The following is a 144179-nucleotide window of genomic DNA, read 5'->3' as shown; positions in this document are numbered from 1 at the left end:
AGGAGCTCCACCATCCAGGGGGCGGGGCTCAGCCTTAGAGATAGGGGGAGGAGCTCCACCATCCTTGGGGAGCTGGGAGTAGAGCCGCTGCTCCTCCACATAGAAAGGAGTCAGCTGAGGGGGTTCCCCTGGTTAGGATGCCTCCTGGTTAGGGTTAGGATTATATCATCTACTATATTAATCTTGATTCGTTCTTTTTCAATTTAAATGATTTTTTATTAGTTAATTTATTTATTATATTATTGCTGAATTTATTCTTCAGAACTTGGCCACCATCTTAGGTTGTAACATATTTATTGATACTAAAGCTATCATTGATCGGGTTAAACGCTGCTGTTCTTTTCTAATCAAAGTTGTGTGTTTCAGGGTTACCTGCAGATGTTCAGCAGCTGGTGGTAATTAAAGAAGAGGTTCCCTGGAGCTCCAGTGTAGACCAGCCGGATCCAGAAACGCTCCACATAAAGGAGGAAGAGGAGGAAGAATGGACCAGTGATGAGGGAGAGCAGAAGGAGACGGACGTCAGCAGGTTCCCGTTCACAGCTGTCACTGTGAAGAGTGAAGAAGATGAAGAGAAGCCTCAGTCCTCACAGCTTCTTCAGGTTAAAGCTGAAGACAACAGAGAGACAGAACCTCCAACCAGCAGCTCAGCTGAACACATGAAAACAGAAGCTGATGCAGAGGAACCAGCCAGGAACCCCGACCCAAACGCTGATGAAAAGGCTTCAGACTCCTCTGAGACTGAAGTCAGTGATGATGATTATTGGCAGAAATCCTCAGACTTTGTGCCGGAAAGTGAAGATCAGGACACTTCCCAAAAATCCTTCAGTTGCTCCGAGTGTGATAAAAAGTTTGTCTACAAGCGATCACTTCAGAGACACATGAGAGTCCACTCAAGAGAGAAACCCTTTGGCTGTGACATTTGTGGGAAAAGATTTTATTATGGGTCGCATCTAAAGGCTCACGTTACGGTCCACACAGGGGAGAGGCCCTTTGCCTGTGATGTCTGTGGGAAATGTTTTAACTGTAAATCCTATCTCAAGACACATGTGAGACTCCACCTCGGAGACAAACCTTTCAGCTGCAGTATTTGTGATAAAAGATTTTATTTTAATTCGCATCTTAGAACGCACATGAGAGTCCACACCGGGGAGAAACCTTTCAGCTGTGATGTTTGTGATAAAACCTTTTTCTTTAACTCGCAGCACAAGGCGCACATGAGAATCCACACGGGAGAGAAACCGTTTGGCTGCGACGTCTGTGGCAAAAGATTCAATCACAAGTCGCACCTTACGACACATGAGAGAGTCCACACGGGAGACAAACCGTTTGCTTGTGACATTTGTGGTAAAAGATTCAACAGAAACACAAATCTTAAGACGCACATGATGGTCCACACTCGAGAGAAACCATTTGGCTGTGGTGTTTGTGGTAAGAGTTTCAATTGTAAGTCGTATCATCAGACACATTTGAAACAACACACAGAGGACAAACCATTTGGTTGTGATGTTTGTGGTAAGAGATTTGAGCAAAATACGTCTCTTAAGATCCACATGAGAATCCACACCGGAGAGAAACCGTTTGGCTGTGATATTTGTGGAACCAAATTCAATTACAAGTCGTGTCTGAAGACACATTTGAGGCTCCACACTGGAGAGAAACCCTTTGGTTGTGATGTTTGTGGTAAAAGATTTAACCGAAGCACGTGTCTTAAGATGCACATGAAGGTTCACACAGGAGAGAAACCATTTTCCTGTGTCGATTGTGGTAAAAGATTTTCCAAAAACACAAATCTTCGGAGACACATGAGAGTCCACAAGGGAGAGAAACCCTTTGCCTGTGATGATTGTGATAAAGGCTTTACCTGAAACGAGCATCTTCTGACCTGGTGAAGTCCATGACGGAGGCTTTGTTCGAAACCGCATACTACATACTTGCAAACTGCATACTTCCATACTGTATACTACATACTCATCGATCAGACAGTATGCAGAGCGTTTACCCACAATGCATTTCGCTCCTGACCGAGCCAAAATCAGCTGGCCTGAAACTGATTTCTCTTAAGCTCTAAACTCTGTAAACTTTAGCAACATTTGCAACATTTCCAGGTGAGAAAGTAGTCGTTTAGATCCCCAACGCGTTGAAAACCTGACAAAATACCGGCTGTTTACAATTTTGTTCCCACGAATTCGGTGCTACTAAAGCTAGCCGCAGTGAGCAACGCACTTCCGGTTATTTTCACAAAATAAAATACCCGTTGCCTTTTATCATAGGGAAAGCCATTACCATACAATTGGTGCTTTTGTTTTGAAAACAGGAAGTGAACCTACCCTCGTTGTAGCTAGCTTGAAACTACCATTTTGACAGAAAATGACAATCGGCGATGTCACGTTACGTTGCATCGTATGCATCCGGGAACTTTTCGCACACTCAAACTCGCATACCAACTCAAAATGTTAGTAGAAGTAGAAAAAGTATGCGGTTTCGAACACAGCCAGAGAGTTTGGTGAAGGTGACCTCACTGTTTCCATCAGTCCTGCATGTGATCCCTTTGCTGTCAGTATCTTAACATGTTGTCCCATTAGAATCTGCTGCTTGTTCCCAGTTTAAGTGAAGCAGTAATAAATCTCCATCCTGAGTTAGTCCCATCCAGGAAATACGTGCTTTTAACGACCCAGCCAAACATCTATGATTAAAATGAGGTTTTAATGTCTTAAAGTGAACAGGGTTGTGTCGGTATGTCGGACTGTGACCCGCCGGTTGGACTCTGCCCTCATTCAGTTTGTTTGGTCAGGCTGAGAGGTTAATGGCCTCTTGGATAATGATATTAAAAAACACGGCTGTGGGTGGAGTAAAACTTTCAAGCTCACACATGAGTTGGTTTTAAATAAAAGGAGGAGCCTTTATTTGTTATTACACACTGTACAATGGAACTGCTTTGCTCCTCTGGGGGGAATAAGATGTATAGATGTAATGAATATAAACTGTAGCATCTGTGTGGAAAGTGAGTTTAGGGCAGATTTATTAAGACTTTCTGTGTGTGTGTGTGTGTGTGTGTGCGTTTGTTTTTAAATGCTGTTTTTACACTGTTCTGTTAGATTTAATGGTTCTGGATGGCAGCGGTTCATAGATGGTGTGTGTCTTGGTTTTATGATGCTTTTGTCCATTCGTGGGAGCTCCATCGGTGCATCGGTCCGCCTTAATGAAGCCGTGCGGGTGCAGCCGGTGTACGAGCTGTCTTTGTCGTGCCTTTTTAAACAGCAGCGACGTGTTTGTGGCCCGGCTCAGCTTTGTTTGACACCCAGGATCTCTCTCCTGTCCCATGTATTTGGAGGGGTTGGGTTTAGTTTAACACTGGAGTGATTCACATTGAAAGCACTTCATAATTATGGGAGTTTATATGAGAGGGCGGAAGGGGTTATGGTGGAAGAGTTGAGGCAGACGGTGATGGTGACGTAGTAAAATGTTGAACCCCAGCAGGCAGATTGGTGCATTCTCTCAGAACCCCAGCCAGGGTTGGCTCAGAGGTGGCTCTTTAGCCTCGTTTTCACTGTCAGTACGGTACGGGTCGGGTCCCTTTGGGGTCAGCTTGCGTTCCCACTGTACAAAGGGGAACCCTCAGGGGTCGGCGGAGTGCGAGCAAATAACATCCATAATTTGGAACCACCTCCAGTGTTTTCGGTCCACGCCGCTCCTGCTGTTGTGGTCCTCGATCCGCCGGTAATCGCTCCCAAGCTTCTTCAGCTTAATGCCACACCGGCTGGCAGTCCGGTTGAAACCACTTTTGCGGCAATCAGCTGGAAAACTTTTTGGTTTGGCCCAGCGCCATCGAGCTCCCGCTGCACAGCCTCCTCACCAACACCGGAGAGCAGAGCCTGGAACCGGTCCTGTGGGCTCGGTACCCCAAGCAGAAGGGTTACAGGCATGGTAACGGGTTCCATGGTAACGGGTTCCATGGCTTTGGTGGTGGTGGAAACACTGAAATAAGCGAACCGTTCCGACCCGTACCGGACTGCAAAGTGGAAACGGGGCTTTTTCTAATTTAGCTGAACTCCTAATGAAAGCACTGATTCTTCTCCTGTAGATATTCCACACAGCAAAGTAAGAATAAAGCAACATTTCAGTGTCATCAGACAGAAGAACTGATGTCCAACGGCGACGACACAGGCGGCGCCTAATTTACATTTAATCACGGTCACGTTGTCAAAACACTGATTTATACAACATGCATCATCTTTAAAGTCTGACAGTGGAGCTCGTTTAGATCTTTGCATTTTAATCAGCCGATTGAACCACAGTAGAATACTGATTCAGTGGTCCACCGTGGAGTTTAAACTTTACTTTAGGAAGACGTTAAACGTGTTGCAGTAAAACACAAACTTTAATTTTCAGATTTAGTTTTTACCCCTTTCCCTGAGTCTGTTTTATGCTGCTGATCTCACAAGGAGTGGAAAATGAAATTAACTCTATTTATCAGAAACTATTCAACTAATAAAAAAGAACTTTAAATTGATTCATGACTTTTGTGATTTTTATGTCGGGGCTGAATGTACTCATCAGTTTAAAAGTAATTTTATGTGCAGCTTTCAGAATATAAACTGGATGGATTTTGATATTTTTCACACCTTCATACTGTCCATACTCATTACCAGTTGGTGGCGGTAATGCAACATAACCCTGTTTGCCAACCGCCAATAAACACAAGAAGAAGAAGAAGAAGAAGATGGTAAACTGTACTAGCTAACAGTTTGCTCTTGTGCTCCAGTGTCGACCCTCCAGCCGAGTTTTCACCGTCTCTACGGAACAGTTTCTGCTTCTGGTTAAACATTTAATGCTGTGAGAAGTTTTAAAGCCAAACTGTGACAGATGGAGGATCAAAGGAGCCGAAGAAGAAGCGAGGGAGCGTGAAGAAGCGGAACCGAACCCGGAAAATACGGCGGCAGAAAACACGGAGACACATCGGTGTGGCCTTTCCCGGCTGGAAGTCACTGATGAGGGACAAATGTTTTCAGGGAGACGCCGAAGTTGTCTGTTTTCTGCTGGACAGGTAATTTAACCCACCGATGGAAATGTAGCTAGCTGTTTGATAGCGTTAACTAGAACATGGAAACCTTTTTCTGACTGTTAGCAGGGTTGGAAGTTAATATTTCTGCTCCAAAATTAGAATTTCTGTCCTGGTGCAGATGTTACTGAGAGCAGCCCACAGCTGCTGAAAGTTTAATTTTAAATGTTGGGTTTGGATAAGTGACCCAGAGGAGGTAAGGCTTCATTTACACTGCAAGTCTTGATGCCCAGATCTGATTTTTTGCCTTGAGCCGATTTTTTTTAACGTGTGATTCACGCGATTACACTTGCCTATCACCTGAAACATCGTGCATGCCTACGTAAGTGTTTACCAAACTCTACTGCTGAGGGAAATGGACGGCGTTGATATAGGTGTGATGCAAGTGTTGCAGTACATGAGAAGTTCGCCCAACATTGGCAGGATTTTAAGGCAGAGAAGGAGGAAAAGGGCCATTATTGCATCCTGTGCACATGCTGCAGTTATTGCCTCCTCAGCTGTTCAGAGGAGTGTCTAGGTGCGAGACCGATCCCAGGACTGGTGGGAGAATGTTGTGGCTGGCTTTGATGAAGCTCCTCCGACATGTTTCTTGTATGTTTATGCGTCTCGCATTCACTAGCTTACCACGTGCGACAAAAAATCTAAACAGTCGCATATTTAATGACGTGTGGAACACAATGTGTAAGAATATCCGATCTGCCTGTTTACACGGCGGTCGCATCGTCACATATCCGATTCGTATCTGATAAATTTCCACATATGAAGGAAGCCTGTATCCGATCTCAAAACATCCGAATGTATGCGTCCTTGTCCTATTTACATGGCCAAAAAACATCCGATCTGTGTCACATGAGAGCAAAAAATCGGAATTAGGTAACATTTAACTGACAGTGTAAATGTAGCTTAAGAATGAACAATGATGGAGATCAAGGTGGAGGTGGGTGGTGTTTAAAGAGCTTCAATAGTTCTGGTAATGTGGTGTTTGGTTTTTTTAATGATGGAAGGTAATATTTCTGCTCCAAAAGTAGAATTTCTCTTTGTTTAGAGACCATGGAACTCAATAATTCACACAATTCATCAGTAAACAGCGTGTGAGACGGTTTTAAAGCCAACAGAACATGCTGTGGTTATTCTTCGCAGAAATGAACACCTGAACATCTGTTTGATCTGCATGTTTTTTTTTTATTAATAATAATAATTCATGTTTTTCTAAAGCTTTTATTGGGGAAGATTACATGACACAAACAAAGTTTAATGAACTTGAATCCCTGAAGATGAAATAAATGAACATTTTAAACTTGGAATATTTAAATTTACAGACAAACATTTTATTATAACTAATGGTTTGTTTGGAAGTAATTATTGAAATGTTCACTCGAGGTTTTCATTTCTTTCAATGAATAACTGACTGAGTGCTGTGAAACGGGTCACACTTTTTATGGTGTAATATCAAACTGAGATACTAGAAATTTGTTTTCTGAGATAAAATCTTAAAGGGACAGTTCGCCTCTTCTGACATGAAGCTGTGTAACATCCCATATCAGCAGCATCATTTCTGAACATCTTCTTACCCCCTGCTGCGTCCTGTGAGCAGAGTTCCAGCCTCGTTTTGGTGTTGATGAAGGTAGTTCCGGCTAGTTGGCTGGGGTTTAAAAAATAAAGCGTTTTGCTTCTCAGAACAATATGCGTTCAACAGAGTAAAACATTTGCATCACAGAATGGTTCTCCAGGAAAAAGTCAGACCTCACAATCTCTTGGCCCTATTTTCTCTCCCTTCGTATCGCTGCCTGCTGTGCAGACCGAGCAGCAAACACCGTAACAGGCGCGGCTGTCGGCAGGTAACTACATCTGATCGCTTCCACCTGTCATAAATCATAATTCTGTTATCCATAAGGTAAATTAAATCTAAATGTTTAAAGTTAGAGTTTTCAGGCTGATTTAATCAATCTGTTTTACAGTCAGAGGATCCAACAACAGCTGATTGATTCCAGATTTATCATCAGCACAAACACAACCTGACGGTCAGCCAGCGGTCATTTAAAGAATGTGAAGGCGCCCCCTGCTGGAGGGGGTTGGTGATGCTTCAGCATCCGGCAGCAGCAGCTGGACACCGCGGGCTCAGCTGAACCTGAACCTGAACTCAGGAGATCCGGATCCAGCTGACCTGAACCTGAACCTGAACTCAGGAGATCCGGATCCAGCTGACCTGAACCTGAACCTGAACTCAGGAGATCCGGGTCCAGCTGACCTGAACCTGCTTCTGTGTTCTGCTGCTTTCAACATCTGCCTCAGAGTTAAATCAAGTTTTTAAAAACTTACATACATACAGAGACGAGCACTTCTTCATCAGGAATGTTATTAAACTCAGTCTGTGGAAAAAGGATTTTTTCTCATTTCTGCATCAGTGTTCAACGTGTTCCTGAAGAAGAACTTACAGCCGAGGGCAGGAATTCTGCAGGTGGAGCAGAGGGGAGCTGCTTCATTTAGGACAGATGAAACCCCACCCCTGCGATGGACTGGCGGCCTGTCCAGGGTGTACCCTGCCTCTCGCCCATTGACTGCTGGGATAGGCTCCAGCCCCCCCCCCCCCGCGCAACCCGACCGATGGATTCAGCGGTATAGATAATGGATGGATGGATGGAAACCCCACCCGTCCTTAGATGCAACCCCACCTGTCCTGTGAATGTTTCACTCAGACAGAATATTGCACACGGGGAACATCTGCCACAAAGCTTTATCCGAACAGAAGTCAAAGAATCAAGAATAAAATCTTATGACAGAAATATTCTTCTTTTACATTTTCCAAAACTTTATCAAATAAAACATGAACAGCTGTGACAGATGGGTCAGAAGAAGAAACTTCAGGTCAAAACAAACGAATTCAGCTAAAAAGAACTAAGGCTACATTTAATTATATTCTCAGTAATTACAGTTCAACACAAACACCCCCCTGATGCGGGGGGGGGGGGGGGGGGGGGGGGGGGGGGGGCACACGGAGCTGCCCCAGCTCTGAACACGGGACATGTTTTCTATAAACTGTGAGTAAATCTGGCTTCAAACATCTGAACAGACGGCTTTCTGTTTCCACATTTAGCTCCGTGCTTCAGCTTCTGGGGTCGGGGGGACTTCACAGAAACATATATTCAGATATATCGTGACAAACAAGGCTCTTCTGTCTGTGACTGTACCGCCTGGACACATTTACTTCTTCTACATGATCGGGTACACGACAGCCGGCAGCTGCTGCTGAAGGTGGGAAAACTTTTCCAGCTCTTCACGTCTAACTCCGACACACTTTCATGGAATAAGCGCTCAGTTAAAAAGAACCCTCCAGGGGTGATCCGTGGCGTAGTGGGTTGAGCAGACGCCCCATGTACAGAGGCTATAGTCCTCGCTGCATCGGACGGCCCTGTGCTGCATGTCTTTCCCCCTCTCTCTGCCCCCTGCTTCCTGTTTCTCTTGAACTGTCCTGTCCATTAAAGGCACAAAAGCCCCCAAAAAAATGATTAAAAAAAAAAAAACCCTCCATAAATAAATACAACTGGACATGATTATTCTTTACAGTTAAACTCATGTGGTGCTAGTTCAGTCCTTCAGAGATAACCAGACTGATTACAGATTTATTAGCTTGAGAGTTAGGGAACTTCTCTGTGGTGTGGAGTCTCATGTGATACTTCAGATTTCCTTCCCAGATGAATTTTCTCCCACAGACGTCACAGCCGAAGCGTCTCTCCTGCTTGTGGACTCTCATGTGGTTCTTCAGATGCGTCCTCTGCTTAAAGCTTTTATCACACAGAGTGCAGGTGAAGGGTTTCTCCCCCGTGTGAACCCTCATGTGCCTCTTCAGATCCCACGGCTGAGCGAAGCTTTTGCAGCACACCTCGCAGTCGAACGGCTTCTCGCCCGTGTGGACGCTGGTGTGCCTCTTGAAGTTGTACTCGCACCTGAATCTTTTTTCACAAACGCTGCAGCTGAAGGGTTTCTCCCCCGTGTGCAGCCTCCTGTGGGTCTTCAGATGCGCCTCTCGCCTGAACGTCTGGCCACAGACGTCGCAGGAATGCGGCTTCTTCGCGGCGTGCTGCTGCATGTGACGCCTGGCGTGCTCCTCCCGGCCGAATCTTTTCTGACAGACGTCGCAGCCGAACGGGCGCTCGGCTGCGTGGGCGCTCGCGTGGCTCTGCAGGTCCTCCGCCCGGGAGAAGCTCTCACAGCACACATCGCAGAGGAAGGACTTCTCTGCGTGGACTCTCGTGTGGTTCTCCAGGTTCGTCTTTTGGTGGAACTTTTCTCCACAAACCTCACAGCTGAACTTTTCCTCGTTGACGTGGAGCGTCATGTGTTTGCTGAGGTTCTTCAGATGCCTGAAACTGTTTTCACAGATGTCACAGTGAAACGGTTTCTCTCCTTTGTGGACCCTCACGTGCGTCCGAAGGTACTCGTTCGCTTCGAACTTCTGTCCACAAACGGCACAGGCAAACAGCTTCTCTCTGTGCACTCTGGCGTGTCTCTGCAGCGCCGCCCGCTGCTTGAAGCTTTTGCCGCACTCGTTGCAGCCGAAGGGTTTCTCTCCTGCGTGGACCCTCAGGTGCTCCGTCAGGTTGGCCTTTCGGTTGAACCTCTGACCGCAGAAATCGCAGCAGAACGCTTCCTCCCCTCCGTGGAGCTCCACGTGCCTCTGAAAATGTTGCTTTTCTTTGAATCTCTGTCCACATTCCTGACAGCCGAAGCCTCCCTCCTCCGGCTCGGCTCTCGCCGGCGAATCTTCTTTTGGTTTCACCTGGAAGCGGCTGGAGGTCATTTTGAGATGCTGAGTCATGTGTTTGTGAAGAGACGTCCTGTAGAGGTACTGTTTCCCACACTCTGAGCAGCTCAGGATGTTTCTGGCAGAGTTGAATCCGACATTAGTATTTACATCCTTTGCACTACTTTCACCTTTTTTAGTTTCGGGTCCAGAATCCGACAGAGGTTCCTGCCAATCACCCTCCTCACTGACTTCAGTCTCAGAGGAGTCTGAAGCCTTCTCATCAGTGTTTGGTTGTAAATGATGGTTTGGGTCGGGGTTCCTGGCTGGTTCTGCTCCATCAGCTTCTGTTTTCATGTGTTTAGCTGAGCTGCTGGTTGGAGGTTCTGTCTCTCTGCTGTCTTCAGCTTTAACCTGAAGAAGCTGTGAGGACTGAGGCTTCTCTTCATCTTCTTCACTCTTCACAGTAACAACAGTGAACGGGAACCTGCTGACGTCCGTCTCCTCCCGTCCATCCAGCTGCTCTTCCTCCGGACTGCTCCACAGTTCCTCCTCTTCCTCCTTTATGTGGAGCGGTTCTGGGTCCTGCTGGTCCGGACTGGAGCTCCAGGGAACCTCTTCTTTAATCACCACCAGCTGCTGAACATCTGCAGGTAACCCTGAAACATGACGACAAACATGTGGGTTTAGAACTGAGCAGGACTGATCCGTGTACCAGGATCCCTTTAAGGCAGTGATACTCACTATTTTTTTCACAAGAGCAACATCAAAATCAAGGGAAGAGCCACTTTTACGACAACATACTAAAGTCCCCTTTTGCAAATATGCATTTCTACAAATAAAACATCCCACAAAAAAAGAAACAACACAGCCAATACATTTTCAACTAGAAAGCTGCAAGCAGCTGTATGCGGGACCGAGATGTGTCTTAAGAGTAACCTGACCAAGTTTGAAGCGTTTAGCATTAAATCTGTAGGAGGAGTTCGGTCAATTGCGAGGTGTGGGAAAAAAAAGATGTTTCCAACCACCAGCAGGTGGTCCTATAGGTGGATGTCACTCGGATAATATGTACATGTTCAGGCTGGGTCCAGCATTCATCGTATGAAGTTTGGGACAGATTGGATAATGTATGTGGGAGTTATAAGCGACCTAATTTTTTGTGGCGAGTAATGGCGAGCCATCGAACTTTGAGGCGTCGCCACGGCCTTTAAGTTTTGAAAAAGTTTCCCCATGAATTTTTCCCCCCATGTCTTAAGAGTAACCTGGCCAAGTTTGAAGTCTGTAGCATTAAATCTGTAGGACAAGTTCGATCATATGCAATCGATCGGGCAAAAATGGACCAAAATGCACTTTCCATCCAAAATGGCCGCCTTCCTGTGGACGTGGGACCATGGCGGCATGAGACTTTTTTGTGCGTCTGAGTGTACCGAATTTTGTCGTCCCACGCAAAACTAAGCCCAATGCGGGGACCATTTTTAAGCATCGTAGGGGGCGCTACAGAGTCAATGAGCGACTCCCAAAAATATAAAGTTTAGATTCTTTCATGTTGTCGACTGGCAGGTGGCGCTCGCAAAATTTCAAGAGAATTCAAGAGTTTTCGAGCACCTTTTGCAAAAAATAAGTAGAATACGTAAAGAAGAATCCTTACAGATACAATAGAGTGCTTGCAGTTTCACTGCTCAGTCCCTAATTCAGACCACATTTACCGTAATACTGGGATGAGCGGAAGCTGGCGTGCATGTCCTTGACTTTCTTCATGTTGTATTTGTAGTTTGTTGTTGTAATCATAGTGAGACATTCAGCATGAGCATGGTTTTTGTGCTGGTTTTTGCCCTTTTTTAATCAAAAAACGATCCATTGTGCCTGCATCTCGCGCTGGCTAAAGGAGCTAGCATGCTCTGCGGTTTAAGCGGGCTGCGTTGCCAGGTTTAACAGTTCCCCCTTTAGGAAACACCATTAAACCTTAATTAATACTTAATAAAAATACTTAATACTACAAAAACGCAAACTTAATAAAAATACTTAATACTGTGCAGTATTCGCTGTGTGTTTTTTGAAAAAATGTATTGTTATAGTTACCATATTGTTATAAGCTACTATGCGAGTTCGAGCCACTAATTAAAGCCAGATGGAGCCGCGCTATGAGTATTTCTGCTTTAAGGTGAAACACTCACTGTTCACGATATGTTTCTCTGTTCTTACTAGGGGTGCAACGGATCAAAAATCTCACGGTTCGGATCGTTCCTCGGATCAGAGTCACGGATCGGATAATTTTTCGGATCAGCAGAAAATAAATAAAAATAAAAATAAAAATAGACAAGAAAAATAAACATGTTTTGTCTTTTTGTTTATTAACACTTTTAAATTATTAAATTGAAATATATAAAATCAACTTAAAGTGCACAATTAACATCTTCTTTTCAACATAATCAAAGAAAAACAACTTAAAGTGCAACATAAACACAGCGATAGCGTTTGTGATCGCTTTAGCCCGGTCGGATTGTGAAGGAAGGGGCTGCCTAAACACCGCGGTGATGAGCGGTTGTTCACCCGCTTTTGGTTTCACTCCTGTCAGTGAAACACCGGGGTGATGTCGCTGCAAATGCGTGGCCATGCTCGATGTGTTTCCACTGTTGTGCAAAAATGCTCCCAAACAAGGGATTTAAATGACGTGGGGCGTTCAAGCTCTTCTGTTCCTCCGCTCGCCATGACCACGCTGTGTTGCAGGTTAGGGGTTTTCTTTATGTTAGCTATCGCTATGTCAGCTACGTGCTATGTCTGTGTGGTAACCTAGGCGACAGGTTTGTGTGGCAGCGCGAGTATATGGAAACAGACGTAGCACTAGAGGCAGCAGTTATCGTTACAGTAGTCACCGAAGTCTAGCCTACTTTTAGTTCTCATGCCCACTGTTCTACATGTTGTACGCTGAGAACAATAAATCACAAACGAGCCATAGGACTGTTTGCTTATTGAAGAGGGAACTGTTGCAGACTTTTACCCAGAACGTGGAAAGTAGCTCTGTCCCTGGAACTAGCATAAATGGTAACGGCTGTGTGAGGACTGAACATGCGCACAATTTTTTTTTTCCATTAATCAATCCGCGGATCATGTGTGTGCCGAACCGAAATAATTGATCCGAACGGATCACGGATCAATGATGATCCGTTGCACCACTAGTTCTTACTCTACTTAGTTCCACATACTCACAGAAACTCTGTGTTGTTGTTCCTCTCAGTAAAGGCTTTCATCTGAATCAGTGTCTGATTTACATGCTGGTGATGAAGTGTCCAGCTGTGAGTCACTTACTGGGATCTGTGCCGTCTGGTGTCTGCTCCGGTTCTGATGTGGATGCTGCAGGTCTGGGGGGCTCCAGGCTGAGACCTCTGGGCTCGTCTGGTTGGAGGCTCCACCTTCGAGACATCTGCGAGTCTCCTCTTTACGATCCTTACGGGAAACTTTGGCCGTTTTTCTGGCTCGTTTGTCTGAAACTGTGATGGTCGAGATTTAGATATTAAATATTACATGACTTTAAATATCAGTAATTCACAATTCAATGTGGACACTTATCACAGAAAGGTCTGTTCTGTCATTGTGTCTTTGGGTTTCAGCAACTTCACGGAAGCTAAATATAATAAGAATGTAAGAATATTACAGAAGCCCAGAGCGAACGTGGTACGTATAAACTTTTTTCTGGTGATGCACGATATGACAAATTTCCACTGATACCAATAACCGATCAATTTCCGCTTCTTAGGGTCGATACCGATACAGATAACCGATATATCCATATTTTTATATTGAATATAATCTGCAGTTTGTTTAAGATGTAAAACTGATGTTTTACTTGCTCTGGCCTATCTATAACAGCAAACAAGTTTTTGGCTCTTCAAATGTTCATTTTTTTTCATGTCATAACAAAACATGTTGCCATTTTGCTATAAATAACAATAACAGAGCAAAAGTCACAACTCCACTTTTAGACAAAGTGCATGTTAGGTAAAGTGCAGCCCTTGGAATATTTAACTGAACAATAGGGTTTATCTGTAAAGTATTTTTCAAAAATAAAATATATGCATTGGCATTTGTCAACCTCAAAAATCAAAAATGTTATCTAATAAATAAAAGTGCAACCTCAAAAATAAGGTTGATTACCCACTAAAGCTCGACATAATCATTGTCAGGTTTTTACCCATTTTTACCTCCTTTCATTGGAAACCGAATAAAGTAGCCGGAGACGGCCGGCTGGACTGCAGCTCAGCAGGCGTTTACACCTCAGTGATCCTGCTGATGTAGTCGACTTCATCAGAGACCAGCTGAGGGGACCAGGCTGTCTCCATGGTTACCGAATGATGCACCAGAGGTGCCGTTATCGTTTTCTCTTATACCTGATTCCATTCTTCAAATGCTCGTCACACCAAAGACGCTCCACATTCCATGTTTGATTCATAGGCGACTTTATTCAGTTTTAAATGAAAGGGGGTAAAAATGGGTAAAAACCTTTGCCAGAAATACATATAAATGTAGTGATTATAATGTACATAATTCACCAACATCTACATAAGCAGCATATTTCACATTCTGTTCTTGTGATACTTGGTGGTCTTGGCCCCTTTAAGTGGCCGCAATGTTCAATGACGTTTTGTGTTTGGTTTTCGTCAGCCATTTTGGAATGTTTATTTATAGTAAAGAAGTGTGATAAATAGGGAAGCTCAGGACACTGATACTGAGAATCTGCTCCTCTATTATCACAGCATGTAAATCCTCTGGATGTGCCACTGCAGCAGGCCACGTTGTTAGGAATTAAAAAAAGTTATTATTCCAGTTTAATCTTTCCAACATGCATCTGTAAACTGGCTTCAAAGGGACCTCAGACGTAGTTTGGGACCTGCTGTTCAGGTTTACTGACACTCTTCAACCATCAGCTCCCTCATGGAGTCCAGCTGCTGCATCAGAGTGGACTTATGGAGTCTTTGAACGCACCACGAAGTCACTGCCACTGTTCTGTCGTTTTGTGCTACTTCTTCGATAAAAATGCTACCGCCCTGCATTAAACGATTGACGTGTCTATCGGTTCAAGCTACCCCATCAAAAAATGCTACTTTATGGTTTTCTACCTCTGCATATCAAATAAAGTAATAAAGTAAGTGTTTTTGTCTCTCATGTGTGTAATTATAAAAAAGTGTAATGAAATTGATTTATTTAAGAGGGTAGCATATTTTGATAGTCCAATAACACGCTGTCATATAATGCTCCCCCTTCTCAATGCATTCATGACAATGATGGAGCAGAGTCACCTAAATAAAGACGGAAGTGTCCCAAATACAAAAATCAAATGGTGAACGACACCCCATTTGTGCATGTTAAGCTAACTGCTTGTTGATACGATAAGTGTTTTATTACTTTGCATGTCTTCCAAAAGAGAAAATAATCAGGTAGCAAAACATTATGGGCGTGAAAACGAAACTTAGAAAATCGGCTCGGCGCATGCGCAAAACCACAAAGTAGCAATTCTCGACAACTAGGAGAAATCGACTGAACACCACCACTTAAAGTAGGATTAAATAATCAAGTAGTATTAAATCATCAAGTAGCATTAAATCAACAAATAGCGCCAGCCTGGAGACAGCAGTATCTTTTGGGTAAAAAAACAAACTCAAATCCTGTTTTTGGAGCAGAAATATTAACTTCCAACCCTGCTAACAGTCAGAAAAAGGTTTCCATGTTCTAGCTAACGCTATCAAACAGCTAGCTACAGTTCCACCGGTGGGTTAAATTACCTGTCCAGCAGAAAACAGACAACTTCGGCGTCTCCCTCAAAACATTTGTCCCTCATCGGTGACTTCCAGCCAGGAAAGGCCACACCGACGTGTCTCCGTGTTTTCTGCCGCCGTCTTTTCCGGGTTTGGTTCCGCTTCTTCAACGACGAGGATTCGCCCCCATCACCCTTTCTTCAGCTGCTCTGATCCTCTTTTTGTCCGAATATTTAATTACTGTCATTTTAGAGACATTTTCTAATCTGAAAATACAACAACGGTGAGCCGTAAGCGAGTCGGTCCGACCTTTATTTTGTTCCCCCAACTCAGAAAAAGGTTCCTAGCCCCATGAACGTTTCCTCTGAGATGCATAAAATCTTCTCTTCTTGAACTAAAATGATGCATAATTTCCCCAGTTCAGTGTGTGACATGATAAGCTGTACAGCTACAATACATCATAACAAACTGAACCCCCTTAAATACAGTTTGTGCATCTGAAATGCAACCAATGTGTCACATTTAAGTGTAGTTTTATTTAAAGACACAAATTTGCTTTGACTTAGGCTGTCTCATAATTTTGATTTAATATCTCATAATTTTGATTTAATATCTCATAATTTCAACTTAATATCTCATAATTTTGATTTAATATCTCATCATTTTGACGTAGAATCTCATTATTTTGACTTAATATCTCATAATTATGACTTAATATCTCATAATTATTAGATATTATTTCATAATTTTTACTTAATATCTCATAATTTCGATTTAATATCTCATAATTTCGACATTTCGACATAATGCATAATGCTATAAATCCTCTTAATTGTTTTATATTTTTCTTTTTTCCCCTCTTCTTTGATTGCTTTTAACTGTGTGTTTTAACTTTTATTCTATGTTTTTTTTATTCTCTTTAAATTGCTTGTTTTATGTTTTTTTAGGCCAGATCAGAGGTTATCGGCTCCGCCTTCGATCCCGGACGAGCCCCCAAATTGTAGAAGCCCCGATTTCAGCTGGCTTCCCCCGAGTTCGTTGATCGAAGTGTGAGCATAAAGGTCAAGACTCAGTCGAAGGTTTAGTTGGTTTATTGCAGAAGCTTCTGGAGATCACACAGTTACATGATATGCATTCTGTCCTGTTGCTAAGTGGGATCTGGGGACTTTTCCGTCCTTCTGAGTATATATTTCAGCATTTGCGTTATCAATTTTTAAGGTCTTCTGGCATAAAAGTCAGCCTAACAGGAAACAGGCCTTATATGTTTATTTACAGGAAACAGGCCTTATATGGTAGCAACGTCCGTCTAAGCTTGTAATCACACTGCCACACACACACATCGTAAAATGAATAGTTTTGATCTAATCTCACAATCCCCCTTTTGATCTCTATTTAAGAGATCAACACCCCGAAGGCACAAGAGTATGAAATGCACAAGCGAAAACTTTCACATCAGGAGTGTTTATCATGGTGGTAGAGACAGAACCTCTTCCCTAGAACAGTGCAACCCACCGTAACTCAACTGATCACAACTCTGCAATGAGCACAGGTCTTAAAAGACTTAACAGTTATCATAGGTCAATAAAAGTCACACAAAAGTCAATGCCAACTCACAGTGATTATATATGAATAGTATTGATATAATCTCACACTTCAAAATCTTGGCTGGTTCTCACATTAATGCTGATGAAGGATCTCCTGATTCCTTCTGCTCCTGGAAATGACAGTTTCTGAACACCTCAGAACAGACTTCCTCATTTGTTGGTCGGTTCAGAAAACAGCAGCAACATTTGATCTCTGAAACAAATCAAAGTCTGCGTAACTCCAGGATTATTTTCCCATTTCCAAAGTGATGAGATCTGAAAAGAGACTGTGATAAAGGAAGGTCTGCTGATTCCTCTGTTGGGCTCCATGAAGTGGAAGAGAAACAACAACATACAGACACACCAACACCAGGATCCGACTGATGATTAGAGCTCAGAGAAGTTTAGATTTTCATGTGGAGAAATATTTCTGTGAATCAAACTCCTCATCAGCAGTGATATCCTCCATGGCTGCACAGACACAGGAAACAGCAGCAAATAAACAGCAGAGCAGGAGAGACATCACAGCAACCAGCTGTCAGCAACAAGCTGACTAAACACATTTATTTCACTTTACACAAACTCTGCTGTGGATCCAGAATAATAAAACATCCTGATCCCAGCATAGAGCGGCTGAGTGAATGTGGTCTGGACTCTGTGGAGGAGAGTCATGGTTCCAGAGACGCTGTAGAAGGACAGAATACCTGCTCTGTGATCCAGGTACACTCCCACTCTGGAGGCCCGAGGACCTGAGATGGAGGTTTTCATCTTGTTGTACCTAAATGTATAACTGTCTGGGGAACAATGTAATGCCCAAGATTTGTCATTATATCCAAATCCACATTCAGTCCCTCTTCCTGCTCTGCTGATGTTCTCGTATGCGACTGCTACAATAACTCCTCCTCCTCTAATCTCCACCTCCCAGTAACAACGTCCAGTCAGACTCTCTCTGCTCAGGACCTGCTGAAATCCAGTGAATCTGTCTGGATGATCAGAATAAGACTGATGTTGTTTCATTAATGTCACTTTTCTGTTCCCCTCTGACAGTAACAGACGTGTGTTTACTGTGTTTGGATCCAGTGTGATTTCACCTGAATACCTTAAGAATCCAGCTCTGCTCTCTGGTTCTGGTTCTGGTTCTGGCTGTGGTTCTGGTTCTGGTTCTGGCTGTGACAGTAAAACATCCCCTTCAGCGACTCTCAGTGAGATGTTGGTCCATTCCTCTCTCAAGATGTCCTGTAGTATATCTCTGAGCTCTGACACAGCTGCTGTCACATCCTCAAAGTGCCTCAGAGGACGGATCTTGATGCTGGATGAGTGTGTAGCCCCCCTGAGTGCTGCCACTGAGGGGCAGCTGTGCAGAAACTGGCTGTGATCCTCTGTGTGTGAGAGCTGCTTCAGCTCAGCATCTTTCCTCTTCAGCTCAGTGATCTCCTGCTCCAGCTTCTCCTGAAGCTCTTTGACTCGACTCCCTTCGGCTTCATGCTGGGATCTGATCTGCTGCTTCACATCAGAGCTTCTTTTCTGGAGGAGACGGATCAGCTGGCTGAAGATCTTCTGGCTGTGCTCCTCTGTTTTATCAGCAGAGCGATGGATGGCCTCCAGCTGCTGCTGAAGCAGCTTCACATCTTTCTCTGCGTCCTGGATTCTCTGCTGGATCTGCTGCCGACTCCCCTCCAGCTCTCTCTGCCTCTCAGTCCTTTCTGCTGCAGCTGACACTGTGTCGTGGCCTTTATGTTCCTCCACAGAGCAGAGATAACAGATGCACTTCTGATCCGTACGGCAGAACATCTTCATCACCTCATCGTGATCAGAGCAGATGTTCTCCTGGAGCTTCTTGGAGGGCTCCACCAGCTTGTGTTTCCTTAATGGAGCTGAATCATAATGAGGCTGAAGGTGTTCCTCACAGTAAGAGGCCAGACAGGATAAACAGGACTTGGTGGCTTTCAGCTTCCTCCCAGAGCAGACATCACAGGCCACATCTTCAGCTCCAGCATAGCAGTGATCAGCAGGAGCAGCTTGGAGTCCAGTCTTCTTCAGCTGCTCCACTAAATCAGCTAACATGGTGTTTTTCCCCAGGACAGGCCTCGGTATGAAGGTTTTCCTGCACTGAGGGCAGCTGTGGATTCCCTTCTGATCCTCTCCATCCCAGTGGCCTTTAATACAGCTCATGCAGTAGCTGTGTCCACAGGAAATAGTCACCGGATCCTTCAGCAGATCCAGGCAGATCGAACAGGAGAAGCTTTCTCGGTCCAGCTGAACTCCTTTCTGAGCCATTTCTCCTTTCAGATCAGCGACTCAGTGAGTTTCACTTCCTGAAAGCTGAAACTTATCTGAGCTCTGAGAACAGAACCGGTTGGTTCACATTCTGTCGGTTACACCCATCGTGAGCTGCAGATCTGAAGGGGAGGGAACAAGGGCCGTTTCTCCATACCCAAGTACGCAGGAGGAGGAGAAACTTCAGACAATATCCAGTAAGTAATAAAAACTGGGTGGTTTTATTTATCATAAAGACATAAAAACAGGTCAAAGTCCAGCTTACTGTGTGGTTTGCTCAGAGACATTTCAGAGAATGAACTGATAAACTTTTCTGAGATGATTAACAGGGCAGAGAACAGAGCCGATGGGTTCCCCTCCTGTTGGTTACAAGGAGATATGTGGGCAGAGGGTTATAAGTTTTATAAGGTTATAACCCTAACCCTGCTGTGTGTGAGAGCAGGAAGTGAGTCGAAGCTGTTTCACAGCAGTCTTTATGGTTAGAATACGGGTCAATAGCTGGGTTTCAGTTACGTCATCACGGGATCGCGCAAATTTAAGTTGGTGGGCTGGACGCTTGACTACAGCATAGCAACAACATGGAGAATATGGAGATGAGTGAATGTTGTAGTGGTTTGGAGCCGGCATATAGGGAAAGGTATTTGGCCTTAGTAGGGAAATACATCGGGCGTGACCCATACTTAATGAAAATGTCTGAATTTTCGATTTGCCGAATATAGAGGCTGTGGACATAACGAGCTACCTGGTTCTCCAGACTTCTTACTACACCAAGCAACAGATGAAGGCCCACAAAAGTTTGGAGGCATACAACTATTACCACAGCGGATGGATCAGCAAACTCGGAGTAAAAACGTCTACAGAATGATTGTGTTTTGGTGTTCGCCAGGGTAAGTTTGTTTTCTGTGTTGTTTATGGTGCATTATCCCAATGGAAAATGCAGTGTGTAGTGCAGGGCTGGGCAGTAAAGCAGAACGTAAAATGTTGAATGCCGAGCTGTGAATGTTGGCACTCAAATAACGATCAAAAACGTTTATGTTTTGATAAAATGCCGAGATCCAAATATCCAAATACTGACGTCGGAGCCCAGTCCACTGACTCAGTAGCCAACAACGCGCTGGGGCAGCCTTCAAAACAAAGCCCAAACGTAGCCCGTATTACATTACTGTTGATTGGCATTTAACAACATAATACTTTACTGCACTACTACAAAACAGTTAGATTTCGCACATACCTTTCACGAAGTGGTCACCGCAGACACGAGCATTTGCAGATTCAGCTCCTCCAGTCTGTAAACGTGTCAGCAAGGGTGGGTGTGAGGAGAAGGATGCGGATGCAGACTTCTTGGAAACTTAAAACTTAATTTATTTTCTCAAAAAAAAGGTTTTAACAGAAAACGCGGCCGAGCTGGATATCAAAAAACTTAACATGACTGTGAACAAGACTGTGACTGACAAACAAACAAAAGACTTGACTTGACTTGACATGAATAAATTCGTGGCTTACTTTGACATGGACCATCGATGATGGGAAAGAATCTGACAAGGAGCATGAAAAGACCTGGGGACTAAATACTGTGGTGATTGATTGGGGATAGAGTGCAGCTGATGGGGAAAACACAGGTGAGGGACGTGAGGCTGATGGCAGGGCAGGAGAGGGTGGCATGACATGAAACTAAACACAAGACCTGAACCTAAAACATGAGAAAAGAACTAAACTAAGACATGAACTAAAAACCAAACATGACGTAAAACATAGTCCCATGACAGAGCCCCCCCTCAAGGGGTGGATCCCAGACGACCCTAAAAAAAAAAATCTGAGGGTGGGAGGGAGGGGCTCGAACAGACATCCGGCGGCGTGTCTGCAGTGGCCAACCAGGCATGCAGCTGGTACCGGCTTTGGGCGGCAGGAGACGGTGGTCTGGCGGACGCCCAGACCTCTGACGGCGTGGCAGGAACAGGCTGTGGTCTGGCGGACGCCCAGACCTCTGACGGCGTGGCAGGAACAGGCTGTGGTCTGGCGGACGCCCAGACCTCTGACAGCGTGGCAGGAACAGGCGGTGGTCTGGCGGACGCCCAGACCTCAGACGGCGTGGCAGGAGGAGGCGGTGATCTGGCGGGCGGCCAGACTTCTGGAGATGTGGCAGAGGCGGAGCCGGAGACCTTCCGGCGGGCGGCCAGAACTCCGACGACGGGGGTAGCCCCCCCCTTAAGGGATGGATCCCAGACATCCCAATAATCTGGGGGTGGGAGGGAGGTGCTTGAAACTTTGAGTACATGGGCCAGGGCCCCATGGGCTCTGAGGCTAAGTCTGTGGCAAGGTTGGGCACCGCAGCCTCTGTGGCTGTGGCAAGCTCGGGCCCCGCGGCCTCTGTGGCTGTGGCAAGCTCGGGCCCCGCGGCCTCTGTGGCTGTGGCAAGCTCGGGCCCCGCGGCCTCTGTGGCTGTGGCAAGCTCGGGCCCCGCGGCCTCTGTGGAAAGCTCGGGCCCCGCGGCCTCTGTGGAAAGCTCGGGCCCCGCGGCCTCTGTGGCTGAGGCCAGCTCTGGGATGGCTGGGTCGCTGGACACTGTGGCTGGGTCCAGCTCAGGCTGTGGGTCCTGGGACGCTGGAGATGAGGTGACCGGGGAGACGAGGGAGGAGGTGTACAGTGCTGCCACCTTTTCAGGTGCCATGCCAAAAATGGCCATCATGGCAGCATGCTGTACACCTCGTGCCTCCTCCCTGATGTGGGACACATCCAGCGCCCAGGTTTGGAGTGGCCTCTGTGATAAACAGTCCAGCACTTTATTTGCCACCTCCAACTTCCTCCACTCGTCGTTCTCCAGCCCCACGGAGAAGAGGGCACCGACCAGCTCCCAAAAGGAGTCTGCCGCATCCATTTGTGGTCAGATTCTTCTGCCAGCAAGGGTGGGTGTGAGGAGAAGGATGCGGATGCAGACTTCTTGGAAACTTAAAACTTAATTTATTTTCTCAAAAAAAGGTTTTAACAGAAAACGAGGCCGAGCCGGATATCAAAAAACTAGTGATGTTACCTCCAACACCGAAGCTCCGAAGCACGCTTCAAACTGGACAGGGTAGTTATAGTGAAGCAGTGGGCCGGAGCTTGCTTCATGTGACGTCACTGATGACGTTTGAACCACTTCACTGCTTCATTCAGACCGAGTCAGCTGACTGCTTCGAGTTGATGTGCGGAGCTTTGAACATTTGCCGCGATTCAGTGTATTCAAGATGGCTGAAGCCCCGGTTCATGTCCCCGTTCTACACGTATTATACGTTACGAACAGCTCTCGTTTTTTGATATTCGGAGTTTTGGATTATTCTCTCATGGAGCAACCATCGAGGAAGCGTTCTAAAGTGTGGGAATATTTCGACCCAAACAGTTCCTTCAGTACACCAGCCTCCTCTGTTCCCTGTGACAGAGTATTTTCCAAAGCTGGAGAAATTGACTAAAAAAAAAAAAAAAAACGTTTGAGCCCTTCTACTGAGCAAAAACTGTTTTTCTTGAATAAAAACACCTGAGGTAACACAAGCACCCTGTTTATTACACCAAGCACACTCCCAAAGAAAATATGACAAACCAAAAATTTCACATTGTTTTTAAATTATTATTCCATCCATCCATCCATCCATCCATCATCTTCCACTTCTCCGGGGGTCGGGTCGCGGGGGCAGCAGCCTGAGCAGAGAAACCCAGACGTCCCTGTCCCCGGCCACTTCCTCCAGCTCTTCTGGGGGGGACCCCGAGGCGTTCCCCTGCCAGAGATCCAACGTGTCCGGGGTCTTCCCCGGGGTCTCCTCCCAGTGGGACGTGTCTCACCAGGCGTCCAGGAGGCATCCTAACCAGATGCCCGAGCCACCTGATCTGACTCCTCTTGATGCGGAGGAGCAGCGGTTCTACTCCGAGCCCCTCCCGGATGACCGAGCTTCTCACCCTATCCACCTACTGTCCTGGCGGTGAATCGCCATGCAGCACACGCAACCGCCGACAAAGCAAAATGAAGTATAAACGTCTCGAGCCATTAACATATGCGCAAGACGCAAGCGCAAGGGCAGTTAAAAGAGGTATAACTCAGCCTTAAGGGAGAGCCAGACATCCTGCGGAGGAAACTCATTTCGGCCGCTTGTATTCGCGATCTCGTTCTTTCGGTCACTACCCACAGCTCGTGACCATATAGGTGAGGGTAGGAACGTAGATTGACCGGTAAATGGAGAGCTTCTCCTTCTGGCTCAGCTGATGGCGCACCAATCCGCCTGTCAACCTCCTGCTCCATTCGTCCCTCACTCTGAACAAGACCCCGAGATACTTAAACTCCTCCACTTGGGGAAGGGTCTCATTCCCGACCCGGAGACGGCAAATTATTATTTCATGGGTAAATTAATCAATCTTTAATGAGGTACTACAAACCCATATGTACAATACACATACATACGTGTTATTATAGTGTTATTATAAGCATCACATTCGCAGGGCTTCTTATGGTGCAACAATCGCTACGCCAGTAGATGTCACCCAAGGGAATTGAATGAAGCTTCGAGTAGTGAACCACTTTATGACACAATGGTTTAAAATGATTCAATGCTTCAAAAAGCCTCGTTTTGCCATCACTACAAAAAACTTAACATGACTGCGAACAAGACTGTGACTGACAAACAAACAAAAGACTTGACTTGACATGACATGAATAAATACGTGGCTTACTTTGACATGGACCATCGATGATGGGAAAGAATCTGACAAGGAGCATGAAAAGACCTGGGGACTAAATACTGTGGTGATTGATTAGGGATTGAGTGCAGCTGATGGGGAAAACACAGGTGAGGGACGTGAGGCTGATGGCAGGGCAGGATAGGGTGGCATGACATGAAACTAAACACAAGACCTGAACCTAAAACATGAGAAAAGAACTAAACTAAGACATGAACTAAAAACCAAACATGACGTAAATCATAGTCCCATGACAAAACGTAGGTTAGCTATCCACTTTTGGCGGCGTTGTTCTGTGAGTTTTTTCCATTTCTCACCTCTACCTTAGGTACTCGATAGTAACCCTTTCCCTTCTCTCGGTTAGACCGATTGCAACATCCAAAAACGGCACAAAACTGAGGCATTTTGGGCATAAAAGTGGCAGACAAAACGCAGTGTTTTCAATGGGCTCCAGTTGCCCACCACTTGGGTTATAGCGCTTAGAAAATACGGAAGTGACGTCAAGTGAAACCCAGCTATTCTTCTTTTAATCCCTTTGCAAAGAAACTGAGCTTCACTTTCACAGTGAATCATGATGTTAAAGCTCCAGTTCCTCGTCAGCTTCTTTCCTCACAGAACTTTAAATAAAGCAGACGAGCTTCTCCTGAAATGATGGAATCAGCTGCTGCACATGAATCCAACATGTTGCTGCTTTGGATCCTAAACTGCACTCGACATAAATGCAGCAGAGTTTTGAGGCTGAAACATCAGGAAGAACATTTAGAAACTCTTTGTCCCTCTGATTGATGTCATCCTTTTACTTTGGTGTTGATGCACCAAGTGGCAGCACATTCTTAACATGAACTTGTAAGTTTTCCTCCTGAGACTGAAGATTAAAATCATATCCTGAGCAAACACACGTCAAAGCTAAATGTATATTTATATGAAGGCTGGTTTCATATCACATCAGCTTCAAACTGAGCTGATGAGACGCTTTCAGGATGTTTTCTTCTGAAACTCCTCTAAAGGAGCTCAGAAACTGCATTTAAAGGAGACATATTTTACCTATTTAAACAAGTTATAATTGGTCTATGGTCTATACAAAACATGTTCATGAATTTCTTTGCACAAAATCACTCTCACATAAAGAGATTTCACCAGCTCTATTTTTGCCATTTTCAGTCTCTCCCAAATTGAGCCGTTTAAAGAGCCCTGTCACTTTTATGCAAATAAGCTGTTGCTGGCCACGCCCCGTCCCTCTCATGAGAAGCCTCCGGCTGCGTGTACTGTTTACCCTTTTGTTTTGAGGGTCCAAAAGGTACATATATGTACTCAAGTGGTAAAAGGTACATATATGTGCCTTTTTTTCTACATGCTGGGGTACAATAGACAGTCTGTGTTAGGCTACTTCAGTATAAGGGTACAAAACTATACTTTGTTTTCAGTGCAGAGCTTCTGCAGTCTCCAGCCTGACTCACCTGTGGTGCGTTTCTGGAGACTGCAGACCTGTGTCCAGCAGCAGCAGTCTAAACAGTCTCTGCCGGTGATACCTCCGCGCAGCAGCGCAAGGTCCCGCTGAGCTGAAGGCGAACCTCGATCCCCCGGCAGGCTTCCACATGTTTTCTCAACAGCGAGACCTCGCGCTGCTGTCGCGCGGTCACCTGTCTGCTGGTCCTCTGCCACTCGAGCGGCCCGCCGCGGAGGAGCGCTCCCCCCTCGGCCCTGGTGGAGCAGCTCACACAGGCTGACCTGTTCGTGGCTGTGAAAACCACCGGGAGGTATCACCGGCAGAGACTGGAGCTGCTGCTGAACACTCTCCAGAAACGCACCACAGGTGCAGCCAACAACACAACACTTCATGTGTGATTTTCCTTTCGTAGCCATTGCGCTCCTATGCTCGATGCTCGATACACGATGGCGGATCTTCAACTAATGTAGAGGGTGGGGAGTGGATGGGGACTCGACAGGTATATGCAAATTCCCCTATTGTGACGTCACAATAGGGGAGCCATCCAAATGGCTCACAGCAGCATTTTTTTCTTGACACCAAAGTCTTTCTACTGACCTACAGAAAATGGATGGATGGGTTTTTTTCACGCTTGGAGTGTTTAAAGGAACAGTAGAGACCCAAATATGAACACAAAGACCTGCAAAAAGTGAATTTTGCATAATATGTCCCCTTTAACTGAAATATCAAAGAAAGGAGGGAAACAGGAAGAAACGAGGACTCATCCACGAGTCTCAACCAGCCCAGTTTCATTTCAAGCTTCCTCCGGCAGAGACTATCTGTGGGGATAGAAAAACAACCATCCTGTCAAAATAAGATAAAAATGTTGATAAACTCTGACAAAATGAAGCCCGAAGCACCTGAATGCAACAGCAGACCACAGGTGGTGCGTTCAGGTTACAGAATCCTGCGCAGACTCAGAAGAGAGGTTGCTGCAGACAGGTTTGCTTGTCTGAGAAATAATTACATGTTGTTGTTTTTTTTTTTTTTTATTATTATTATTATTTATTTATTTTATTTTTTTGGCTTTTTATGCCTTTAATGGACAGGACAGTTGGAGAGAGACAGGAAGCAGCACAGTGGTTATTACATTAAAATCATTTTATTTGATATCCTTAACATGAACATAAAATTCTCAGGCTTTCTCTCTTTTTTTTTAACCTCAGTTGAATTCAACCAAAGAATAAAAAAACATTTTCTTGAAATGTAAATAATTAACCAAAATAGTATAAATACTAAATCAATAATAATCTTCCTTTGTTATCCAACTTAAACAAATAACATTTCTCTTTTTTTTTAAGAATACATGAACATAACTCATTTCTCTCTCTTTTTAAGAATACATTAACAGGCCTAACTCATGTAACATTCATCACAAAACTGGAGTCTCCTTCATAAACAGTCCTCCATAAAAGTGCTTTTTAATTGTTGATATCTGAAACAAAACCTTTATCAAAATACTCACTACTGTAGTATAATCTGGTCTTTAGTGAGACACTTGAGCTTTGCTAGATCTGGGGACATCTTCTTTAAAATTGTATTAAATAAATAGCATATTAGTAAATTCCACAGCAGACATTATTTTGTCCACATATTACGAGCTTGGGACTAAACACTTTTGTGTGACGCCTAAAAAAAGAGCTTATGAGGACATTTTGTCCTGACTGACAGGCGCTCAGGGGAATGTCTGAGGGTTCAGAGCTGGTTTTAGATTTCAGGTTTTTGATTACGGTTAGATGTTTAGTGGCTCGGCCTGGAAATGCTTCCCATCAAAGAATGTCCTCAGAGAAAAAGAAAAAGAAAATATCTTTGTGTGTGTGTGCAGTTCAGCCTGGACGTGCTGGTGGAGATGGGTCACCGTGAGCTGAAGGAGGTCGGCATCAACGCCTACGGACAAGATCATCAAAGGAGTGGAGAGGCTCATCAGCGGACCGCAAAGTGAGGACACACTTCATCACATGCAATCACACACACTAAACTCTGTCCTGCTGCAGCTGATTTTACAGGCCTCCATTAAATAAATTGTCATGTAAACATTCGATGTCTTAAAACTGAAAAGAACTCTTCAGCAAAAAAATCACCTCAATTATGAATCAACGTGAAGATGTGGGGCGCTGAGTGTTGTCCACAAGTGCACGACAAGAGTCTCAAATCAGCAGAATCTCAAATTGTACTCGAGTAAAAGTACTGTTACTTCAGAATAATATGACTCAAGTAAAAGTAAAAAGTATTCATCCAAATAATTACTTGAGTAAGAGTAAAAAAGGTGAAAAAACTACTCAAGTACTGAGTAACTGTTGAGTAACGTCTGATTTATTTGTTAACACAAGCATTCAATCAGACAGACAAAAATACTAAATAATCATCTTTAGGCCAATTAGAGTTCATCCAATTGATCAAATAAATTAAAATGAATTAATTAATTACAAAATAGCTTAAATTAAAAATAATCCAGGTAAATTCAAGAACTTCATTAAAAAATAAAGAGACTTAGGAAATGTTTAAAACATATGTAACCCATATGTAACCTAAAAAACAAACATTCACCTATCCATGGGGGGAAAAACGAGTTTAGGAAACTTAGCGCTACATGTTTCCTCAAGTTAGATGTTGAGTTTCTGCTGAAATGTGCGTTTGTTTTGGTTGACACAGAAGACACATAATGCAGCTGCTGTTTCTCACTCTTTGTAAGGTAAACATGCTTTCAGTATGAGGCCTCGTCTGCGTCTTCATTTCCCACCGTTGGTTCTGACATTTTTCATCTGTTTCTTTCTTTGTTTCTACCTAGTGACGACAGAGGTGCAACGTTTCAGTGTGTAGTTCCAGAGAGAGGTAAACAATGGCTGCGCCCAGCGAACAGTCTTTAGATTTGGCTTTGGCAGCGACTCTAGAAGATTTAAATATACATTTTTCATTGCGAGACGAACAGATAGCTAGCCAGCAAAGTCTACCAAGACAACCTTTTGGGACTTGTGGTGGATGAAGTTCACCTCACATACAATTGTTTGTTTTTCTTTCTGTCTTCATAACCCTCATATTCTTTTTGCAAAAACGGCAACTGTCGTTTAGTTCCATTCTTCCACATTATTCGCGTACAGTTTCTACATTAACAGATTGGAGTGCTGGTCTTGAAAACACAGGCAAAGTCGAAAAGAAAAATAATATTCTTTCCTCTCTGACATTAGACTACACTCCACCATGTACTTTCCGTCGCGCTGACTACGTAATCCTTCTTCATCGCTCTGATTGGTTGTTGCGCCATCCTATCACGTGGCGTTGAGTGCAGAGGAAACTTAACAGACAACCGTTTATCCCGCCCACACTGCTATCCAGCTTCACCAGACCCCTCTACAGCTTTTCGCTGTAGAGGGGTCTGGCTTGCTAGGCTACGGACTACCTTCATCAACACCAAAACGAGGCTGGAACTCTGCTCACAGGACGCAGCAGGGGGTAAGAAGATGTTCAGAAATGATGTTGCTGATATGGGATGTCATACAGCTTCATGTCAAAAGAGGCGAACTGTCCCTTTAAGGTACTGCTGCAGTTAAAGAAACAAAAGGGAAACAAACCGTAACCATACCAGCCCATCACACCCACTGCAGACATCACGTCTGGAGCTCATAAAGCAGCAGATGACACGCGGTCATCGTTGGCGTGCACAGCTGGTGCTCAGACGGACCCACGGCGCTCAGAAGTGCTACTTGACAGTGTGGCATAAACAGAAGTCCACTCAAGTAATCAGTGATGTTACAAGGGTGTGAAATTACATGCGGAGGTTGTCTTTAAAGCTAATATCTGGAGAGCAGCAGGACTGGAGTGATGAAGAGGAGCTGGAGGCTGTTGGACGGAGAAGATTCTCATTGGCTGAGGAGGACGCCACGCCTGCTGCCTGCAGCTCTGCAGAAGGGGAAGGTCGAATATCCAAAAGGGTCCTCATTAATCAGGGAGCGTTTTGTTAGATTATCACCAATCTGTCCAACAGGATGAAGTCAGAGCGTCCCCACCCTCAGCTTTCAGGTTTCACCAACAGACTGAGGAGCCGACGGGTTTAAAAGATGTTTTATTTCCTCTAACAGACATAAAGGGCGACGGACCAACCCAAGAGATGGATTTACAAGGTTTCCACCCAGCAGCAACACCATGTTTCAGAATAAATAACAAATAGATAATAAACAAATGACAAATAAATAAATAAATAAATAAATGATAAATAATCAATAAATAATCAATAATCAATAATAAATAATAAATAAATAAATAAATAAATAAATAAATAAATGTGTCTCTGGACCCGGCTGGTTCCGTCTGCTGCTTCACTCCTCTCTGATGAAGATTCGATCAAACTGATGTTTCCTGATGTTTCTGCAGACCTTTGACTTACTTGGTGCTCTGATGACTTTTTTCCTTTAAATCTGACCCGGATGACTCTAACAGGACATTACTGTGTGAGAAAAGGAACCAACCTGAACTGAATTAAAGCCGATGAATCATTCAATTCAATTCAAAATTCAAAATTTATTTCTATAGCACATTAAAACAACCTCAGCCGACCAAAGTGCTTGATTAGCATTAGTTTTTTAGACTTAGAATTGGGTCGAGTGTTTCAATCATCATATTTATTCTGTTCAAGATCATTTGATACGTGTCTATTTACACCGAAAAAGAAATGTAGCTACTTTTAAATAGATATATTTAACAATAAATAAAACAGAATTAAAAGTGTGGCGTCCTTACAACAGATCTAATGTACGTTATCATGCTACCAAAGGCATTTCAATCAATAAACTGGGCAATAATTTGTTCGAATGTATCCTTTGACCGCCGTCACGTCTTCATCTTGTTGTTCAGTGTGATGCTGTTAAGAATTATAAGGTTTTTAATATAATCAAATAAAAATCAAATCAAAGTTATTTGTAGCACATTTCCTGAACAAAACAATTCAAAGTGCTTTACATAAAATAAAAGCATTGCAGCAGGGAGTGTAAGAAGCATTAAAAATACATAAAAGAATATAAAGAGAAACAAATAAAATCATTTAAATGAATTTAAAAACCAGCAACAGTGCAGATAAGTTCAAAGATATCGTGCAGATTTCATGACCTGAGTCCTTGGATCTAAGAGCTCTGCTGGCTTTATATTCTCTGAACATATCACAGATTGTAAACCATCAGCAGGCTTTTAAAATCTATTCTGTGCCTGACTGGAAGCCAGAGTAAAGATTTTAAAGCTGCTGTGATGTGTTCAGATCTCTTAGTTAAAACTCTTTTCTTTCTTCCGTTCTCCCCACAGGAGCACGAGAGCTCAAGGACTTCACACTCCTAACACCTGTGTTTGGGCTTTTTCTGTTGAAGTTTTGCTGACTGTCAGTGAACGCGTACCCAGAGTACCTGATCAGCTACCAGATAATGAAGCCCGGGGCAGCAGCTGATGGAGGAGGGATCAGTTCAACTGTTGCTTCACTAACTGCATGCACAAAGAAGAAGTCTGATCATACAGTGTTCACATCAAGGTTTTTATCAGGTGCCTGGTTTTTTGGTATTTTTTACTAGGGCTGGGCGAGTTAACTCGTTATTATCGCGTTAACTCATTGATTATTTAATCAATGAGTTAAGTATAAGTATTTTATCGTGCATTAACGCAGGTTTTATTATTTATTTTATAATTGTAAAAGTCTGTTGCTCACATGCTTTTATTTTGTAAAAGTCTGTCGCTCACAGGCTTTTATTTTGTAAAAGTCTGTTGCTCACATGCTTTTATTTTGTAAAAGTCTGTCGCTCACAGGCTTTTATTTTGTAAAAGTCTGTTGCTCACTGGCTTTTATTTTGTAAAAGTGTGTTGCTCACAGGCTTTTATTATTGTAAAAGTATGTCGCTCACAGGCTTTTATTTTATAAAAGTCTGTTGCTCACAGGCTTTTATTTTGTAAAAGTCTGTTGCTCACAGGCTTTTATTTTGTAAAAATCTGTTGCTCACAGGCTTTTATTTTATAAAAGTCTGTTGCTCACAGGCTTTTATTTTGTAAAAGTCTGTTGCTCACAGGCTTTTATTTTGTAAAAGTCTGTTGCTCACAGGCTTTTATTTTGTAAAAGTCTGTTGCTCAGAGGCTTTTATTCTGTAAAAGTCTGTTGCTCACATGCTTTTATTTTGTAAAAGTCTGTTGCTCACAGGCTTTTATTTTGTAAAAGTCTGCTGCTGTCTGCTGTGGAACAGGAAAAGAAAGTAATCGGCGGATCCACCAAACATGGAGAAGGGTACGGAACTTTTACTCGGCCATTTTCATTTTAAAGTTCTTCCAGACGGCGGAGTCGACAGAACCAAAGTCATCTGTAAACACTGCCAAGTTGAATTGTCTTCTCAGCGTAGTAGTTCCAGTCTAAAATATCACTTAAAGGCAAAACACACAACTGATAGCAGCAAGTCATTCAAGGAAACAGACAGTGGAGCGAGGCTTCTACATAAAAACTACAGAAAGATGCTGATGTTAAAAGTGTGTTTGCACAACAAATGTTATGGCACTTTCATTCATATGGCAGCACATTTAAAATAAAGCTAAATGCTAAAAGCTACACACTACTTTTGGATTCATTTTTGGATTCTGCGTACAAACGCGATTAATCGTGATTAATCAGGGAAATCATGTGATTAATTAGATTTAATCGTTGCCCAGCCCTAGTTTTTTTTTACTGTTATTTTTTGTTTTGTGCACTTTGTTAACTATGAGCTGTGCCATGATGTGACTGTTGATTTTACAAACTGATGTGTTCGAACAGTCACAGAGTGTCTGTAGAGTGAAGAGAGACGGATACGATCGGTGCCTGCAGGTTGTTTTCTGCTTCTAAAGTTACCGAAAGGATCTAAGTGAAATAACTGATCAGTGAACACGCCGATGCTAAAGAGCGAGCGGCTGCTTTTACCTGGAAAACGCTGCCAAAAACAGCTGTGTCGCCCCAACAAGGTCAATCATCCATCTGAAATGATACAAATGTTTCGTGTTTATTCACTTTTTGTACATGCATGTTGGTTTGTTAAAGTTTATAAAGTGAGAAGTGTCTCTCTGTCGGCTTCTGACTCAGTTTATTTTCTCTTTAGAGGCTTTTACTTTTGATCGATTGGTGCTATGAAGATCAGACAGTTACAAGATAGAGAACTGAGCAAAAACCTTCAGTCAGTTCTTTGTGTTTTCTTCCAAGCTGCCAGACTTTCTTGTCATCGTTTAAAGTTGTCAAGAGAAATAGTTCTCCAGGCTTTCTTTGGACATCTTCTGCTGCTAATTTGAGGAGATCTGGATCAGTGGAGGACAAAAGGAAGAAGCGACGGGCCTGAAAAACCATTTGTGGACGCAGCGATGAAATGTGTTGATGGAAAATTAGTTTCCGTGGAGTTCCAGAGCCAAAACAGAGTTTTCCACCACAGAGTCATGCCCCTCAGAGCTCTCTGAGGGCCCGAACATCTCCAACATTCAGTTTTTCACCTCAGCAAGGATCTCAGAGAAGCAACTGTTGCTGCCCATCAATCTGGGAAGGGTTATAAGGCCATTTCAAAGAGTAAGAAGACATCATGGAGGAATATCCCAACTGTTATTTGGCGAAAAACGGAGTTCATAATCCAACTATAAATTAAATCCTATTAGAAGTCATATTAGAATCAACATGAATGCTTTTTGACTGTGGAAGGAATGATACAGGCAACAGTACGTAACTCCTAGTGACTGAAGTAAGCTCCAGCTTTTAATGTATGTTTAAATAAATTCAGTTCAGCTTTACTTCTGTAGCGCCAAATCCCAACAAATGTCATCTCAAGGCTCAACTGAATTTTACAGATACAGTCCAAGAGAAGTAGCACTCACTTTGGCTGTATTCGAAACCGCCTACTACATACGACATACTACATACTACATACTCATCGATCAGACAGTATGCAGAGTGTTTACCCACAATGCATTTCGCTCCTGCCCGAGCCGAAATCAGACGGCCTGAAGCTGATTTCTCTTAAGCTCTAAACTCTGTAAACTTTAGCAACATTTGAAACATTTTCAGGTGAGAAAGTAGTCGTTTAGATCCCCAACGTGTTGAAAACCTGACAAAATACTGGCTGTTTACAATTTTGTTCCCACGAATTCGGCGCTACTAAAGCTAGCCGCAGTGAGCAACGCACTTCCGGTTATTTTCACAAAATAAAACACCCATTGCCTTTTATCATAGGGAAAGCCATTACCATACAATTGGTGCTTTTGTTTTGAAAACAGGAAGTGAACCTACCCTCGTTGTAGCTAGCTTGAAACTGCCGTTTTGACAGGAAATGACGATCGGCGACGTCACGTTACGTTGCATCTTGGGTAGTTTGAGTATGAGTAGTAACCTCATGATGCATACCCAACATTTCAGAGAATCTAGTATGCATCCGGGAACTTAAAAAAAGTTAAAGTTAGTGGGAGTAGTAGGAGTAGTAGGAGAAGTAGGCGGTTTCGAACACAGCCTTTGTCTCAGGTGGCCCGTATAAACTGGCGTAAGTGGGAGCTCAGGAATGTTCTCTCTCTCTCGTTTCGTTTTTTTTTATTGGCGGTTGGCAAACAACTTAAGGAAGCATTACCGCCACCAACTGGTAAGGAGTGTGGATCACATGACATATATATACCCATACATACACATACACATACACATATACACCCTTATATCTACATATGCCTGCACATTTACATAGCCCCTACTCATATACACTCATTTATATACTCTTACATATTTACATATACTAAATTCTATTATACAACCTACACTGTTTTAAATAATAAAAAAATAACTTGATATCCTCTGTTTCCTGATTCTTTTTGCAATAAATCTACTATATCCAATTTCATTTTCATCCTACTAAGATTTCTAGTTAAATTATTTCTCTGAGCCTGATAATTCCTTCAATATAAAATAACATGTTCAATTGCCTCATCTTCCCCACACTCACATTCCCCTGACTGATGTTTTCCTATCATGTATAGATTTTTACTCAATCCATTATGTCCAATTCTAAGTCTTGTTATAATCTTGTTATAGTCTCTTCTCTCCTACTTCTTTCTGATCTTCTCATTTTCCCTATTTTCCTTTGTATTTTATACAACCAACGTCCTTTTCTTTCTTCCTCCCATAACTTTTGCCATCTCAGGAATGTTCTTCTTCTTCTTCTTTGGTTTTTAATGGCAGCTGGCATCCTTGTAGTTGCATTTGCCACCATCTACTGGACTCTACCTCTTACTCCTATCTAAATTCTTTTCTCAGGAATGTTTGAGCCAAGAGATTTAATTGAATGCAGCGTGAATTGACTGGGTCCCAGGTGAGATTAATCAGGCTAATTAGAGCAGGTGGAGCATCAATATAAGGTCAACTGCAGCCTCATGGCAGTTACAGCACAAATCTTCGCAGTGATTACCAGACGACAGGCTTTCACTGAATCTACTTGAGGCTAGTTTGTGCTGTTCGGCCTTCTCAACAATTCACAATGGAGATTCTGGGTGTCATGAGGTGAGTTTCCATGTTAGCTGCTTTCGCTGTTAGATTGTATGTTTACTACTTTTATCTATTTTTATTCATTTTCTAAACAGAATTTCCTGGATTTGTGTCCTGCTCTTCAGCATTGGAACTTGTGTTCCCATTAAAAAAAGCAAGTATATTAACCCTTCTATGGCACCAAATGGTGAAATTGTACTTAACTACATGTTAAGCTTGTAGTGGGATCCATCAACTTTAGGCCTGTTTAGAGAGTGAACATGTTGCCAGTTCAGAGGCTTTAACTTGACTGAACAAGCTCTCAAATTTGACTTCAATCTATTCCTGGGTTCAGGTCAAACTGCTGGGGGCTCTGGATCTGACTCTGACAGTGGTGCTCCTGGCCTTGGGTCGGGCTATGGATCAGCCTACGGCAGTGGGGTCACCTCCGGCCTTGGGTTGGGCTATGGATCAGCCTACGGCAGTGGGGTCACCTCCGGCCTTGGGTCGGGCTATGGATCAGACTATGGCAGTGGGGTCACCTCCGGCCTTGGGTCGGGCTATGGATCAGCCTACGGCGGTGGGGTCACCTCTGGGCTTGGTTCGGGCTATGGATCAGCCTATGGCAGTGGGGTCACCTCCGGCCTTGGTTCGGGCTATGGATCAGCCTACGGCAGTGGGGTCACCTCCGGCCTTGGGTCGGGCAGTGGGAGCACCTCCGGGCTTGGCTCTGGGTCATTTTCTGACTCTCTAAATGATCAGGATGCGGACTTGGCTCGTTTCTTTTCCAGCCTAATGAACTTTAAGATCGACCGTCCTATCCCACAGTTTGCATGGACCTCTGCGCAGGTCCCCCTGGGTATGGTTGAGAAACCCCCTATATACCCTGCATCCCACATCATCCAGTCCAGCAATGGCTACCAGCGAGCCAGAGACTCCCGATCCCACGCCAAGTATTCCCAGGATACTTTCGACCACATCCCTGTAGATGGCTACCCAGGGTCTACAGGCCAGAAGTCTTACTGAGCTGAATAACCAGTAATATATTGCGTATTGGCATTTGTCAGTTGCATCTTTGTTTCCTGCAGGTGAAACGCACCAGCATCCATTCTTGTAGACCAACATGGCAAAATTAAGATGTAATAAACTTGACCAATGAGATTTTTGTGTCCATGTATGAGACTATTGAATGTTAACTGGTTTTCAGTAAGTTTTATACTATACTACAAGGTTTCAATGCACTGAACTAATCTCTAAACAAACTTGCACATAAGTGAATTTGCTTAAACCTAATTGCCTTTAAGCTTTTCCTTAAATCATGCCGAGCCTCTACACAGTCTGCATGAGCTTTGCTTGTATCTGCTTTGCAAAACGTTGGTGCCGTGTGGCACAGAACCATTACCACGTCCCTACCGGGGATGCTAAGATGGAGGGCTTGTGCCACTGCTCAACTCATTAACTTGGTGGGGGGGTGCTCACATTTTTTTATGGCCCATCACTCAGTGGGTTCTACATGGTGAGATTAATTAAATTAGAGCTATAGTTGGGTTATGCTCCTTATTTGAGCAAGGGGAACTATCCTTGGATTATATGGCGGTGAATGGAATCATGGGCACAAAGTGTGTCATACCCTGGTATGATAGGTGGCGCTGTACCCATTTCAACTATTGCTAATAGAGCCACCTCTTCAATATTTATACTTTTAAAAATTTGTTGCCCAGCTAAGGAAACCAGCAGGCTGGGCCTATAGCAGCAGAACTATGGGATGCTTCAGGGTCACCTGAGCCATCCCTAATTATAAGCTTTATCAGGAAAGTTTTAAGCCTGATTCTTAAAGGTGGAGAGGGTGCCTGCTTCCTGAAGCCAAACTGGCAGCTGGTCCCACAGAGGGGTCTGATAACTGAAGGCTCTGCCTCCCATTCTACTTTTAGAAACTCTGGTAACCACAAGTCTTAAAATTGTACAGATCTATTGAGATTAAAACATTATTATAGATTTTCCTGTTGGTATTAACCCTGGTGATGTGTTGCATATCTGAGAGTATGAATGTGGTTCATTCCATTGTATCTGCAGAGCATGAGAACAGTCAGTCTGAGCTTCGGTGACCTCGGATAGTGAATGGACAGAGGCTCTAGAACAATGTAGGCCTTCTTCTCCTGGAGATGAAAGCATCGTGAGTGTCAGAAGCAGTTCTCCTTCCTGATCTTTAACCTTTACCCCCCCGATGCTGCTGTGGAACAAAAGCTTCAAACAGTGCTTACACTCACTGCTGCACAGCATTCAAACTGATGCATCTCCAGCCAGTGGAGGAGGCGTGCTCTGACATCTCTGCAGACGAGTTCCAGGGATGGATCCGCCATGCCAGCCGTCTTCTCCCGGCTGCTCGGCCAGGGAGAATATTGCAGCTGATGTGGATGCGGTCCTCTGGGCTGCCCAGAACCAGAGGTGAGATCCACGGTGATGTTTCATTGCAGCCACAAAGAGTTTTTTTTTTTTTTTATCATTTTCTATCTGAGCAAAGATTTAAGTTTTTCTCATATGTGAAATTATGCATTTAAGTTTGTAACATGAACTCATCAAGCATAAACATGCAGAAACGCTTCTGATGGTCGTGTTTTGAATTGAATACATTTATTTGATGCGATATATAAGATTATATCAATCTCTTATATCACAATTTGTTATAAAATTTATCAGTTTATTCCCCTTTGACAATAATAAAGCACCACTTTGACTTAATTTGTGGACGCACCGATGAAATGGGTTGACAGAAAATGTGTTTCAGTGGAGTTCCAGATCCAAAACAGAGTTTTTTTTCACCACAGTCATGCCCGTCAGAGCTCTCTGAGGACCCGAACATCTCCAACATTCAGTTTTTCACCTCCTTGTCACCTGAAGGCTGAAAATACTTCTTAAATTCTTTTAATCTCTTTGTCATAATATAAACCATAGACGATGATCTTGCAGAAATGTTTTTCAAAACACAATATCTTCAACATTTAGTCTTTCCCCAAATGAAGCTGAGAGATTTATCTGGACCTTCAGCTGATCCATCTGCTGTTGGCCCAAGCCTCATCAGAAATGGGCTCCATGGAAGGGTGGCTGTCAGGAAGCCGTTCTTAAGGAAGGGAAACAGGGAGAAAAGGCTGAGCTGTGCCAAAGGACACAAGAAGTGGGCTGAAAATCAGTGGCAGCAGGTCTGATGGAGGGATGAATCCTCCCCAGAGCCTGTAGAAGTGATCGTTCTTCAGGTAAATGGGCCCAGCTCAGTGGCCCTCAGCCTCTTGGTTGGGCCCCTCCAGCAGGCCATGAAATAAAGCTGAAAGCTTGAGAGATGACTGAAGGAAGAAAGTCCTTCTGTTGTGACTTTAACTAATTTTTTCTGACTTCACTCTTTGATTTTGTGGTGAAAACTTAGATTCCAGCCAACAGGAGATCTTTAGGTGAGAAATCCCTCATCCTGGAAACTCCGACCCAACAGTTCACTTTGTCTGGAACTGGTCACATGTCTGAATGAAGGGAAACCACTAATCTTCAGCAGTGCTTTGTGTTTTATGAGCTCTTCGTCCAAACTTTCATCAGAAATCTCAGACTCTGCTTTGGTCCCTTCATCGTGTTCAGGTGTTGCAGTGTGAAAGTGTGTCACCAAACCTGCTCACACAGACTAAATGGAGGACTAGAAAATTTCTGAAGAAACTTTGATGGGTGCCAATCTAGTGCCCGCCCTATCAACAAAACCTTTAGTTCAGTTAAAACTGAGAGTCTCCTGTCACATATAAATGGTGTATGGCTGAGTTATGAGGCCTCCAAAACAGGTCCGTTTTTGGCGTTTTTGGCTCGTTAAGTGCTTTTAAATCGATTTTCACATTGATTAAGACAAGTCTGCTGAAGACAGTTATGTCATTTTTATCAAGGTCCTGTTTAAAATACAGATTTTATGGCCTTTTCAAAATGGCCTCGTTAAGTGCTTTTCAATGCAATTTCTCGTTGCACTGTGGGTATTTTCAAACTTCCCCTCACTATCAGTTTAAAGGAGAAAAGCAGATCAGATTTATATCATGAAGCTGTTATAACAGGGCAGCCATCTTGGCTCTGCCCTCATCAGCAGTCTCAGAACAGAGCAGGCTAAAAAGGCGTTGCCTCGGTAACAGGAGCAGCTGCGGCCCATCTGTGTCACTGACATGTACGCTCACTATGGCTTCTTAAAATTGCACTATAATTTTGACTGCACTCGACTGTCTCGAACAAACGGTCGCTGTTCGAAAAGTAAAAGTCGTATCCGAATAATTCTTGAACCGCCAGCGCCCCAAGAGATGGCAGAAGCCAGCGGTGTAATTTTCATTCGGCTACTATGTGTGGCTTGTTTTTTTATGGCAGTTTTAAAATAATTTTTCACCTGAATGTCATGATTGTAGGCGTTTATAATGGGCGGAATGTGAGCTGGACGGCCGGCTCTCTGCGCTCAGAGGCGATTTGTGAGGAATCTGTGGGGCAGAGCTCAATGAGTGTGACTTTGTGTGGAAGAGGACAAAAATACCTACATTTTGAAGTAAAATTTGTCCAGATCGGGCAGATATTTTGGACATGAGAGACATTTGTTTGAGGAATTGGTAAAGAATCAATTTTTGAGTGAGAAACAGAGTGAGAGAGACACCTCAGCTGAGATGTAGTCTTCCTAAAACGTAAACTGCCGTTGTGTCAAAGCTGTATAATGTATCAACAAACCCTTTAGTTCAGTTAAAGCTGGGAGTCTCTTGTCACATATAAACTTTGAATGAGGTCTGTGCGATGCTGTATGGCTGAGTTATAAGGCCTCTAAAATAGGGCAGTTTTTGAATTTTCAATGCATTTTCCCATCCACAATTTTTGCACTTTTTCCCATTTTGCCGGAATTCCTTTCGACTAATGAGAGCCAAACGTAACAGCACACCGATCGAGCTCGTTGCGCACGCAGCGGTGTGCTTTTTATGCCGGTCGGACCATCGGTGCTAGACTAGTTAGCCGTCAAAATATATGGCGGAAACGGAAAAATTATATTAAGTATATAATTTACTTAATTTAAATATGTGTAATATGTGCGTTTAATGCCTTCGGCATTGGCACCCATAATAATAAATTCAGTGCGAGCTTCTATCATCTGTCTGATATTTCAGTTAAATGCAGTGTCTGAGCTCCTTTAGAGAAAACATCCTGAAAGCGTCTCATCAGCTCAGTTTGAAGCTGATGTGATATGAAACCAGCCTTCATATAAATATACATTTAGCTTTGACGTGTGTTTGCTCAGGATATGATTTTAATCTTCGTTCTCAGGAGGAAAACCTACAAGTTCATGTTAAGAATGTGCTGCCACTTGGTGCATCAACACCAAAGTAAAAGGATGATATCAATCAGAGGGACAAAGTGTTTCTAAATGTTCTTCCTGATGTTTCAGCCTCAAAGCTCTGCTGCATTTATGTCGAGTGCAGTTTAGGATCCAAACCAGCAACGTGTTGGATTCATGTGCAGCAGCTAATTCCATCATTTCAGGAGAAGCTCGTCTGCTTTATTTAAAGTTCTGTGAGGAAAGAAGCTGACGAGGAACTGGAGCTTTAACATCATGATTCAATGTGAAAGTGAAGCTCAGTTTCTTTCCAAAGGGATTAAAAGAAGAATCGACCCGTATTCTAACCATGAAGACTGTTGTGAAACAGCTTCGACTCACTTCCTGCTCTCACACACAGCAGGGTTAGGGTTATAACCTTATAAACCTTATAACCTCTGCCCACATATCTCCTTGTAACCAACAGGAGGGGAACCCACCGGCTCTGTTCTCTGCCCTGTTAATCATCTCAGAAAAGTTTATCAGTTCATTCTCTGAAATGTCTCTGAGCAAACCACACAGTAAGCTGGACTTTGACCTGTTTTTATGTCTTCATGATGAATAAAACCACCCAGTTTTTATTACTTACTGGATATTATCTCAAGTTTCTGCTCCTCCTGGAAAGATTAGAGCCTGATGACACCAGTTAAAGTCCAAAGTGTTCAGAGCACCAGCTGTGAGGAGTCCTTTATAGCAGGAACACAGACGGCTCAGTCGCTGATCTGAGAGGAGAAATGGCGCAGAAAGGAGTTCAGCTGGACCGAGAAAGCTTCTGCTGTTCGATCTGCCTGGATCTGCTGAAGGACTCGGTGGCTATTCCCTGTGGACACAGCTACTGCATGAGCTGTATTAAAGGCCACTGGGATGGAGAGGATCAGAAGGGAATCCACAGCTGCCCTCAGTGCAGGAAAACCTTCGTACCGAGGCCTGTCCTGGGGAAAAACACCATGTTAGCTGATTTAGTGGAGCAGCTGAAGAAGACTGGACTCCAAGCTGCTCCTGCTGATCACTGCTATGCTGGAGCTGAAGATGTGGCCTGTGATGTCTGCTCTGGGAGGAAGCTGAAAGCCACCAAGTCCTGTTTAGCCTGTCTGGCCTCTTACTGTGAGGAACACCTTCAGCCTCATTATGATTCAGCTCCACTCAGGAAACACAAGCTGGTGGAGCCCTCCAAGAAGCTCCAGGAGAACATCTGCTCTGATCACGATGAGGTGATGAAGATGTTCTGCCGTACAGATCAGAAGTGCATCTGTTATCTCTGCTCTGTGGAGGAACATAAAGGCCACGACACAGTGTCAGCTGCAGCAGAAAGGACTGAGAGGCAGAGAGAGCTGGAGGGGAGTCGGCAGCAGATCCAGCAGAGAATCCAGGACGCAGAGAAAGATGTGAAGCTGCTTCAGCAGCAGCTGGAGGCCATCCATCGCTCTGCTGATAAAACAGAGGAGCACAGCCAGAAGATCTTCAGCCAGCTGATCCGTCTCCTCCAGAAAAGAAGCTCTGATGTGAAGCAGCAGATCAGATCCCAGCAGGAAGCCGAAGGGAGGCGAGTCAAAGAGCTTCAGGAGAAGCTGGAGCAGGAGATCACTGAGCTGAAGAGGAAAGATGCTGAGCTGCAGCAGCTCTCACACACAGAGGATCACAGCCAGTTTCTGCACAGCTGCCCCTCAGTGGCAGCACTCAGGGGGGCTACACACTCATCCAGCATCCAGATCCGTCCTCTGAGGCACTTTGAGGATGTGACAGCAGCTGTGTCAGAGCTCAGAGATAAACTACAGGACATCCTGAGAGAGGAATGGGCCAACATCTCACTGAGAGTCGCTGAAGTGGATGTTTTACTGTCACAGCCAGAACCAGAACCAGAACCAGAACCAAAGAGCAGAGCTGGATTCTTAAGATATTCAGGTGAAATCACACTGGATCCAAACACAGCACACAGAAAGCTGTTACTGTCAGAGGGGAACAGAAAAGTGACATTAATGAGAAAACATCAGTCTTATTCTCGTCATCCAGACAGATTCACTGGATGTCGGCAGGTCCTGAGCAGAGAGAGTCTGACTGGACGTTGTTACTGGGAGGTGGAGATGAGAGGGAGAGAAGTTCGTGTAGCAGTCGCATACAAGAACATCAGCAGAGCAGGAAGTGGGAATGAATGTGGATTTGGATTTAATGACAAATCTTGGTCATTATATTGTTCCCCAGACAGTTATTCATTTTGGCACAACAACATAGAAACCTACATCTCAGGTCCTCGGTCCTCCAGAGTGGGTGTGTACCTGGATCACAGAGCAGGTATTCTGTCCTTCTACAGCGTCTCTGGAACCATGACTCTCCTCCACAGAGTCCGGACCACATTCACTCAGCCGCTCTGTGCTGGGATCAGGCTTTATTTTTATGGATCCTCAGCAGAGTTTGTGTAAAGTGGAATAAATGTATTTAGTCAGCTTGTTGCTGACAGCTGGTTGCTGACAGCTGGTTGCTGTGATGTCTCTGCTGTTCTGCTGTTTATTTGCTGCTGTTTCCTGTGTCTGTGCAGCCATGGAGGATATCACTGCTGATCAGGAGTTTGATTCACAGAAATATTTCTCCACATGAAAATCTAAACTTCTCTGAGCTCTAAATATCAGTCGGATCCTGGTGTTGATGTGTCTGTATGTTGTTGTTTCTCTTCCACTTCACTGTGAAGATTTCCACAGCAAACACGACTCTGAAGGAAGCAGCAAAGTGTTTTCTTTTGTCTTCATTTCTGTGGAATCTGATGGAGAAAATGTCAAACTGATATGAGGGTCTAACTGAGGCAGTTTTCCTGTAACAGCACAAAGTCCAGAGTTCATGTTCAGAGCAGGAAATATTTGTCCTTTTGACTTTCTTCAATAAAACGGCTTCATCACAGAGAAATTAGTCCAGTTTTCTTTGATTTGATCCGCATGCTTCCATCCAGCAAAGACCTGAAGCCGGACCTGAGAGATTAAGATTACTTTGTCATGTTCACACGAATGTTACACAAAATTACTCCTCCGCATTTGACCCATCCGGGATGCCATACACTGGATTGGTGGACAGCCAATAACAGCGCTGTGGGTAAGGATCCAGATCTTCATCTTAAAGCTGCTTAGCACTGAAGAACACCCACACTGTAACAAACTGCTGATATTTACGGTGGATTTACAACAGCATCCCACTGTATTTGACAATAATTGTAAAATACAATTCATCCCTCACATGTAAATTAACAGTTAAATCAGTCATTTAACAATACCAGTAGATTACTGTAATTTAACAGCATAAAACAGTATTTATAATGAATTGATGTCCAAATCCAAAATACGTTATTATACTGTTAAATAAATTACGGTAGATGCACTGTAAAATAACAGTAAAATACTGCTGCCAGTATTTTACTGTTATTTTACAGGGAAATTCTTTACAGTGTGTTTCTGCCTCAGATTCTGGGTTTATATCCATGTTTGAACATGTTTTCATGAACAGTCGGAATATGTTATTTATTTATTTTAATTTATTTAATTTTATTAATTTTACACAATTCAACTACAAGGCGATTCAAAAAAAAGAGTGCTGTCCATCAGCTTCTTTAAAAGTTAGTTAAAAGCTTTTTCTTGTGTTTTCTTTTGGGTTCAAAGAGTCACAGTCTTGGCTTTGAAATTGATTTTGACTCTGAAAAATGTACAATTTGTTTTTTCACAAGAAAGTCATTTTGAAGAAGATCAATAAATAAGAAATAAGAAAATGAATGATAAAGAAAAACCATCCTCTGCAGTTTGTTAAATGCCAGAACCACAACTGGTGCCCCAGCCTGGTATTTATTGACTGCTGCTGACAGATGACAACAACAACAACAATGAAACACCGACATCACAGCTCAGGGGGAGCAGACGCAAACACTCATCTGATCTGTTGTTCAGCTTGAAATCTGATTTGGCTCCGGGTGAGATGGCTGAACTGAAGCAGCCTGCAATTACACCAAGAGGTAACTCGACACAGAAACTAATGATGTAATTGTTATCAATTATCCTTCCATCTATCCGCCATCTTTAACATATCAAAAGCAGCAAACACTCACATCAAACAGCTAGCTTCAAAATGTTACTGCATCAATTATGCAAATAGTTATTAAGGCCTATTGTGCGTTTAATCTGTAGGCATCAAGAGCATCTGATGGGGATGTCCTTCAAGCTATATTTTACATTTGTCGAAGCCATTGTAGCAGCTCCAAAGATCAGAAAGCACGATTTAAAGATTAGAGTGAGGCCGTTTAATGTTCATCTAACAGCTGCTGCAGCTACTTAAAATAAGATTTTAATCTCAATCAACTGAGTGAACAACAAAACTGTCGAGTATAATCCACACGTAAGGTTGCAATGAGATGTTGGATTTGTAACGGATTTAAATTCTTCAGCGTTTCGACATTAAATAGTTTAAATCCAGATGTTCTGGGCTTGAAACTGACCAAAAGCAGGAGGGGGAAATCACCACAGGGAATTATTATAAAGTGAGAATCATTTCGTTAAAATGACACCGAGAAGAATACATCCACTTTGAGCCACAGATTCCCAGTCAGGAGTTTACAGGCAGAAGAAAAAGTTAAAGGGATAGTTCGCCTCTTTTAACATGAAGCTGTATGACATCCCATATCAGCAGCATCATTTCTGAACATCTTCTTACCCCCTGCTGCATCCTGTGAGCAGAGTTCCAGCCTCGTTTTGGTGTTGATGAAGGTAGTCCGGCTAGTTGGCTGGGGTTTAAAAAATAAAGTGTCTTACTTCTCAAAACAATATGTACGGAAGCCCAGAGCGGACGTGGTACGTATAAACTTTTTTCTGATGGTTTTTTCGAGATAACGAGTTATTTTACTGATGGTTTTCGAGGCCACTTTTTCTCCCCAGTCCGCCCCTGTTTATATGTATTTATATGTATTTCTGGCAAATGTTTTTACCCATTTTTACCCCCTTTCATTGGAAACTGAATAAAGTCGCCTATCAATCAAACATGGAATGTTTGTGAAAATGCACAAAGCAAATCCCTCTGGTGTGACGAGCATATCGTTTTCTCGAGAAAACGAGTTATTTATCTCGTTATCTCGAGAAAACGATAACGGCACCTCTCATGCATCATTCGGTAACCATGGAGACGGCCTGGTCCCCTCAGCCGGTCACTGATGAAGTCGACTACATAAGCAGGATCACTGAGTTGTAAACGCCTGCTGAGCTGCAGTCCAGCCGGCCGTCTGCTTAAAGGACGCGGGCTGATATGAAAGTTATCTCTACAAGACAAACAAACTGCAAACACATAAAACACATGTAAACACATATAAACAGGGTTGGACTGGGGGAGAAAAAGTGGCCTCGAAAACCATCGATAAATTAACTCGTTATCTCGAGAAAACCATAAAAAACAAAGTTTATATGTACCACGTCCGCTCTGGGCTTCCGTACATATGCGTTCAACAGAGTAATACATTTGCATCACAAAAAGGTTCTCCAGGAAAATGTCAGACCTCACAATCTCTTGGCCCTATTTTCTCTCCCTTCGTATCACTGCCTGCTGTGCAGACCGAAGCGCAGACCGAGCAGCAAACACCGTAACAGGCACGGCTGTCGGCAGGCGGCAGCACGCAGTGATACGAAGGGAGAGAAAATAGGGCCAAGAGATTGTGAGGTCTGACTTTTTCCTGGAGAACCATTTTGTGATGCAAATGTATTACTCTGTTGAACGCATATTGTTTTGAGAAGCAAAACGCTTTATTTTTTAAACCCCAGCCAACTAGCCGGACTACCTTCATCAACACCAAAACGAGGCTGGAACTCTGCTCACAGGACGCAGCAGGGGGTAAGAAGATGTTCAGAAATGTCATGGTGTGTTATGGGAGGACTCAGGTGCAGACACGGACGGGAGGCAAAAGTGACGTTAAAGCATGGGCGTCGCACCCGTGGGGGATGGGGGTGTGATTTCACCCCCCCACACATTTTCCATAGGTAAACCCGTTTGCCCCATGGATGTATTATATTAATGGTTTGCCCACCCTCTTAGTGCACCAACATACAATGTGTTTTAAAGACTCTGTACCCTCTTTAGAATAATTACATCCAGATTTGAGCAGTCTAACTATTGTAGTTTCCATACAGGACCCAGTTTAGGGTGATGAGAATAAAAAAAAGCAGTAAAATGACCCTGTTCTGCATTTTCACAAATCAGAAAAAGGTTTCACAAATTCCAAACAAAGTTTTAATGAATCTATAGCCTCTTTAGAATAAATCCATCCAGATTTGAGCAGTCTAACTATTGTAGTTTCCATACAGGACCCAGTTTAGGGCGATCAAAATGCAAAAATGCAGTGAAATGGCCCTTTATGCCCATCCCTTTAATTCGCGAATCGGATGCCAACTTCAGCGTCGTGTCTATGGGCTTGACGTGGTGCTCATGTGCCCCCCCGGAACACCCCCACATTTAAAATCACTGCTCCACCCCTGCATTAAAGGATTTATTTACAAGGATAAACAAAAGGTGCAGCAAAGCTGGAGTAAGGAAAAACTAAACTGAACATGAAACCAAGAAAATAACAAAACAAACTTAAACACTTGCGGAGGAAAGTGACGAGGAAAAAAACCAGGGACCAGGGAAAGGAGTGTGATCATAAAGGCGAGGAATGCAGAATAGGGTACAGATCAGGGAACAAGTCCTGCCCCCCTGAGAAATGCCACGATTTATTATCTCTGTTTGTGTCTTGTATTGATAGAATAAATGCAGGTGGTGATTTAAAAAAAAATAGCTTTATTTCTTTTTTTGTTATCGCGTCCCCCCCTCCGTAACCTTAACCCCTTGCTGCTGAAAAAAAAAGGAGATTTTCACATTTTCGGATGTTTTTGTTGTGTATAATGATCTGAAATGTAGACTTAATGAAGGTAATAAAAAGCTGGAGTTGGCTGTTCTACATTTCTTTACAAAAAAAAACCCCAAAAAACTTCAAAAAAAAAATCCACACGGTCATGATTTATGCTAGTGTGACCATATTTTCTTTACCGAATTGAATTATTATTATTATTATTATTATTATTATTATTATTATTATGCTTAAAGTTGTAGTCGTGGTTTTACACCGATTTTTTCAGGTATTGTTTTCTGCCCCCCCAGAAAACAATAGAGAGCACACTAACAAGGAATACACAAGGAGAAATAAAACATAACTGAATACTGAATAAGCAGAACTAAGGTGAAACAAAGACTGAATCTAAATACAGAAAACACTAAGTACCAAATAAAAATAACACCAATAACTCAGTCCAAAAAACACAACTAAAAACCCAGATCCTGACAATAAATGATGTTGCTGATATGGGATGTCACCCCGCTTCATGTCAAAAGAGGCGAACTGTCCCTTTAAGACATGATCCTGCTCCATGGTACAGTGGGGGGCCCCTGAATGAATCAGAAGCCCTCCGTGATGCCAGACACTTCCGGGGTTTGTGGCGTTCACAGGTCCTGGATTTGACCCGGAATAGCGCAGCTGTCTGCGGGGTCGGAGGAGTTGAAGGGCATCATGTCCAAAGAGATCTCTGGCTCGCACTCCAGCTGCAGGATGGCGGGCAGCAGCAAGTTCCGGTGGTTCCGGCAGTCATCGGAGACGACGGAGACTTTGTCAAAGTCGTGCTCCGGGCCGGCCGAGGTGTGCGCGGGCGGCGGGATGAGCCTCTGCGCGCCGCCGGGGAGCTGCGCGGCCTCCTTCTGCATGGTGGTGTCGTGGTGGTAGGACACCAGCTCGTTGCTGAAGTCCACCGTCTCCACGGCGGAGGTGGAGCAGTACTTGTTGCAGCCCAGGAGGGTGGAGAAGGCCTTCCTGAAGTCCGCGTTGAAGGCGTAGATCACCGGGTTCAGGGACGAGTTGGCCCAGCCGAACCACACGAAGATGCTGAAGGTGGTGTCGCTGACGCACGGCGCGCCCCCGAGCTGGTCCGGGTCGCAGAAGGGGACCACGCAGTTCAGCACGAAGAACGGCAGCCAGCAGAAGACAAAGACCCCCATGATGATGGATAGGGTCTTTAAGACTTTGGTTTCCCTTTTAAAGGAGGTTTTCAGCGAGCTTTCGTCGTGCGCCGAGGCGCGGTGGCGACGGTTTGGCGCGCGGGGCCCCGCGGCCCTCTCCAAAGAGGAGATCCGTCTGATTTGGGTCTGAGCGATGCGAAAAATGCGCGTGTACGTGCCCACCATGATGACCACGGGGATGTAGAAGCTTATCAGGGAGGAGGAGATGGCGTAGGTCCGGTTCAGGCTGGCGTTGCAGTCGTCCGGGTCGCTCGCGGTGGAGTTGTGCGCGCGGTGCCAGTTGAGCTGCACCGGGATGAAAGAGATGAGGATGGAGAGCGTCCACGCGACCCCGATCATCAGGAAGGCGAACCTGCGCGTCATCTTGCGCTCGTACTTGAAGGGGCTGGAGATGGCCCAGTAGCGGTCCATGCTGATGATGCACAGGTTGAGGATGGACGCGGTGGAGCACATGATGTCGAAGGCGATCCACGTGTCGCAGAAGCGGCCGAAGAGCCAGATGCCCGCCACCTCTGACACCGCCCGCCACGGCATCACCAGCACGGCCACGAACAGGTCCGACACCGCCAGGGAGATGACGAACGCGTTGGTGACTTTGGAGCGCAGGTGGCGGAATTTGATGACGGCGGTGCACACCAGCGTGTTGCCCAGCAGCGTGGAGACGATCAGCACGCAGAGCACGCAGCCGGTCAGCGCGCGGAGGCTGAGCTCTCCGCCCGGCCCGGGCATGTCCGCCCCGGCGGTGACCACCCGGTGCCGGTCCGGGGGGCCTCGGTGGTCCCGATGGTGGCTTTGACTGTCATTGTAAAAGTTCTCCATGGATGTGCGGAGGGACCCCCGCTACTCCATCCTCTGTCCGGACACTTTCTGCTCCACGAGGACCAGAGGAAAAGATTCCGCTGCCGGAGACGCGCTCTGAGCAGATCACGCGTGGAACTGAGGCTGCACAGGTGACCCTCTGCGCTCAAACCAAGTGCTTCTTCTCTCCTGCCTCTCAGATGCGCATTGAATGCATCTAATCTGGTGTTTTTCACCAGCTGCCTGAAGACTGATTATTTTACAGATGTAAAAACTGGTAAAAGTAATCACATCGTATTTCATTTATTATTTACTATATGTTTTATTATTTATTTATTTATTTATTATAATTATTTACTATATTTTTATTTATTTATTTTTATTTATTATAATTATTTACTATATTTCACATAGTAAATACAAACCCTGGGGTGAGCGAGCCTTTTCCCAAAGCTGCCCCCAGGCTCTGGAATAAGCCCCCCGTCCAGCTGCGTCTTATTTCTGACCTGGGCCTCTTCACATCTGGGCTAAAAACCTGCTTATTTAGGATGGCTTTAATACCCAGTAGCATGATGACACTTTTATCTTATTTGATTTTGTTGTATTTTATTGCTTTCACTTTTATTGTTTTTATTTGTTTTTACTTCTTCTTCTCTTTATTTATTACCTGCTGTAAAGCACTTTGGTACACCGTAAGGATCGTCTGTAAAGGGCTGTAGAAATAAAGTACATTTACATTTACATCAAACACCCAAACAGCTTCAGAACGAGACTCAAGGCACACGTTACAGAAACAACAGTCTTTGTGTTTTCTCCTCATACCACACTGAAATAAAGCTCAATCCTTACAATTCATCATTTCAGAAAACATTTTGGATTAAAAAAAACAAAAACGCATCTTCCCTGCATGGTTTCGTCCATATCTACTCAATATTGACCTAATTTGTTTTAAAAAGTAATCAAATATTTCATTTTTAATGGTTTAAAACACGTCATAAGTGTGAGACTCCATTTCTGTGGATGTCACGTGTCTTTTTGTATATAACCATCAGTCATTATAAAAGAAAGATAAGAAATCTGCAAATAAGCTGAGAATATCCATCCGCAAAGTAAATAAAACTTTCTGATAAAGTCTAAAGCAGCTTGAGAGGGTGACTTCTGCCCCCTGCTGGACAAACAGCAGCAGCTCGGCCCAGAACAGCTGGTTTCAGGGCTTCATTTTCTCTGAAAGGCTTCAGCATCATACAGTGTTATCACATTCATTAACGCACGTTTAAATATGGAAATCTGCGGTTTGTTTTGCACTAAAATGAACAATAATTTCCACAAATCACTCTGATCCTGAATCTTATAAAGAGTCTGAAGTGAAATGAAGGAATTTGAGTCAACTTGAAGTCGATGTTTTTCAAAAAGCTCCTGAAATGATGAGATTTTATCACATAAAGGGTGAGAGAACTGAGCCAGCTGCAGGCGGGTTAACACACTGAGGGATTGTCACATTCTTAAAGGGAACAAAATCAAAGAGATCGGACACACTGATACGAAGGCCAGAGCTTTTTAAATGTGCCCCATGACTCAATCTGATGACTGTAAATCTCACCGAAGCCGGCTGAACCTGAGTCCATCAGTTGGCTGTTAAAGGGATAGTTCGCCTCTTTTGACATGAAGCTGTATGACATCCCATATCAGCAACATCATTCATGAACATCTTCTTACCCCCTGCTGCGTCCTGTGAGCAGAGTTCCAGCCTCGTTTTGGTGTTGATGAAGGTAGCCCGGCTAGTTGGCTGGGGTTTAAAAAATAAAGCGTTTTGCTTCTCAGAACAATATGCGTTCAACAGAGTAATACATTTGCATCACAAAATGGTTCTCCAGGAAAAAGTCAGACCTCACAATCTCTTGGCACTATTTTCTCTCCCTTCGTATCACTGCCTGCTGCCTGCTGCCGACAGCCGCGCCTGTTCTGGTGTTTGCTGCTCGGTCTGCACAGCAGGCAGTGATACGAAGGGAGAGAAAATAGGACCAAAAGATTGTGAGGTCTGACTTTTTCCTGGAGAACGATTTTGTGATGCAAATGTATTACTCTGTTGAACGCATATTGTTTTGAGAAGCACAACGCTTTATTTTTTAAACCCCAGCCAACTAGCCGGACTACCTTCATCAACACCAAAACGAGGCTGGAACTCTGCTCACAGGACGCAGCAGGGGGTAAGAAGATGTTCAGAAATGATGCTGCTGATATGGGATGTTACACAGCTTCATGTCAAAAGAGGCGAACTATTCCTTTAATTCTGAAGGAAGTTAAAGTAAAAACTCAGTTAATCAGGTTTTTGGCAACAACAGGTTTTAGTTAAACTTTAGTTAAATGGGTCTGGAGGCTCTGCAGGTTTGTGGTGAAACTATAGTTTTATTCAATTATTTTCATTATTAGTATCATTTCCAATGTTTTTTTGGGGGGGGTTATTGGCCTTTATTGGACGGTGGATAGAGAAGAAAGAGGCCAGAGAGCATGGGCGTCGCACCTGTGGGGGATGGGGGTGTTTCGACACCCCCACTTTTACAGCAAGATGATTTCATCCCCCCCACACATTTTCCAAAGGTAAACCCGTTTGCCCCATGGATGTATCATATTAACGGTTTGCCCACCCTCGTAGTGCACCAACATACAATGTGTTTTAAAGACTCTGTACCCTCTTTAGAATAATTCCATCCAGATTTGAGCAGTCTAACTATTGTAGTTTCCATACAGAACCTAGTTTAGTGCGATGAGAATACAAAAAAAAGCAGTAAAATGGCCCTGTTCTGCATTTTCACAAATCAGAAAAAGGTTTCACGAATCCCAAACAAGATTTTAATGAATCTATAGCCTCTTTAGAATAATTCCATCCAGATTTGAGCAGTGTAACTATTGTAGTTTCCATACAGGACCCAGTTTAGGGCGATCAAAATGCAAAAATGCAGTGAAATGGCCCTTTATGAACATCCCTTTAATTCGCGAATCGGATGCCAACTTCAGCGTCGTGTCTATGGGCTTGACGTGGTGCTCATGTGCCCCCCCGGAACACCCCCACATTTAAAATCACTGCTCCACCCCTGCCAGAGAGAGTGTGGGGGGGGGGGGGCCTACAGCGACGAGCTCAGACCTGGACTCGAACCCACGCCGGCAACTCCACTGCATTCCAGCTTAACAGTCTGGTCATGAAAGGGTTATGTTTACAGCGGGTGGATGACGTCACAGTCAGCTGTGCCTCGTGCAAGCGCTCTCCGCGCCCACGCGCATGTGTGTGTGTGTTTGTGGATGATTCAGCAGCTCGAGCGACGGCGGTCTCTGTTTCTTCTTCTTCTTCTTCTGCACATGTGGAGCAGAAGCGGGTCTCGCGCGGACCAACGGCTCCCGGTCCAACATTCTCCCGTCAGCGGGGCGCGCGGGGCACCGAGGTAAACCCGTGCAGGTGGTAAACATTGGCCGGAGACCCCGTGGTGGTGGTCGGCGGAGCGCTTCTTCCACAGGCCGGAGCACCGCAGCGCAGCGGCGGCCGCGGCGCGCTTCCATCCGCCGGAGGATTTTACCGCTGTTTGTCGGAGCTTTTTCTCTCTGTTGTGTTTCTCAGACTCTATCCGGTTGGATTTAATAACAACACAAACACACAGCTGCTCATTCAGCTGCTCATCCGGCTGCTCATTCAGACATCTCCACCTTGACATTTCCGCATTCGGACAGCTGATGCTCCGCGTTCCCGGCAGGTGAGTTTGCGGCTCTCCGCGCACATCTGCGTGTAAACGGCACTTTAACACAAAGTGTGACTTTTGAAAGACTAAAAAAAGATGGATGAACACGGGTAAACACTGAGTCACAGAGATAAAGAGACGCAACACAATCCTGTAGATGACGAACAGCTGATGTGAGTCCAGGCACCACTTTAATATATATTCCTTTTATTAAAAGGACAAAATGAGTTTAAACAGCAGAATAAAATGAGAATAGATCATAGATTAAACCTTTAGGATGTAAAGGAAACACTGGGGATGCTGGAACCTTCCTGTTTCACAGATTTAAATCTAAATATTTGCTGTGAAACGGTTTGATGACAGATTTAAAGTCAGGATTTGAGGTTTTCTGAGGAGAAAGTTTCTGTTCCAGGTTCAGTTTTCAGGTCAGAGGTCGGAGACGATGTGAGGAATGTTCTGAGAACGGCCGCATTCTTTACGTCTGTGGGCCCTTTGTTCACCTCTAAGTCCCGCTGGTTTATTTTAAAGCTGCTGAAGGGGCTCCCAGGGGCTCCTACAGGCTCCCAGTGGGCTCCCACAGGGGCTCCCAGGGGGCTCTTAGGGGCTCCTACAGGCTCCCAGTGGGCTCCCACAGGGGCTCCCAGGGGGCTCTTAGGGGGCTCCTACAGGCTCCCAGTGGGCTCCCACAGGGGCTCCCACAGGGGCTCCCAGGGGGCTCTTAGGGGCTCCTACAGGCTCCCAGGGGGCTCCCAGGGGGCTCCCAGGGGGCTCTTAGGGGTTCTCAGTTCTAAACCTGAGACCCGTTTGGGCTTAGTCCCCCCCTCATTTTAAGTTCTATCACTGTTTCTTTTCAGGTTCTGCAGGTTCTGCTTTGGTTCAGCAGGTTCTGCAGGTTCTGCTTTAGTTCTGCTTTGGTTCTGCAGGTTCTGCAGAATCTGCTTTGGTTCTTCTTTGGTTCTGCTTTGGTTCTGCAGGTTCTGCTTTGGTTCAGCAGGTTCTGCAGAATCTGCTTTGGTTCTTCTTTGGTTCTGCTTTGGTTCTGCAGGTTCTGCTTTAGTTCTGCTTTGGTTCTGCAGGTTCTGCAGAATCTGCTTTGGTTCTTCTTTGGTTCTGCTTTGGTTCTGCAGGTTCTGCTTTGGTTCAGCAGGTTCTGCAGAATCTGCTTTGGTTCTTCTTTGGTTCTGCTTTGGTTCTGCAGGTTCTGCTTTTGTTCTGCAGGATCTGCTTTTGTTCAGCAGGTTCTGCTTGGGTTCTGCAGGATCTGCTTTGGTTCTGCAGGTTCCTCTTTGGTTCTGCTTTGGTTCTACAGGATCTGCTTTGGTTCAGCAGGTTCTGCTTGGGTTCTGCAGGATCTGCTTTGGTTCTACAGGATCTGCTTTGGTTCTGCAGGATCTGCTTTGGTTCTGCAGGTTCTGCTTTGGTTCTGCAGGATCTGCTTTGGTTCAGCAGGTTCTGCTTGGGTTCTGCAGGATCTGCTTTGGTTCTACAGGATCTGCTTTGCTTCTGCTTTGGTTCTGCTTTGGTTCTGCTTTGGTTCTGCTTTGGTTCTACAGGATCTGCTTTGGTTCTGCAGGATCTGCTTTGGTTCTGCTTTGGTTCTGCTCTTTTTATTTGGCCCTACAGGTCTCTCTTTCTGTTGGTTTTGGCTCTGTTCTGAGGACCTTTCCTTTTCTTCAGGTTCTGTTCTTTAGTTCTTCGGTTCCCCGGTCGGTTCCTCTGCTTCTGCTGGTGTCTGACTTGTCTTTTCTTCTTCCGGTTGTTCCTCGGTGTAGTTCTAACCCTCCTGACCCACGGCTGGTTCTGCCCGGGCCTCAGAGCCAGCAGCAGAACAGAACCTGCTGGTTCTGTCTCTCCCGGGTGTTTCCACTCTGCTCCGCTCACACTTTTCCCTCCGGCTGCTTGGAGCTCAGCTGAGAAGAAGAATCTGAGAGTCCAGACCTGAAGCCGCTCAGAACTCTGCTGAGTCCAGACCTGAAGCCGCTCAGAACTCTGCTGAGAGTCCAGACCTGAAGCCGCTCAGAACTCTGCTGAGTCCAGACCTGAAGCCGCTCAGAACTCTGCTGAGTCCAGACCTGAAGCCGCTCAGAACTCTGCTGAGAGTCCAGACCTGAAGCCGCTCAGAACTCTGCTGAGAGTCCAGACCTGAAGCCGCTCAGAACTCTGCTGAGTCCAGACCTGAAGCCGCTCAGAACTCTGCTGAGAGTCCAGACCTGAAGCCGCTCAGAACTCTGCTGAGAGTCCAGACCTGAAGCCGCTCAGAACTCTGCTGAGTCCAGACCTGAAGCCGCTCAGAACTCTGCTGGGTCCAGACCTGAAGCCGCTCAGAACTCTGCTGAGAGTCCAGACCTGAAGCCGCTCAGAACTCTGCTGAGTCCAGACCTGAAGCCGCTCAGAACTCTGCTGAGAGTCCAGACCTGAAGCCGCTCAGAACTCTGCTGAGTCCAGACCTGAAGCCGCTCAGAACTCTGCTGAGAGTCCAGACCTGAAGCCGCTCAGAACTCGGCTGAGAGTCCAGACCTGAAGCCGCTCAGAACTCTGCTGAGTCCAGACCTGAAGCCGCTCAGAACTCGGCTGTGGTGTAATGAGATGCATCTCCAGCACATAGACAGATCCGCACTGAGCTTCCAGCCTTTAGTGTTCAGGACTGCCTGCAGACGCCTGAGCCTCCAGCTGATGAAAAATTTACCGTTTTCAGTCTGTTTGGTGAATAATTCAATCAGAAAGGAGATGCAGGCGGTCCTGTGTCTCCCCCCCGGCAGCAACAACAACATATTATATTATTTGTATTATTTTATTATATATAATCTTAAATACAAAAAGGTACAAAAAGAACTGAGAAAAAAACACAATAAATAAGTGAAATACAGAATATAAATATCAATAACAAATCCTCAAATAACCTGAAAATCCTAAAAATAACCAAAGAAAGCTAAATAAATAAATGAAGGCTACTCCATGGAGCATAAAAGCAGATTCCTGCGGTTCTGATAGCATCAGAGCTCAGACTGTAGCAGCTGTTTTCACCCTGTTCACAGCTGGCTTTAACATTAACATGTTGTGTTGCAAACACAAACCAGACCAGGTTGCCTTTGGGTGAAATTAGCTGCATGACATGAAGCCTCAATTCTAATTCTAGTTCAGCTAAAATTACTAAAAATCAAACACAGTCGTGGCTAACAGCAACATGTTAGCAAGAGGCTAACAGATAGCCTATAGCCTACGTCACTGATAGAAATCTGCATCCCTTTATCTTCTGCCCGTTTCTCCTCTTCTTCTCTTCTTCTCTTTCTAAACTGGGCACCTGATGGCTTCTTTGGTCTTTCACCATGATGATGATCCATGATGACTCCACATTATTACCTTTGCTTTTCCCATTAACGCCGGCCGCTCACCCGTCAATCAACCGAGTCACGTGACGTAAACACATTTTTTCATGGTGCTGTTCACCACGTTTCACCAGTAAAACCAGATCAAGGTTATTTTTGTCCTTTTAAATCTATTAATTTGCACCTTTTAGCATCATTTTGCCTGGTATTTCTGATGGATTTGAATCTAAATAGACTCATTTTTCTGTCCCACTGTGAGGAAACCAGGGGATGAAACATCTGTTCTTCTTTCAGCTCCTTTTCTCTGTTTTCTGACGTTATTTCATTCCACTCTTTATCAGCAAAGTTAATCTTTATAATAACAGTTGCTTTTTCCTCTGAAAAGCTTCTCGTTTTTTCAGTGTTTTACTTTGATCTAATTCTTTTTACCTGCTTTTGAACAGTTTCTGTTTCATCATCCTTTTTATCTTTCTGTCTCATCAGTTAAATTTCCAGCAGCAGAATATAAATAATTTCCAACTAAATTCAGTTTTTTTTCAGTCTCACTGGTGAAACCAAAGCAAACTGCAGATGTTAAACAGCTGTTTCAGGCCCGGCTGTGCCTCGTGCTAAGCTAATGCTAGCGGCGCCTCTCCTTTCGGGGCTGTTTTTCAGATCTCTGGTGATAACTGGTGGCAGGAAATGTTTGGTGAATCTTCCATCTGGGTGGAGCCTTTCTGCTCTGCTTCCTCACTGATGAAATCACCCAAACTGCTGCTTTATTTCTAAATGATTCTGCACCAGTAAACAACCAACAAATACCACATATTTATCTCCAGAGTATTAAAATATTTTGGGATCTTCTGTTTAATAAGTAAAATGTCCAAAAAATAAAGTTAATCTAAAGAAATTGGATATTTAAAATTAGATTAGATTACTTTCAATAAAAAAAATGGAAAGAGTATAAAGAACATAAAGAATAAAATAAAGTTCTTACAAAGAAGATATTAAAACGCACTGATGTCATTTTTAGGCAACATGTTTTTTTTTAGGGCTGGGCAACGATTAAAATGTTTAATCTAATTAATCACATGATTTCCCTGATTAATCACGATTAATCACGATTAATCGCGTTTGTACGCAGAATCCAAAAATGAATCCAAAAGTAGCGTATAGCTTTTAGCATTTAGCTTTATTTTAAATGTGCTGCCATATGAATGAAAGTGCCATAACATTTGTTGTGCAAACACACTTTTAACATCAGCATCTTTCTGTAGTTTTTATGTAGAAGCCTCGCTCCACTGTCTGTTTCCTTGAATGACTTGCTGCTATCAGTTGTGTGTTTTGCCTTTAAGTGATATTTTAGACTGGAACTACTACGCTGAGAAGACAATTCAACTTGGCAGAGTTTACAGATGACTTTGGTTCTGTCGACTCCGCCGTCTGGAAGAACTTTAAAATGAAGATGGCCGAGTAAAAGTTCCGTACCCTTCTCCATGTTTGGTGGATCCGCCGATTACTTTCTTTTCCTGTTCCACAGCAGACAGCAGCAGACTTTTACAAAATAAAAGCATGTGAGCAGCAGACTTTTACAAAATAAAAGCCTGTGAGCGACAGACTTTTACAAAATAAAATAAATAATAAAACCTGCGTTAATGTGCGATAAAATATTTATCGGCGTTAAATAATTAACAAGTTAACACGATAATAACGAGTTAACTCGCCCAGCTCTAATTTAAAATGAAATTAGATTACTTTAAATTAAAAAAAAAATGGATTCCTGAAAAACATAAAGAATAAAATAAATTTCTTACAAAGAAGATATTAAAATACACTGATGTCATTTTTAGGAAACATGTTTCATGTCTTTTTAATTTTTTGTTTTTATTTTTCTGTACAGCAATTTGGTAAACTGAGGTTGTTGAAAAGTGCTTTATAAATAAAATTGGATTGGAAACAAAGAATATATTTAGAAGCTTAATTAATTACTTCAGTGTTGCACCTGTAAACACGCAGAACATGCGTGATGAAACCCTGCTGCAGCGCCTCAGAGACCCTCGGGTTTAGTGTCAGGCGTGCGAGCGTTGCTTCGGCCCTCAGACGGTTAAACATGGCTGCAGCCTGCTGGTGTGAAGTGTGCCAGGTTAAAGGAGAAAGAGCTGCTTTGTGGCAGATTAATGCTGCTGTGGAGCTCTCAGCACAACAGGGAGGCTGTCTGAGCCAAGTTGAGGGGGATGGTGGGGGGGCACAAGCTGCTCTCAGCTCTAACTGCTGCGTTGGAGACGTAAACTCTGCAGCACAGAACCGTCCTCTGCTCGGTCATGTGATGCATGTGGAGCGCTGACTGTCCTCTGCAGAGCTCATCCCGAGCAGCAGAGCGAGTCGAATGAGACAAACCGTTTTAGGAACCTCAGCACCAGTTTGACGGGTTTTTAAGATCAGATCAGATCAGATTTATTGGTCATGCATTCACACGAAATTTGTCCTCCGCTTTTAACCCATTTTTTGAGTGTTGAGAGTGGGAATGGAACCTGCCAACCTTCCGGTTAATGGCCGCCCCGTGGTGTCAGAAGTGGGACATGAACCCACGTCCTGCTCCTGCAAAAGGAAGTTGTTTCATTGATTGTTTGGATCGTTTCCCTGTCAGATGTTTCATAATTTCACCCTCGCAGCCGAACACATTTCAGCCGGTTTCTGTGGGAACAGAACACAGGGAAACGGAGCAGGACGGACGTTGTGAGCAGTCACCACAGAGCAGGTTTCCCATGTAAAGGTGACTAAAAAGCAGGAATATTCGTGGCTTTATCCGGCACAGCTCTGTTTCCTGGTTCCATAGGTCAGAGTTAAATTACAATCAGCATAGTTGAGCAAGGGTAATTCTCCTTGGATATGTGGCGGTGAATGAATGGGATCAGAGGCACAAAGCGTGTCATACCCCGGTATGATAGGTGGCGCTGTACCCATTCCAGCTGTTGCTAATAGAGCCACTTCCTGTTGACCTCTTCACCACCAACAACAACAACAAACTCAGGCGTTGGAGAAAGATGGAGAACGCAGAGCCAGATGAAGCTACGTCCCTCTACATTTGCTCTGTGATGAGCTGCTTGTTGCACAAACTCGATGCCCAACGGAGCATTCTCCATCGCGTTGTTTGTTTCTTTCTGACGGCGACAACAACAGGAATATCGTCTCCTTTGACTTCCGGGTCACGACCCCGGGAAAACATCTGGAGCATGCGCAGAACGCAAAGTCTGATTCACCACGTGCTTCAGCGTCTACAAGCAGGTTTAGAGTGACTTTCAGCCCAGTTATCTCGGGTCTGAATCCGGTCCGATCCAGTTCTTAGTCAGATTAAGGTGTCTACATGCACTTAATAACTCAGTCTGATTGTAATTTAGCCAATAATCTGATCCTTTCAGTGCCATGTGACCCCAATGAGTGAGTCAATTTGTGATATCCAAAATAAGTTTCCTGGAATACGTTTAATACTCGTGTTGCATGCTTGTGGAACCTCGTCTCCAGCCAGATGAAACGCCTTTCAGCTCCACTTCAGGAAACATTGGCTCCTGCAGGACGCAATGATTACATCTGGAAGCTGGACGAGTCGGCGCAAGTCTGCACCAAAGACTTTGGTTTGGTGCCTGAGTCGTAGACAGCGGCACAGCTTAATGTTTCCGTATCATCGTTCTTTAAAGCCGCTGTGAGATCGCTGTGATTCGGAGGCCAATAAAACGGGTTTTATGTTTCCATTTGGACGAAGCACTTTTTAAAGTTAACAGAAGTGCTGAGAAAATGAAACAGAAGCTGTGGGATGCAGCCCAGGAGGAGGAGGAGGAGGAGGAGGTGGGGTTACTCTGCCCTCTGCCAAGAATATCTCCGTCCTCTGAAAGTGAGAAACTGAAGCCTGGAAAGGCTCAGAGGGAGAAAGCAGAACATGTTGGAGGGAGAGGAGGAGATGGCAGCTCAGAGCTCAGGGCGTTGGGTCAGGTTCTGGTCACCTGAAGAGCAGCCGGGTTCTGGTTTAGTTGGACTCCATCGGGGCTGCCCCCTCGGCTCCGATCCTGTTGGGGGTTTCATGGACAGGATCTGGAGGGAACCTCAGGGTTCCCGCTCTGCTTTATGCAGATGATGTGGTTCTGTTGGCTTCTTCATGACCTTCAGTTCACAGCTTATCGAGAAGCAGCCGGGATGAAAGTCGGCTCTTCCAGATCTGAGGCCCTGGTTCTGAACCTCCGGGTCGGGGAGGAGTCTCTGCCTCAGGGGGAGGAGTCTCTGCCTCAGGGGGAGGAGCTTCAGTATCTCTGGATCTGGTCCTCAGTGATGGTGAGTTGGAGTCAGAGATGGACAGACGGGTCGGTGCGCCGTCAGCAGTAATAAGTGGATGGAAATGGAAAAGAAAACTGGACATTTTCAGTACATTTGCACGAAAAAAAGGACATTTTTCTTTACTTTGAAAATAACCAAATGGAAAAGGATTACATTTTTTTTGTACAACTTGTTTTATTTTTAGGTAAATTTCATATCCACAAAAGGAAATGGACTGACAGCAAACCACATTTTACATAGTATTAAATATGTTTTTCTCTACAGTGATGCATGATGTTTCTATACGTTTCTTTGTACATTTATACTTTTATATATATATTTTTGAATGTCACAGACACCCAGGCCTGAAGGTCACAGACACCCAGGCCTGAAGGTCACGGACACCCAGGCCTGAAGGTCACAGACACCCAGGCCTGAAGGTCACGGACACCCAGGCCTGAAGGTCACGGACACCCAGGCCTGAAGGTCACGGACACCCAGGCCTGAAGGTCACAGACACCCAGACCTGAAGGTCACAGACACCCATACCTGAAGGTCACGGACACCCAGGCCTGAAGGTCACGGACACCCAGGCCTGAAGGTCACGGACACCCAGGGCTGAAGGTCACGGACACCCAGACCTGAAGGTCACGGACACCCAGACCTGAAGGTCACGGACACCCAGGCCTGAAGGTCACAGACACCCAGGCCTGAAGGTCACGGACACCCAGACCTGAAGGTCACGGACACCCAGGCCTGAAGGTCACGGACACCCAGGCCTGAAGGTCACGGACACCCAGGCCTGAAGGTCACGGAGATGTCTCCAGATCCTCTGAATATTTTGATGATCTGATATTCTGTAGATGATGGAAGATTCTTTTCCACATTTTCTCATCACAGTTTTTCACAGAATTCTGAAACTCGTGAGAGACTCTGCTTCTCACAGGTGCTCTCTTTATACCCAGTCATGTTACTGAAAGCTGTTTCTGTTAGTTTTCCAGCCTTTTGTTGCCCCGTCCCGACAGTTTTGAGTCGTCCAGTTCAGGATGAGCTCATGTTCTTTATCAGATTATAAAACGTTTAACAGGCGATTCCTCTCCTGAAGCTGAATTCGACACCGTGGTGTCTGCATAGAAGAAGCCGCGAGAGCAGCAGATCTCAGATCAGGTTACTGTTGACTCGCTCATCAGTGAACAATGATGGATCCTGCTCTGAGCTCATCTTACATTTTAACCGGACAGAGAAGCTCGTTAGCGGCTGCATCCTCTGTGTCGGCCCGGTTTCCCCCCCGCGGGCTCGGTCTGGACCATCTGTCGCGCCTCCATCTGTGAGTTCTGCTCCGGCAGCTTTTGGCCTTTTCTCAGTCTGAGAGTGTGAATGAAATCCGACCTCACAGGGTGGGAACGCTGCTGAGAGCTGGCAGCCATTACAGGGACAGAACACCGGCTTCTGTCTGGAGACGATGCCGCCGCTGTTCCAGAGAAATAAGTCGACAGGTGAGGAGTTTGCCCTCCAAAACTCTCCTGATGGCACTTCAGGTGGCTTTTAAAAGTCATGAGCTCCTTCCCCTCTGCAGGTTTGAACACACAGAAACATTATTGGAAAGCTGTTGTGAACTAGTTGCCATCAGCTGTGATGATAGCGGTAAAACAAATCCCAAATATGTGGAGGTTTCAGTGTCTCAAAGTGTAATTTTAACCCGAATATTTGTCTTTTTGCAGCTTTTAAGCGTTTTAAATAGGGCTGGGCGAGTTAACGCGCTAATAAAGAGTTAACTCGTCAATAATTTAACGCCGATAAATATTTTATTGTGCATTAGCGCAGGTTTTATCATTTTTATTTATTTAAAAAAAAATAATAATAAAAAATAAATAAATTGGGCTTTTGTGCCTTTAATGGAAAGTTCAGAGAGACAGGAAGCAGGGGGCAGAGAGAGGGGGAACAACATGCAGCACAGGGCCGTCCGATGCGGGACTCGAACCGGGGCCAGCTGCAGCGAGGACTGTAGCCTCTGTACATGGGGCGCTCACAGGCTTTTATTTTGTAAAAGTCTGTTGCTCACAGGCTCACAGCAGCCATGACAGAGACGAACATCAGTGAAATACGGGCCATATGAGCCACTAAAAACTGAAATAAAACAGAGGAAAAGAAGGCTGGATGATACATGAGGATAGTCGTTACGTTTGAGACGAGATTGGCCCGAAAAGTAGTCCACCAGCTGCCCAGAGGAGGGATATCTAAGTGTTTGAGAATTAGATTTTTCCTGAGAGTATACGTGGTCTGAGCTCTGAGGTTATTTATTGTTTCTCTTGTGTTATTATGAGACGCTGCTGAAGGGGGGGGAAAGGAGCCCGATGTGATGCGACTGAAAGCAGGTGGACACGAGTGGAACCGCTCTGTGTTCCTCATCTCGGTTAAGATGGAGGCGGTTTGACCCTTTTTCTGGCTTTTTAGCCGGCGGGCTTGGATTCCTCGCAGCTCAGTGAGCAGAGAAGTAGAGCATGAGGACATGGATCACCCAGCGTGAGACTGCAGGAGAGCAGCAGCAAGATGTGCTGTTTCCTGCTTTGAATCATGCCAGGATTAAATGGATACAGAGGATGGAACCTTTCTCACTTTAAAGGGACAGTTCGCCTCTTTTGACATGAAGCTGTGTAACATCCCATATCAGCAGCATCATTTCTGAACATCTTCTTACCCCCTGCTGCGTCCTGTGAGCAGAGTTCCAGCCTCGTTTTGGTGTTGATGAAGGTAGTCCGGCTAGTTGGCTGGGGTTTAAAAAATAAAGCGTTTTGCTTCTCAGAACAATATGCGTTCAACAGAGTAATACATTTGCATCACAAAATGGTTCTCCAGGAAAAAGTCAGACCTCACAATCGCTTGGCCCTATTTTCTCTCCCTTCGTGTCACTGCGCGGCTGTCGGCAGGCGGAAACCTTACAGAGACCGGATGTTTTCTGAGCTGCAGGAGATGCAAACTGGTTTTCTTTGGCTTTTTTTTACTTTGATTAAAGTACTTCAGTTAGTTTTCTCTCTGATTAAAAAGCCTACTGATGTGGGCTGAATGCGTCAGAAGGTACAAACACAGGATTTAAGGTTCAGGAAAGACTTGGTTTGTAGAAGTGGATCAGGTCACCGGTGATATTTAAAGAGCCGGAGAAGGATATTTTTAACGTTATTGGTAGGGCTGGGCAACGAATTAAGGTTTAATCTTATTAATCTCATGATTTCCCTGATTAATCACGATTAATCACATTTGTACGCAAAATCCAAAAATGAATCCAAAAGTAGCGTATAGCTTTTAGCATTTAGCTTTATTTTAAATGTGCTGCCATATGAATGAAAGTGCCATAACATTTGTTGTGCAAACACACTTTTAACATCAGCATCTTTCTGTAGTTTTTATGTAGAAGCCTCGCTCCACTGTCTGTTTCCTTGAATGACTTGCTGCTATCAGTTGTGTGTTTTGCCTTTAAGTGATATTTTAGACTGGAACTACTACGCTGAGAAGACAATTCAACTTGGCAGTGTTTACAGATGACTTTGGTTCTGTCGACTCCGCCGTCTGGAAGAACTTTAAAATGAAAATGGCCGAGTAAAAGTTCCGTACCCTTCTCCATGTTTGGTGGATCCGCCGATTACTTTCTTTTCCTGTTCCACATGAGACAGCAACAGACTTTTACAATAATAAAATAAATAAAAATAAATAAATAAAATAAAAAAACAACTGCATTAATACGCGATAAAATATTTATCGGCGTTAAATAATCAACGAGTTAACGCGATAATAACGAGTTAACTCGCCCAGCCCAAGTTATTGGACATAAATGTTAATTTGTTTGGCCTTATATCCACTTTAGGAGGGAATCTGGATCCACAGTAATTTGTTTTTTTAAGTGGGGATCTGTTTAGGTGGTTGGGGGTAAATACAGCTCAATGTCTCCGGCACAAGCAGCAGTTAATAGATAAATTTACATGAACCACAGCTAAATAATCTGCCTCAGAGTCCCTCCTCTGGCCTCTGGCTGCTCTGCTTCCAGCTGCATTAGTGAAAGTGACCTGTAAGCACAGAACAGTCGGCCTCAGCTCGGTTTCCTTTATCAGTACGTCGATAACACGGCTGCCAAGGTCGGGACACGTAAGCAGCTCTGCTGGTTCCAAACTCCAGATCCAGGATCACTCCCTGATATTGACCCCCGGCCGGCCCTCACATGTTATAGAGATGATGCTCAGTATGGGTCTTAAAGGTGGGACAAAGTGATTCCTGTAGTTAATCCAGCCTCAGAGGAAATGGTGCGTTTGGTGGGCTCTGTTTTCAGGAGCAGATTAACCCAAATGTGATGCTGCAGCGAGTATTTCTGTCAGCAGAATCTGTTGATGAGGGAATAAATCTGCAGTTTTACCATCACTTCTGTAAGAAGAATACTTCTTATTGTAATTCTCCCTGTTCTCTCCATTAATCCCATTTAATTTTTACTAGGGCTGGGCAACGATTAAACTGTTTAATCTGATTAATCACATGATTTCCCTGATTAATCACGATTAATCGCATTTGTACGCACACTCCAAAAATGAATCCAAAAGTAGCGTATAGCTTTTAGCATTTAGCTTTATTTTAAACGTGCTGCCATATGAATGAAAGTGCCATAACATTTGTTGTGCAAACACACTTTTAACATCAGCATCTTTCTGTAGTTTTTATGTAGAAGCCTCGCTCCACTGTCTGTTTCCTTGAATGACTTGCTGCTATCAGTTGTGTGTTTTGCCTTTAAGTGATATTTTAGACTGGAACTACTACGCTGAGAAGACAATTCAACTTGGCTGTAAATGCAGGAGTTGTTTTTTACATTTATTTTGAAATACGTGCTTTTATGTTGAAACCAGTAAAACAGGAAGTAGCGCCGGTTAGCTCCGTTAGCTTCACACCTGTAGCGGTGATGTTACCTGCTAGTTTATCTTTATTTTATTCCTCCATGCTTGGTGGTGTTTGCTGTAACTGTGTCAATGTGATGCAGAGGAGAAGTGGAAGTTAAAGAATCCTAGTTCTGACCCTGCAGATTGCCTCTGGGGAATGATTCTGCCGTTGGTTGAGAAGCAGCTAAAGTGGCCAGTAGCCTATCACTTTGATTATTTATTGGTACCAGCCACAATGCTAAGAATGCTATTTCTTCAATGATTACAACAACTAATGTCGTCTTTTACTTTGTTTACTCGAACATTTAGTTCTACGGTGTTGATGTGGCGTTAATAAACATCTGTGAGAAGAACCGGAGTCTCGCATCCAATCAGTGGGCGGCATATTGGCAGCGTTTACAGATGACTTTGGTTCTATCGACTCCGCCGTCTGGAAGAACTTTAAAAGGAAAATGGCCGAGTAAAAGTTCCGTAACCTTCTCCATGTTTGGTGGATCCGCCGATTACTTTCTTTTCCTGTTCCACAGCAGACAGCAGCAGACTTTTAAAAAATAAAAGCCTGTGAGCAACAGACTTTACAAAATAAAAGCCTGTGAGCAACAGACTTTTACAAAATAAAAGCCTGTGAGCAACAGACTTTACAAAATAAAAGCCTGTGAGCAACAGACTTTTATAAAATAAAAGCCTGTGAGCAACAGACTTTACAAAATAAAAGCCTATGAGCAGCAGACTTTTACAAAATAAAAGCCTGTGAGCAACAGACTTTACAAAATAAAAGCCTGTGAGCAACAGACTTTACAAAATAAAAGCCTGTGAGCAACAGACTTTTACAAAATAAAAGCCTGTGAGCAACAGACTTTACAAAATAAAAGCCTGTGAGCAACAGACTTTTATAAAATAAAAGCCTGTGAGCAACAGACTTTACAAAATAAAAGCCTGTGAGCAACAGACTTTTACAAAATAAAAGCCTGTGAGCAACAAACTTTTACAAAATAAAAGCCTGTGAGCGACAAACTTTTACAAAATAAAAGCCTGTGAGCAACAGACTTTACAAAATAAAAGCCTGTGAGCAACATACTTTTACAAAATAAAAGCCTGTGAGCGACAAACTTTTACAAAATAAAAGCCTGTGAGCAACAGACTTTACAAAATAAAAGCCTGTGAGCAACAGACTTTACAAAATAAAAGCCTGTGAGCAACAGACTTTTATAAAATAAAAGCCTGTGAGCCACATAATTTTGCAAAATAAAAGCCTGTGAGCAACAGACTTTACAAAATAAAAGCCTGTGAGCGACAAACTTTTACAAAATAAAAGCCTGTGAGCCACATAATTTTGCAAAATAAAAGCCTGTGAGCAACAGACTTTTACAATAGTAAAATAAATAATAAAACCTGCGTTAATGCGCGATTAAATATTTATCGCCGTTAAATAATTAACGAGTTAACTCGTTATTATCGCGTTAACAGGCCCAGCCCTAGTTTTTATCTATGAAACGGGTGAATACAGTCGACTTTGCACCTGGAGAGTCATTAATGAGTTCAGATGGACTCTCTGACTCGCAGCCAAAGATTAACAGCTGAACTGACTCATTACAGTTCGGGCTGCATGTGTGCGTCTGTGTGTGCTTCGGGTTCAGAGGTTGAGTCGCAGCCAGCGGCGGTGAAGGCAGATTCTGGTCACATGGTAACAGCTCACGTGTTCAGCAGCAACAAAGCTCCACATCATCACCTGGAGGCAGTCGCTCTTGTTCTGCAGTTTCAGAGCGTAAAAATGCTTTAAACCGAGCTGTAACCAGTCTTAATGTCGCTGGTCTCACAGCAGCGTTTTCTGTACCTGGATGTGGTGAACATGATGTAATGGTTTAATCTGCAGAGCTGCTGCTGGTGGCAGGGGGCCTGTTGGCAGGGATTCTGTGGCTTTACAATAAAGAGTGAGTCTGAGCACATGTGAAGGGGATTAAACGAAAGAATGAAAAGGTGAAGAAAAAGAGGAAATACTTCAAAATAAAATGTATTTTTCACATAAGCAGGAGTGAGACGGTACAAACTGGAAGATGGAAACGCTGCAAAAGTCACTTAGTTTCTCACTCACTGCTGCTACCAGCTGCTGGATCAGGGGTTCACTTAGTTTCCCACTCACTGCTGCTACCGGCTGCTGGATCAGGGGTTCACTTAGTTTCTCACTCACTGCTGCTACCAGCTGCTGGATCAGGAGTTCACTTAGTTTCTCACTCGCTGCTGCTACCAGCTGCTGGATCAGGGGTTCACTTAGTTTCTCACTGCTGCTCCCAGCTGCTGGATCAGGGGTTCACTTAGTTTCTCACTCACTGCTGCTACCAGCTGCTGGATCAGGGGTTCACTTAGTTTCCCACTCACTGCTGCTACTGGCTGCTGGATCAGGGGTTCACTTAGTTTCTCACTCACTGCTGCTACCAGCTGCTGGATCAGGGGTTCACTTAGTTTCTCACTCACTGCTGCTACCGGCTGCTGGATCAGGGGTTCACTTAGTTTCTCACTCACTGCTGCTACCAGCTGCTGGATCAGGGGTTCACTTAGTTTCTCACTCACTGCTGCTACCAGCTGCTGGATCAGGGGTTCACTTAGTTTCTCACACACTGCTGCTACCAGCTGCTGGATCAGGGGTTCACTTAGTTTCTCACTGCTGCTACCAGCTGCTGGATCAGGGGTTCACTTAGTTTCTCACTGCTGCTACCAGCTGCTGGATCAGGGGTTCACTTAGTTTCTCACTCACTGCTGCTACCAGCTGCTGGATCAGGGGTTCACTTAGTTTCTCACTCACTGCTGCTACCAGCTGCTGGATCAGGGGTTCACTTAGTTTCTCACTGCTGCTACCAGCTGCTGGATCAGGGGTTCACTTAGTTTCTCACTCACTGCTGCTACCAGCTGCTGGATCAGGGGTTCACTTAGTTTCTCACTCACTGCTGCTACCAGCTGCTGGATCAGGGGTTCACTTAGTTTCTCCACAGCAGACACAGTGTTGGATCAGGGGTTCACTTAGTTTCTCCACAGCAGACGCAGTGTTGGATCTCTTGTTAAACGCAGCTGAGACGCAGGAGTTTGAACTTGTTTCCATTTAATTGCCGGCCTCCGCGTGCGGGTGCTGCACGCCTTCTGAGGAACCAACAGGTCTGTGCCTGCAGACAGAATCTCAGGAAAATCATTATTCCGTTTTTAGCTCCGACAGACTGCATGAAGGCAGCTTTTTAACGAGAAGAACTTATATTTCCAGGAGTTTGTCTGCTCAGACGAACTGAAACAGCCAACATGGCCGCAGTGCAGTTCCTCAGCTCACTTTCAGGACTTTAAATCTTTCATTTGTTCTGTGGTGACAGACATGTTCAGAGGTTTTATGGGTATTAAAACGACATGAAACAGAACGCTCTGCATTTAAAAACGACCCCCTGCGGCTCCTACACCGTCACACCTGAATTATGCAGCAGTCGGTAATCAGTAGGTGAAAACGCTTCAGACTGTAGTCAATAATTTATTGTCTCAGTTCAGAAATTAACCTCAGCAGGCTTCATCTCACTCAGTGGGGTCACATGGCACTGAAAGGATCGGATTATTGGCTGAATTACAATCAGACTGAGTTATTAAGTGCATGTAGACACCTTAATCTGACTAAGAATTGGATCGGAAAGTTCAAAGTGCTTCACATAAAATAAAAGCATTGCAGCAGGGAGTGGAAGAAGCATTAAAAATACATAAAAGAACATAAAGAGAAACAAATAAAATCATTTAAATGAATTTAAAAACAAGCAACAGTCCAGATAAGTTCAAATATATTTCATGCATAGACACATGAGAACAGAAATGTCTTTAACCTGGATTTAAAAATGTCTCCATTTGGTGAAAGTTTAATCTCCACTGGCAGTTTGTTCCACTTGTTTGCAGCATAACAGCTAAATGCTGCTTCTCCATGTTTAGTCTGGACTCTGGACTGGACCAGCTGACCTGAGTCCTTGGATCTCAGAGCTCTGCTGGGTTTATATTCTCTGAACAGATCACAGATGTAAACCATCAGCAGGCTTTTAAAATGTATTCTGTGACTGACTGGAAGCCAGAGTAAAGATTTTAAAGCTGCTGTGATGTGTTCAGATCTCTTAGTCCGGGTTAAAACTCCAGCAGCAGCGTTCTGGATGAGCTGCAGATGTTTAATGCTCTTTTTGGGAAGTCCAGTTAAAAGAGCATTACAGTAATCGAGTCTACTGGAGATGAATGCATGGATGAGTTTCTCCTGGGCTGTTTGGGAGAGGAAACCTTTAATTCTGTTGATGTTTCTGAGGTGGTAAAAAGCTGCCTTGGTGACAGCTTTGATGTGGCTGTTGAAAGTCAGATCTGAGTCTATCAACACTCCGAGGTTACCAACCTGGTCAGTGATTGTAAGGTCCCGAGTCTCAAGATATTTACCAACGCTGACCCTCTTCTCTTTGCTACCAAACAGAATGATCTCAGTTTTGTCTTCGTTTAATTGTAGAAAATTCTCTCTCATCCAGGTGTTTACTTCCTCCAGACACATAAAGTTGTGTGTCGTCTGCATAACTGTGATAATTGATGTTAAAGTTCTGCAATATCTGACCCAAAGGGAGCATATACAAGTTAAACAGAAGAGGTCCAAGAATGGACCCCTGGGGGACTCCACAAGCCATGGCCACTCGCTCAGATTCAACAGCTGGAATGGGTACAGCGCCACCTATCATACCGGGGTATGACACGCTTTGTGCCTCTGATCCGATTCATTCACCGCCATATATCCAAGGAGAATTACCCTTGCTCAGCTCAGTCTTATTGTAAATTAGCCAATAATCCGATCCTTTCGGTGCCATGTGACCCCACTGAGTGTCGGCTTTTTCCAAATCTCTTACAGAATGAAGGCGCGTTAACTCGATTAAGTTAAACCGGCTCCTACATGCAGTGAGATTTAACCACGCTGTTCACCTTCAGCGTGGGCGGAGCCGTTTGTTTTACGGATTTATACGTGAAAATACGCTGAAACCTCGACCTGCATCCAGGAGCTGCAGCTTCCAGAGGATCCAGAGTGAGAGCAGAAATCTGGTGATGCAGGATGAATGTGAGAGGAAGACAGAGGGGAGGCTGCAGGCAGCTGCAGAGCATCTCATTATGGTCGTGTCGTGACCTCGTTCATCACTCCTCATTCCTCCCGTGTGTCCTTGGTTTCTCAGCAGTGCGGCTCGCACGCCGCCATGTTTACTCGACTGATTTCACATCTCCTCCTCTTCTCTGTCAGAACAGATTCAGGTGGACACAGAAAGCGTTTTAAACATGGCTGCAGCTCCTGGTCTGTCAGGATAACCTTCCTCTGACAGGCCCGGAGTTAGCTAGTTCGTTAGCTAACAGCTGAAGCTCACTCAGTGGGGTCACATGGCACTAGGGCTGCCAACTCCCTGAAAAATAAATAAAGGACATCTCATTGGCAGGACCGGCCGACCCGATTGCCTTCACTCTTCCTGGTGAATTTTTTAGCCCAGGAAATGATTTTTTTTAACTATTTGACTCGAACCTGAATTGAATTAGATGCATATTTTTGAGTGACATTAACACATGGAAAACAAATTATTATCCAGCAATTCACTTTAATAAAAAAAAATAACTGTTTATTAATTGAATAAAATCAGTATCTTTCTTAAACAGAAACCTGTCCTGCTTAAATTAAAACTGTACACATTAATATAAAACAATAGATAGAAAGCAAAACATTCATCCTGTAATAGTGCACATTTTTAGTGCAATAACAGTGCAAACAGAATGTCTGTAGAAAACTTTCTGTTTGCTTTGTGTCTTCCGCCATCTTCTCCGCGAGCAAAAATACCTCCTCGACCAATGGGATGAGAGTATTCTGTATCGTCATACTTGTTTGTCAATATGCTGTCAGCTCATTGGTCACAGAGCAGGACAAGGCCTGGGAACAAGTTTACCGTACATTTTCACATAAAGCGCCCTGTTATTAATTTCCATTGGCATGATACTGACTATCTTTTTTACTCTCACAGTAATACGGGACAAAGTGCGTCCCTTTTCAGCTCAATAGGGGACAGGTGCTTTTGTTTCTAAATACAGGACGGTTCCGTTTTTCAAGGGACGGTTGGCAACCCTACATGAATCTGAAAGGATCAGATTATTGGCTAAATTATATTAAGAATGAGTTATTAAGGGTAATTCTCCTTGGATATATGGCGGTGAATGAATGGGATCAGAGGCACAAAGCGTGTCATATCCCGGTATGATAGGTGGCGCTGTACCCATTCCAGCTGTTGCTAATAGAGCCACTTCCTGTTGACCTCTTCACCACCAACAACAACAACAAACTCAGGCATTGGAGAAAGATGGAGAACGCAGAGCCAGATGAAGCTACGTCCCTCTACATTTGGTCTGTGATGAGCTGCTTGTTGCACAAACTCGATGCCCAACGGAGCATTCTCCATCGCGTTGTTTGTTTCTTTCTGACAGCGACAACAACAGGAATATCGTCTCCTTTGACTTCCGGGTCACGACCCCGGGAAAACATCTGGAGCATGCGCAGAACCGCAAAGTCTGATTCACCACGTGCTTCAGCGTCTACAAGCAGGTTTAGAGTGACTTTCAGCCCAGTTATCTCGGGGTCTGAATCCGATCCAGTTCTTAGTCAGATTAAGGTGTCTACATGGACTTAATAACTCAGTCTGATTGTAATTTAGCCAATAATCCGATCCTTTCAGGGCCATGTGACCCCGCTGAGTGAGGTTAAACGTGTCGGCTCTGCATCTGCGTTTGAAAGACTTTAGGTTCACACTCCAGCCTGTGGGCTGTTGGTGAGGATGATGTGAGCTGTGATGATGCCCTTGTGACTGTGACACAGCAGCAGGGAAGTCATGAGTCAGCACTTTGTGTGCTCTCCTTCCCCTTTGAAGCCTGTGATGGGAACCGTTCGGTGTTGACTCTTTGGTTCTGAGGTGCTGCTGAATGATCGTCTTTATGAGTCAAACACGTGGCCGGGAACGCTTCTTCTCACCTGACCTTTGGGGCGGCGTCTCCTCCTGTTCTGGAGGGTTTGTGGGACTCTGAAGCCCCTCGGGAGGTTAAGATGACTCTGAGAAGTCATGCTGAAATCACAAGTTTCTCAGCTCCAGCACCTCTCTCTGCTCAGGTCACGATGAGCACATCGGATCTTTTCCTTTGGCTCTCAGAGCAGCTTGTGACGCTTCGGTTAGCTTCGGATAACTGAGGAGGCTGTTCTTTTAGCACCATGTGCTGAGGCTGCAGGGCAGCAGGACGGAGCCATCGACTTATCTGCCTTCTGTTCCTCTTAGTCAGACTCCCGAACCTGAGATGAAGAACTTAAATGAACAGCTGAACTACTGTATTTGCTCCAATGGAGGGAGAGGCCTGGACTTCCATGCCTTCGGCCGGCAGGCTTTTATGTCTGATCATCCTGGTTATCAGCATGACTCGTCTTATTTTCCTGTAATGGGGCAACCAAACACTGAACACTTGTTTATTCTAAAGGCCTCAGTATGCGTCTCCGTGGTTACACAGAGGCTATTAAACCTTTCGAAGTTCTCCGTCGGGATGTCGGATACGCAAGGCAGTTCACCTCCCGATCAGTAGGCGTCGCTACGCTAGACGACCCAATCTCTTACGTCTATGGTGAAAGTGGTTGATTGGTTGTTCACCTTCCGGCTCCGTTCCGCTCCTCACAGTGAACGATGGCGACCGAGAGAGAAAGACTGTTGTTGGAGTTGTTGAAATGTTCAAGATGGCTTGAAATGTTGACCGGCACACAGTAAACTCTTTCAAAAATGGCGGTGTTGTTGTTGTGAGAGGAAGGTACTAACTAACCGGAAAAGTGATTCCGGAAAGGATGTTGTAATATTAGCCGACCAATCACAGACCTTGCGTCTCCTCGATGGATAGATAGATAGAAATGTTGGCCGATGCACGCAAGCGACGGAGAGCGTCTCCGGGAGGGTCTCCGTTGACGGAGAGGGCTCTCCGTAGGCGACCATAAATCAGCCTTAACATGTGTGCTCGCCTGCTAATCGACCGTCTGTCCAGTCGTCACCGTGGAAACCCCCACGACCTCCAACAGAAGTGTGAAAACCCTCCTTCAGTCGTGGGTTTCTGACGCTGCATCGTGTGTCGGGGAGAAATGAAGCAGTGAGCAGGCTAACGAACTGTTAGCTCCAACACGTTCACGTGAAACTGAGTCGAATTCAGCCAACGAGGGTTGAAACGATTGGGATCTTTAGCTTCTCTCGCTTGGTTAGTGGCCGGTCAAAGGAACGGCTTTTTAACAAAGTGTTTTTATGACATTTTCATTTGCAACATGAATGAAGATTTAGATTTGGTCACGCAGATGTTGGAATATCTGTTGGAACTTCTGTTTGCATCTATTTTTTTATTGTTTTACCCCAACGGGACGAAACAGTTCTGGAAGGGTTAGAAGTGAATATTGCGTGGGGTTTTTAACCCCCCCAGTGTGTGATTATTGGCTGCTGGAGTAAATCACGTTACGTTACATTACGTTACGTTACGTTACGTTACGTTACGTTACATTACATTACGTTACTTTACGTTACTTTACATTACGTTACTTTCCGTTACGTTACGTTACGTTACATTACATTACATTACGTTACTTTACGTTACATTACGTTACTTTACGTTACGTTACATTGCGTTACATTGCGTTACATTACGCTACATTACATTACGTTACTTTACGTTACGTTACATTGCGTTACGTTACATTACGTTACTTTACGTTACTTTACATTACGTTACATTGCGTTACATTACGCTACATTACGTTACTTTACGTTACGTTGCGTTACGTTACGTTGCATTACGTTACGTTGCATTACATTACATTACGTTACTTTACGTTACATTGCGTTACGTTACGTTACGTTACTTTACGTTACTTTACGTTACGTTACATTGCGTTGCGTTACGTTACATTACATTACATTATGTTACTTTACATTACGTTACATTACATTACGTTACTTTACGTTACGTTACATTGCGTTGCGTTACGTTACATTACATTACATTATGTTACATTACGTTACGTTACATTGCGTTACATTACATTAAGTTACATTACGTTACTTTACGTTACGTTACGTTACATTACATTGCGTTGCGTTACGTTACATTACATTACATTATGTTACGTTACGTTACGTTACATTGCGTTACATTACATTAAGTTACATTACATTACGTTACTTTACGTTACGTTACATTGCGTTACATTGCGTTACGTTACGTTACATTACGTTACGGTCATTCTGCAAACGCTTTTATCCAAAGCGACTTACAATAAGTGTGTTCCACATCGGTAGGCAAAAGAACTTCAGGTCACAAGAAATCATAAGTGAATTTCCTTCCAAAACCAAACAGCTAAGAGCATAACTAGTGCCAGAGTAAGTGCAGTAAGTTAGGTACCGAGACAAATGGGAGGACAATTAAGGAAACAAAGACAGTTTAGGAAACAAATAAGTGCGTAAGGAGCTGGGAGGAAGCAGGTGACGTCCTCAGAGGGCGGATCTGGGATCTAAATGCACCAACAGCACCCGTCTGTCGTGTGTTTGATTCCCACTGAACTCAGAGTCCTTTCACAGAGTGATGACGTGCACGTTCCAACATTCTGCATCAGCTTGTTTCTCTCTGAACTTTGGTATCTGTTAGCTGTAGTTATAGCAGCCTTTTATCCACCATCATGAAACTGATTACATTCAGCACGCATCGCTGATATTCCTGAAAAGAATTCAGATGAGATCAAAACCTCTGCAGAGAAACCAGACTGTGAATTTACTGATCACACTCAGTGGGGTCACATGGCTCTGAAAGGATCGGATTATTGGCTAAATTACAATCTGAATGAGCTGAGCAAGGGTAATTCTCCTTGGATATATGGCGGTGAATGAATGGGATCAGAGGCACAAAGCGTGTCATACCCCGGTATGATAGGTGGCGCTGTACCCATTCCAGCTGTTGCTAATAGAGCCACTTCCTGTTGACCTCTTCACCACCAACAACAACAACAAACTCAGGCATTGGAGAAAGATGGAGAACGCAGAGCAAGATGAAGCTACGTCCCTCTACATTTGGTCTGTGATGAGCTGCTTGTTGCACAAACTCGATGCCCAACGGAGCATTCTCCATCGCGTTATTTGTTTCTTTCTGACGGCGACAACAACAGGAATATCGTCTCCTTTGACTTCCGGGTCACGACCCCGGGAAAACATCTGGAGCATGCGCAGAACGCAAAGTCTGATTCACCACGTGCTTCAGCGTCTACAAGCAGGTTTAGAGTGACTTTCAACCCAGTTATCTCGGGGTCTGAATCCCATCCGATCCAGTTCTTAGTCAGATTAAGGTGTCTACATGCACTTAATAACTCAGTCTGATTGTAATTTAGCCAATAATCCGATCCTTTCAGAGCCATGTGACCTCACTGAGTGAGTCCTGTTGAAGTGTCTCCCACAGCCTGCCTCACCTGTGGGTGTGTCCTGTGGAACATTGCTGTGTGATGACTGTTTTTCTAATGGAGGTGCAGGAACAACTGATTGTTTTTACGATGGGTGTGGTGCGTTTAAGTGTCTCTGCAGAGGCCACGTCGTCAGTGTACACACACACACACACACACACACACACAAAAACACACATTCTGCTGCCACATGTTTCAGCCGTTAATCACTGACACCTCATGCACTCCCTGTTCTCTTCCACTCTGCCTTTACAGACTCTGCAGGTGATAATAAAACATCCGGCTTCTTCTGGTCAGATTTTCGTTCATCCTGTAAACAAAATCTTTTTCTTTCCTTAAAAACAAGCTGCTCTGTATGCGTTTCACCATAAGGATTTCACACACAAACACCCCAGCTTTAAACGGCCTTTTTAAAAGGATCTGTTTCTTTGTCCTTCGTAAGGTTGGATTTATTCAGCTGCAGAATCGGATGCTACAGATTTCTGCTGTTTGTGGGCAAATGGAGCTGCACTGACATCTGTCTGCAGGCTGCAGTCCTGGAAGAGTTTCCTTCAAAATGTGTTCTTATCGGGCTCCAAAAAAGCTATTTTATCCTTTAATTTCACCTTCTTTTCAGCTGCTGATGAAGAAATAAGAAAAAAAACATTCTACAAATGTTCAAATCTGCTCCAATTTGGCGTTTTTGCTTGAAGATTGACTGAATATTTCCTCATTAAATCATGTTACTGCGGCTTTAACTCGTTGCTGACTCTTCTTCTGCCTCCTTCCCCATCAGATCCTCTGACTCAGTGTCTCCATGGTGAAGTGGGCGGGGTCTGATGTCAGCCCACCCTCCCGTAGAACATCCCACCATGCCCACCATGGTTTCTAGGCTTCCGAAGTTTGGCTCGCGGCCCCGGTCCCAGACGGCGCCAGCAGCCACTGCGACCGCCACCGCCGGCAGCACGCGCCTCACCAACGGCTTCTACCACCATCCCGGGCCGGCCGAGGTCAACAACGCCATCGCTGCGCCGCCTTCCTCTGCCAAGCAGAACGGATTTATCAGAGTGCCGGGTTCGTTTTCCATGAAATGGAGGAACGAGAGCGGGATGGCGGAGGATGGAGCGAAAGGAGGGAACGCCGCGCAGAGTCGCGGCGGCTTCCATCAGTATTACGCCCAGCGGCAGCAGGGATCCCCGGTGCTGTCGCAGCGCGACGCCAAGAAGCCGACCGCATCATCCCCGTCGCCACAGTCCGCCGCCAGATCCCTCCCGGCCTCTAAAAGTGGATCCCGCGGCTCCAAACTGAGCCAAACCACATCTGGCCCGACCAACGGGAGTCTGGCATCCAAACCGTGGAGCAGCAGCGCTCTGAGACAGCCTCAGAGTCTCGTCCGTCCTCCTGGTTCCAGGCCAACCTCCGGTCTGGGATCTCGAGCCGGCTCCCCCCTCCAGAAGAAGCCGCCGGCCAGCCGCTCCCACTCCAGCGAAAGCCTCGGCAGCGTTCCCTCCGGCCGGCTGTCGGAAGGCGACCGCTTTCGCTCCCGCAGCCTCACCCAGGTCCGGAATCAACCCTCAGCCTCCTCCTCCGCCCTCCCTTGCTCCCCCGTTATCACCCGCTCCTACTCCAGTAACAGGGCCGCCCAACGGGGACCCCCCCCCGCCGCCTCCGGGCAGGCGCCGAGCAGAGGAAGCCTGCTGAAACCGGCCGTGATCAGCCTGGCAGGCAGAGCCGGGGGCATCAGAACCCAGACTGCTTCGGGGAAGACGTGGGTCAGCATCCCGTCCATCCTGCCCCCATCCGCCCTGAAGAAGCCCCTCCTGCCCAGCCTGGGCCCCGCCTCCAGGCCCACTGGCATCAGTTATAAGCTGTCGCGCCCATCCTTCGTGAAGCAGGTCCGCCCCCTCCGGGTGACCCAGGCCGATGTGTGTGGAGGTGAGCAGGAAGTGAGCCGAGAACCGAACCGTCGGCGGAACTCACTGGAGACGCCTTCATCTGCAGAAAACAGCCCAGGTGGTTCTCTCTCTCCCTGATTCTTTTATTATTTCTTTAGTAATCGCTCATTTCATACCATCTAATCTTCTGATCTCCCCTCAGAAAACACCCCGGAGGCTCCAGAGAGCCTGTTGGCTGCCCCCGTGTCCCAGGGAGAGGTATCGATGGTGGGCGAGATGCTGGAGGACATGTCCCTGTCCTCCACCTCCTCTCTGGATCGAAATGACATCAGTCAGGAGTACATGGACGACTTTGACAACCTGGGTGAGAAAAAGACGAAAAAACCCAAAAATCAAACTCTTTTGAATGATTTGACACCTCAGATGGTTTAGTTTGGTAAAAACTAGGGCTGGGCGAGTTAACTCGTTAATTTTTTAACGCCGATAAATATTTTATCGCGCATTAACGCAGGTTTTATAATTGTAAAAGTCTGTTGCTCACAGGCTTTTATTTTGAAAGAATGTTGCCCACAGGCTTTTATTTTGTAAGAATGTTGCCCACAGGCTTTTATTTTGTAAAAGTCTGTCGCTCACAGGCTTTTATTTTGTAAAAGTCTGTTGCTCACAGGCTTTTATTCTGTAAAAGTCTGTTGCTCACAGGCTTTTATTTTGTGAAAGTCTGTTGCTCACAGGCTTTTATTCTGTAAAAGTCTGCTGCTGTCTGCTGTGGAACAGGAAAAGAAAGTAATCGGCGGATCCACCAAACATGGAGAAGGGTACGGAACTTTTACTCGGCCATTTTCATTTTAAAGTTCTTCCAGACGGCGGAGTCGACAGAACCAAAGTCATCTGTAAACACTGCCAAGTTGAATTGTCTTCTCAGCGTAGTAGTTCCAGTCTAAAATATCACTTAAAGGCAAAACACACAACTGATAGCAGCAAGTCATTCAAGGAAACAGACAGTGGAGCGAGGCTTCTACATAAAAACTACAGAAAGATGCTGATGTTAAAAGTGTGTTTGCACAGCAAATGTTATGGCACTTTCATTCATATGGCAGCACATTTAAAATAAAGCTAAATGCTAAAGCTATACGCTACTTTTGGATTTTGCGTACAAATGCAATTAATCGTGATTAATTCGATTAAAAACTTTAATTGTTGCCCAGCCCTAGTAAAAACAAAGTAAAAACAAAAAAAACTGAGGCTAACAGATCAGTAAGCTAACAGATCAGTAAGCTAACAGATCAGTAAGCTAACAGATCAGTAAGCTAACAGATCAGTATATCGAGCTACGCTGACCACCTTCGTTCTTTTTTTACACATTCATAGGAAATGGAGGCGTGGGCATTCTTCTTTCATCCAAAAACGATGAAGACGATTCAGGTCTCGACCAGTCATGCACCAGGTTTGACGATGACAAGTTGGCGATGGATGGGGTCACCAAGGCAACAGGGCTGTGTTTTCTGGATGATGGGATCGACTGGACAGGCACAGGTGGTGAGTCTTACAGGATTACCCTTCAGATCAGTCAAAGTGTTGAAAAATTTAACATTTTGAAAATTGTTCCTGTTCAGGTGAACGAAGAGAGCATCGGCTGAACCAACTTTCCCACCAGAGAAGGTCCAGTCAGGCGGACTACCATGACCAGGTACTTCCCTAAAACTAGTTTAAATATGTAATATAATGTAGAGGAAAGAAAGCGGGAATAAAACGGGTATTATATGGGAGTTAAAGGACATTTCCTGGTTTAAAAAAACAACAAATAATTCAGTTTTTTTCTGAATTTAGAAGCAGAAAATGAAAGTCCAACTTTCCCGTTTTGTCTTTAAGAAATATTTGTTGTATAGATGACTTTCATCTGGCTTCATGGATACGTATAGCTCAGTGTCATCTGCAGAGCGATGGACTTTAATGCCATGCTGTCTGATAATGTGGCCTAATGGAAGCACGTACAAACTGTCTGAGAACAGATTCCATTATTTACTCTGCTGTGTAGGGAAAGCAGTTTTTTCTTTAAACATTGACTCAAACTTTGGGAAACTTCGGTAACCTTGTCAAATTGAGGTATTCCAGTCTAAGTGCTCCGAGCAAAAGCTGCGTAGAAAGCTAATTCTATAGCTAGCCAAAGCTAGCTAAAGCTAATAAGGTTCATTTGTAATGAGCAAAGCCAACTTAAGAGGACCAAAAAGTTTAAAAGCAGAGGTTGGAAGTATTTGGATTAAGAGGAGATTGTCAGACCCCTGACTGAAATTCCTCTGATTGTTTTGTTTTTGAAGAATTTAAGAAGAAAAGAGGAGATTAGCTCTCTATTGTTGTCTCACATTAAAGGCTTTAATGTGACACTCAGCCCTCAGAAACTCTTACAGAGTAAACATCTGAACACTTTTGGGTCTCTGAGACACTGAAGGCACCTGCCAGCTGAGCAAACATTCCCTTTTTGAAACCCCAGATCTCCATAAAAGATATTTTACTGAAGCAAACAAGTTGCGTTTCTTTCATTGTACGGAAGCAGCAGGTGCAGCTGGGTGCTTTGACCGCGCCCATGACAGTTAAACACAGTCCCTCCTCGGTTAATTGTTCACCGGGTGCAGAAGCAGTTTCCACAGCCTGAGCGATCCAGCTGCAATGAGCCGATGTTTGTTCTGCTTTCAATCCACTAAAGCTTCAAAAAGCATCAGCGGCCATTTCAGCATTTTAGCTAACAGCGGCGTAGAAAACAAAGTTTCTGGAAGCTTCAAAGTAAGAAAACATTTACCTGCTTTCATTTTCAACAGAATGAATCCTGAACAAACCACAGAAAAAAAATGTGAATAACACAACAACATGTTTGAGTAGTTTAGAACCTTTAACACTTATAAATGCATAACTCTATTTAAAATGTGGTCAAATCTAGAGCTGGGCGAGTTAACTCGTTATTGTCGCTTTAACACATTAATTATTTAACACCGATAAATACTTTATCGCGCATCAACGCAGGTTTTATTTTATTTTATATATATATATATATATATATTTTTTTTTTTTACAAATTTAAAAAAATAAATAAAATTGGGGGGGCTTTTGTGCCTTTTAATGGATAAGAAAGTTCAGAGAGACAGGGAGCAGGGGGCAGAGAGAGGGGGAACAACATGCAGCACTGGGCCGTCCGATGCGGGACTCGCAGGCTTTTATTTTGTAAAAGTCTGTCGCTCACAGGCTTTTATTTGGTAAAAGTCTGTCGCTCACAGGCTTTTAGTTTGTAAAAGTCTGTTGCTCACAGGCTTTTATTTTGTAAAAGTCTGTTGCTCACAGGCTTTTATTTTGTAAAAGTCTGTTGCTCACAGGCTTTTATTCTGTAAAAGTCTGCTGATGTCTGCTGCGGAACAGGAAAAGAAAGTAATCGGCGGATCCACCAAACATGGAGAAGGGTACGGAACTTTTACTCGGCCATTTTCATTTTAAAGTTCTTCCAGACGGCGGAGTCGACAGAACCAAAGTCATCTGTAAACTCTGCCAAGTTGAATTGTCTTCTCAGCGTAGTAGTTCCAGTCTAAAATATCACTTAAAGGCAAAACACACAACTGATAGCAGCAAGTCATTCAAGGAAACAGACAGTGGAGCGAGGCTTCTACATAAAAACTACAGAAAGATGCTGATGTTAAAAGTGTGTTTGCACAACAAATGTTATGGCACTTTCATTCATATGGCAGCACATTTAAAATAAAGCTAAATGCTAAAAGCTATACGCTACTTTTGGATTCATTTTTGGATTTACAAATGCGATTAATCGTGATTAATTAGATTAAACATTTTAATCCTTGCCCAGCCCTAGTCAAATCCAAACTCAGATTAACTGGATTAATTTTATTATATCCTGATTCGTAAAAACTTTGAATTGATTCGACTGTTTCTTCATCTTTTTTGGGTCAATTTGAAAATTAGATTAAAATGTTCTCTCTCAGTTTTGGAATAGCTTAAATTCAGTTTTTTGGTTCGTCCCTTCTCGTCCACAGGGCGGTTCGTCCCTGGACCTGTCTCCCTCCGACAGCTGTGGCTCCGCGGGCACCTACATGTGGGACGAGGAAGGCCTGGAGCCGCTGGGGGGCGTCACCACATCCGCATCCATCCACACCAACAGCAACACCACTCACCACATCGGGAGCTTCGACTCGGACATCAACAGCATCGTAAGAAAAAAATCCGTCCGTCCTTTTCTGTGTGCCTGCAGTCGCCTGTGAGGGCAGAAGGTTTCTGAGAAGTTTCTGAGTTTTAGATGCTCAGTTCTTACTTTAGCAGACTTCCTTTAGAGCATGTGTGTCAAACTCAAGGCCACGAGAGCTTAAAAGGTCTGATTGTCTAAAAATAAATAAGTCAAATACGTGCAGTGACCAAAAACTCACAATGCATGCCGATTATGTTAAGCGCGAAGTGACGGCATCCCGCCACAAGACTGTAATGTTTCCAAATCAATGCGATTTTCCCAACAAATGGAATTGAGAAATACAAATAATGGCTGTGTTCGAAACTGCATACTTCTCCTACTACTCCTACTAACTTTTTGAGTTAGTATGCGAGTTTGAGTAAGCGAGAAGTTCCCTGATGCATACTAGATTCTCCTAAATGTTGGGTATGCATCATGAGGTTACTACTCATACTCAAACTACCCAAGATGCAACATAACGTGACGTCGCCGATCGTCATTTCCTGTCAAAACGGCAGTTTCAAGCTAGCTACAACGAGGGTAGGTTCACTTCCTGTTTTCAAAACAAAAGCACCAATTGTATGGTAATGGCTTTCCCTATGATAAAAGGCAACGGGTATTTTATTTTGTGAAAATAATCGTAAGTGCGTTGCTCACTGCGGCTAGCTTTAGTAGCGCCGAATTCGTGGGAACAAAATTGTAAATAGCCGGTATTTTGTCAGGTTTTCAACACGTTGGGGATCTAAACGACTACTTTCTCACCTGAAAATGTTTCAAATGTTGCTAAAGTTTACAGAGTTTAGAGCTTAAGAGAAATCAGCTTCAGGCCGGCTGATTTCGGCTCGGGCAGGAGCCAAATGCATTGTCGGTAAACGATCTGCATACTGTCTGATCGATGAGTATGTAGTATGCGGTTTCGAACACAGCCTGTGTGAACAAACAGGAGACGACTCATATCTCTGTCAGTGTTTATGGTCATTCTGGTTTCCATGAAACAGAAGGACTTCCTTCTCTGCCATCTTCACCTTCGTTGTGAGAGTTTGTAAGTTTAATAAGTGGAACAGTTTTGGGTTTACTGAAGAAAACGTGAGCCTCCTGTTTTCCGTAAATCGATCTAACAGACATTCCCAACACCAGGGGGCGCCGCTGCGCAGACGGCTAAGGAGGCTATGTTTAATATGCTGCTTCTTTGGGTAAAGATGTCGCTGCTTTGGAAGGTTTGGGGCACTGTTTCTGCTCACAGACACTGGTTTGCTTCAGTAAATCCCTCCACTGGCACCGCGTCATGTCCTGCGAACAGAGCAGCCGTGAAAATGGAAGAAACCCCCCAAAAGGACAAAAAGTGGGGTGTTTGATATTCAAGTGGCATCAGCTCCGTCCTCATGTGCTCCAGTTTAGACGGAGAACCAGAAACCAGCTGCCAAAAACGGGCCCAAGGATGGTTTCCTGTGAGAACCGAGCGGATGGGAAAGCTTTGATTTATTTTCCAGGACTGTTGCTGTCAGAGCCGTCCGACTCTGTGACGAAGCCACGCCTCATCACACCTTTTCAAAGTGTGTCTGAAAGGCTGAAAGCTTTGTCATCCCCCCTGTGAGCTTCAGTAAACCTGCACATCATGACCACGCTCGTATTAAAGAGCTGCTGCTGCTCTGAGCTTTTTATTCCCACAACCAGCCTCCATGTTGATCTCATGTCTGCATCAGGCCAGCTGACTCTAAAGGACGTCCTCTGTCGCCCCCTAGTGTCCACTTAGGACAGTACAGTGCGTTTCATTTATGCAAGGCATCTTTATTTATACAGAGCATTTCATACCACAGGCAACTCAGTGTGCTTTACATAAAGGCATTTAAAAGAACAGCATAAAGCAGCATAAAAACAATTTAAAGAGAATGAAAAAATAGAATAAAAATTAAAACACAGTTAAAAGCAATCAAAGAAGAGGGGAAAAAGAAAAATATAAACTCAACCATAAGCACATGGAAAGAGAAATGTTTTTTACCTGGATTTAAAGTGCTCACAGTTGGGGCTGAGTTCAGAAGAAAGCTGCTTCACCGTGTCTAGTTTGAACTCTGGGCTCCACTATCTGACCTGAGTCAGCAGATCTCAGAGCTCTGCTGAGTTTATACTCTACCAGCACACTGGAAAAAATGCCCCTCCAAAAATAAGTAAGAAAAACAACAAATACGAGACGTTTTTGCTTGAAATAAGCAAAAAAAAAATGGAACGAGTGAAAATCGGCTTGTCAAGATTTCTTGAAATAAAATGTGATATTTAGGACTTTTGAGATAAAAGTGATCTTGAAATTAGCTTAAAAACCTCTTCAAATGTAAAAAAAAGCTTGTTTCATTTGATATGTGACTCAAAACAATTTGTTTTCAAGACTTTTTCATTTAACAAGATATTCCAGATGTATTGTATTAAAACAAGTCCCTATATCTGGCTGAAATGGTGCTTGTTAGGCAGTTGTGTCTTATATTAAGTGTAATGAGATATTTTTGACTAGAAATGAGACAAATATACTTGGTAAGACTTTGATTTTTTTCCAGTGCATGTCATTCATTTGTTCTGGACCTAAACCGTTCCGTGATTTGTAGATGAGCAGCAGAACTTTAAAATCTATTCTGTATCTGAGCGGGAGCCGATGTAAAGACCTGAGAACTGGGGTGATGTGATGTGATCTCTTTGTTCTGGTTAAAACTCGGGCTGCAGCGTTCTGAATGAGCTGCAGCTGTTTGAGACTCTTTTGGGGGAGTCCAGTCAGAAGACCGTTAGCATTAGCATGTAGCATGAATCAGCTTCTCCTGATCTGTTTGGGACCTGAAACCCTTCATCCTGGATATGTTCTTAAGCTGATAAAAGGCTGATTTGGTGACTGATTATGTTTTTTTGTATGTTCTGAAGGCGCTACCAGAACCTGTTTGTAGCTCGGCGGTTTTTGAAGAGTCCTGTGTTTTGGTTTTATGTTATTTTGACTAAAACTGGTTTTGAAGCCTCTTGGTTTGTTTGATTTTGTTTTGGTTTTGTTTGGAGTTTTGAATTCCCTCTCTAACTTTAAGATGTAATTATTTGTTTTGGAGTTTTGTTTTATTTAGGGTGTTGTTTTAAGAGCCTCTTTTGACTTGTGGATTGTTGTAAAATTTCAGCTTTAATTCCACGAAAAAGAAAACTAAACAATAAACGCTTAACTATTTTTACCTTTAAAACATCTGGATAATTTTATTTCTATTTTATTTTCTTTAATGTTACTTCTCCCACCCCCACCAGTCAGAAGACCGTTACAGTAGTCGAGTCTGTTGGAGATGAAAGCATGAATCAGCTTCTCCTGATCTGTTTGGGACCTGAAACCCTTCATCCTGGATATGTTCCTAAGTTGATAAAAGGCTGATTTGGTGACTGATTTGATATGATAGTTGAAGGTCAGGTCTGAGTCTATCAGCACGCCGAGGTTCCGGACTCGGTCTTTAGTTTCTAGAGACTCAAGATGTTTACTGACAGCAAACCTCTTCTCTTTGTTGCCAAACACAATGACCTCAGTTTTTAATTGATTTTAACTGAAGGAAAGTTTGGTTCATCCACTTTTTGACTTGCTCTAAGCAGTCGCACAATGACTCTATAGGACTGCAGTCATCTGGAGACAGTGCCAGATATATCTGTGTGTCATCTGCATAGCTGTGGTAGTTGACTTTAGAGTTCTTCAGAATTTGACCCAGAGGCAGCATGTATAGAGTGAACAGAAGGGGTCCAAGAACTGACCCCTGAGGAACTCCACATGTCATAGCCACTCGATCAGATTGATTACTTTCAATAGTCACAAAATAACTCCGCTCCTCCGAGTAGGACCTGAACCATTCTAGGACTGTCCCAGCCTCTAATGCCTCCATTTAAACCCAGACTGTTTTAGGTTTTAAAGTAGTTGTCAAAACGTATTTAGTTACAGCGGGTGAAATAAGTACTGAACACGTCACCATTTTTCTCAGTAAATATATTTCTAGAGGTGCTAATGACATGAAATTTTCACCAGATGTCGGTAACAACCCAAGTAATCCATACATGCAAAGAAACCAAAACAAATAAGTTCAGAAATTAAGTTATTTGTAATAAAGTGAAATGACACAGGGAAAAAGTATTGAACACGCTTACTGAAATTTATTTTATACTTTGTACAAAAGCCTTTGTTGGCAATGACAGCTTCAAGACGCCTCCTGTATGGAAAAACTAGTCGCATGCATTGCTCAGGTGTGATTTTGGTCCATTCTTCCACACAAACAGTCTTCAAATCTTGAAGGTTTCATGGGCCTCTTCTATGAACTCTGATCTTTAGTTCTTTCCATAGATTTTCTATTGGATTCAAGTCAGGTGATTGACTGGGCCAGCCTAGCAGCTTTATTTTCTTTCTCTGAAATCTGAGTTTCCTTGGCTGTGTGTTTGGGGTCATTGTCTTGCTGAAATGTCCACCCATGTTTCATCTTCATCATCCTGGTAGATGGCAGCAGATTTTGATCAAGAATGTCTCTGTACATTTTTCCATTCATCCTTCCTTCAATTATTTGAAGTTTGCCAGTACCATATGCTGAAAAACAGCCCCACGCCATGATGTTCCCACCTCCAAACTTCACTGTTGGTATGGTGTTTTTGGGGTGATGTGCAGTGCCATTTGACCTCCAAACATGATGTGTATTATGGCATCCAAAGAGTTCAATTTTGGTCTCATCTGACCAGACTATATTCTCCCAGTATTTCACAGGCTTGTCTAAATGTTGTGCAGCAAACTTTAAACGAGCTTCAACATGCTTTTTCTTCTTCTGATTCACAACAATTCTTTTCACTCCTCTGTCAGAAATCTTGCGAGGAGCACCTGGTCGTGGTCGATTTATGGAGAAATTATGTTCTTTCCACTTCCGGATTATGGCCCCAACAGTACTCACTGGAACATTCAGAAGTTTAGAAATCCTTCTGTAACCAATGCCATCATTATGGTTTGCAACAATAAGGTTGCGAAGGTCTTGAGAGAGCTCTTTACTTTTACCCATCATGAGATGTTTCTTGTGTGATACCAGAGACACCTTTTTATACACCTTTTTTATCATTTGGGACTGAACCAGCAGATATTAATTTGCACTGACAAGGGGCAGGATTGCTTTCTAATTACTGGGAGATTTCAGCTGGTTTCTTGGCTTTCCATGCTTTTTTGCACCTCCTTTTCTTCACGTGTTAAATACTTTTTCCCTGTGCCATTCCACATTATTCCACATAACTTAATGTCTGGACATCTATGGTTTGATTTCTTTGTATGTATGGATTACTTGGGTTGTTACCGACATCTGGTGAAAATTTCATGTCAATAGCACCTCTAGAAATAAATTTACTGAGAAAAATGGTGACGTGTTCAATACTTATTTCACCCGCTGTATGTTCACTGGCTTTACAGTTTCTCTTTAAGATATAAGCAATAAAAATTGGAAGCTATTTCATGTGGTTTAGTCTTTATTCAGGGTTGTCTGGTCTCTGAGATCTAATGAAGGTCACATGTTTTACTGATCACACTGATAGATTATCACAGTTGTAAATCGGTTATTAGTAAAGAAACGGCTGTAGAAGTCGGTACGTTCCAGCTGTCGGTCATAACAATCAGCATCAGTCAGGAATCGGCACTTCTGATCTCAGGTTGGAGATGCTGGTCATCAATATTCATCAGTTCATCATTCAATTAAAATCAGGAGATGATCACAGATCAGAATTATTGATCACAGAATTATCTTTAACAGAGTCTGGACTGATGTCTCAAGTTTTTCTCTTTAAAACAAACATTTATACCAGATTCTCTACTTTGTTTGTTGATAGAATTGCACATAATTTAAAAAAAGATGTTATTGAATATATTTTTCTGACCACCAGGGGTCAGTGTTGCTCTGAGTTTTGGGAAAACTCCTCATTTGTGTTGAAGCTTAAAACTGTCAGTGAGGCTGCTGGTTTCAGAAAGATTCTGTCAGGTCAGAGACATCGAGTGTTTGGTGTCCTCTCAGAGAGCGTTTTTTATTTATTGAGATGTCTGCAGGAACAGATCTGAACATGTTGGTTTGCTTTGGGAAAATCCTCAGGATGAGGTCAGAAACCCAGCGAACTAAACAGTTTTTTCTTCCCACAGTCGCCTCCTGCACGCATGATGAACAGAATGTCTCTGATTTGATTGGATTACAATGAACTGAACTGTACAGTAATTGATTTGGTTCTTTATAAATCAAACTGCTAGCTGTTAGCTTTTAACACCGACCGTATGCTACAGTGTTTATTCTAACCCGATTAGCCGGCAGCCTCTAGTTTCCTCTAAATTTATTGCTTTTCTGAAGCTCAAAAACTTAATCAGCTTTAGGGTTTGAAGTTGTTTTCATTACTCTTTTGTTTTGAGCTCATTTCACTGTTTAACAATATGTTTTGTGCTGTTATGAGCAGCAGAAGTAAAGAGAACTTTTCCTCTCTGGAGGAAGAATAAAACAGGGAAAGCCTTTTAGTCTTTTTTTTACTCAGAATCAGGTGGAAACTTTGAAAGTTTCCTTCATTTCATGCCATGAATCCCAGCAGGCCGAGCTGAGAAAACGCTGTAAATGATGCGAAAATCATCTGTTCCTCCAGTGATGTTCAGTGTTTTCTAGTTTCAGTGGCTCCACATTTCCCAGAGATTTTAATTAGCTTGTTTAATGAGTGTCACACATCAGCAGGGTAAATGTGAAGTAGAACAGTGGTACTTTTATTCCAGTTTGCTTCTGTTCAGCTAATAATTCAGGTAATAAAGGACTAAATATAGTTTGGTTATTATAGAACTAATGTCCAATATATCCCAACAATGGTTCTAATTAGCTTTTGGTGGCATGAAATCCCCCTTTTAGCATCTTTAGCTTCCTTTTTGAGTCCCTTTGACCTGATTTAGACGGTAAAATGCATCCTAATCTGCTTCGGTTGGATGGTTGTGTTGCTCCCATGAGCTCAGAAATGAAAATGTTTAGTTTTATCAGATATTTTTTTACTTGTGATGCTTCTAAAAGCTCTTTCTTTAAATTTCCCGGGACTGTTTCATGATGTTCTGATCTGTTTTTAGGACCTCCTGAATAACCTGGACTCTTGTGATTTGGCTGATGATGACCTCATGCTGGATGTGGACTTCCCAGAAGACGCCTCTATGCACAGCGGTATGTTTAGAAACACTTAGGCTGTGTTCGAAACCGCATACTACATACTACATACTACATACTACATACTGCATACTACATACTGCTCATCGATCAGACAGTATGCAGAGCGTTTACCCACAATACATTTCGCTCCTGCCCAAGCTGAAATCAGCCGGCCTGAAGCTGATTTCTCTTAAGCTCTAAACTCTGTAAACTTTAGCAACATTTGAAACATTTTCAGGTGAGAAAGTAGTCGTTTAGATCCCCAACGTGTTGAAAACCTGACAAAATACCGGCTGTTTACAATTTTGTTCCCACGAATTCGGACGCTACTAAAGCTAGCCGCAGTGAGCGACGCACTTCCTGTTATTTTCACAAAATAAAATACCCGTTGCCTTTTATCATAGGGAAAGCCATTACGATACAATTGGTGCTTTTGTTTTGAAAACAGGAAGTGAACCTACCCTCGTTGTAGCTAGCTTGAAACTGCCGTTTTGACAGGAAATGACGATCGGCGACGTCACGTTACGTTGCATCTTGGGTAGTTTGAGTATGAGTAGTAACCTCATGATGCATACCAACATTTCAGAGAATCTAGTATACATCCGGGAACTTCTCGCTTACTCAAACTCGCATACTAACTCAAAAAGTTGGTATGAGTAGTAGGAGAAGTATGCGGTTTCGAACACAACCTGGCTCTTCTTTGATAAAGGCCGAGTCCAGAAACTATTTCTTTGCCAAAAATTCAATTTAGCATCTATGACGTTTGTAAAGGTTCCATTACGATACACATAACTGAGATAGCTTTAACTACTGAAGGTTAGCAAAACGGCTAACCGTTAGCTAAGTGTTCATTTTACATGTTCCAGGTCCGCTAATAGTTACATGTTGCAGCTAATAAACATTGGCTCTTCTTTGATAAAGGCAGAGTCCAGAAACTATATCTTTGCCAAAAATTCAATTTAGCATCTATGACGTTTGTAAAGGTTCCATTACGATACACATAACTGAGATAGCTTTAACTATTTTTTTATTTTTTTATTTTACCTTTATTTTACCAGGAAAATAGACCCGTTGAGATTAAAAATCTCTTTTACAAGGGCGTCCTGAAGGTTAGCAAAACAGCTAACCGTTGGCAAAACAGCTAACCGTTAGCTAAGTGTTCATTTTAGATGTTCCAGGTCCGCTAACAGTTACATGTTGCAGTTAATAAACACTGGCTCTTCTTTGATAAAGGCCTAGTTCAGAAACTATATATTTGCCAAAAATTCAATTTAGCATATATGACGTTTGTAAAGGTTCCGTTACGATACACATAACTGAGATATCTTTAACTACTGAGGGTTAGCAAAACGGCTAACCGTTAGCTAACTGAAATGGCTTACTTAAATTTGGCTAGCAGTCAAGAACAAAAGGGCTGTTCAACAACTAGTTAACAGTTAAACCTGCAATATCACATCGTGTAAACTGTGATGTGAGCCTGTTGGGAAGATATCTGAAGAGATGTGAAAGAATCATCTCAATCTTCTTGTTCACAAGAGTTACAGACATGTCAATAAACTAAGTGAAGGTCAATGAGATGGCCAGCAGCTACTAAACTTGTCATGATGGAAACTTTTGTTCTATATTATTGATATTATTGATATTCTGCAGACGCAGATGGGCTGTCCCACATGGCGGAGTGGAGGAGGAGGCAGCTCTGTTGGGGAACGCAGGACATCCACAATGAGAATGAAAGGTGAGGTCCGAGTACTCTGTGTGTGCTGGTCCTGTTATAGAAATGTTATTATTATAGATAGATCCCAAAATAAAGTAGGAATCAGTTGACAAACTGTTGGGAAGGAGGAAGACTTGTGTCCACACCGAAGTTTCATCTGATCAGGGCAGGAGAACGAGTTTGTGTGCATGAATGTTAAGAGCGATTATTGACTGAACCGAGGGCTCAAGTTCAGAATGGGTCACGAGACTGATTGACCTTATTGGAAAGGTCATGAATGCAGCCATATGTGTGTCTTATTAGCAAGAGAAGATGGACGCAGGGTCGGTAAAATCAATCAGGGTTACTTACTCTTCTGAATACATTTACAGGCATATCTGAGACAGAAGTGAGAGAATGATCCAGGGGGGATGGATTATCTTCTGGACATTTGTAAATAATGTGAGATAAACTATTAATATGCATGAGCCCACGATCGGTCTCTTTTCACATGTCAGAATTCAGTTTACGTTGATGCTGATCATTGACATATCCCAGACCATAATTATCCCTGCTTAACAATTCCACTTTGCATTCTATATATTGAAAATATAGCAGTTTTTGTGAGTTTTTTTTTTTTTTCTTTTTTTTACAGAAATTGGCGTTTACATCATATACACTAGTATTTAAAGGGTTAAATTTTTGAAAATAATTGAAAACTTGGTAGTTATGATCAGAACTGAAGTGGAATAAAAGATACGCTACCTCCGTACGTTAGCTCGTACGTTAGCTCCGTACATTAGCTCGTACGTTAGCTCCGTACGTTAGCTCCGTACATTAGCTCGTACGTTAGCTCCGTACGTTAGCTCCGTACGTTAGCTCGTACGTTAGCCCATACGTTAGCGCCGTACGTTAGCGTCGTACGTTAGCTCGTACGTTAGCGTCGTACGTTAGCTCGTACGTTAGCGTCGTACGTTAGTGCCGTACGTTAGCTCCGTACGTTAACTTGTACGTTAACTCGTACGTTAGCGCCGTACGTTAACTCCGTACGTTAGCTTCCCATCATTTTAATACCAGTTGACCAAACACGACTGTGAAAATTTCACTTGAATCTGTACGAATTGTCAGTTTGACTGTTAAGATAGAAGCTTGTTAGCCTGTTCACTCAGTTTATCCATCTCTGAGAAAGTCACTGCAAAAGTTAAACATTTTCAACTCAAATTGTCCGAATGCGGCTGTTGTACCCGCATGTTGTTTTTGTGTTGGATCTCGATGCCCATCAAGTCCAAAGGCAGTAGGACGGCGCCGGCCGTCATCGTGCATCACAATCACCGGTTTCTCTGATGTGTCCTCAGTGATATCCAGTGCTACAAGCTGGCAGAAGATCCTGGAAACAAAAGGACGGACACGACCGCGGATGGCGACCACGTCCTCGACCTCATTCCCACCAGGTAACGAAACACCTGTTGGGTTTGATCCCGAAAAGATCAAAGCTTAGAGTCTGCTTCGTTGTGTGAAAGTTGGAGGAGAACTCTTCTCATTATTTCCTGGTAGTTGTCTTGTGTACCAGTATAATATCGATCCTGTGTAGCAGAACCTGACCTCTGACCTCTGACCTCCCTGCAGGTCAGCCTGCCTGTCCCCCGGTACTTTGGGTCTGGATGCTGAGGAGCTGGCTGAGGACTGCTCTGCAGTCAGGTCACAGCTGGAGTTCCTGCAGAGGTTCCTGTTGCAGGTGGGACATCAGCATCTTTCTGTAGTTTTTATGTAGAAGCCTCGCTCCACTGTCTGTTTCCTTGAATGACTTGCTGCTATCAGTTGTGTGTTTTGCCTTTAAGTGATATTTTAGACTGGAACTACTACGCTGAGAAGACAATTCAACTTGGCAGTGTTTACAGATGACTTTGGTTCTGTCGACTCCGCCGTCTGGAAGAACTTTAAAATGAAAATGGCCGAGTAAAAGTTCCGTACCCTTCTCCATGTTTGGTGGATCCACCGATTACTTTCTTTTCCTGTTCTTTTACAAAATAAAAGCCTGTGAGCAACAGACTTTTACAAAATAAAAGCCTTTGAGCTACAGACTTTTACAATAATAAAATAAATAATAAAACAGGGGTGGTTTGTGGCGTAGTGGGCTGAGCAGGCGCCCCATGTACAGAGGCTATAGTCCTCGCTGCAGCTGCATGTCGTTCCCCCTCTCTCTGCCCCCTGCTTCCTGTCTGTCTGAACTTTCCAACAAAAGCACAAAAGCCCCCCAAAAATGTTTAAAAAAATAAAATTAATTAAATAAATAAATAAATAAATAAAAACTACGTTAATGCGCGATAAAATATTTATCGGTGTTAAATAATTAACGAGTTAACTCGCCCAGCCCTAGTTGAAACATTAGATTGTGTTTAACGTGTTTAACGTGTTAGCATGTTAACGTGTTAGCATGTTAACGTGTTTAACTTGTTTAACGTGTTAACGTGTTTAACGTGTTAGCATGTTAAAGTGTTTAACGTGTTAACGTGTTTAACGTGTTTAACGTGTTTAACGTATTAGCATGTTAACGTGTTTAACGTGTTTAATGTGTTAGCATGTTAAAGTGTTTAACGTGTTAGCATGTTAACGTGTTTAACGTGTTAGCATGTTAACGTGTTTAACGTGTTAGCATGTTAACGTGTTTAACGTGTTAACGTGTTTAACGTGTTAGCATGTTAACGTGTTTAACGTGTTATCATGTTAACGTGTTTAAAGTGTTTAACGTGTTAGCATGTTAACGTGTTTAACGTGTTAGCATGTTAACATGTTTAACTTGTTTAACGTGTTAGCATGTTAACGTGTTTAATGTGTTAGCATGTTAACGTGTTAGCATGTTAACGTGTTTAACTTGTTTAACGTGTTAGCATGTTAACGTGTTTAACGTGTTAACATGTTTAACGTGTTAGCATGTTAACGTGTTTAACGTGTTAACATGTTTAACGTGTTAGCATGTTAACGTGTTTAACGTGTTAACATGTTTAACGTGTTAGCATGTTAACGAGTTTAACGTGTTATCATGTTAATGTGTTTAAAGTGTTTAACGTGTTAGCATGTTAACGTGTTTAACGTGTTTAACGTGTTAGCATGTTAACATGTTAGCATGTTAACGTGTTAACGTGTTTAACGTGTTAGCATGTTAACGTGTTTAACGTGTTATCATGTTAACGTGTTTAACGTGGCCTGCTGTGTTCAGGAGGAGGACGTGGACGACGACACGCTGACCACAGACACTCTGAATCCAGAGACCAACAACTCGTCTCACAGCTCCGACTCGCAGGTACGCGTCGTCCTACATTTCCCACAATGCATCTCTTCAGCCGTCATGTCCGTCTTTGTATATATAAATATATGTGTGTGTGTTCAGGTGCAGGTTCTGCTGCAGGAGGTTCAGCAGCTCAGAGAGGAGCTGAGGAGCCGAGACCGAACTATCGCCCAGCTCACCCTGCAGCTGGTGGGTGTCCAATCATCAGCTGTTTCTGTTATTAACCAGGGCTGGGTATCGATTCGATTTCCATTCATAAGGTCCTGAATCCAATAATCACGATTCTTTTCGATCTGCTCTTAAATAATGAAAATGTATTTCATTTTATCCATTATTTTCACCATAAACAACAGGTTTTAAGTGCAAACTAAACAGTTTAAACTTCAGCTGTAAAACTATAAAGGAAGTGAAAGTGTACTTGAACTACAACATTCCATCACTACAAATTGTATTAAGGCATTGTTTCTTAATGTGCAAAAATTATAATAAACGTAGATATATGTAGTCTGTAGTATGTAGTATAGTATGGAAGTATGCAGTATATAGTATGGAAGTATGTAGTATAGTGTGTAGTATTTAGTATGTAGTATGGAAGTATGCAGTATGTAGTATAGTATTTAGTAAGCAGTATGGAAGTATGTAGTATATAGTATTTAGTATGCAGTATGTAGTATAGCATGTAGTATGCAGTACGTAGTCTGTAGTATGGAAGTATAGTATGTATTATATAGTATTTAGTATGTAGTATGGAAGTATGCAGTATGTAGTATAGCTTGTAGTATGCAGTACGTAGTATGGAAGTATGCAGTATGCAGTATTTAGTATGTAGTATGCGGTTTCGAACGGCCTTAAATTGGGGCGGCTTGCTGAGTTTTACCTGCGTCGGCCATCTTGGAAGTTTGTGCGCTAAACACGCCACTGTTGCATCACGCACGAAACTACCGGGGTTAACTTCATGGGGAAAAATCGATCTCATGCCCAACAAATCAAATCGCTTTTAGCAAAATCTAAAATGAAATCGATCCAAAATCGATTGAATCGACTTTTTTTTTACCCAGCCCTAATTATTAACAACACCCCGACAGGAGTCAGCTGACCTGCAGTTTACAGACGACAGGTGTGATCACGTGTGTGTGTGTCTGTGTGTTGCTGTGCAGGCCGTTCCCACGGCGACCACCAGGTGTTGCTGTTTGAAGGCGGCGGAGAGGACGGATCAGCACACCCAGACGAGCGTCAGGGAGAGCGAAAGCGTGGCCTCACAGACGCCGTGGAGAGCGCAGGTGGTGAGGACGCACACACGTGTGACACACGTGACATCACGTAACACGCGTGTAACACGTGACCACATGCGTGTAACACGTGACATCACGAGCACAAACTGGAACACGCAGCCAAACATTTTATGTCATTTTTAACTCGGACCGATCAAAATCTTTATTAGAAAACTGACAAAAGTCAAACATACAAAAGATCCTGGAACATAAAAGAAATGATAGAAGGACTGAATAAAGGAAAGTAAAGTTTAGAAGCAGCTTCTCCTTCAAAGCCTCACAGAGGCCAACATCTTCAAAAAGCATTATTCATCCTTTTTGGCATTAATTCTCCCCTTTTCTCCCTTTGTCTTCTGTCCTTTGAAGCGACTCTCACCAAACTGAGCTCTGACACCGTCTGATTCTGCTTTGTGTCGGCAGCATCGCAGTTAAAACAAATGTCCGACTCTTCTGAAATGGTTAAATTCAGCCGGTTACATGTTGCTCAGATCAGACCGATTCATTATTTTTCCTTCCGTCTGATGTCGTGTATGTTTGCAGCGACTGAACCGAAATGAGTCGCAGTGAACACTGATCAGTTGTCTTACAAAACTGTTGTTCTGCAGTCGAACATGAAGAGAACTGAAGGCTTTGGGAGCCTCCGTCACCTTTTGGGAGTCACGGCTCGGTCGAAGGCCAAGTTTTCCGAGAAAATTTTAGAGATAAACTGGCTCCACCAGCTGGAAACGCTTCCTGGAAAGCTGCTCGTGTGTTTGTAGTTCTTAGAGATTCATCTGTAGTTTGAGGCGAAATCTGCAGCAGAGGTCAAATCACCAGCTTTAAGCACCGAGTGTTCGCCTGCTGCCTCGTTTATCCCACCCGTAGTCACGGTTTCTCACATCACCTGTTCGTGGTTCTAATGTTATGGCTGAACATTCACGTCAGTTCATGCTGAATGTGGCCAGGTGCGTGAGGTCCTCTCACAGAGCCCTGTGGAACACCGTCAGTGGGTTTAGAGATCTGAATCAAATTAAATTCATGATTTCAGCGGTTGATCCTGAACTGTTCCGCATGTATTTAGATTTGTACGTGCACTTTAGCATTTAGCATGTGTACGTGCACGTTAGCATTTGTTAGCGCACTTTAGCATTTGTACGTGCACTTTAGCATTTAGCATTTTTATGTGCAATTTAGCATGTGTACGTGCACTTTAGCTTTTGTACGTGCACTTTAGCATTTAGCATTTTTACGTGCTTTTTAGCATGTGTACGTGCACGTTAGCATTTGTACGTGCACGTTAGCATTTGTACGTACACTTTAGCATTTGTACGTGCACTTTAGCATTTTTTGCATTTTCACGTGCACTTTAGCATTTGTACGTGCACTTTAGCATGTGTACGTGCACTTTAACATTTTTACGTGCACTTTAGCATTTGTACGTGCACTTTAGCATTTGTACGTGCAATTTAGCATGTGTACGTGCACATTAGCATTTTTTAGCATTTTCACGTGCACTTTAACATTTTTACGTGCACTTTAGCATTTGTACGTGCAATTTAGCATGTGTACGTGCACATTAGCATTTTTTAGCATTTTCACGTGCACTTTAGCATGTGTATGTGCACTTTAACATTTTTACGTGCAGTTTAGCATTTGTACGTGCACTTTAGCATTTAGCATTTTTACGTGCACTTTAGCATTTGGATGTGCACTTTAGTATTTTAACGTGCACTTTACCATTTAGCATTTTTACGTGCACTTTAGCATTTGTACGTGCACTTTACGTGCACTTTAGTTTTTGTACGTGCACTTTAGCATTTTTACGTGCACTTTAGCATTTTTACGTGCACTTTAGCTCGTCTTCCTGCCTTTTAGTTCGGTTCCTCACTTTGTGGTTCAGGTGTTCTGTGTTAAGAGGCAAAGGTCAGAGTTCAAAGTTGAAACCTATGTCCCCGCCCGCCCTTTCATGTTTTTCCTGGATGTTGAGCATCAGCATCTTTTCTGTTTCTCCCTGTTCCCGTCTTTGTCTCTCAGGCTTTTCCTCCTGTTCCTTTCCTCTCTCCACCCTGGCAGTATCAGCGTTCCAGGCCTTACAGGGGGAGGCCGAAACCCAGCATCCCCTCCCACCTCGCTAGAAAAAGTGAGTCACATGACCTCCCCCCTTCACCCAGCTCCTGAATAACCGGCCCACACTGTCTTCATCTCTTTGTCTTTCCTCAGGATTGTAAATGGTCACATTCTCCTTTAGAAGATAACGATTTGCATATTTCATACAGTTTTCTGATCTCTGAGTGGAACAAAGTCTGAAGTGCATCAGAAGTATTGGGACGTGTGAACGTTTGATCCTCTTTGGAACAGATTGTAAACCTCAATGAAAATGTGCTTTTTCACTCATTTATTGCTATCTGGATGTTGACCTTTGATTGATCTGCTCAGAGCACATTTCTCCTGTCAGTTCCTTCAGGTTTCCTGTGAAAACCTGTCAGGAAGGTTTATTCTTGCACTCTGAATTTTCCCTGATAAACTCGTAGAAAGGAAACACTCGTTTGTAAGACCTTTTCTAAATCCCCTGCCAGACTCGGAAACACTCCAACCTTATTTTCTGAAGGAGCTTTTTTAGGTCTCGGCATAATGGAACCACTCACTTCAACAGAACCTCATGTCAGGCGTTTTGGTTCCATTTCTGCTTTCGGGCAGATGGAAACGTTACGAACCGGTTCAGAACAGGTCGATCAGCTGCTTCTGCATAACCTCAGTTTATCTTCTGAATCATCTGTTATCGGTTCATCAGAACGATGTGAAACGAAGCCTGAACCACCTGCTGACCCCCCCCGTGCAGCCGGATTTATTCTGGCCAAAGGGTCTGGTGGATATTTCCAAATTGGGAATATTTCACGAGTTGACGGCTGCATGGAAACACTCTTTTTGAAGTTATGCATTCAGATTTGGGCTGGGCGAGTTAACTCGTTATTATCGCGTTAACGTGTTAATCATTTAACGCCGATAAATATTTTATCGCGCATTAACGCAGTTTTTTTTATTGTAAAAGTGAGTTGCTCACAGGCTTTTATTTTGTAAAAGTCTGTTGCTGTCTGCTGTGGAACCGGAAAAGAAAGTAATCGGTGTATCCACCAAACATGGGCTGTGTTCGAAACCGCATACTACATACTACATACTCATCGATCAGACAGTATGCAGAGCGTTTACCCACAATGCATTTCGCTCCTGCCCGAGCCGAAATCAGTCGGCCTGAAGCTGATTTCCCTTAAGCTCTAAACTCTGTAAACTTTAGCAACATTTGAAACATTTTCAGGTGAGAAAGTAGTCGTTTAGATCCCCAACGTGTTGAAAACCTGACAAAATACCGGCTGTTTACAATTTTGTTCCCACGAATTCGGCGCTACTAAAGCTAGCCGCAGCGAGCAACGCACTTCCGGTTATTTTCACAAAATAAAATACCCGTTGCCTTTTATCATAGGGAAAGCCATTACCATACAATTGGTGCTTTTGTTTTGAAAACAGGAAGTGAACCTACCCTCGTTGTAGCTAGCTTGAAACTGCCGTTTTGACAGGAAATGACGATCAGCGACGTCACGTTACGTTGCATCTTGGGTAGTTTGAGTATGAGTAGTAACCTCATGATGCATACCCAACATTTCAGAGAATCTAGTATGCATCCGGGAACTTCTCGCTTACTTAAACTCGCATACTAACTCAAAAAGTTAGTATGAGTAGTAGGAGAAGTAGGAGAAGTATGCGGTTTCTAACACAGCCATGGAGAAGGGTACGGAACTTTTACTCTGCCGTTTTCATTTTAAAGTTCTTCCAGACGGCGGAGTCGACAGAACCAAAGTCATCTGTAAACACTGCCAAGTTGAATTGTGTTCTCAGCGTAGTAGTTCCAGTCTAAAATATCACTTAAAGGCAAAACACACAACTGATAGCAGCAAGTCATTCAAGGAAACAGACAGTGGAGCGAGGCTTCTACATAAAAACTACAGAAAGATGCTGATGTTAAAAGTGTGTTTGCACAACAAATGTTATGGCACTTTCATTCATATGGCAGCACGTTTAAAATAAAACTAAATGCTAAAAGCTATACGCTACTTTTGGATTCATTTTTGGATTCTGCGTACAAATGCGATTAATCGTGATTAATCAGGGAAATCATGTGATTAATTAGATTAAACATTTTAATCGTTGCCCAGCCCTATTTCAGATATTTCCTTATTTTCCCACGTTTGGGGTGAAAATGAGCATAAAATGAGCTTTTCTCTGTTGGATGCATCCTTATTTGTAGGTTCTGTTCCAAAGAGGATCCTGTTTGCTTGTTCAAATACTGTTAAAAACATTTTTCCTCTGATTCTGCACCAGAACGGCTTTAAAGTTTTAGACTTTGGAACGGAAACGTTTGGCATTAAAATGCATAAAAAAGGTCAAAGTTTGGTTTAAACCTCGCTAAATGTTCCTTTTCAGACGTTTGTTCTGCATGTTTTTAGATGAAGGAGTCGAGCTAAGCTGAGTTCAGCATCCAATGAATCCAAGTCGGCCACGTCTCTACACAACCCTCTTTTTTATATAAAGGTGTCCTTCATTTACTTTTCTAAGTGAAGGAATCGAAACCTTGAATTTTTAATGTGAAATCCGACATTCAAAGCAGCAAAAAGAAAAGAGACGAAGGGTCAGAGGAGGCAGACGTGGGAACTCTGCAGCAGAGCGACTTTAGTGTGACGCTCAGAATTAAAAAGCAGCCGCTGAACTGAATGGATGCTTCCAAATTAAACTGTCTCAGTGTGACACCGGAGGTTGTTTTAATGTCTGTTTGGTATGAATTCACATCGGCTGGAGAACTGAGCAGAAACGAAGCTCCGGCACGATTTAGAAATGCTGGTTTAGAGTTGTTTTTCTGATTAAAGTGCATTTTTACCTTTTGTTTTCTCCCTCCTGATCAGTTTGCTGCTCCTTATTTTCCCATCTGTGACTGTTAAATCAGAGAAATCTACCTGGTTCCTCCTCTAACTGTCCTCTGTGTGTTTGTTTTCTCCTCCACGCCTTCGCCCAGGAGTGGAAACTCTAGTGCTTTACTTCAGTGACACAGCGTGGTACGGTAGCAACCCCTTTATCCTCCTAAACTGTCTTTCTCCCCGTTCTGCTGATGTCTTCCTCCCCTTGTGTCGCATCATGACCTCCTGGCTGCTCCCGGCTCTTTGCCTCCTCCTTTTGTCTCAGATCGTTGGTTATTTTCTTTATTTTCTGCTCCCGCTTCTGTGTGAAGCAGAAAACATGTAAAACACAAACACACCATGTTCAGCTGAGCTCAGTCTGAGAAACCAAACTGGTTGGGATGTTCTGGCTTTTGTCTTGTTTATGCATTCGGTTGACTTAATGAGACGACTCAGCAGAATCATCACACAATGTGTTTTCTTTGCAAATGAAAAGATCCTAAAGATGATGAAATTAGGTCAAAATTATAAGAAAGTGCAGCTGGTTAACAGCCGGTTAACTGATCTGAGAGCAGCTGGTTAACTGATCTGACAGCAGCCGGTTAACTGATCTGAGATCAGCCGGTTAACTGATCTGAGATCAGCCGGTTAACTGATCTGACAGCAGCCGGTTAACTGATCTGAGATCAGCCGGTTAACTGATCTGACAGCAGCCGGTTAACTGATCTGAGATCAGCCGGTTAACTGATCTGATATCAGCTGGTTAACAGATCTGAGAGCAGCTGGTTAACAGATCTGAGAGCAGCTGGTTAAGAGCTGGTTAACTGATCTGAGATCAGCTGGTTAACAGATCTCCTGCCGTCCTGATTTTAACTGATTGGGCCGCCGGCTGACTTCACTGAACCCGTTGTTTTTTGGATGATTAGCTGTACAGTAGCTTAAATCTGTACAATAACTTAAATCTGTACAGTAGCTTAAATCCTCCTGAGCGGCTCCGCAGATTAACTCTGAAGCGCTGCAGATATTCTGCTTGGACTTTTCCTTTGAAGGTGTTTCCTGTGATGGTTATCATGTCAGCCACTGAGCGGGGGAATAAATTAACAGCAGAAGAAGGTTTAAACTGCTTCATCCTCTTCTGTGGTGCGATTAATGTGAGACTTGAACAGCTGTGAAAACCTTAAACCCTGTCAGGCACTCCCACAGTCGCTCAGATAACAGAATAAATCAGGATGTTGTTCCACTAGAGCTCCTTTTCTTTTAAATTCACACCTGAAAAGTCATTTTAAATGCCGGGAACATCGATGTTTTACGGAATCTGTTCTGAAAACAACTCGGATGAACTTCTAAACAAACGTGACGCAGCAGAAACTCAACAGTGCTGCCTCCATTTTAATGGAGTGAAATCCAGCTGAGCTGCTGGGTGATTCATCTTCGTGTGCAGGGCAGGTGCCCCGAACATCCTGTTCCTGCCACACTGAGCTGCACAGACACACCTGTGAAGGTGAGGGGAAAGACAAGAGTCGGGTTCCACCTGTCGGCCTGAGCTCTGAGCAGTGACTGAGCGATGGAGGGAAACTTCTGCACACATCACTTCTTTTATTTATCAGTTTTATTGAGAACCATAGATGTGAGAATGCTTCCAAATGATAGAGCCAGGAGGGGGAAGGATGAGAAATCTGATCCTCAAGGGCATTACTTCTTTTCCAGTAATGCTTAAGTGACTTTTGAACTAAATTATATTTCCAGCTTTCCTGCTGCAAATAAAATTATAGTCTGTGATGCCCATTTATACAGGAAGTAAGTGGAGGAGGGAAGGTCGAATAAAGTGCTCCGATTTTAGGAGACGGCAGAGAAAAATGAGTCTGATGAATGTAAAACTTATCTCTAACCAGCGGGGCTTTAACCCGTCAGACACACCTTTACTCATTAGAGCAGCAGAAAACTGATGGATAATTGGCTAATTTGGGAAAAAATGTTCATACCTTTTGGCTTTTTTCCTCATAACTTTGCCGAAAACAGTTCAGTTGGGGAGGATCAGAGACTTTAGTGCCTCAGTGAGTAAATTACAGACAGTGATTCAACATCTGTTCAGTCAAACCTAACGACGTGTCACCTTTGCTTAAAGTTCGCAAGAGACAGCTCGCTGTTAGCTTACAGCTGATTGCTGATAGCTGATAGCTTACAGCTGATAGCTGATAGATGTTAGCTGTTAGTTTACAGCTGATAGCTGTTTGTTGTTAGCTGTTAGCTTACAGCTGATAGCTGATGCTGATAGCTGTTAGCTTACAGCTGATAGCTGTTAGTTTACAGCTGATAGCTGTTTGTTGTTGGCTGTTAGCTTACAGCTGATAGCTGTTTGTTGTTAGCTGTTAGTTTACAGCAGATAGCTTTTTGCTTTTCACTGATGGCTGTTAGCTGTTAGTTTACAGCTGATAGCTGTTTGTTGTTAGCTGTTAGCTTACAGCTGATAGCTGTTAGATGTTAGTTTACAGCTGATAGCTGTTTGTTGTTAGCTGTTAGCTTACAGCTGATAGCTGTTAGCTGTTAGCTGATAGCTGTTCGCTGTTAGCTTACAGCTGATAGCTGTTCGCTGTTAGTTTACAGCTGATAGCTGTTTGTTGTTAGCTGATAGCTGTTCGCTGTTAGCTTACAGCTGATAGCTGTTCGCTTTTAGTTTACAGCTGGTAGCTGTTTGTTGTTAGCTGTTAGCTTACAGGTGATAGCTGTTCGCTGTACACTGATAGCTTACAGCTGATAGCTGTTAGCTATTCGCTGTTAGCACCGGTTTCCTGTAGATCAGCCCTGCCCAAAACACTCAACCTTCTCTGATTGGTCAGCAATGTCCTCAAGATTCAATATTCTTTATTTCTCACATACTTAGATGCACAAGTACAGCAGGTGCTGAAATATGTCATCATCCTTTTTATTCTTCATCACTTTAAGTATGTAAACATTGGGTAAGATGCTGCTCTGCAGGTGACCGTGTGACACAGGTCACATGAAAAACAACTGAAATTAAACTTCATAAAGGTCATACAGAGAATATTTTAGACGTTGACGTTTAGCTGAGATTTCTCCAGGATCAGCAGCAAAACAGAAACAGGTTAATTACCTGCTGAGCTTCACGGCCGCGGTGAAGTTGAAGCTGTGATCCATAAATCAAGTGAAATGCCATTATTGTTTGTGTGTAGGCCCCCTTCCCATCAGATATGGACCTGTTTCTCTGTAGTGTTACAGCAGGAGGCTGAATGTTACTTTACATTTATGTGTTCAGCATCGTGTTGGCACCACGCAGCCTGCATATTTCCATATTTACAACATTTTACATGGAACATTAAATGTGGTGGCGGGAAGTCTTTGCGTAAACCAAATTTCATCCAGCAGTGAAATATGAGTTAGAAAAATATCTTCATATGTTTACAACTGAACAGAGTTTGTGCATTTTTTACATGTTTTAACTGCATATCAGTGACTGAATAGTGAGACTTTCTATCCGTAAAACAACCGATTATCAACAAAACACACTCAATCCATTTCATCATCCATTTCATCATGATTTACAAACTCAAGTCGTTATATTAATGAAGTAATAAGTGCTAAACTGATTTAGCTAAAGGTGCTGTAGACTTACTCAGAGATTATTAAATGAGGAGTTTTATAAGACCCAACATCAATATCATGGCTGAAGCTCAGTGGGAGGCGCTGTCGTCTTATACTGCCAATCCTGCTGGAATCTGGGTTTAATGGGACGCTCAATCAACATCTTCATATTGACAAAACTTTTACTTTTGAACTTAATTCAGCTCGGTTTGGGCTGGACATCTATGGACCATTTAAACGTCTTTTAGAGCGTCAACCAAGACCGTCTCATCTCAGAATAAAGTGGATTCACACCAGTTTGGCTTTAGATCCTGTAAGTTAGCAGAACCACACGAGGCACGGCGTGCTCTGTGGGCTTCATAATAACCACAGGAACCAATAAGAAGCCTTATTCACTTCATCTGAGTTCAGAAATATAGTATTAGTATAGTACCCCTATTCTTCTGATAGTACTTTCCCAGCAGCTCACTGTTTCCACTTCACGTTCATGTGCATTATTGTCATGATTATAGGATAAGTGATGGTGCAGTGTGGAGTGATATTATTAATTTAATGAGCCTCAGGGGGCCAATGAGGAGGCAGCAGAGATGCAGGGGGAGGGGCCGTTTGGTCAGATCAGCACTTTGTATTCTTTTCTTTTTTTTTCTGTAATAATTCTTGTTTTTATTTTGAAGCAGGTCATTAAAAGGAAAATGTCCAACATCTGAACAACAGTTAGTGCTTAATGCCTCAATGTTTCCACTAAATGCAAATAAACACAGAGAGAGACGGATGTTAGAAGACTTCCTGCTGCAGGTTTCCGTCTGATTATTTATTTTTAACATATATTCAGCGGCAGGATGTTCATCAATCAGCCTACTAATAATGAATTATGAGAGGCATTAAGGGCGACTCATCATTTATATTTACAATTTAATATTTATATGTAAATAAAATATATAATACTCAGAAGAGTTCCTGATCATTTATTCATAGACTAAATCCATCCTCCTCTCTTTATGATAATCCACAGACATGTGGCAGCTCAGCCAAGAGAAACGTTACAAAACAGAGAGAATAGACTACGGTATTTGAAGTTAATTCATACAACAGCGCCCCCACTCTAGTGCAGCGCCCCTATACACCGCATATAGCGCCGCAGCCTCTAAATGCTTTGAGTTGCGGCCTTGGATCAGCTGTTTGTGTTAAGGAGCAACTGAACAGGTGAACCTGATAAAGTGTATAATGAATATATGTGATGAACGGCAGTGGGCCCAGCATTGAGCCCTGAGGCAGCCCTACACTAATTGGTCTGAATAACCTTTAACATTGAAGGATTCACTGCGTCACGAGCTTCATGTAAACCTAGAAAAAGGGCTGCAAAGTGTTGCTTGTTGTCCAATGATTCTATTAATTAATTCTTCGGTCAGAAATATACTGGATACACATGTTTACCCGGCTGCCTCTTTGTTTGGAGCATCCCTCGTGCACATCCTCAACAATTAGCGCTACGCAAGTGCAATTTTCTGCGCCTGCGCTTGCAAAGCTCATTTTGCGTAAAAAGGGTAAATTTCTTGAATTGAGAGCCCCCACAGGGGCTGCACTACCCAACACTTCATTTAACCCGTTAGCAGAACTAGCAGAAATGTCATTTTTCCATTCCGCCACTAATTCGAGACTCGTCAGACCAGGCAGCGTTTTTCCAACCTTCTGCTGCCCAGTTCTGGTGAGCCTGAGTGAATTATAGTCTCAGTTTCCTGCTGTTAGCGGCCCCCGGTGTGGTCTCCTGCTGCAGTTAGTGATAATTTTATTTATGCATGCACAAAAGCTGTTAAATAAAGACATTATTTCCCCCCCATCGCTCTGGCGCCCCCTGTCGTGCAGCCACATGTAGTGCAGACCCACTGTTTGAATCCCATCAGCCTGCAGCTGCTCTGCAGAGTGACACAATCTTCATTTCATTCCACATCTCTCCTGAATGATGGCGCTCTCCTCCTGTGTTCTAATAAAAATGTTTTGTTGTGGGGACGTCCTGTAAGTCCTCGGAGAAGCAGAACATGCATGTGGCGGCGCGCACCTACATCACGCTATACTCCATACTTCTTCCTTCCTTTCTTTTTCCTCCTCCGTCTTTTCCATCCTTTTTTAGCACAGTTTCATCTCTCTGCCTCCTGTTTCTCTCTGCCCTTCTCTGCTCTCCTGTCATGCATTAATTATGAGGGATGGGCAGGCAGATAGGCTGCAGTTCCACTATCCGCCACGAGATGTCAGTGTTTACTAGTGAATGCGCCCTTCAACCTGCTTATAGCTCAGCTGGATGTTCTGCTGAGAACAGAAACAGAGGTGGGTACAGCAGCCAAAAACTGAACTCAAGTAAAAGTAAAAAGTAGTCATCCAAATAATTACTTGAGTAAGAGTAAAAAAGTGCTCGGTGAAAAAACTACTCAAGTACTGAGTAACTGTTGAGTAACGTCTGATTTATTTGTTAACACAAGCATTCAATCAGACAGAAAAAAATACTAAATAATCATCTTTAGGCCAATTAGAGTTCATCCAATTGATAAAATAAATTAAAATGAATTAATTAATTACAAAATAGCTTAAATTAAAATAATCCAGGTAAATTCGAGAACTTCAATAAAAAATAAAAGAGACTTAGGAAATGTTTAAAACATATGTAACCCATATGTAACCTAAAAAACAAACATTCACCTATCCATGGGGGAAAAAACGAGTTTAGGAAACTTACCGCTACATGTTTCCTCAAGTTAGATGTTGAGTTTCTGCTGAAATGTGCGTTTGTTTTGGTTGACACAGAAGACACATAATGTATCAGGTTTATTATTTAGAGGCACACTGCTGTCTCCTAATGAGATACAATCCTGTGCAAAAGTTATATAGAAGCCTTAATTTCTTTATTTATTTCATCAGTAAAACAGGAAGCAGCCGCAGAGATTCACTGAAACATGTTCCAACATGAACATAAACCCAGAATCTGAGGCAGAACCAGAGTTAGTTCAGCTCTGAGCAGCTTTAAAGTGAATATCTGCAGATGTTTCCATGGTAACAGCTGCAGAGATTCACTGAAACATGTTCCAACATGAACATAAACCCAGAATCTGAGTCAGAACCAGAGTTAGTTCAGTTCTGAGCAGCTTTAAAGTGAGTATCTGCAGATGTTTCCATGGTAACAGCTGCAGAGATTCACTGAAACATGTTCCAACATGAACATAAACCCAGAATCTGAGGCAGAACCAGAGTTAGTTCAGTTCTGAGCAGCTTTAAAGGGAATATCTGCAGATGTTTCCATGGTAACAGCTGCAGAGATTCACTGAAACATGTTCCAACATGAACATAAACCCAGAATCTGAGTCAGAACCAGAGTTAGTTCAGTTCTGAGCAGCTTTAAAGTGAATATCTGCAGATGTTTCCATGGTAACAGCTGCAGAAATTCACTGAAACATGTTCCAACATGAACATAAACCCAGAATCTGAGGCAGAACCAGAGTTAGTTCAGTTCTGAGCAGCTTTAAGGTGAATCTCTGCAGATGTTTCCATGGTAACAGCTGCAGAAATTCACTGAAACATGTTCCAACATGAACATAAACCCAGAATCTGAGTCAGAACCAGAGTTAGTTCAGTTCTGAGCAGCTTTAAAGTGAATATCTGCTCTGAGCTCCTTTCTCCTCCAGCACAGCCTGAACCCTCTCAGACGAGCTTTCTGTCCTTTCTTTAAGGAGTCTTCAGGAACAGTTCTCCAGGCTCCTTGAAGGACACATTCCTCTGAAGATGAAAAAAACATCCCAATCTCATATTTTATGTGATCTGAGTGTCTTGTCGGTGCATAAAGAGCCAGAAAATCATCACTTATTTACCTGATAACGTGCAGAACACACTCACACATCAAAGGAAACAACAACAGATCAAAGTCCTGATGTGTGAAATGACCAAACATCTGAAAGAATCCTGTTTTTCCTCCCGTCCTCCCTCCATCTCAAACGTTTCCTAACAAAGAGACAAAGCAGCTCCGTCACTGTGACGTAGTTCTGCCTCCATCATGCTTCATCTCTGCTTTCCTTTGTCTTCCAGCCACAGGTACTTCTCTCCCCCCGTCAGGACCACCAGGAACCACTGACGGACCCAGATGCCCCGCCCACTCCAGCTCCGCCCCCGGGTGACTCTGCCCAGCCTGAAACGCCCGCCGACAGATTCCTGCGCTCCCTTAAAACCGACGCCGCCACCACCCAGAGAGGAAGATGGGGGGTGAGGATCCACCGGAGGGTGGAGGAGGAGAGCGCCACCCTCCTGCTGGCCCCGCAGCCCTCCAAGCTCCGCCTCTTCCTGTCTCACACCTCCAGCTCCGCCCCCAGTTCGCCCAAGGCGAGGCCGTCCAGGCCGCCGGCGGCGCCTCACGACCCCGACGGCAACGCCGCCGCGAGGGTGAAGCTCAGAGCGATGACCTCCACCTCCGGCTCGTCCCGCCTCCCCAAACCAAAGAGCCACTGAGGCCGGCGGCGGCCTGCGCCTCGCCGCTCCCTCACCACGCCGCCGCAGATGGTCACCAGGGCGACACGTTTAACTTATTTCATGGTGATCTAACTGGTTTAAAAACTGGAGAACTCGTAGTTTTACACTGAAAGGTGCAGACGGATCCGAGCGAAGCTGGCGTCACGTTGTGAGGACGCAGGAAGAAGAACGCGTCCTGGCGGGAGGAAGCGGCGTCTTCATGCCCGGCTCGCTCATCACCGGGTTGCTTAGCGATGGAAACGGTCCTAAATGTTTGGCTTTGCTGCTTCTGCTGTTGTTTTTAAGTTAAAGGTCTGAAAGTATTTCACGGTGGAACCAGGAGGACGCTCCGAGGCTGTCGGCCTTCAGCTGGCAGCAGCGTGACGCCACCTGGACTCATTCTGCTGCGTCCTGACTCCTTCTCACTGCTGCACGGATCAGAAAGTCCACAAACACTGACGTTACGTTAAACTGGAGAAACTCCCAGAGGTGGAGACGTGTTCCCGCTGTGAGTTAAAGTTCCTCCAGCTTCTCTCAGCTTCTCTCAGCTTCCTGCTCAGAGCTCATCAGCCTCTCTGGGTTCAGCTGGAGGTTTTCTTCCTTCTTCACTTCTGTTCTCACCAGTTCAGAAACGCTTTTAAACCTTCCTGCTGCGAGAGCTCCGAATTCCTGAAGTCATCGTTGTCATGAACCAACTGGTAGAACTCAGCTGGGTGATTTAAACAGAAGGTTAAAGCTCTCTGTTTGTGTCCAATAACGAGCTTTTCACCAGCTGATGAGCGTAGTTCTGCAGCTCTGAAGCTGTAAAAATGACTTCAAACAAACCCAGAAAACCTTCTGCTGAACTGTCATAAATTAAATTAAATTAAATTAAATTAACATGTTTATAGTATGCGGGTACCTTTAACCTTCAGCGGTTGCTTCGTGTGGCTCCAACTGAAGCTAACTGAGGCTAACTTAGCCAAGCTAACTGAGGCTAACTGAAACTAACTGAAGCTAACTGAGGCTAGCGGAGGCAAACTGAGCCAAGCTAACTGAGGTTAACTGAAGCTAACTGAGGCTATCTGAAGCTAACTGAGGCTAACTGAAGCTAACTGAGGCTAGCGGAGGAAAACTGAACAGAGCTAACTGAAGGTAACTGAAGCTAACTGAGGCTAACTGTGGCGGACTGAGGCTAACTTAAACAAACTAAAGCTAACAGAAGGTACCTGAAGGTAACTGAGGCTAACTGAAGCTAACTGAAGCTAACTGAGGCTAACTGAGGGTAACTGAGGCTAACTGAGGCTAACTGAAGCTAACTGAGGCTAACTGAAGCTAACTGAAGCTAACTGAGGCTAGCGGAGGCAAACTGAACAGAGCTAACTGAAGGTAACTGAAGCTAACTGAGGCTAACTGTGGCGGACTGAGGCTAACTTAAACAAACTAAAGCTAACAGAAGGTACCTGAAGGTAACTGACGCTAACTGAAGCTAACTGAAGCTAACTGAGGCTAACTGAGGGTAACTGAGGCTAACTGAAGCTAACTGAAGCTAACTGAGGCTAACTGAGACTAACTGAAGCTAACTGAAGCTAACTGAGGACTTTATCTCCCGGGACTGAAAACTTGAATTATTTTAAAAGCTCAGTGAGTTCATATCAAAGCGAAGCCACTGAATTATTTCACCTTTTCTTTTCCCTGAAGCTCCTTTTCCCCCCGAACAAAAACTGACATTTGAGCCGTCCTTTGTCAGCCGGAACAGCCGAGCGTTATTACTCCTTCTGTCACATTTCAGAAGCACATTTTCAGGAGTGATGTCCACGTTTTGTTAAGTCGAAGGAGATGCAGACACCTGGGCTCCTTCAGGAAAACGAGGCCGCTGACATTTTCCCTCCACGATCACATCAAACATCCTGTAACCTGTAACACTATATGCAATAAGATATGCAGCCGAGTGGCGGCTCCAGCCCATCACACGGACACGTGTCATGTGACTGCAGACAATCCCAGACAGAATCCCACATGCTGGTATTTAAAAAGCTTAGAAATGCGCTTTAACACATTTAGTGCCATTAAATGTAAATACTCAGAGGTTCTGCGGCGGCATGTGACACAGCAGCAGCTTTGTTTATTCTTCTTAATTTAATTCAGCTGGATCTCATTGAGTTTAAGTTTAAGGAGAGATGGAAGAAGGAATCCATGAAGACTTTGGGAAAGAAAAGCATGAAGGAAGATGAATACTGCAGCATCTCATCATGTTTAATAAACTGACGTTCGTCCCGGGCTGGAACCACATGCACCATCTTAAACTCTCACACACACATTAAAGGGATAGTTCGCCTCTTTTGACATGAAGCTGTGTAACATCCCATATCAGCAGCATCATTTCTGAACATCTTCTTACCCCCTGCTGCGTCCTGTGAGCAGAGTTCCAGCCTCGTTTTGGTGTTGATGAAGGTAGTCCGGCTAGTTGGCTGGGTTTAAAAAATAAAGCGTTTTGCTTCTCAAAACAATATGCGTTCAAAAGAGTAATACATTTGCATCACAAAATCGTTCTCCAGGAAAAAGTCAGACCTCACAATCTCTTGGCCCTATTTTCTCTCCCTTCATATCACTGCCTGCTGCCGACAGCCGACAGCCGCGCCTGTTACTGCGTTTGCTGCTCGGTCTGCACGGCACGCAGTGATACTAATTTAATTTATTATTTAATTTATTATTTAATATTTTTTTATAATTTAATAAATAATATAAAATTATTATTTAATAATAATAATATTTAATAAAATATTATAGAAATATAATATTTTTATAAAATATATTTTATACATGGCGCTAGCCGGAGAGAAAACAGGGCCAAGAGATTGTGAGGTCTGACTTTTTCCTGGAGAACGATTTTGTGATGCAAATGTATTACTCTGTTGAACGCATATTGTTCTGAGAAGCAAAACGCTTTATTTTTTAAACCCCAGCCAACTAGCCGGACTACCTTCATCAACACCAAAACGAGGCTGGAACTCTGCTCACAGGACGCAGCAGGGGGTAAGAAGATGTTCAGAAATGATGTTGCTGATATGGGATGTCATACAGCTTCATGTCAAAAGAGGCGAACTATCCCTTTAATCATCGTGTTAGTTCACAGCAGCTGTTTCTGCAGAGTTTACTGATGATTATCGACGCAAAATAATTCTAAAATTCATCGTCCGGTTGGAGAATAAACTCCTTTAACTTTATTAAAGGGAGAAGTGAAGATAAAATAATAATCTTTGTAAAAGTTTCTGTAAATCTGGATTAATATAGACGGTTCTTTCTTTATTCCTCTGCTGCAGCAGCTTGTTTCCTCCTGAAAACACTGACCAGCAGCTGGTGTTTCTCCTCCTGTTAATGAGTGCTAATCAGCAGCAACAACAGCAGATTAACGGTTTCTTAGCTGCAGCTTATTCTGGATTAAACCCGGGAATATTCTCACCCCAAAGCTCAGACCTGAAGGTCCTTTTATCCCAGAGAAAGATGCCTTCATGGAGAGAAACAGCAGTTAATCCGCCTCCCAGCAGCCCAGCACACCTGGTTCTGTTCGTGCTGCTTAAATCCTGACTCCATGCTGGATTTTCTGCAGCTTAAACAACTTCACAGGATGTTTTTATGATGTAAATCGCAGCTTTTTTCTCTAAGAGCAGAGACACAATGGTCGAGTTTCCATCACGACTGAAGCAGCGATGGAAGCAGAGGCTCCGCTGTCTGTGTTTCAGCAGAAGAAGAAGCTGTTCTGACAGGAAACCAACAACAGCTGTGGTGGACATCCACGCTTCTTCAGGAGCTCCCTGCATCTCCAGGAGTTTCTGGTGTGTTAAATCACATCCGCGACGACGTGGCTCAGTCACCTGGTTCAATGTCTGCCGGTTCAGACCAGAAACAGCTGCTGGGTCGCATCATTTTAACCTTTGCGGGTCAGATTCTGAGTGAAAAAAGGAAGCCCGGCTGCTGCTTTAAGGACGTTTTCTGAGTGAAAAACGACTTTAAGGACGTTTTCTGAGAGAAAACGGCTTTAAGGACGTTTTCTGAGAAAAAAACGACTTTAAGGACGTTTTCTGATTTTAAAAAAAAAAAAAAAAAAAAAAAAAAAAAACGGCTTTAAGGACGTTTTTTGAGTGAAAACACGTGCTGAGGGAATTAAAATTGCTGCTAACTGACGTAAAACAGGTTTGATCACCAAAATATCAACCAGTAATCCCTTATGAACAAGTGAGCTTTAACCAAAGTAACAGAGGAGCCCCACATGGTGCCAGATGTGTAGCTGCCGGTGGGTTTGAGGCTGGAAGCTGCTGCTCTGTTCACACTCGGCCGTAAACAGTCGGTTCCAAACCCCACATTCTGTTATTTATTCGTCCAGTTTTCAGTGACGCGTCTCTAAAGCGATTAAAGTCAGTATTAGCTCTGTTAAATTCAGCCTGATGTACATCTCCACAGCACCAGTTTCTCTCCGTACAGAAGGAGCTGCAGAGTTTACCTTACAGAGTTTCTGTAAAAAAGTCTGACGTTGAGGTGACTTTGGGTGTTTCTGACGGCAGCTGGAAGCTCGTCAGAAAAAGTCTTCATCCTAAAAGCCTTAAAGGTCTGAGACCTGCAGAGAGTCCTGTGTTGTGGGGATGTACTTCGCTCCTGGAGGAAGTTTTTTTACAGCAAATTAAACAGGAAGATGTTTAAAAACGTGGATAAAATGCACATTAAAACCAATTAAAGCTGCTGTAGTGGCGTTTCAGCGCTGTGCAGGTTGGGATCCGCTTCCAGAATAAGCTTCTCTGTGGTGGATGTTTCCCCGTATTTAATATCACCGTCGTGTTGTTTCCACAGGTCAGCACAGTATAATATATCCTCCTCATATCTGTCGGTGTGTACACGAACACTTCTCCCTCTGTGGAAAGCTTCGACTCAAACACATCCTGTCGTTTTCTATCACTTCTTTTGTTTCTGTGCAATAACTCTGCAGATGCATCCACTCTTATTTATGTGGCAAACTGTACAAAGTCTCACTGTAACTGTTGTTGTTCAGCTTGTAAAAGCCTGAAAATGCACTTTAAATGCTCAGCTCGGCTCTGAAATGACTTTATGTTGTGTGTGTGTGTGGTTCATGTCATTAAAAACGATGGCATCTCAGAGGGCTGAAGCCAGATTAACGTCTCAGAGGGAGCTCTCTGTGAACCTTTCAGATCGCCATGGTAACGGATGCTGAGTCAGCATCGGTTTCAGATCAAATCTGATCCCGATGACGTCCCAGACGTCAGCATTTAAACGTCGTCATATGTTGGGAAATAATTTAACCGCCATCTTAAGAGTCGGTCGGAGGAAAATTTAATTTAATCAGAAGATTGTTTTTTTGTATTTTTTTTGTATCATTTCATCTGTTAAGTAGAAGATGACCTCAAACTGAGGGGAAACCGTCGGTATGAAGCCCGCTGAGCTGCTGACTCAGAATAGTTCCTATGTAGTTTCATATTTGATCCTGATTTGCTGATACTGGATCTAACGGATCAGAAAATATGTTTAAATTTCTCTGAGATTGAGCAAAAAGTGAAATCAACAATGGTTGATGGATTCAAAGTTGATTCAAGTCATTGCTTGTCCACAGTTTCCCTGTAAAAACCCCTCTGAGAGCTTATCTGAACATCTGGATCCACATTTAGTATAACAAATACATCGATGAGTCTGAAAGAAGCTCTGATTTCCCACACGACATGAATGCAACATTAAATTTCACGACGACACTTCTGTAAAGGTTAATCTTTTCCTCCTGTCACCGTTTCCAGACATCAGACGTCCGTACGCTTGGCTCTCATTGGCTGAAACTTTGCCCCTTCTGTCATTGGTTGCTCTGGATGTTCTGTCGGTTTGACATCAGCTCTGTTTGCCTTTTCTCACTGAAGCCGAGCAGCACCGAGCCTTAGGAAATATTACTGCTTGTATTCCCCTTTTTATTGGTCAGTTAGGCCCTCTCGGGCCGTCATTGGTCGGTGTTTTTGTTCTTCTTCTGTCATTGGCTGAGATGTGTCTGACGCTGCTGAAATAAAAACAACCCCTAACATAAAAGTCTGGGTCTGTGGACTTATTCAATCATGTCGATGATATTGTAACAACCTCAAAAGGGGGCGGGGCTTAAATATTGTACTGCCACCAGCCAACAGGGGGCGACAGAGAAGTTTAGACTTCATTTTAACCGCTGAGTAACATTTAGTCAAAGACTGTGTTCCAAACCGCATACTTCTCTTACTACTCATACTAACTTTTTTAGTTAGTATGCGAGTTTGAGTAAGTGAGAAGTTCCCGGATGCATACTAGATTCTCCTAAATGTTGGGTATGTATCATGAGGTTACTACTCATACTCAAACTACCCAAAATGCAACGTAACGTGACGTCGCCGATCGTCATTTCCTGTCAAAACGGCAGTTTCAAGCTAGCTACAACGAGGGTAGGTTCACTTCCTGTTTTCAAAACAAAAGCACCTATTGTATGGTAATGACTTTCCCTATGATAAAAGGCAACGGGTATTTTATTTTGTGAAAATAACAGGAAGTGCGTTGCTCACTGCGGCTAGCTTTAGTAGCGCCGAATTCGTGGGAACAAAATGGTAAACAGCCGGTATTTTGTCAGGTTTTCAACACGTTGGGGATCTAAACGACTACTTTCTCGCCTGAAAATGTTTCAAATGTTGCTAAAGTTTACAGAGTTTAGAGCTTAAGAGAAATCAGCTTCAGGCCGGCTGATTTCAGCTCGGGCAGGAGCGAAATGCATTGTGGGTAAACGCTCTGCATGCTGTCTGATCGATGAGTATGCAGTATGTAGTATGTAGTATGCAGTATGCGGTTTCGAACAGACCAAAATCTTTGGTTTCACTGCTTTAGTTTGTTGCAACTGGAAGTTTAGTAACTGTTAAGTTTTTAAGTCCTCCTAGATTTAAAAACTGGATAGCCAAAGGAATAACAACATTTTACTCAATAACAGATGCGGGACAATTAAAAGATTTTCAATCTTTAAAAGAAAAATATGCTCTGGAAAAGCAAGACTTTTATAGGTATCTACAACTACGTCATTATTTTGACCAAGTTACTAAAAAATACCCACCAGTGACCCAGTGCTGAAAGGTATTTTAGGAGCCTATATGTCAAAGTTAAACAAGGGTATTATATCCAGCCCGTATAAAGGCTTCATGACAAAAAAATCTCACTCCACAGAGTATGTTAAAAATAAATGGGAAAATGACGGTAACAGATCTCGAAGGAGGAATGGAACAACTATTGCATCTTTCAATGGAAATGCACCAACTCGCATACATGGAGAGAATTTGGATGGAAATGTCTAATTAGATTAAATTAGTTTTAAGAAACCCAGAAGTTGATGTTGCAACATACCATGTACATTTCTGTTAGATCCTTCTGTTCTTTTTATTTAAAAAAAAAAAAGAAAAAAGTTTTCAAGTCCTCCATCAGTTAAATCTGTTCACTTCTTTTAACCTTTATTGAAAGAAACAACTTTCAGTCCTCATTTAAAAGCACAAAGTTTGGCCCAAAGCGGTGAGCCACGACCCATCCCTGTTGGAGAGGCTGAACCTTTGGTGGAAGCTGCTGTTATACCCGATCCTGACACCCTCACCTGTCAGCAGGTGACCTGCTGGTTGGAGAAGCTTCCAGAACGCTGTTCCTGTAGGTTCTGTAAACTTTCTGTCTTTCTTCGCTTTGATTCCAGAGTAGTTTCTATTTTCTAAGTGTAATTAAGTTGGTTCATTGAAGAAAAACCTGCAAATTAGAGATTTAAGTTTTGTTTTATTGAAGAAAAAACTCTTTCTGGAAGTGTTTGGATTAAAGGTTTTTTATTATCTTAGAAGTATGTTTTGATCCTAAAATACTCCAACAAATTAATTCAAACTGTTTAAATTTAAGGGCAGATTAACTGTTGGATTTTTTTTTTAAATTGAGTTTTATTGAATTTTATTTTCCAAACAGGACAGAAGTGATCAGAGATTATTTAGTGATATATAACTCTTTATTGGGATATTTAACTCTTTATTGTGATATTTAACTCTTTATAGGGATATTTGACTATTTATTGTGATGTTTAACTCTTTATTGTGATATTTAACTCTTTATTGTGATATTGAACTCTTTATTGTGATATTTAACTCTTTATTGTGATATTTAACTATTTATAGGGATATTTGACTATTTATTGTGATGTTTAACTCTTTATAGGGATATTTGACTATTTATTGTGATGTTTAACTCTTTATTGTGATATTTAACTTGTGACATCCACTCCTGGGAAGATTGACAGCTGTCCTGAATGTTTTCCACTTGTGAATAATCTTTTTCTCTGTAGAATGGAAATGGCCTTAGTCAAGTCAAGTCTTTTATTGTCAGATGCACAAGAACAACAAGAGTCAGACTGGGCACTGAAATTCTTAGGACAGGACACCGTACAGCAGCTACATAACATGCCGTAACATGTCATAAGTACTCTGACAATAAATAGGCAATATGGATACAACAAAATATACATTTTACGCTAATACTAGAGCTATACTGAACATATAACACACATAATAGCCTAAGCTAATCTAAGACCTATACTAACCTAGGAACATAAAATAAAAATACAATATTGTGCAATATTGCATGTTGCGGTGCAAAAAGCAGAGGAGGTAGGCATGTGTAAAGTATAAAGTATGAAAGTGATGAGAGTGCATTATAGTGCATTTAGGAGCCTGATGGCCTCAGGATAGAAGCTGCTCTGCATTCTGTGTGAGAGCGGATGCTTCTGTGCCGCCTACCAGCAGGCAGCATGGTGAGCAGGCTGAAGGATGGGGATGGCCGTCTTTTAGGATCCTGCCAGCTCTACGAAGACATCTTGTGTGGTAGATGTCCTGAAGGGTTGGGAGTTTCCTACCCATGATGCACTCAGCCAAATGAACAGGGGGAACCAGCCAATTTAAATCGAGTTATTAAATCGATTCGAGGAGACGGAGACCACAAGGGTTGTGATTGGTCGTCTAACGACATCATTTCCTGAATCACTTTTCCGGTTTGCCATGGGAGCTGGACTCCACCCTGGTCCTGTAGGTCCTTTTAGCAGATTTAATGCCCTCAGGAGGTCACATCTGGCCTTCCTGTACTGATCGGGATCCTCTGAGTTAAAGGCGGCAGACCTGGCTCTGAGGCTGGCCCGGCCCGCTGTATCACCCCTTCTAACCCTTCCCAGGTTGCTTCTCTGAGATCGTTGCTGGTGTCTTTCCTCCTTGGCATCGTGCTAACACACACCTGAATGCTGCAGAACTTCTGCTTTCAGAGAGCTGCTCACACTGATGATGATCAGGGAATCAGAGCATTGATCAGCAGCTCCTGGCTGGACTGTATTCAGCTCCTGCTGAGGTGATATTTATGATGTCTTGATACTTCAACCTTAGAATTAAAGGACAAAAAACAACTTTTTTTCTTCTGTATGTCTGAAAATGAAACGGATTTGATCTGCTTTCTTTATATTTATTTCCTATCTCCTGATTTCTAAACATTCCTGTTATTCTGAAAGTCTTTTCACGGGTTTAACATGCTTTTATATTCTTTCCCTTTAACCTTTATTCCTCTCTTCTTCCGCCTCTCTGGAACAGCAGATGGAGAAAGGGATTCTGGGAACTTGGGTCGTTTCCTCGGTCATCTCATCAGCTCCTCGTGATTATAAATGAGCTTCTGCTGCTCTTCTTAAACCGGACCGTCAGCCATTTTTACACAGTTGGAGGAGAATTATCGTCGGCTGGTTCTGAGGAGCTGAAGTCAGCGCTGCGTCTCCGATAATCAGCATCATTGTGTGTCTGTGTTTCTGAATAAATGTCCTTTTACTGACTCCACTTCTGCTCCTTTCGCACATTGTGAGCCGCAGCATTAAAACCACTTTCCTTACAGTTAACTTGGATTGATTATTAGCTAATAACTGTGAGTGTAATGAAGTCTGCTCAGCGGTTATTGCTGCTTATTTTAAACAAACGTTGCTGAATTATTTCTGACGGGTTTATTTCTTTAGTCTTTAAATAATTGCTCGTCAGCAGAACCTTTGAAACAGATTTCATTCATCGTCTCCTTGAAAAGCTGAAACACTCGTTAGCTCCACCACTGATCAAGCTGGGCCAACCCCCCCCCCCCCCAAAAAAAGAGCTTTACCTCAGCAAAAAAAAAGGTACAAAAAGAACTGAAATACAGAATATAAATATCAATCACAAATCCTAAAAAACAACCAAAGAAAGCTAAATAAATAGATAAAGGCTCCTCTATGGAGCATAAAAACAGATTCCTGCAGTTCTGATACCAGCAGAGCTCAGACTGTAGCAGCTGTTTTCACCTGTTTTATTTCACAGAATTGTTTCACAAACGCTCCACGTTCCATGTTTGATTCATAGGCTACTTTATTCAGTTTCCAATGAAAGGGGGTAAAAACCCCTGCCAGAAATACATATAAACACATATAAACTGGGGAGAAAAAGTGGCCATGAAAACCATCGGTAAATTAACTCGTTATCTCGAGAAAACCATCAGAAAAAGTTTATACGTACCACGTCCGCTCTGGGCTTCCGTACATAACCCAGTTAATTACATGAAGGTATATGGGTCTATGCTCATTTTAGGAATGAAATACAGTTTATTTGGACTGGAAGCAGTTTGTGTTGTGGCCTGGGATCAGCCCTGGGCGGTCGCCCACATTGCCCATAGCAAAAACCGGCCCTGTGCAGGAGAACATCAGCAGGTGAGTTGGAGACCTTAAGGCTGATTTATGGTCGCCTACGGAGACGCTCTCCTATCTATCCGTCGAGGAGACGGAGACTCGCGGAGACAGCAAGGCCTGTGATTGGTCGGCTAACCACATAATTTCCTGAATCACTTTCCCGGTTCAGCTCCTTCCTCTCAGAACAACAACACCGCCATTTCTGAAAGAGTTTACTGTGTGCCGGTCAACATTATTTGCATTTCAACATCAATGAGCTCCAACTCCAACAACAGTCTTTCTCTCTCGGTCGCCATCGTTCACTGTGAGGAGGAACGGAGCCGGAAGGTGAACAACATATCAGCCACTTTCACCATAGACGTAAGAGATTGGGTCGTCTAACGTAGCGCCGCCTACTGATCGGGAGGTGAACTGCCTTGAGTATCCGACATCCCGACGGAGAACTTCGAAAGGTTTAACAGCCTCTGCGTGACCACAGAGAAGCAGACTGAGGCCTTTAAGGTCGAACTGTGTTCTGGTTTTCATCCTGTTGATGCTCCAGTTGCATCATGTTGGCGTCTCAGTGCTCCTCTCTGCAGCTCCGTAGAGAACGAAGCTTCAGCCCAGGCGGACCTCCTCTCCTCCTCCTCCTCCTCCTCCTCCTCTTCTCTGCGTCTGACCACCGATGAGAGCCAACTTTCCATTGAACTAAAACAAACTTTTACAAACCCTTTGCCTTCAGTGCCGTCAGGTCAGAGTTTGTCCTTTTGTTACATTAAACTGCAGATTAAACCCATTTGGCCCCGCATGAATGATTCCAGGACAGCAGACTTTAGAAAAGCAGCTGACATCCCACTCCTTTGGCCTCCTCTTCATCTCTTCACGTTGTTTTTCTCGTCCTCCCCCTCTCCTGCCCGTGGAGGCGGGGCTAATTACAGACGGCCTTTCGCCGTGTCGTTAACAGAACGTTTAATTAGCTGTGAATTCATTCTCACACCTCTCTTTAATCGTGTGCTTTTTATTGCTTTGAACCCCGAAGTTAAGAAGATATTAAATGGGAGGCAGGAACTTTTAATGATGGTTTATTTTGAGAGAATAAAAGCGAATGACTCGAGGAGGACTTCTCTGAGCTGCTGGGATCAAAGGAGAGAGTTCCCCCTCGTCTTCGGTTCAAAGGATTTCCAACAGAAATTCAGCATTTCTACCCGTCTGACCGCAGGACGGTTTCGGTCCGTTTTAAATAAGCTCTGGTGCAGAGCAGGCGGCGGGGTTTGTGGGTCGTGTCCATATCTGGTGTTCCATGATGGATTCATGGCTGAGCCAGAAGATCATGGACATCCAGTCCAGAAATCTCCAGAATCTCTGAATCCTCTGAATATATTCTGTGCTGAAGATGATGGGATATGCACAGTCTCACAGTTTTACACTGAGGAACATTAATCTAAAAATTGCTCCCCTGTCTGTAGGCACAGTTTTTATGTGAACCTTTCAGGCCAGAGGGACTTTCTTTAGTCTGAAGCACACTAACTGCTGTGCTCTGAGATACCGAAACAGATGACGGCAAACAGGAGAAACACAGTTTAAAGCAGACATGAAACCAGCGAACACGCCTACATGCAGCGTACAGTTCCGGGCTGCCCGTATGAGACCTGGCCATCACCATGGTGACTCCGTGGTGACGTCAGCTCGGACTGCGAGGAATCTGGGTGTGACCCTGGACGACCAAACATCGCATCAGTGAGCCGTTCCTGCAGATTCCTCCTCTACAACATCCGGAGGATTCGCCCCTTCCTCACCAGAGCAGCACAGGTGCTCATCCAGCCTCCGGGCATCTCCCGCCTGGACTCCTGCAGCTCCCTCCTTGCTGGCGCCCCGGCTTCTGCCATCAGACCTCTGGAGCTGGTTCAGAAAGCTGCTGCTCGTCTGGTGTTCAACCTCCCCGAGTTCTCCCACACCACTCCCCTTCTCTGCTCTCTACACCGGCTCCCTGTAGCTGCAGCATCCAGTTTCAGACTCTGGTGCTGGCCTACAGGGCAGTGGAAGGAGCAGCTCCCTCATACCTCCAGGCTGAGGTCCAGTTTCAGACTCTGGTGCTGGCCTACAGTGGAAGGAGCAGCTCCTTCATACCTCCAGGCTGAGGTCCAGTTTCAGACTCTGGTGCTGGCCTACAGTGGAAGGAGCAGCTCCTTCATACCTCCAGGCTGTGGTTCAGTTTCAGACTCTGGTGCTGGCCTACAGGGCAGTGGAAGGAGCAGCTCCTTCACACCTCCAGGCTGAGGTCCAGTTTCAGACTCTGGTGCTGGCCTACAGGGCAGTGGAAGGAGCAGCTCCTTCATACCTCCAGGCTGAGGTCCAGTTTCAGACTCTGGTGCTGGCCTACAGGGCAGTGGAAGGAGCAGCTCCTTCTTACCTCCAGGCTGTGGTACAGTTTCAGACTCTGGTGCTGGCCTACAGGGCAGTGGAAGGAGCAGCTCCTTCACACCTCCAGGCTGAGGTCCAGTTTCAGACTCTGGTGCTGGCCTACAGTGGAAGGAGCAGCTCCCTCATACCTCCAGGCTGAGGTCCAGTTTCAGACTCTGGTGCTGGCCTACAGTGGAAGGAGCAGCTCCTTCATGCCTCCAGGCTGAGGTCCAGTTTCAGACTCTGGTGCTGGCCTACAGGGCAGTGGAAGGAGCAGCTCCTTCATACCTCCAGGCTGTGGTCCAGTTTCAGACTCTGGTGCTGGCCTACAGGGCAGTGGAAGGAACAGCTCCTTCATACCTCCAGGCTGAGGTCCAGTTTCAGACTCTGGTGCTGGCCTACAGGGCAGTGGAAGGAGCAGCTCCTTCATACCTCCAGGCTGAGGTCCAGTTTCAGACTCTGGTGCTGGCCTACAGTGGAAGGAGCAGCTCCTTCATACCTCCAGGCTGAGGTCCAGTTTCAGACTCTGGTGCTGGCCTACAGGGCAGTGGAAGGAGCAGCTCCTTCGTACCTCCAGGCTGTGGTCCAGCCCTACACCCCCGCCCGACCGCTTCGCTCTGCGGCCTCCAGGCGGCCGGCTGCCCCCTCACTCAGCGGTCCCTGCGCACCATCCACACGGTCACGGCTTTTCTCTGTTCTGGCGCCCCGATGGTGGAACGATCTCCGACTGATGTCAGGACAGCTGAGTCGCTGCCCATCTTTGGCCGCAGGCTGCAAACCATCTCTGCAGGAAACACTGCCCAGATCCGCCCTCTGAGGACGTCACCTGCTTCCTCCCAGCTCCTTACGCACTTATTTGTTTCCTAAACTGTCTTTGTTTCCTAAATTCTCTTCCCATGTGTCTCGGCACCTAACTTACTGCACTTACTCTAGCACTAGTTATGCTCTTAGCTGTTTGGTTTTGGAAGGAAATGCACTTCTGATTTCTTGTGACCTGAAGTTCTTTTGCCTACCGATGTTGAACACACTTATTGTGAGTCGCTTTGGATAAAAGCGTCTGCAGAATGACCGTAATGTAATGTAATGGAATGTTCCCACAGCAGAACATCTGCTGAACATCAGGCTGACAACAAGAAAAGATGTTTTTTCTGAGGTTGGACTGAGCTGATGCATCTGAAACACGAGGGACTGAGAATGTGTTGCTGATCAAATCAAATCAAATTTATTTGTAGCACATTTCATGTACAAACAATTCAAAGTGCTTCACATAAAATAAAAGCATTGCAGCAGGGAGTGTAAGAAGCATTAAAAATACATAAAAGAATATAAAGAGAAACAAATAAAATAACTTAAATGATTTAAATTCAAAGATATCAAGCAGATTTCACGCTGATGTGGGAATTGGGATCAAAACTGCACCAGAGCTCTTACTAAAATGCTAACGCTAGCTAGCTAGCTAGTCTCAAGCTATTGGCTTTTACTATTGCTAGCATAACATTATCTTTATGTCCAGTGGCTAAGCTAAGGGGTTATATGAGCTTAGCAGGCAGGAAGATATTCATCAAAATTTGTTCGTTAATTCGAGGTCTGCTTTGAAATGGGTTTCAGGAAGGGATCCCGAGGCCCCGGCACGGCTGAAAAGCCCAGAGAAAACTGCAGGTTTGGGCCAAATACTTTCTGCTATTTTATTACAGGTTTAGCTAATAGCAAACAACAAAATAGACTCATATTTAACATGAATGAATTGATTAAATGCTGTATTTCCCTCTCTAAATCAAAATTAAAATCAAATACAATTTATTTGTAGCACATTTCATGTACAAAACAATTAAAAGTGCTTCACATAAAATAAAAGCATTGCAGCAGGGAGTGGAAGAAGCATTAAAAATACATAAAAGAATATAAAGAGAAACAAATAAAATCATTTAAATGAATTTAAAAACCAGCAACAGTCCAGATAAGTTCAAAGATATTTCATGCATAGACACATGAGAACAGAAATGTTTTTAACCTGGATTTAAAAATGTCTCTACCCCTGCTAACCTCCAATAAAGGCTATGGAATGTTGGTGCTTTCACATTAGAACTGTTTATTTCCCTAAAAATGACATAAAGAGCTGTGTTTTTTCCCTTAAAATGTTAGCCTGGATGTAAAAGCGTGTCCACAGGCAGTTTGCCACCACCCTGACCTGAAAGCTACCCAACCAACACATCCTCAGTTTGTCTCCCGTTTGGTGTGAAACCAACGAGCAGCGTGTCGGCTGAACGTCTGCCCGCTCCTGCTGACCAAACATCTGCGGCGTGAGCCGGTTTACTGCTGTCTGATTGGTCAATTAGCCGAGGATGAGAGAGTGGGGCAAGCCTGGTTCCATGTAGTGTTTTCAGGGTAAATGAAGCGTGACCCTGAAAGCTCGAACTCAGCAGCATAATGAAGCAGAGGAAAAGTCTCGGAAAAGTGTCCCAAAGTTAAATAAATGTAGAGAACACCAGCATCACATTTCACTGTTGAGAAATGGGCAGACAAAAAGAAAAGAAAATGGGATTCACAGTGATATTTATTCCAGACTAAATATAAAAGACTGTAGACTAAAACCAAATAAACCCAATAAAATGCGCCGATCAAAAATAATAAAAAAGGCACAGGTTAAAACCATTAAAATATAACAAATAAAAGAGGATAAAAAGAGGCAAGAGTTAATCCGATCCGATCCAATTCTCCAATTCTAGTCAGATTAAAGGGATAATCCGGAGTAAAATGCACTTTAGATCAATTTACGGGATGTTGGGAGTACATACGTTGAGTTGACATCAAAATCGTGTCATTCGGATGTGTTTTGAGAATTTCGATTTGACCGTTTTTAGCCAAAAGTCGTTAGCCTGGAAGTCAGAGGGGCAAATCATGTCACCGCTACAAAACGCTATTTTTATACCTCTTCTACAGCTCCAAACAACATAACACTTACGTGGTAGTGAGTAGAGGGTCCCTAAAGCCAAACCGAAGTGTCCCGAGGTCTTCATGTGGTCGGATAGAGAGTCCAGAATGAATTTAATCAAGCCAGTACCTGCTCCCAATCAGAGCCTCTTCCGTCAACAGGAGGCTATCTCACGTGAGACATCACGTCACGTGACATTTCAAATTTCCAACCTGTTAGTAAGCTAGGCTTTGCTGTTGCATACAACTTCATTTCACTTTCGAAAGGAATACTGGACTATGTTTGTAAAAAAAATCGGCAACGAAATTGTGAATTTCCAGAGCGAGTTACTCCACACTCGGCAATCAACTCCTACGGACTCACGTGACGTGATGTCTCGCGTGAGCTAGCCTCCTGTTGACGGAAGAGGCTCTGATTGAGAGCAGGTACTGGCTTGATTAAACTCATTCTGGACTCTCTATCCGACCACATGAAGACCTCGGGACACTTCGGTTTGGCTTTAGGGACCCTCTACTCACTACCACGTAAGTGTTATGTTGTTTGGAGCTGTAGAAGAGGTATAAAAATAGCGTTCTGTAGCGGTGACATGATATGCCCCATTCACTTCCAGGCTAACGACTTTTGGCTAAAAACGGTCAAATCGAAATTCTCAAAACACATCCGAATGACATGATTTTGATGTCAACTCAACGTATGTACTCCCAACATCCCGTAAATTGATCTAAAGTGCATTTTACTCCGGATTATCCCTTTAATAACTCAGTCTGATTGTAATTTAGCCAATAATCTGATCCTTTCAGCGCCATGTGACCCCACTGAGTGTTCGCACCCCCTCCTTCTGGGACCCTGTGTGCAGGGAGACACTTTTGTCTCATTTTTCATGTCTTAAAAGCTCCAGTCTGTGTTCAGAAACACTTTTGCAAAACAAAACTTGGTGTTTTGTGAGTTTTCAGATGCAACCAATCGTTTAAACTTTGATTTATGAACCAGTTAAACTTTCATCTGCTGCCTTTCCGCTGTCCACAGGGTGAAAATGTTTCAGCACATTTTTATCACCTGTTACCATCATCCCCCTCCTCTGAGACAGATAACACGCTGGAAATATAATCAATTCCTGAACCCGCGTTAAATGAATTTGAAATGAGCTTGTTGCTCTGCCACAGGTCACATGATGCAACACCGGCGGTCTGCCGGCTCCCACCGGAGCTGCAGAGAGCTTCCAGGCTCTGAGTCGCTCTGCTCTGTAATTAGCTGAGCAGAGCTGGAAAAAAAGGAGGAAAAGTGAAAACTTAATCAATCATCTGGGGATCTGATATAAGCTGAGATAAAAACGACAACAAATGGAATCGTTATCGTTAATAATCAGCAATCTTCCTGCTGTGAAACACAAACAGAATTCACTGTAAGGCAGGTTTATCTGTACAGCACAACTCAACCACAAGGTGATTCAAAGTGCTTTACAGAGACGTTAAAACAGTAGAAATAAAAAGCATGATTTAAGTTTTAACCAAAAAAAGAAAGAAATAAGAACAATAGATGAAATCAGGAGTTAAAGGTAGGGTAGGAGATCCTGGATTTTGAGTCCAGCGAAGCTGCATTTTGAAAATACACCGGTAAAAAGTCCCAACCCTTTTCTTCACTTTCCCCCCGAAGCCACGCCTCTAGAGTACATGAACGCGCACGAAGGTGCACGAGCGCTGTTCTGACAGCAAGCATCGATCGTTGCCGTATTTAGTATTTAGTTTATGCTAACTATACGTTTAATAATGCTAGGTGCTAGCCAAGCTGGCTCTAGTTTAGCTTCCTGCCAAGCTTCTGGACGCGTAATTCGTTCACGGAGCAGGGTACGCGCACAGGGGGAAGGAGGGGGAGGGAGGGGCAGATTGCAGTTTGATAGACGGCATCATAATCCAATCATCGTTAACGGTCCGTTCAGTATGGTTGGATTCTGTTTTTCCTAGATTGTACGTTCTAGAGGCCACTAAAACTTTTCATATTTGTGTCAAAACTTTTAATTAATTGGTTGCAATGGGGGTGTGAAGAGTATTTCAAGCAACATGTAAAAAAATGCTCCAGAAAAAGATCCCCTACCCCGCCTTTAAAATGTGATTATGTTTTGAAACTCCAGCTCCAACCTGGACTTAAACACACTGAGTGTTTCAGCTGATCTGAGGCTTTCTGGGACTTTGTTCCAGACGTGTGGAGCATAGAAGCTGAATGCAGCTCCTCCATGTCTGGTTCTGACTCTGGGAACTGATAGAAGACGGGATCCAGATGACCTGAGGGGGTCTGGGAGGTTCACACTGGGTCAGGAGGTCACTGATGTGTTCTGGTCCTGGACCATTCAGAGGTTTATAGAGCAGCATCAGAACTTTAAAGTCTATCCTCTGATGGACAGGCAGCCGGTGTAAAGACCTCAGAGCTGGACTGTCAAACATGTGAGGCACGAGTTCTTTACAGAATCTCTCCACCACTGCTGGCATCTGTTTACTGCACCACGATGTTTGGAGTGCTCTGAGCGTGAAACTGGAGCGTTGATCCATTTGCACAAAGCAGCATTGTTTTCTCTTCAGATTGTCTTCTTCTGACATTTGGCAGTTTACTGCATTGTTGTGGCATACTTGAATGTGTGTGTGTGTGTGTGTGTGTGTGTGTGCGTGTGTGTGTGTGTGCGTGTGCGTGTGTGTGTGCTGAGGCAGCATGTGCTCGGTTTAATGTGAGCACAGTGTATGATTTACATTTAGATGGCTGTTGTTGCTGCTCAGTGTGTGTTAAGTAATGATGAAAATACATGCCGGGCTGCTTTGATTTTCACCCTTTCTTTCCTTCTGTGTCCCAGTTTGTTTTTTTTGCTCAGTTAACAGTGTTTAAAGGACAAAAAAACCAACTTTTTGTGTAAACCCTTAACATTGTGTTTACTCCCTTTGTCCTAATGGTCAAAAATGAGCCGCCCTACCAAAGCCCCAAAATAAAGCAACTTAATTGAATTTTAAATCCAAAATCTATTTTGTATGATGAAACCACCTGTTATTTATCTATTCAACTCAATTCAATACATTTTTTATCAAGTATTTTCTGTTACACAATACAAAAAGACAATCACCAGTTTTCAGGATTACACTTTTTTTTTTCTTTTTACCACAAACCAACTGTCAGTTGGACCAACAGTTTTCTTGTTTTCTCAGTTTTCTTTTACATAACTACACAAGTGCTAAAGCGCCAGGGAAGAAGTGATAAAGAAGTGCTAAGGAAGTGCTAAAGAAGTGCTAAAGAAGTGCTGAGGAAGTGCTAAAGAAGTGCTAAAGAAGTGCTAAAGAAGTGCTAAGGAAGTGCTAAAGAAGTGCTAAAGAAGTGCTAAAGAAGTGCTAAGGAAGTGCTAAAGAAGTGCTAAAGAAGTGCTAAAGAAGTGCTAAGGAAGTGCTAAAGAAGTGCTAAAGAAGTGCTAAGGAAGTGCTAAAGAAGTGCTAAAGAAGTGCTAAAGCGCCGTGAAAGAAGTGCTAAAGAAGTGCTAAGGAAGTGCTAAGGAAGTGCTAAAGAAGTGCTAAAGAAGTGCTAAAGAAGTGCTAAAGCGCTGTGAAAGAAGTGCTAAAGAAGTGCTAAGGAAGTGCTAAGGAAGTGCTAAAGAAGTGCTAAAGAAGTGCTAAAGCGCCGTGAAAGAAGTGCTAAAGAAGTGCTAAGGAAGTGCTAAGGAAGTGCTAAAGAAGTGCTAAAGAAGTGCTAAAGCGCCGTGAAAGAAGTGCTAAAGAAGTGCAAAAGAAGTTCTAAAGCGCCGGGGAAGAAGTGTTAAAGCGCCTGGGAAGAAGTGTTAAAGCGCCAGGGAAGAAGTGCTAAAGAAGTGCTGAGGAAGTGCTAAAGAAGTGCTAAAGAAGTGCTAAAGAAGTGCTAAGGAAGTGCTAAAGAAGTGCTAAAGAAGTGCTAAAGAAGTGCTAAGGAAGTGCTAAAGAAGTGCTAAAGAAGTGCTAAAGAAGTGCTAAGGAAGTGCTAAAGAAGTGCTAAAGAAGTGCTAAGGAAGTGCTAAAGAAGTGCTAAAGAAGTGCTAAAGCGCCGTGAAAGAAGTGCTAAAGAAGTGCTAAGGAAGTGCTAAGGAAGTGCTAAAGAAGTGCTAAAGAAGTGCTAAAGAAGTGCTAAAGCGCTGTGAAAGAAGTGCTAAAGAAGTGCTAAGGAAGTGCTAAGGAAGTGCTAAAGAAGTGCTAAAGAAGTGCTAAAGCGCCGTGAAAGAAGTGCTAAAGAAGTGCTAAGGAAGTGCTAAGGAAGTGCTAAAGAAGTGCTAAAGAAGTGCTAAAGCGCCGTGAAAGAAGTGCTAAAGAAGTGCAAAAGAAGTTCTAAAGCGCCGGGGAAGAAGTGTTAAAGCGCCTGGGAAGAAGTGTTAAAGCGCCAGGGAAGAAGTGCTAAAGAAGTGCTAAAGAAGTGTTAAAGCGCCAGGGAAGAAGTGCTAAAGAAGTGTTAAAGCGCCAGGGAAGAAGTGCTAAAGAAGTGCTAAAGAAGTGTTAAAGCGCCGTGAAAGAAGTGCTAAAGAAGTGCTAAAGAAGTGCTAAAGAAGTGCTAAAGCGCCGTGAAAGAAGTGCTAAAGCGCCGTGAAAGAAGTGCTAAAGAAGTGCTAAAGAAGTGCTAAAGAAGTGCTAAAGCGCCGTGAAAGAAGTGCTAAAGAAGTGTTAAAGCGCCAGGGAAGAAGTGTTAAAGCGCCAGGGAAGAAGTGCTAAAGCGCCGTGAAAGAAGTGCTAAAGAAGTGCTAAAGAAGTGCTAAAGAAGAAGTGCTAAAGCGCCGTGAAAGAAGTGCTAAAGAAGTGCTAAAGAAGTGCTAAAGAAGAAGTGCTAAAGCGCCGTGGAAGAAGTGCTAAAGAAGTGCTAAAGAAGTGCTAAAGAAGAAGTGCTAAAGCGCCGTGGAAGAAGTGCTAAAGAAGTGCTAAAGAAGTGTTAAAGTGCCGTGGAAGAAGTGCTAAAGAAGTGCTAAAGAAGTGTTAAAGTGCCGTGGAAGAAGTGCTAAAGAAGTGCTAAAGAAGAAGTGCTAAAGCGCCGTGGAAGAAGTGCTAAAGAAGTGCTAAAGAAGTGTTAAAGTGCCGTGGAAGAAGTGCTAAAGAAGAAGTGCTAAAGCGCCGTGGAAGAAGTGCTAAAGAAGTGCTAAAGAAGTGCTAAAGAAGTGCTAAAGAAGTGCTAAAGAAGTGCTAAAGCGCCGTGGAAGAAGTGCTAAAGAAGTGCTAAAGCGCCGTGAAAGAAGTGCTAAAGAAGTGCTAAAGCGCCGTGAAAGAAGTGCTAAAGAAGTGCTAAAGCGCCAGGGAAGAAGTGTTAAAGCGCCAGGGAAGAAGTGCTAAAGCGCCGTGAAAGAAGTGCTAAAGAAGTGCTAAAGAAGTGCTAAAGAAGTGCTAAAGTGCCGTGGAAGAAGTGCTAAAGAAGTGCTAAAGAAGTGCTAAAGAAGTGCTAAAGCGCCGGGGAGGAACAGCTGCTACAGATGTGAGGATGCACATGTTTGTGTTTCTTTATCGGCCTGAAAGTAGTTCCGGTCCACGCGGGGCGGTGCGTTCAGCTGCTGTCCCTCTGGGTGGTTAATATGAAATCTGACAGCGGCGGCTGTTTGAGTTGACGCACGCCATGAGGCGCTGGCATGTTCTGGCCTTCAGCGAGCAAGGTGCAGGAGCATCGTTTGTTGTTCTGGTTAAAACCACGGCGGGCCAACACCTTCTATCCTTTGGTCCTTCGGCGTTAGCTCGTTAGCTTGTTAGCTCGTTAGCTCGTTAGCTCAGTCTTAGCTCTTTGTGAAAACACGTCTGTTAAATTCAATAATTCGAACTTGAAAAATGTCAAACCAGGAACTTTGAATTTTAAAAAAAGTGCTGACTCCATCCCAGGTTGTTTCACCTGCTGGTGTTGAATGAGCAGCCATTGTTTTCCTGTGTGTGTGGGTCACCGCCACAGGCAAGGTTGCCGGAGTCGCAGCATAAGTAATCACATCTTTATGTATGCAGCTCCTGCTATGTTTGCACATCTCCCTAATGTCCTCTGTGTGTGTGCGCAGTAATGAATCTGCAGTTTCCATGACTTATTCATATTCAACATTCTGTCAGGCAATCTCCAGTTTATTATTTTTTGCTTGAATTTTTCCTTTAACAACCTCAGATGGCGTAATGATGGCTGGAGAGAAGGTGTGCGTGCAGCTGCAGCCAATCATGAAGGCCATAAAAGTCGAGGCGGCCGTAAAGCGGAGCGACTGATTTAAGGCCGGCTGCTGCTGATTTTTATTGTCACCATCTTTGTTTTGGGTGCCGCGCTGCGTCTGACGCTCGCACGCAAATTAGATTAGCATCATTATCGGGTTGTTTCTCCTCTTCGGTGCATCTTCCCTCCTTTCGGTTTCAGTCGGGGCTCTCAGGATTGATGCTCCGCAGAAACTCGTCTTTCTTGACATAATTTCACTCATTTTAATTACAGAAAGTGAGATTTAATAATCAGCCAGACCTTGGTGTGACCCTCTTTACCAGGAGACTCACAGCTCTCTCTTTGCACTGGAAAAAATCAAAGTCTTACCAAGTATATTTGTCTCATTTCTAGTCCAAATATCTCATTACACTTAATATAAGACACAACTGCCTAACAAGTACTATTTCAGCCAGATATAGGGTCTTGTTTTAATACAATACATCTGGAATATCTTGTTAAATGAAAAAGTCTTGAAAAAAAATTGTTTTGAGTCATAATTTACATTAAACAAGCTTTTTTTTCACATTTGAAGAGGTTTTTAAGCTAATTTCAAGATCACTTTTAACTCAAAAGTCCTAAATATCACATTTTATTTCAAGAAATCTTCACAAGACGATTTTCACTAGTTCCATTGGCAGATTTTGCTTATTTCAAGCAAAAACGTCTTGTATTTGTTGTTTTTCTTACTCATTTTTGGAGGGGCATTTTTTTTTCCAGTGTAGCATAGCCGTTTGACCAAGCAACACTGGAAAAAATCAAAGTCTTACCAAGTATATTTGTCTCATTTTTAGTCAAAATATCTCATTACACTTAATATAAGACACAACTGCCTAACAAGCACCATTTCAGCCAGATATAGGGACTTGTTTGAAGACAATGCATCTGGAATATCTTGTTAAATGAAAAAGTCTTGAAAACAAATTGTTTTGAGTCACATATCATATGAAACAAGCTTTTTTTTATTTCATTTGAAGAGGTTTTTAAGCTAATTTCAAGATCACTTTTAACTCAAAAGTCCTAAATATCACATCGTATTTCAAGAAATCTGGACAAGCCGATTTTCATGAGTTCCATTGGCAGATTTTTTGGCTAATTTCAAGCAAAAACGTCTCATATTTCCAGTGTAGAATAAAGAAGTTCTTTCCAAACTGGATGAATCATCAGATTCTGTCCTGGTGGGATGCTCCCAACAAGGCTTCATTCTGGATGAACCTTTTCGATTGTTTTATTATTATTCAGGTTGTAAAATCTCCCTTGTTCAAAGGCCCGGTGGATGTCTTTTAAAGTTTAAGTCCATGCGCAGGTTAGATTCTGACCTGGAAATGCAGCAGAAGTTTCACGAGAAACGAGACGTCGCTGCAGAGTTGTTTCCTGCATCTTCGTCACACGCTTTTTTCCTGCCTGACGCATCTCTGAGGAGACGAGCAGCGAGTCCTGAATCTGTTGAAACCTGAAGGAGACGGGCCAGTGGAACCAGCCACTCCCGCTCTGAGCATCCAGACATTAATCTACGAGTTTTAGAGCAGAAGTTTAGAATAAATTTACTGTCACAGCTGCAGACTGATCCTCTCACATTCCCTCGTCTCTGTCCCGTAAACAGAGGTGGGTAGAGCAGCCAAAAACTGTACTCAAGTAAAAGTACTGTTACTTCAGAATAATATGACTCAAGTAAAAGTAAAAAGTAGTCATCCAAATAATTACTCGAGTAAGAGTAAAAAAGGTGAAAAAACTACTCAAGTACTGAGTAACTGTTGAGTAACGTCTGATTTATTTGTTAACACAAGCATTCAATCAGACAGACAAAAATACTAAATAATCATCTTTAGGCCAATTAGAGTTCATCCAGTTGATAAAATAAATTAAAATGAATTAATTAATTACAAAATAGCTTAAATTAAAATAATCCAGGTAAATTCAAGAACTTCAATAAAGAATAAAAGAGACTTAGGAAATGTTTAAAACATATGTAACCCATATGTAACCTAAAAAACAAACATTCACCTATCCATGGGGGGAAAACGAGTTTAGGAAACTTAGCGCTACATGTTTCCTCAAGTTAGATGTTGAGTTTCTGCTGAAATGTGCGTTTGTTTTGGTTGACACAGAAGACACATAATGTAGCTGCTGTTTCTCACTCTTTGTAAGGTAAACATGCTTTCAGTATGAGGCCTCGTCTGCGTCTTCATTTCCCACCGTTGGTTCTGACATTTTTCATCTGTTTCTTTCTTTGTTTGCTACGACTGCTAATGCTAAAGCTAACCCGTCCCGCCGCTGAGATTGAGTATGGTCACGTGACCAGACTGCACGGCTGCGTCTGATTGGTGGAACACAGTCAGGTGGTAGAGCCTTTGGCGGAAGTCTCTCTCTCTGTCAGAATAAAACATTAAAATGAGGCGTACGCGGGGGGATAAAAATAATGAGGCGTAGAATACCAAAGAGGTAAGAAGAAAAGTAACCAGCTCATTGTAGCCTAATGTAGCGGAGTAAGAGGACAGTTTCTGCTGCACACATCTACTCAAGGAAAAGTAAAAAGTATAGAGATTTAAAACTACTCCTAGAAGTGTAATGTTTTCAAAAACGTACTCAAGTAAATGTAACTGGTTACTACCCACCTCTGGTCATGATCGATCAGCTGTTTCTGCTTCCAAAGGATGAATATGACAAATATTTGTCCACGTAAAATGATCACAACAATTGAAAAAAGTTCTTATTTCTTTCTTATATGACAGGAGCCACTGCTGGTTGGAGCTGTTTGTCTCCTCTGGTCATCCTCATATATATATATATATATATATATATATATATATATATATATATATATATATATATATATATATATATATATAAATATAAAACCTGAACCTCCACCTGTTGACCACATTACGGAGCAGTTTATTCTCTCAAACTCAGGGATTGAAACCGATTTCTGTTTGTTTTATGGAGCCAGAGACTTGACCAACTTTAGTTTTCTCACTCTGTGCCTGAAGGATGAAAGCAGCAGCGTTTGTTTAAGCATCACATCTGGCTGCTTCAGCCTATAACCTTTCATGGATCCATTTCTCTCATCTTCATATCTAGGCCAAAAACCTACTTATTTAGGATTGCTTTTAATACCCAGTAGTATGATGACACTTTTATCTTATTCGATTTTGTTATATTTAATTTCTTTCACTGTTCTTTTATTGTTTTTACTTATTCTTCTCTTTATTTATTACCTGCTGTAAAGCACTTTGGTACACCGTAAGGATTGTCTATAAAAGGCTGTAGAAATAAAGTACATTTACATTTACATTTCACTGGATTTCAGATCATTTAAGTACACAAAAATAATGCGTCACCGGTTCATTGATCTACTGTTAGTTTGTCCCTCAAAGATTTTTCTGCCTGTTTTCCAACTTGTTCTAACAAATGTTAAATAATTCAAAAGGCCGCAGTTATTATTTATGATATTCACAGTTTTGTCCGACATCTTTTCCTCCAGAAGCCCCACGGTGACCCGCGCAGACACATAGGAGGCTGCAGCGTGCAGGTTAATGAGGTGTTGTTTCGAGCTGAGGCACAGATGTGAGGAAGTGAGTAAATCCTTCGGTCTGACATCTCACTCGGTCCTCGGATGGTCCCCTGGGGGCCCCCTGAACCGACGGCCGGCCTGTAGTTTAAACTAAATCAGACAGAAAAACAGATGTGGGATTATTTCTGGTCCCGCTGCCGGGTAAATTAGTCTCTGGTGAAGGAAGGCGCAGTCTGTCCAAAGCAGACGTGGTTATCCCGTCCATCATCGCTCGCTGTTGGCCGGCAGAGAAGAAAAAACCAAAGTCGTCTGTGATCGCCGTGAAAATCTGAAATTGGGTTTTGATATCTGCAGAGGGTCACGCTGAGGGAGGCCGGCGGGAGGTGTTTCAGGCTGCTGCGGAGAACCAAATTAGGTTCAGGATGAGACGTGTGGACCAACCGGCCTGCAGGGGGCGATGGCGTGCAGCAGAGGAGGGAAGGCTGGCAGCATGTGAATGATGACTTTTTTTTTCAGTCAGACTTTTGTTTGACACGAAGGGGCATCTTCTATCTGCTGCCTTCCACTGGTGACTCATTACTTCTTCTTCTTCTTCTTCTTCTTCTTCTTCTTCTTCTTCTTCTTCTTCTGCAGAATCACCTTTGATCACCTTCAGCCCATCTGAAGTCTCTTAATTTTGACCAATTGTGCTCAAGTAAAAGTACTGTTACTTCAGAATAATATGACTCAAGTAAAAGTAAAAAGTAGTCATCCAAATATTTACTTGAGTAAGAGTAAAAAAGTGCTCGGTGAAAAAAAACTCCTCAAGTACTGAGTAACTGTTGAGTAACGTCTGATTTATTTGTTAACACAAGCATTCAATCAGACAGACAAAAATACTAAATAATCATCTTTAGGCAAATTAGAGTTCATCCAATTGATAAAATAAATTAAAATGAATTAATCAATTACAAAATAGCTTAAATTAAAATAATCCAGGTAAATTCAAGAACTTGAATAAAAAATCAAAGAGACTTAGGAAATGTTTAAAACATATGTAACCCATATGGAACCTAAAAAACAAACATTCACCTATCCATGGGGGAAAAACGAGTTTAGGAAACTTAGCGCTACATGTTTCCTCAAGTTAGATGTTGAGTTTCTGCTGAAATGTGCGTTTGTTTTGGTTGACACAGAAGACACATAATGTAGCTGCTGTTTCTCACTCTTTGTAAGGTAAACATGCTTTCAGTATGTGAATGATGTGAGGAAAAGCTCTGCGTTCAGTCAGACTTTTGTTTGACACGACGGGGCATCTTCTCTCTGCTGCCTTCCACTTGTGACTCATTACTTCTTCTTCTTCTTCTTCTTCTGAGTGCTGCAGAATCACCTTTGATCTCTTAGGTCTCTTCATTTTGACCCACCCCCCACTTCAACGAGGCTCGACTCCAATCACTGCAGATGCTTATCCGATAAAACACTTGGTCCTGATTGGATTACGGCCTCTGAGAGGTGTTTACAGTGAATCCACGCTGTCTGAACAGGGTCCTTCGAGCTGTTTTAAACTTTCACTGCTTACCAACCAGGCCGGGTTAAAGGGATAGTTCGCCTCTTCTGACATGAAGCTGTATAACATCCCATATCAGCAACATCATTTCTGAACATCTTCTTACCCCCTGCTGCGTCCTGTGAGCAGAGTTCCAGCCTCGTTTTGGTGTTGATGAAGGTAGTCCGGCTAGTTGGCTGGGGCTTAAAAAATAAAGCGTTTTGCTTCTCAAAACAATATGCGTTCAACAGAGTAATACATTTGCATCACAAAATCGTTCTCCAGGACAAAGTCTTTTTGTGAAAATGGAGGACACCTCCTTCCCTCTCTATGCAGTGGGTCAGTTTATCCAGATTACACTGATGCTGATGTTTTTTGTTCTCATAACATCACATTTGAGTGAGTGGCCTTGACAAGAGGACATAGTGGTGCGTTTACATCAAAATGCACTTGATGACAGTGAGTTATTGAAGTATTGAGTATATTTACTGTATACTACTGTCATTTATTCTGTATTTTGCCAGATTGTGGTGTTCCTGGGGTCATGATCATGGGAATATTGTTACCCAGGGTACAGCGAAGTGTTAATCTGGAACCTGCACTGGAAAAAATGCCCCTCCAAAAATAAGTAAAAAAACAACAAATAAAAGACGTTTTTGCTTGAAATAAGCAAAAAAAATCTGCCAATGGAACTAGTGAAAATCGGCTTGTCAAGATTTCTTGAAATAAGATGTGATATTTAGGACTTTTGAGATAAAAGTGATCTTGAAATTAGCTTAAAAACCTCTTCAAATGAAATAAAAAAAAGCTTGTTTCATGTAAAATATGACTCAAAAAAATTTGTTTTCAAGACTTTTTCACTTAACAAGATATTCCAGATGTATTGTATTAAAACAAGTCCCTATATCTGGCTGAAATGGTGCTTGTTAGGCAGTTGTGTCTTATATTAAGTGTAATGAGATACTCAATGAGACAAATATACTGTACTTGGTAAGATTTAGATTTTTTCCAGTGTGCTTACCAGGTTTGAGATTTAATTCTGGGGGAAATAAGAAGTGAGTTTGCTGCTATAGACATCAGCTAAAGGAGCTTTTTCTTAAGTGTCTGCCCTCACGCGTGTGCATCTTTAGCATGGACGAACCCACTAAAAGCCTCAGGGTGCTGCAGGCAGCCGGAGAGAAGTTGGTCTGAAACCCTTTAAAGTCCAGAGTGAAACTTTGTGGTTACGATGCTGAACGGGGAAAGAATCTCACACCTGCCTCGGCAGCTGTTGTTCTCACCGAGGGAAGAAGCCAACAACACATCGGGGACCTCAACTGTTCGCATTACCTTCTTCCACACATTTAAATGCTTCTTCAAGTGTTCAGAGGCAGATTGGATGCTGGCACAGATACTCCAGCTAAACAAAAGAATGGCCTGACAGAAACAACACTGATCCCATCATTAAACACAATGAGCAGCAGGTTGGAGAATGAAGCCGATCCTGGACCTGCATTGTGAAAAATTAGCTGTAATATTACACAAGTCGCAGAATTCTAACAATTTTAATGCTTTTGGCTGGGCGAGTTAACTCGTTATTATTTAACGTCGATAAATATTTTATCGCGCATTAACGCAGTTTTTATTTTTTTATTTAAAAAAATATATATGTATATTTATTTTTTGGGCTTTTGTGCCTTTAATGGAAAGTTCAGAGAGACAGGAAGCAGGGGCAGAGAGAGGGGGAACAACATGCAGCAAAGGGCCAGCTGCAGCGAGGACTATAGCCTCTGTACATGGGGCGCCTGCTCAGCCCACTACGCCACAGACCACCCCTGTTTTATTATTTATTTTATTATTGTAAAAGTCTGTTGCTCACAGGCTTTTATTTTGTAAAAGTCTGTTGCTCACCGGCTTTTATTTTGTAAAAGTTTGTGGCTCACAGGCTTTTATTTTGTAAAAGTCTGTTGCTCACCGGCTTTTATTTTGTAAAAGTCTGTTGCTCACTGGCTTTTATTTTGTAAAAGTCTGTTGCTCACAGGCTTTTATTTTGTAAAAGTCTGCTGCTCACAGGCTTTTATTTTGTAAAAGTCTGCTGCTCACAGGCTTTTATTTTGTAAAAGTCTGTTGCTGTCTGCTGTGGAACAGGAAAAGAAAGTAATCGGCGGATCCACCAAACATGGAGAAGGGTACGGAACTTTTACTCGGCCATTTTCATTTTAAAGTTCTTCCAGACGGCGGAGTCGACAGAACCAAAGTCATCTGTAAACACTGCCAAGTTGAATTGTCTTCTCAGCGTAGTAGTTCCAGTCTAAAATATCACTTAAAGGCAAAACACACAACTGATAGCAGCAAGTCATTCAAGGAAACAGACAGTGGAGCGAGGCTGCTACATAAAAACTACAGAAAGATGCTGATGTTAAAAGTGTGTTTGCACAACAAATGTTATGGCACTTTCATTCATATGGCAGCACATTTAAAATAAAGCTAAATGCTAAAAGCTATACACTACTTTTGGATTCATTTTTGGATTCTGCGTACAAATGCGATTAATCGCGATTAATCAGGGAAATCATGTGATTAATTAGATTAAACATTTTAATCGTTGCCCAGCCCTAAAAAAAAGACATGAGAAGTTACCTGGTTAGGTTTGACCATCTTAAAAACTACGCGGCCGGGTTTAGGAAAACATCATGGCTGGGTTTGTTTCTCCTTTACTAAAAGACAGGAAAATGCAACATTCCTCTTGTTGTCTGTCATTAAAACTTGATTTATTTGGCTCCTTTTTTTACATTTTACTTTGAGGACGGTTTGTTTCATGGTGGTCAACTGCTGCCACGGATGGATAGACATCGCCGTCTGGTGTCGGTTTTCAGTTCTGCATTTGTTAACCTTTCCAGGAGTTTAAAATGCGGCCCAGGTGGAGCCCATGTTTGGGGGAAACGGTTGTATTTCTATCCCAGACTTCAGTGTTGTGGGCTGTAATGAGCTGTGCAGCTGCTGTCAAGGCCTCAGACTCTAAGCACGGCCTCCAGAGGTTCTTCAGTCCAAGCCATTAGCATTCTGAATTTTGATTTCTTCTCTACATGATGCATCCGTAAACACTGCATTATGAAACGTGGCTCAGCGATGTTTTCCTCCGCAGTTAAGCAGAAAGACGAACCCCGGGCAGGGGAATAATCTGCATGTTAACGGATACATAAGGAGGACAGAAGAATGGAGGGTGAAAACACATCGTGAATATTTCAGAGCAGGTGGGAGCGGCGTGTTTCTGCACTCTGAACACAACACAGACATTGTGTTAGAAGTCAGCCGGAGTCCGCCCGGCACTACAGAACGGCCGAGGAGGGCTGCTGAGCACCACCGGTAACCATGGCAACGGAAAACCGCCAAACAGTCTGCAGCAGAGTCGTCCTCGGCGGAGGAGCGTCGTGTTTGTCACTTTTTTTTTCATATTTTACGTTTATGTGAAAAAGGTGTTTTCTGGAGAGAGTAAAAAAACCGCTTAATATTCAGATTTAATGTGCCGAGTCGACACAATATTCTGATTAATTTAACAGCAAACGTGCACCGAAGTGGTTATGATCCGTTTTTTTGATGACGGCAGAAACATTTTATGGTTGCAGTTTGTTTTGATTTGTAGATGTTGTTGGTAATTCAGCTTCAGGGAGGTCAAAGGTCAATGTCGAAACATCCGAAAATATACAGGAAAATACAGGAAAACGAGCCAGTAAGGAAGGCATACTGCACAGTGAGGCTTCTACCAGGTTATAAATGCAGAGAACGGCAGGGAAATGGATTACAAATGAGTCTGCTTCACTAACTGGTGATAAATTGCTCAGCTGTAGTATCAAATCAAATCAAATTAAATTTATTTATATAGCATATTTCATGTACAAACAATTCAAAGTGCTTTACATAAAATAAAAGCATTGCAGCAGGGAGTGGAAGAAGCATTAAAAATACATAAAAGAATATAAAGAGAAACAAATAAAATCATTTAAATGAATTTAAAAACAGGCAACAGTCCAGATAAGTTCAAAGATATCGTGCAGATTTCATGCATAGACACATGAGAACAGAAATGTTTTTAACCTGGATTTAAAAATGTCTCCATTTGGTGAAAGTTTAATCTCCACTGGCAGTTTGTTCCACTTGTTTGCAGCATAACAGCTAAATGCTGCTTCTCCATGTTTAGTCTGGACTCTGGACTGGACCAGCTGACCTGAGTCCTTGGATCTCAGAGCTCTGCTGGCTTTATATTCTCTGAACACATCACAGATGTAAACCATCAGCAGGCTTTTAAAATCTATTCTGTGCAGAGATGGGACCAAGTCACACATGTGCAAGTCCCAAGTAATTTTTTCTTGGTCAGGTCACCTTATTATTGCAATTTCACCTGCAGAATCTGATCTTAATAAAGTGAAAACACAAAGATATAAGTAACTGTCAGTAAACATCATTGGCCAATGTGTCCAACCTGTCCACCCCGTATCATATCAAGCTAACGTTAGCTAACTACCGGCTAGGCTAACAGGATAATATTAGCTAATTTAACAGCACTTACTGGTCAGAATGGATCTTCTAATGACGAACAAAGTTGGAAGTTGTCGTCTGGCTGTCTGAGATGTTGATGCCGCATGTCTTGCACTGTGCTGTTCGTCTTTTGCCGTCAAAATGGTGATTATGAAAGCCGAAGACAACGACTCTCGGTCCCGCTGACATGTTGATGCATATCTGATATGAGTTTATTCTCTCCAATAAACACTAAGGTATGCAGAGAGGGCATGGCTGACTGATAGGGTAGGGATCCAATCAGGACGCCATTCTCAGCCTGCGCTCCTACCGGGTAATCCATGTTATTTTTTAAATTAATTTATTAATTTTATATTCAAACCGAAAACATGAACTGAATAACACTCAAGTCATTCAAGTCATCGTGTCTCAAGTCAAGTCAAGTGCCGAGTCTTTAACTTCCAAGTCCGAGTCGAGTCTCGAGTCTTTTATTTTTTGTCAAGTCAAGTCACAAGTCATCAAAACAGCGACTCGAGTCCCCGTCTCTGCTGAAAAGCACGGATCCAAACACAGAACCCTGCTGAACCTCTGACATCATTCAGGGATGTCACATTCAGACCTTTATTTACAAATGTTTCGTTTCTTTACAGCAAACTTTACAGCTTTAGGTTTAAAATAAGAATTAAAAATCACACTTTTTATTCCTGTAAAACGTCAAAAACTCTGATGAAAAAAGATCTCGAATGGAGAAACTCTCTCTTCTGAGTGTGAGTTTGCGGAGATGATTTCATCTTAACTTGAGCCTTTCACACGCCGTAATGCCCCCGGTGGAGTCAACAGTTTAGTTGAGTTGTTGTGGAGCCCACAGAAGAGAGGCAGCGAGGGAGATGATGGTCCTGCTGTGGGGAGGAGGCGTGTGTCGCCGTGGTAATGGACTCGAGTCCAAGTCACAGTGACTCGAGTCCCCATCTCTGATTCTGTGACTGACTGGAAGCCAGAGTAAAGATTTTAAAGCTGCTGTGATGTGTTCAGATCTCTTAGTCCTGGTTGAAACTCTGGGATCTGAGTCAGTCTTACAGGCACAATTTAAACGAACGTTGAGTCTTTTTACACCAGACGTGAACCTGTTTCCACATGCAAGGAGCCACTTCTCTTATTCCGTTGACACTGAACGCAGCATCAGCCACGCCCTTCCTCAGTGGAACTGAGACTGTGTTCAAAACCATATACTACATACATACTACATACTGCATACTTCATACTTCATACAGCATACCGCATACCACATACCACATACCGCATACCGCATACCACATACCGCATACCACATACCGCATACTACATACTACATACTGCATACTGCATACTGCATACTACATACTACATACTGCATACTGCATACTGCATACTACATGCTGCATACTGCATACTACATACTACATACTGCATACTGCATACTGCATACTACATACTACATACTCCATACTGCATACTGCATATTACATACTACATACTACATACTGCATACTGCATACTACATACTACATACTCCATACTGCATACTGCATATTACATACTACATACTACATACTACATACTACATACTGCATACTGCATACTGCATACTACATACTACATACACCATACTGCATACTGCATATTACATACTACATACTACATACTACATACTCCATACTGCATACTGCATACTGCATATTACATACTACATACTACATACTACATACTGCATACTACATACTACATACTACATACTGCATACTGCATACTGCATACTACATGCTGCATACTGCATACTACATACTACATACTGCATACTGCATACTGCATACTACATACTACATACTCCATACTGCATACTGCATATTACATACTACATACTACATACTGCATACTGCATACTGCATACTACATACTACATACTCCATACTGCATACTGCATATTACATACTACATACTACATACTACATACTGCATACTGCATACTGCATACTACATACTACATACTCCATACTGCATACTGCATATTACATACTACATACTGCATACTGCATACTGCATACCGCATACTACATACTACATACTGCATACTACATACTACATACTACATACTGCATACTGCATACTACATACTACATACTGCATACTGCATACTGCATACTACATACTACATACTCCATACTGCATACTGCATATTACATACTACATACTGCATACTGCATACTGCATACTACATACTACATACTCCATACTGCATACTGCATACTGCATATTACATACTACATACTACATACTACATACTGCATACTGCATACTGCATACTACATACTACATACTCCATACTGCATACTGCATATTACATACTACATACTACATACTACATACTCCATACTGCACACTGCATATTACATACTACATACTACATACTACATACTGCATACTACATACTACATACTGCATACTGCATACTACATACTACATACTGCATACTGCATACTGCATACTGCATACTACATACTACATACTCCATACTGCATACTGCATATTACATACTACATACTCATCGATCAGACAGTATGCAGAGTGTTTACCCACAATGCATTTCGCTCCTGCCCGAGCCGAAATCAGCCGGCCTGAAGCTGATTTCCCTTAAGCTCTAAACTCTGTAAACTTTAGCAACATTTGAAACATTTTCAGGGGAGAAAGTAGTCGTTTAGATCCCCAACGTGTTGAAAACCTGACAAAATACCGGCTGTTTACAATTTTGTTCCCACGAATTCGGCGCTACTAAAGCTAGCCGCAGTGCGCAACGCACTTCCTGTTATTTTCACAAAATAAAATACCCGTTGCCTTTTATCATAGGGAAAGCCATTACCATACAATTGGTGCTTTTGTTTTGAAAACAGGAAGTGAACCTACACTCGTTGTAGCTAGCTTGAAACTGCCGTTTTGACAGGAAATGACGATCGGTGACGTCACGTTACGTTGCATCTTGGGTAGTTTGAGTATGAGTAGTAACCTCATGATGCATACCCAACATTTCAGAGAATCTAGTATGCATCCGGGAACTTAAAAAAAGTTAAAGTTAGTAGGAGTAGTGGGAGTAGTAGGAGAAGTAGGCGGTTTCGAACACAGCCTGAGTGTGCAGTAAGTGGAAAGAGGCTAATCATTCACACGACATGCTGCTGGGCCGTCCGGAGCTGCTTTTGTTTCCATTTTCTTCTCTTTGCGAGCTGCTGAAAACAAAAACTAAAAGCAGAAATGACAAACGACTCGACGACAGCTGCAGTAACGACCTGGCAAAGCATCGCAGCGCAGGTGGACGTCCATGAAGTCCAGTCGCTGCCTGTAAAGGATCCGCAGCCATAAATCAAAGGGTTCATTTTTTAAAGCTTTATGTTAATTTATTCCATCACATTTGAGCCAAACCAAAGGGAGCTTCAGTGCATTAAAGAGCCGTAATTACCCAACAGTTCTGCCACTTCGGACAAGAACTCTCTTACATTTGAGCTAAAACTCTGCACTTTGACTTTAACTTGAAGGTTTCTACTCAGAGACGTTAACATCAAGTAAAGATGCACACAAATATTTCCACATTTCTGAACCTCGGCTACTTGTGTTCCAAGCTTTTCTTTAGCCTGTCGGTTCATTGCTCTGATATTTCCTCCTCCGTACATATAGTTTGGTCTGGTACTGTGTGCTCCTTGTTGTACTTTTGTTTTGCCAGACCTAGCTTTAAGCTAACTTTCTGGATCTGTGTCTTTGAAAATTATACTCAAGTAAAAGTACCGTAACTTCAGAATAATATGACTCAAGTAAAAGTAAAAAG

At 43.3% G+C, this 144179-nt stretch overlaps 6 protein-coding genes across 9 annotated transcripts in view; 3 read left to right on the top strand and 3 right to left on the bottom strand.

Moving 5' to 3' along the window:
- The window catches only part of LOC142374489 (uncharacterized), a 35283-nt gene extending 33152 nt beyond the window's left edge, over positions 1–2131 (top strand). Inside the window, exon 7 of the mRNA XM_075458212.1 lies at positions 367–2131. Coding sequence (XP_075314327.1) covers positions 367–1865 — 1499 coding nt within the window. The 3' untranslated portion in view covers positions 1866–2131. The remainder of the gene's footprint in view (positions 1–366) is intronic.
- A 5913-nt stretch (positions 2132–8044) lies between these two features.
- On the bottom strand, positions 8045–15860 carry LOC142373461 (uncharacterized). The gene is made up of 3 exons (XM_075456728.1): positions 15578–15860; positions 13107–13288; positions 8045–10459 (listed from the first exon to the last, which is right to left on the bottom strand). The coding sequence occupies exons 2-3, from the start codon at positions 13219–13221 to the stop codon at positions 8640–8642; spliced, it is 1935 nt and encodes a 644-aa protein (XP_075312843.1). The 5' UTR covers positions 13222–13288; positions 15578–15860; the 3' UTR covers positions 8045–8639.
- Positions 15861–16658: 798 nt separating this feature from the next.
- Positions 16659–19418, bottom strand: LOC142373467 (tripartite motif-containing protein 16-like). Its single transcript, XM_075456735.1, has one exon. It carries the CDS (start codon positions 19408–19410, stop codon positions 17707–17709), a length of 1704 nt encoding a protein of 567 aa, XP_075312850.1. The 5' UTR covers positions 19411–19418; the 3' UTR covers positions 16659–17706.
- A 21744-nt stretch (positions 19419–41162) lies between these two features.
- LOC142374488 (tripartite motif-containing protein 16-like) lies at positions 41163–42845 on the top strand. The gene has a single exon (XM_075458211.1). The coding sequence runs from the start codon at positions 41163–41165 to the stop codon at positions 42843–42845; it is 1683 nt and encodes a 560-aa protein (XP_075314326.1).
- Positions 42846–47872: 5027 nt separating this feature from the next.
- Positions 47873–49302, bottom strand: LOC142373964 (D(5)-like dopamine receptor). The gene has a single exon (XM_075457450.1). It carries the CDS (start codon positions 49300–49302, stop codon positions 47914–47916), a length of 1389 nt encoding a protein of 462 aa, XP_075313565.1. The 3' UTR covers positions 47873–47913.
- Positions 49303–52572: 3270 nt separating this feature from the next.
- On the top strand, positions 52573–110992 carry LOC142374162 (serine-rich coiled-coil domain-containing protein 2-like). Of its 4 annotated transcripts, XM_075457702.1 has the most exons (16): positions 52573–53024; positions 76824–78040; positions 78125–78286; positions 79291–79458; positions 79536–79609; positions 81954–82127; positions 89235–89325; positions 90961–91045; positions 92359–92454; positions 92630–92738; positions 94221–94304; positions 94392–94478; positions 95447–95572; positions 97574–97679; positions 100602–100641; positions 108151–108292. In XM_075457702.1, the coding sequence occupies exons 2-16, from the start codon at positions 76867–76869 to the stop codon at positions 108194–108196; spliced, it is 2622 nt and encodes an 873-aa protein (XP_075313817.1). In that variant the 5' UTR covers positions 52573–53024; positions 76824–76866; the 3' UTR covers positions 108197–108292. The 4 variants fall into 4 exon arrangements, with proteins under 4 accessions (XP_075313817.1, XP_075313816.1, XP_075313815.1 ...); XM_075457701.1 differs by lacking the exon at positions 100602–100641 and having other exon boundaries at positions 108151–108323; XM_075457700.1 differs by lacking the exons at positions 97574–97679; positions 100602–100641 and having other exon boundaries at positions 79291–79455; positions 108151–110992.
- The last annotated feature ends 33187 nt before the right edge of the window (positions 110993–144179 follow it).

The sequence above is a fragment of the Odontesthes bonariensis genome, chromosome 23 (genome assembly GCF_027942865.1).
Source record: "Odontesthes bonariensis isolate fOdoBon6 chromosome 23, fOdoBon6.hap1, whole genome shotgun sequence".
In the NCBI taxonomy this organism is placed as follows: domain Eukaryota; kingdom Metazoa; phylum Chordata; class Actinopteri; order Atheriniformes; family Atherinopsidae; genus Odontesthes; species Odontesthes bonariensis.
The sequence above is the reverse complement of the archived record's forward strand: the minus strand, read 5'-3'. Positions and strand labels throughout refer to the sequence as shown.

Excerpts from the sequence above, each read along its gene's own strand:
- LOC142373461 (XM_075456728.1), bottom strand. The coding sequence starts at position 13,221 with ATGTCTCGAAGGTGGAGCCTCCAACCAGACGAGCCCAGAGGTCTCAGC. Across the intron at positions 10,460-13,106 it reads ACCAGACGGCACAGATCCCA|GGTTACCTGCAGATGTTCAG; the intron begins GTAAGTGACTCA and ends GTCATGTTTCAG.
- LOC142373467 (XM_075456735.1), bottom strand. The coding sequence starts at position 19,410 with ATGGCTCAGAAAGGAGTTCAGCTGGACCGAGAAAGCTTCTCCTGTTCG.
- LOC142374488 (XM_075458211.1), top strand. The coding sequence starts at position 41,163 with ATGGCGCAGAAAGGAGTTCAGCTGGACCGAGAAAGCTTCTGCTGTTCG.
- LOC142373964 (XM_075457450.1), bottom strand. The coding sequence starts at position 49,302 with ATGGAGAACTTTTACAATGACAGTCAAAGCCACCATCGGGACCACCGA.
- LOC142374162 (XM_075457699.1), top strand. The coding sequence starts at position 76,867 with ATGTCAGCCCACCCTCCCGTAGAACATCCCACCATGCCCACCATGGTT. Across the intron at positions 79,610-81,953 it reads AGGCGGACTACCATGACCAG|GGCGGTTCGTCCCTGGACCT; the intron begins GTACTTCCCTAA and ends TCTCGTCCACAG. Across the intron at positions 82,128-89,234 it reads ACTCGGACATCAACAGCATC|GACCTCCTGAATAACCTGGA; the intron begins GTAAGAAAAAAA and ends ATCTGTTTTTAG.